General features: G+C 40.7%; 1 protein-coding gene and 1 long non-coding RNA gene across 4 annotated transcripts; one reads left to right on the top strand and one right to left on the bottom strand.

Moving 5' to 3' along the window:
- Positions 1-48,026: 48,026 nt before the first annotated feature.
- LRRC8B (leucine rich repeat containing 8 VRAC subunit B) lies at positions 48,027-127,669 on the top strand. 3 transcript variants are annotated; one of them, XM_055585238.1, is made up of 5 exons: positions 48,027-48,756; positions 101,237-101,291; positions 111,565-111,668; positions 114,151-116,318; positions 123,627-127,669. In XM_055585238.1, exons 4-5 carry the CDS (start codon positions 114,177-114,179, stop codon positions 123,897-123,899), a joined length of 2,415 nt encoding a protein of 804 aa, XP_055441213.1. In that variant the 5' UTR covers positions 48,027-48,756; positions 101,237-101,291; positions 111,565-111,668; positions 114,151-114,176; the 3' UTR covers positions 123,900-127,669. The 3 variants fall into 3 exon arrangements, with proteins under 3 accessions (XP_055441213.1, XP_055441212.1, XP_055441211.1); XM_055585237.1 differs by lacking the exon at positions 48,027-48,756 and adding an exon at positions 48,891-49,182; XM_055585236.1 differs by lacking the exon at positions 48,027-48,756 and adding an exon at positions 80,707-80,772.
- On the bottom strand, positions 119,136-121,764 carry LOC129655160 (uncharacterized). Its single transcript, XR_008715791.1, has 3 exons — positions 121,649-121,764; positions 119,298-119,434; positions 119,136-119,216 (listed from the first exon to the last, which is right to left on the bottom strand). It is a non-coding gene; the product is annotated as an uncharacterized LOC129655160 (long non-coding RNA).
- Positions 127,670-144,179: the final 16,510 nt, after the last annotated feature.

The raw sequence follows: 144,179 nt of genomic DNA, 5'->3' as shown, positions 1-144,179 counted from the left end.
AAGAGGATATCATGAAAAATATTATTCATTTTTAAATTTAGGTGTAAATCAGTACATTTCTTTAGAAAAACATAACTTTCTAGAATGACACAAAAAATAGCAAATCTAAATAGTGCTGTAAAAGAATTGTGTATAATTTAAACATTTTCCATAAAGAAATCTCCAGACCCAAAGGATTACCAAAAACAAGTATTTTTTTACTGTTTTACCAAATACTCCAGAGGAAAGGAGATATTTAAGTTTTTCTTACTGATGATCATTGACACAAAGATTCCAAACAAAATATTAATAAAAGCAAAATAAGCACAATAATATATTAAAAGGATTATATATCACAACTAATTTGAGATTATTCAAAGAATGCAATTAACATTTTTTAATCAATTAATATTATTCTTCACATTAACAAAATAAAAGAGAAATCTGTATGATTATCTCAATAAATGCAGAAATTTCAATACTCTTTCATAATTTAATACTGCAAACTACAAAGAGAATCTTCCTTAATTTACAAAGGGCACTTATAAAAGGGCCACGGAAAACACCATACCTAATGATTTGATGCAAGTAGTGGATCCTGCAAGGATAGAAATGAGATTAAAAATACACAATATACCCACTTCTATTCCACATATTTGGAAATCCTAACCAGTAAAATAAATCAAGGAAAAGAAATAAAATGATTAATAACTGGAAATTTGTAATTATTTGCAAATGGCACAAAAATATAAACAAAAAGCTATAGTCACATACAGAGGTCAATATTACAAAACACAATTCTATTTCTGTTTATAATACATGTGTATATGTCTGTAAAAGTTAGAAAATTAAATTTCAAATATATTTGCATAAATAAATATCAAATATCTAGGAATAATATTAATTTTAATTTAATTAAATTTTTTAATATGCAAGAAATCTACAATGAAAATTTTACTTATATATGTATATATATATATTTTGGCTGTGCTTGGTCTTTGTTGCTGCACAGGCTTTTCTCTAGTTGCAGCAAGTGGAGGTTACTCTCTAGTTGTGTCCGGACTTTTCATAGCGGTGGCTTCTCTTGTGGAGCATAGGCTCTAAGGCATGCAGGCTTCAGTAGTTGTGGCATGTGGGCTCAGTAGTTGTGACTCCCAGGCTCTAGAGCACAGGCTCAGCAGTAGTGGTGCAGAGGCTTAGCTGCTCCACAGCATGTGGGATCCTCCTGGACTGGGGATTGAACCCATGTCCCCTGCATTGGCAATCGGACCCTTTACCACTGACCCACCAGGGAAGCCCTACATGGAAAATTATAAAACAGTATAGAAAGAAAGTAAAGAAAATTTACATATACTATATTCAGGGATTAAAAGCCTCAACTGTAAAGATGAAAATCTCAAAGTGATCAATAAGTAATTGCAATCCCAATAAAAGTCATAACAGATTTATATTCTTATGTTAATTTTCCAATGGATTGTGAGATTTGTATTGGAATACAAAGGGCCAAGAGCTATCAAGACACTTTGGAAAAATGACTAGAAGAACTGCTTTATGAGATATCAAGAATCACTGATTATCAAGCTTCCGTAACTAAGATACCCTGGGAAGGTGGTATTGGAACAAGGAGAGAGAAATAGAACAATGAACCAAAACAGAGGGCTCAGAAAGCAGACCCCATGTACATGGACCTTTGTTTCATTAAAAAGGTAGCACTGCAGAGTGTCTGAGAAAGGTTAGTGCTGGATGAATTAAAATATTTATGTGAGGGACTTCCCTACTCAAGTGGTTAAGACTCTGTACCTCCAATGTAGGGGACATGAGTTCGATTCCTGGTTGGGGAACTAAGATCCCACATGCCTGTGTGCCCATATAAATAAATATTTATGTGAGGAAAAAGTTACACATTACCTCTGCTTCACACTATAAATAAAAATCAAGTCAAGGTGTATTATAGATGTAAATATGAACAGTAAAACAACAAAACTTCCAGATTTCATGGATGATATCAAGATTGAGGGACAAGGGGGCTTCATGGTGTAAGGATAACTAAAACAAGACTCAAAAAGCAAAAAGCATAAAGGAAAAAATTAATTAGACTAAATTAAAATTATGAATCTAAGTTCATAAAAAGATTCTATTAAGGTAATAACAAGCAGGAGAAGAAATTTTCAACCCAAACAATCGAAGAGTGCATGTTCAGAATATACGAAGATTCCTACTAATTAATACAAAAAGGACAAAGAAAGCAGTTTACATATGGTTCTCTTAAGAAAGATTCTTCACAAAAGATGATGACCAAAGGGCCAACAAATATATAAAAAGGCTCTCAATCCCACTGATCCTCAGGGAAATACAACAGGCCCATGAAAGTATCTAAATGTAAGCATCAAGTGCTGGCTGACTAGGACAAAACAGGAACTTTGTCCTCTTCAGGTAGAGTTTAAATTAGTAAAACACTTTGAAAAAATATTTTCTAAAATGGTCATGCACACCTTATAGCCCTATGTAGCAGGTCTAGCTGCATAATTTGTGAGTCCAATACAAAATAAAACTATGGGACATGTTCAAACAGCAGGAGAAAAGTGCTGCAAAAGGTACTAGAACAAAAATAATTTTCCTTTCAGTCTCTCTGGCAACTTGTTGTGATGCTGTTTATTTTCTCTTTAATGTCTTCTAAGTAAAGAAAAATTAAAATTTTAAATTATTAGCCTGAGTTTTACAATTAATCTCTGTATTGTGCAATGCCAGTTTTAAGTGCACCTATAAAGACCTTCGACTCAGCTGTGGAATCAGCAATATTACACAATTTGTATTTTATAGCTCATACATGTGTATGTACTTTATTCTACCAAACAGTGGAAACTGCACAAAACTAACTCTGCTATTTTTATTTCACTTCACATTCTATCTACATTCTCTAACTTTGGCTTACTTTAGACTTTACTAAGGAAGGACTGAAAAGAAACGACACTAGGGTTTCTCCTATCTTTCCCTTTCCTTCTCTGTCATTATTTTCAAAGTTACATGGTTGGCTAATAAAATGAAGTCATATTTCTTAGAATACATTACCTTCTCCCTGCATTTGATGAAAATTATGATTCAAATGAAAGCATGGCCTCTCAAGGCTGTCATCCCCCACTTATTCTCTTCAGTCTGTAGATGTAACACATTTATCTTAAAGTTGTTTTGAATCTTGTTGAACTTCCATGAAGAGTGGCTCCACTGGAATTGCAGGCATTCAGTCACAGGTGAGTAAAGCCACCAGGAACTGTGAACATGGACATTGTGCCTTTCTCTTCTGCTATGTGCATGCTCATTAATCCATCAGGCTTCAACTACAAAACACAAGTTTCAGGGTAAAATTAAACATTTCAAGCAGGAAAAGATGAAAGTTCTAATTTGAAAAGATAGCATGTACCCAATGTTCATAGTGGCACTATTTACAATAGCTAAGACATGGAAGCAAACTAAACACCCATCAACAGACGAATGGACAAAGAAGATGGGAGTATGTGTGTATATATACACATATATATGTATATATATAATGGAATATTAGCCAAAAAAGAATGAAATAGTGCCATTTCAGCAACATAGATAGACCCAGAGTATATCATACTAAGTGAAGTAAGTCAAACAGAGAAAGACAAATGTGATATGATATTACTTACATGTGGAGTCCTAAAAATAGTACAAATGAATTTATTTATAAAATATAAACAGAATCAGAGACATAGAAAACAAACTGATGGTTACCCTAATGGGGAAGCAGGGAAGGCTAAATTAGCAATACACATTACAACATATAAAATGGATAAACTGCAAGGACCTACTGTATAGTGCAAGGAACTATATTCAATATCTTGTAATAACCTACAATGGAAAAGAATTGGAAAAAGGAATATATAGATAAATAAATGTATAAGTGAATCACTTTGCTGTACACATGAAACTGACACAATACTGTAAATCAAATATAATTCAATAAAGAAGAAGAATCTCAAGACAGCAATGACAGAGCACTAAACTAAGAACTGAACTTACATGAGTGCAGGGCATTGTACAATTGTACAAGTTTCATGTCCATGAAGCCAGCTCTGCCCAACAAATCCACTCTTAAATTTATAGCCAACAGAAATCCCTGCATATGTGCACCAAAAGACATATTCAAGAACATTCCTAATATCATTATTTCTAATAGCGTTAAACTAAAATAATTCAAAAGCCTATCAATAGTCCCTGGAAACGGGCACGGCTACCCACTCCAGTATTCTGGCCTGGAGAATTCCATGGACTGTATAGTCCTTGGGGTCTCAAAGAGTCAGACTCAAAGAGTCAGACACGACCGAGCAACTTTTACTTACTTTAAGATCAACAGTAACTGAATATTTACAAAGTATCAGTTCAGTTCAGTTCAGTCACTCAGTTGTGTCCAGCTCTTTGTGACCCCATGGACTGCAGCACGCCAGGCTTCCCTGTCTGTCACCAACTCCCAGAGATTACTCAAACTCATGTCCATTGAGTCGGTGATGCCATCCAACCATCTCATCCTCTGTTGTCCACTTCTTCTCCAGCCTTCAATCATTCCCAGCATCAGGGTCTTTTCGAATGAGTCAGTTCTTTGCATCAGGTAGCCAAAGTATTGGAGTTTCAGCTTCAACATCAGTCCTTCAATTGAACACACCGGACTGATTTCCTTTAGGATGGACTGGTTGGATCTCCTTGCCATCCAAGGGACTGTCAAGAGTCTTCTCCAACACCACGGCTCAAAAGCATCAATTCTTCGGAGCTCAGCTTTCTTAATAGTCCAACTCTCACATCCATATATGACTGCTGGAAAAACCATAGCTTTGACTAGATGGACCTTTGTTGGAAAAGTAATGTCTCTGCTTTATAATATGCTGTCTAGGTTGGTCATAACTTTTCCTCCAAGGAGTAAGTGTCTTTTAATTTCATGGCTGCAGTCACCATCTGCAGTGACTTTGGAGCTCAAAAAAATATAGTCTGACACTGTTCCCACTGTTTCCCCATCTATTTGCCATGAAGTGATGGGACTGGATGCCATGATCTTCATTTTCTGAATGTTGAGCTTTAGGCCAACTTTTTCACTCTCCTCTTTCACTTTCATCAAGAGGCTCTTTAGTTCCTCTTCACTTTCTACCATAAGGGTGGTGTCATCTGCATATCTCAGATTATTGATATTTCCCCCAGCAATCTCGATTCCAGCTCGTGCTTCCTCCAGCCCAGCGTTTCTCATGATGTACTCTGCATATAAGTTAAATAAGCAGGGTGACAATATAACAGCCTTGACGTACTCCTTTTCCTATTTGGAACCAGTCTGTTGTTCCATGTCCAGTTCTAACTGTTGTTTCCTGACCTGCACACACATTTCTCAAGAGGCAGGTCAGGTGGTCTGGTATTCCCATCTCTTTCAGAATTTTCCACAGTTTGTTGTGATCCACAGAGTCAAAGGCTTTGGCATAGTCAATAAAGCAGAAATAGATGTTTTTCTGGAACTCTCTTGCTTTTTCAATGATCCAACAGATGTTGGCAATCCGATCTCTCTGCCTTTTCTAAAACCAGCATGAACATCTGGAAGTTCATGGTTCACATATTGTTGAAGCCTGGCTTGGAGAATTTTGAGCATTGCTTTACTAGCGTGTGAGATGAGTGCAATTGTGCAGTAGTCTGAGCATTCTTTGGCATTGCCTTTCTTTGGGATTGGAATGAAAACTGACCTTTTCCAGTCCTGTGGCCACTGCTGAGTTTTCCAAATTTTCTGGCATATTGAGTGCAGCATTTTCACAGCATCATCTTTCAGGATTTGAAATAGCTCAACTGGAATTCCATCACCTCCACTAGCTTTGTTTGTAGTGATGCTTCCTAAGGTCTACTTGACTTCACATTCCAGGATATCTGGCTCTAGGTGAGTGATCACACGATCATGATTATCTGGGTCGTGAAGCTCTTTTCTGTACAGTTCTTCTGTATATTCTTGCCACCTCTTCTTAATATCTTCTGCTTCTGTTAGGTCCATACCATTTCTGTCCTTTATTGTGCCCATCTTCACATGAAATGTTCCCTTGGTACCTCTAATTTTCTTGAATAGATCTCTAGTCTTTCCCATTTTATTGTTTTCCTCTGTTTCTTTGCACTGATCACTGAAGAAGGCTTTCTTATCTCTCCTTGTATGCTTTGGAACTCTGCATTCAGATGCTTATCTCTTTCCTTTTCTCCTTTGCTTTTTGCTTCTCTTCTTTTCACAGCTATTTTTAAGGCCTCCTTAGACAGCCATTACCCACTCCAGTGTTCTTGCCTGGAGAATCTCAGGGACGGGGGAGCCTCATGGGCTGCCATCTATGGGGTCGCACAGAGTCAGACATGACTGAAGCGACTTAGCAGCAGCAGCAGCAGTAGACAGCCATTTGCTTTTTGGAGTTTCTGTTTCTTGGGGATGGTCTTGATCCCTGTCTCCTGTACAATGTCACGAATCTCCATCCATATTTCATCAGGCACTCTGTCAATCAGATCTAGTCTCTTAAATCTATTTCTCACTTCCACTGTATAATTGTAAGGGATTTGATTTAGGTCATACCTGAATGGTCTAGTGGTTTTCCCTACTTTCTTCAATTTCAGTCTGAATTTGGCAATAAGGAGTTCATGATCTGAGCTCCAGTCAACTCCTGGTCTTGTTTTTGCTGACTGTATAGGGCTTCCCCATTTTTAGCTACAAAGAATATGATCAATCTGATTTTGGTGTTGACCATCTGGTGATGTCAATGTGTAGAGTCATCTCTTGTTTGTTAGAAGAGGGTGTTTGCTATGACCAGTGCGATCTCTTGGCAAAACTCTTTGAGCCTTTGCCCTGTTCATTCTGTACTCCATCTGTTTCTTGACCTCCTACTTTTGCATTCCAGTCCCCTATAATGAAAAGGACATCTTTTTTGGATGTTAGTTCTAGAAGGTCTTGTAGGTCTTCATAGACCCATTCAACTTCAGCTCTTCAGCATTAATGGTCAGGGCATAGACTTGGATTACCATGATATTGAATGGTTTGCCTTGGAAACAAACAGAGATCTTTTTGTCATTTTGAGATTGCATCCAAGTACTGCATTTTGGACTCTTTTGTTGACTATGATGGCTACTCCATTTCTTCTAAGGGATTCTTACCCACAATAGTAGATATAATGATCATCTGACTTAAATTCGCTCATTCTAGTCCATTTTAGTTCACTGATTCCTGAAATGTCGATGTTCACTCTTGCCATCTCCTGTCTGACCACTTCCAATTTGCCTTGATTCATGGACCTAACATTCCAGGTTCCTATGCAATATTGCTGTTTACAGCATCAGACCTTGCTTCCATCACCAGTCACATCCACAACTGGGTATTGTTTTTGCTTTGACTCCATCTCTTCATTCTCTCTGGAGTTATTTCTCCACTGGTCTCCAGTAGCATGTTGGGCATCTACTGACCTGGGGAGTTCATCTTTCAGTGTCCTGTCTTTTTGCCTTTTCATACTGTTCATGGGGTTCTCAAGGCAAGAATACTGAAGTGGTTTGCTATTTCCTTCTCCAGTGGGCCACATTTTGTCAAATGCTTTGTCAAAGTCATTAAAGCAGAAGTAGATGTTTTTCTAGAACTCTCTCCCTTTTTTGATGATCCAACGGATGTTGGCAATTTGATCTCTGGTTCCTCTGCCTGTTCTAATCCAGCTTGAACATCTGGAAGTTCACAGTTCATGTACTGTTAAAGCCTGGCTTGGAGAATTTTGAGCATTACTTCGCTAGTGTGTCAGATGAGTGCAATTGTGCAATAGTTTGAGCATTCTTTGGTATTGCCTTTCTTTGGGATTGGAATGAAAACTGACCTTTTCCAGTCCTGTGGCCACTGCTGAGTTTTCCAAATTTGCTGGCATATTGAGTGCAGCCCTTTCACAGCATCATCTTTTAGGATTTGAAATAGCTCAAATGGAATTCCATCACCTCCACTAGCTTTGTTCATAGTAATGCTTCCTAAGGCCCACTTGACTTCACATTCCAGAATGTCTGGTTCTAGGTGAGTGATCACACCATCATGGTTATCACATAGTACACATTCATAAAATTGAATACTATATAACAATTAAAAATTTAAAACTACAGCTCACCGCAACACTGATGATTCTCAAATTTAACATTGAGCAAAAGCAACCAAACACTGAAGAATACATGCTTTGTAACTACTTTCCCGTAAAGTTTAAAACAGCCAAAATGATGCTAGAAGTCAGAATAATGTATGCTCCTTGGAAAGAAGGAAGGAAGCGTTGACTGAGACAGGAATGAAGACAATACTCTGTCTCTTAGCCTGGTTGGTGATTACCTCATGTGCTTACTTTATGATAGTTTATTGAGCTGAATACTTATAATTTGCTCATTTTTCAAAATTGTCCTACTTAATTCTATTTTTTTATTTTAAAAATGGAAATATGAGTAAATATGGGGAAAGTATTTCTTGAGTTTTATTTTAGTAGTGCCATGGAAAGTATGAGTTCATTTAAAATTTTTATACGACAAAATGCTAATGATGATAAACAGCACCTGCTATGATAATCATAGAAATCTATTTTTAAATGAGCACACTACAGCTTTTTCAGTTTGCTGCTTAGGAAGTTCCTCTTTCATTACTGTCACAAGTCACCATCACATGTATTTCCTAATACTTTTCTAATTTATTTTTCTAATGGCATTATCTACTTCTGGTAGTTGCAATTTGTTCTTTATACCCAAATATCATAATCATGGAAATTATTGAGATTTTATTCATTTTATCATCTTCAATAAGATTATGACTTTGTCAGCATACATATTCAGGGATTTCTTAAATTTCTGTCTATAATTATCATGCACTGAGGAAACAAAAATAGAACAGGCCTTGAAGTCTTGTATGGATTCCAGCTACAAGAGGGCAACAGCAACAATCCAACTATTCAGTATTGACAAGAATATCTTGATTTCTATAACTGCTGAACACATAAAACAGATGAATTCATAGAAATTAGGTTCTTACTTCTAATGATTTGACTGTAGGAATAAGTAAATGATGAGAAATAATCCCTTGTTTTTGATGTAACTTTGGAAGAGGGGTCCGTGAAAAGCAGAAATTATGCCAGAAGATTAAGTTTTGGCCACAAGAGGGAGATATGAGGTACAGAATGCATTGATTTCAAGGTTTCAAGATCTATGGCCTTCCAGAGTTATAAGAGAAATCACTAACATCATCTTCATCACTAGCTTTAGCCATTCCAAATTCTGTACAATTTTTGGTTCAGGGACAAGGAGGGAAATTTAAGAAAAAGAGGTAATGAATGGCAGTGTTTTTTCCTCTTTTCCAATTCTACTTAATATATAATTCTCTTTCCTATTTTTAGGACCTGATGTTGAATACAACAGCTCATGTGGATATATTAGGAAAGAGTAGAATAAACTTCTTTCTCCAATTCTCCTAGTGATCTCCAATTCCTAAAAGAACAATATATGAAAATATAACTGTTCCAGAACCATTCCAACCTTTATGATCATTAAATATGATTCCAACCTATATTAACTGAACTAACACTACCCTACTCTGCATCTATGTAGAAAAATGTAAAAGGTGAATTAAAATTACAATTGGCAGGGTTCTATAACAATTCTGTAGCTCTCTAAGAAGTACAACTATATCTATTCCATAATTGTAATAGTATTTAATTGTGGCTTTTAAATCTTTATTATATATTTTTTCAAATTCATTAGTTTTCTCTAAAAAGACTAATTTAGACTCAAGTGGATTGATTATTCAAGTTAACTAGAAGTCAACAAAGAGAAAGTATATATAATGGCAAGATAAATGATTAAAACCTTCTTGCCACGTATTATTTAACCACAAATCTGAACCACAAGATAAAGCCATCAGTAGGAGTTGCCCAATTTTTACTCATACAAGAACATGCTCAATTCATTTATGTCAATGCTTTATAGATTAGCTACATATGTCAGATTTCCTTTTCTTTTTTCCACAACTATTAATAGATTGTGAAATTTAATGACCAATTGTTTTAATACCTTCATATAGTTAATATTACTTAAGTCTTCTTTCTTAGGGGATTGAGTTACTTTAAGATACTTTATATCTTAAAATCAGGCTACTGGGAATCAAAGAAATTAAAACTATCTAAAACTGTCTTTCCTAGTCAGCATGTTGCCTGTGGTGATTTTGAAAGTATGCCTCAAAATTCTTTGAACCTTCTCCCTTCGGGAAGTAAAACTTAATCTCCTTCCCTTTGAGTGTAGGTTAGCTTTAATGACTAATTTCTAATGATGAGGATATAGTAAATGTAATGGTACCCACTTCTGAGACTAGAGTATAAAAAAATCCGTAGCTTCCTCCTTGGGAATGTGCTTTTTCTTTCCTGGGTCATTTACTCCGGGGAAGCCATGTCATGAGGAGCCCTGTGGAAAGGCACATGTAAGGAGGAACAGAAGTCTCTTGCCAAAAGCCATTGGAATGAGTTAGAAATGGAACCCCAACCCCACCCAAGCCTCCATAGAATGCAGCCCAGCCAATAGCTCAACTAAAACCACATGAGAAATCCTGAGTCAGAACCATCCAGCTAAGCTGCTCCAAGCTGCCTTTGAAAACTGTGAAATAAGAAATATTTGTTATTTAAAGTTGTTATATGTAAGAGTAATTTATTACACAATTGATGGCTAGTATAGTTTTGGTATCTGGAAATGGGATGCTACTATAATAAAAATCTAAAATGTGGGAGTGGCTTAGAAATTTATTACACAATTGATGGCTAGTATAGTTTTGGTATCTGGAAATGGGATGCTACTATAATAAAAATCTAAAATGTGGGAGTGGCTTAAAAAATGGGCACTGAAGATGGCATTAATGAACACCTAAAGTGCACTAAAGTAGCTATTAATAGATGTCTGGTAGTGTTTGATAAGGCAGTGAGTGAAGGTTTACAAGGAAGTGAAGTAACAGTTATTGGAACCCAGAATCAAGAAGAACTTTGCATTTTAATACCAGAAACCTCAGCAACACTGTTGTATGTAGTTATATGAAAAGTATAAAGTGTAATGAACAGGGTGACATAAGAGGTTTCCAACAACAGTGTTAAAAAGTGCCACCTGCCTTCTTTTGTTGCTTACAGTAGAATGTAAGAGGAGAGAAATAAACTAAGGAAGAATTATTAAACACAAAGGAGCCAGAGCCAGAAATCAATGTTTTTGAAACTTCTTAGATTTTCAGGATGACAAATGATCCTAAAATTAAGAAATGTCTACCAAGCAAAGAACAAATCCAAGGCACTGCTAAAGGAAAAATAAATGGGTCTAGTAAGAAAACAAGGACTGAATGGTCTTTTGTTTAGACTTCAGGATAATTGAGGTGTTTTTTCAGAGGGTGATCTAATCAGAAGACTGAGGAGAGTTAAAGCATGTATCACAGATGCTCTCAATTAAACAATAGGGCCTCTTGGGACTTCTCTGGTGGTCCAGAGGTTAAGTATCCACCTTGTAATGCAGGGGACACTAGTTCGATCCCTGGTCCAGAAAGATGCTAAATGCCAAGGGGCAACTAAGCCCATGTACCACACCTACTGAGTCCACATTCTAGAGCCTGCTCAAGCACCCTAGATCCCATGCCCCACAATGAGAAGCCACCACAAAGGGAAACCTGCACTCCACAACTAGAGAGTGGTCCCCACTCACCACAACTTGAGAAAGCCCACACGCAACAACAAAGACTCAGCACAACCATAAATAAAAATTAAAAAAAAAAAATTGGGCCTCTGGAAAGCTTAAGTGTATTATTGTTCCTCAACCTTCTCAGAAAAAGCCCAAGGAAGAGATTGGGCTACATTGAAAGGATATATAGGTACGGCTTTTGTCTAACAGTTCAACTTAATAAGGTTCACGGAAAATCCACAATCTTTAAAAGAATTACACACTCAGAAACATTATCAGGTTGGCCTGAGAGGGACAGAACAGTACAATATGAAAAGTAGACTTTGGACTACAAAATTTCACTGGAAGGAAGCAGGCTAAGAAAATTGCTCAGCTGCAAACACACACTATCTGTTGTGAAAAATGAAGGATTTCTCAGAGGGCAATGCCAGGAGCCCAGAGAAAGGCATGGAGAGCCACAATGAAGTATTTCTAAGCCTGCCAACCTAATCAAGACACTTCTGATATGTCTGACTGGATTTTATAACTGCTCTGATCAGTGACTCCCCACTCCCCTTTTTTGTATACTAGAATGTCTATAGTAGGTATCTTGTGCCTTTCACACGAGTGATCATTGTGTGTGAGGGATGATTTGTTTTTTTCTAATTTTTATTGGAGTAACATCATCATCATCAAGTAGTTAGTTATGTCTGACTCTGTGCGACCCCATGGTCTGCCAGGCTCCTCTGTCCAGGGGATTCTCCAGGCAAGAATACTGGAGTGGGTTGCCAGTGCCTTCTCCAGGGGATCTTCCTGACTCAGGGATTGAACCCAGGTCTCCCTGGGTTCTAAGGCATTCTAAGACATTGGTTCTAAGACATTGCAGGCAGATTCTTTACCATCTGAGCTACCAGGGAAGCTTATTGGAGTATAGCTGATTTAAAATGTTGTGTTACTTTCTGCTGTATAGCAAAGTGAATCAGTCATACATGTACATAAATCCACTCTTTTTTAGATTATTTTCCCATATAGGTCATTACAGAGTATTGAGTAGAATATCCCGTGCTATACAGTAGGTCCTTATTCGTTATCTATTTTATATATAGTAGTCTGTATATGTCAATTCCAATCTCCCAATTCATTTCTCCCCACCATACTCCCTCCTGTAACCATAAGATTGTTTTCTACATTTGTAATTCTATTTGTTTTGTAAATAAATTCATTTGTACTATATTTTTTTAGATTCCACATATAAGCAATATCATATAATAGTTGGGGGCTTCCCAGGTGGCGCTAGTGGTAAAGAATCTGCCTGCCAAAGCCAGAGTCATAAGAGACGTGGGTTCAACCCCTGGGTCAGGAAGATCCCCTGGAGGAGGGCATGGCAACCCACTTCAGTGTTCTGGCCGGGAGAATTCCATGGACAGAGGAGCCTGGCAGGCTACAGTCCATAGCATCACAGAGCTGGACACGACTGAAGTGACTTAGCATGCATGCTCGCATACAATAGTTGTCCTCTGTCTGACTTATTTCACTCAGTATGACAATCTCTATGTCCATTCATGTCATTGTAAATGCCATTATTTCATGCCTTTTTATGACTAACACTGAGAAGGATAGATCCTTGTCAGTTTAGTTCACAAATGTACAGATCTAGGTAATTATACCTAAGAAAATACACCCAAGGAGCCTCATCCACACCTGTACCTGACTTAAATGATGAGATTCCGGATACTGCAATGAGGGCCATGGGAGGAGGTAAGAGTAGGAGAGGAGGTGGATCAGTGGGGGCCAGAGGACACACTGCCATAACCAGGATTACTAGAATCCCAGTGATCCCCCAGCTCCTGGTGTCAGACCTTTGTGGAGTCCCCTCCCATTCTGTACCAGGGTTGGTCTGTGTGACTGCATGTTACTTCCAAATTTAGATTATTAGGAATTATGGCTTCTGTTTTAGGAACTGTTTCCTCTCCTCTGTCTTCATGCCCTTCACTCCCTCTCCCTGCCTCTTTTTCTGTCTCTTAGACCACTCACTCTGGTGGAAAACATGTCATGAACAATCCTATAGAGGACCCATATGGAGAGTAACTGAAGGCTCTTGCCAACAGCTGTGACTGTCAGCCAAGCAGATTCTCCAGATCCAGTTAAGATTCAGATGACTCCAGCCCTGGCAGACACCTTGATTGAAGCTACATGAGAAACTTTGAACAACACCACCCACTTAAGCCTTTCACAGATTTCTGACCCACAGAAACTGTAAAACAATAAATATGTTTGTTGTTTTAAGCTGGTAAGGTTTAAGGTAGTTTTTTATACAACACTAGCTGAGAAATACATTGACATATGATGAATCGGATGTGCATATTTCATAGGAGCATAAAAGAACAACAGACTGGGTGTTTTGTTTTGTTTTGTTTTTTTCTAAAAAAGATGCTTTGAAAATTTATTATGTGCTTTTCCTACTACTTCTGATACCACTCTATGACCTCTCATGGTTAACAAAACAAAAAGTAAAATTCAGTTCAAAAGTTCCCTTAGCTATTTTCACTTTATCCATTATAAATAAAGAATTATCAAGGACTGTTTAATCAAGAAATCCTATATTGGGCTTCCTTGGCAGTCCAGTACTTATAGACTCTGCACATCCACTTCAGGGGCCACAGGTTCAATCCCTAGTTCAGGAACTAAGATCCCACATCCCTACTGTGGTATAGCCAAAAAAAAAAAAAAGAACATGGAGTTCATCTCCCTGACCAACAGAACAGACTGGGCAAAATCTGTGATTCTACTAACAGGACATTTTGACAGCACATCTGTCGAAATGGTGCAGGAAGAGATGAGGCTTAATAGAAGTGATTATGAATATTTATAAATCATTTTGCTTTAAGAATAGTTCTTGAGTCATTTTTAATAGTTTTCATGTTTTTTCAACTAGTATAATAGCAATTTTCCATTTTTTCCCAGACGTTCAAGCTGCATTTAGAAAAGGCAGAGGAACCAGAGATCAAATTGCCAACATCTGTTGGATCATTGAAAAAGCAAGTGAGTTTCAGAAAAATATCTACTTCTGTTTTATTGACTATGCCAAAGCCTTTGACTGTGTGGATCACAACAAACTGTGGAAAATTCTGAAACAGATGGGAATACCAGACCACCTGACCTGCCTCCTGAGAAATCTGTATGCAGGTCAAGAAGCAAGAGGTAGAACTGGACATAGAACAACAGACTGGTTCCAGATTGGGAAGGAGTACATCAAGGCTGTATATTGTCACCCTGCTTACTTAACTTCTATGCAGAGTACATCATGAGAAATGCTGGACTGGAGGAAGCACAAGCTGGAATCAAGATTGCCAGGAGAAATATCAATAACCTCAGATACGAAGATGACACCACTCTTAGGGCAGAAAGTGAAGAAGAACTAAGGAGCCTCGTGATGAAAGTGAACAAGGAGAGTGAAAAAGTTGCCTTAAACCTCAACGTTCAGAAAACTAAGATCATGGGATCCAGTCCCATCACTTCATGGCAAATAGATGGGGAAACAGTGGAAACAATGACAGACTTTATTTTGGGGGGCTCCAAAATCACTGCAGATGGTGACTGCAGCCATGAAATTAAAAGACACTCCTTGGACGAAAAGTTATGACCAACCTAAACAGCAGATTAAAAACCAGAGACATTACTTTGCCAACAAAGTTCCATCTAGTCAAAGCTATGGTTTTTTCAGTAGTCATGTATGGATGTATCCAAGGAGCAGTGGCTGCACGGGCGCAGGAGGGCCAAGAGGAGCTACCCCACATTCAAGGTCAGGAGGGGCAGCCGTGAGGAGATACCCAACGTCCAAGGTAAGGAGCAGCAGCTGCGCTTTGGTGGAGCAGCAATGAAGAAATACCCCACAACCAAGGTAAGAGAAACCCAAGTAAGATGGTAGGTGTTGCGAGAGGGCATCAGAGGGCAGACACACTGAAACCATAATCACAGAAAACTAGCCAATCTGATTACATGGAACATAGCCTTGTCTAACTCAATGAAACTAAGCCATGCCCTGTGGGGCCACCAAGATGGACGGGTCATGGTGGAGAAGTCTGACAGAATGTCCACTGGAGAAGAGAATGGCAAACCACTTCAGTATTCTTGCCTTGAGAACCCCATGAACAGTATGAAAAGGCAAAATGATAGGATACTGAAAGAGGAACTCCCCAGGTCGGTAAGTGCACAATATGCTACTGGAGATCAGTGGAGAAATAACTCCAGAAAAAATGAAGGGATGGAGCCAAAGCAAAAACAGTACCCAGTTGTGGAGGTGACTGATGATAGAAGCAAGGTCCGATGCTGTAAAGAGCAATATTGCATAGGAACCTGGAATGTTAGGTCCATGAATCAAGGCAAACTGGAAGTGGTCAGACAGGAGACGGCAAGAGTGAATGTCGACATTCTAGGAATTACTGAACTAAAATGGACTGGAATGGGTGAATTTAACTCAGATGACCATTATATCTACTACTGTGGGCAGGAATCCCTTAGAAGAAATGGAGTAGCCCTCATGGTCAAAAGAGTCCAAAATGCAGTACTTGGATGCAATCTCAAAAATGATAGAATGATCTCTGTTCGTTTCCAAGGCAAACCATTCTATATCACAGTAATCCAAGCCTATGCCCCAACCAGTAATGCTGAAGAAGCTGAAGTTGAACGGTTCTATGAAGACCTCCAAGACCTTTCAGAACTAACACCCAAAAAAGATGTCCTTTTCACTATAGGGGACTGGAATGCAAAAGTAGGAGGTCAAGAAACAGCTGGAGTACAGAATGAAGCAGGGCAAAGACTCAAAGAGTTCTGCCAAGAGATCGCACTGGTCATAGCAAACACCCTCTTCCAACAAACAAGAGACAACTCTACACATGGACATCACCAGATGGTCAACACCAAAATCAGATTGATCATATTCTTTGCAGTGAAAGATGGAGAAGCTCTATACATCAGCAAAAACAAGACCAGGAGCTGACTGTGGCTCAGATCATGGACTCCTTATTGCCATATTTAGACTTAAATTGAAGAAAGTAGGGAAAATCACTAGACCATTCCGGAATGACCTAAATCAAATCCCTTACGATTATACAGTGGAAGTGAGAAATAGATTTAAGGGACTAGATCCCATAGACAGTGCCTGACGAACTATGGACGGAGGTTCATGACATTGTACAGGAGACAGGGATCAAGACCATCCCCATGGAAAAGAAATGCAAAAAAGCAAAATGCCTGTCTGAGAAGGCCTTACAAATAGCTGTGAAAAGAAGAGAAGTGAAAAGCAAAGGAGAAAAGGAAAGAGATAAGCATCTGAATGCAGAGTTCCAAAGAATAGCAAGCAGAGATAAGAAAGCCTTCCTCAGTGATCAATGCAAAGAAATAGAGGAAAACAACAAAATGGGAAAGACTAGAGATCTCTTCAAGAAGATTAGAGATACCAAGGGAACATTTAATGCAAAGATGGGCACAATAAAGGACAGAAATGGTATGGACCTAACAGAAGCAGAAGATATTAAGAAGAGGTGGCAAGAATATACAGAAGAACTGTACAGAAAAGAGCTTCATGACCCAGATAATCACGATGGTGTGATCACTCACCTAGAGCCAGACATCCTGGAATGTGAAGTCAAGTGGACCTTAGGAAGCATTACTATGAACAAAGCTAGTGGAGGTGATGGAATTCCAGTTGAGCTGTTTCAAATCCTGAAAGATGATGCTGTGAAAGTGCTGTGCTCAATGTGCCAGCAAATTTGGAAAACTCAGCAGTGGCCACAGGACTGGAAAAGGTCAGTTTTCATTCCAATCCCAAAGAAAGGCAATGCCAAAGAATGCTCAAACTACCACACAATTGCACTCATCTCACATGCTAGTAAAGGAATGCTCAAAATTCTCCAAGCCAGGCTTCAGCAATACGTGAACCATGAACTTCCAGATGTTCAAGCTAGTTTTAGAAAAGGAAGAGGAACGAGAGATCAAATTGCCAACATCTGTTGGATCATTGAAAAAGCAAGAGAATTCCAGAGAAACATCTATTTCTGCTTTATTGACTATGCCAAAGCCTTTGACTGTGTTGCTTACAATAAACTGTGGAAAATTCTGAAAGAGCTGAGAATACCAGAGCACCTGACCTGCCTCTTGAGAAACCTGCACGCAGGTCAGGAAGCAACAGTTAGAACTGGACATGGAACAACAGACTGGTTCCAAATAGGAAAAGGAGTACGTCAAGGCTGTATATTGTTACCCTGCTTAGTTAACTTATATGCAGAGTACATCATGAGAAATGCTGGGCTGGATGAAGCACAAGCTGGAATCAAGATTGCCAGGAGAAATATCAGTAACCTCAGATATGCAGATGACACCACCCTTACTGCAGAAAGTGAAGAGGAACTAAGAGCCTCTTGATGAAAGTGAAAGAGAAGAGTGAAAAAGTTGGCCTAAAGCTCAACATTCAGAAAACGAAGATCATGGCATCTGGTCCCATCACTTCATGGCAAATAGATGGGAAACAGTGTCAGACTTTATTTTGGGGGTCTCCAAAATCACTGCAGATGGTGATTGCAGCCATGAAATTAAAAGACGCTTACTCCTTGAAAGGAAAGTTATGACCAACCTAGATAGCATATTCAAAAGCAGAGACATTACTTTGCCAACAAAGGTCCATCTAGTCAAGGCTATGGTTTTTCCAGTGGTCATGTATGGATGTGTGAGTTGGACTGTGAAGAAAGCTGAGCGCTGAAGAATTGATGCTTTTGAACTGTGGTGTTGGAGAAGACTCTTGAGAGTCCCTTGGCCTGCAAGGAGATCCAACCAGTCCATTCTAAAGGAGACCAGTCCTGGGTGTTCATTGGAAGGACTGATGCTATAACTGAAACTCCAATACTTTGGCCACCTCATGTGAAGGGTTGACTCATTGGAAAAGACACTGATGCCTGGAGGAATTGGAGGCAGGAGGAGAAGGGGACGACAGAGGATGAGATGGCTGGATGGCATCACTGACTCGATGGACATGAGTTTGAGTAAACTCCAGGAGTTGGTGATGGACAAGGGAGGCCTGGTGTGCTGTGATTCATGGGGTCGCAAAGAGCTGGACACGACTGAGCAACTGAACTGAACTGAACTGATGTATGGATGTGAGAGTTGGACTATTTTTTAAAAAGCTGAGTGCTGAAGAATTGATGCTTTTGAACTGTGATATTGGAGAAGACTCTTGAGAGTCCCTTGGACTGCAAGGAGATCCAACCAGTCCATCCTATAGGAAATCAGTCCTGAACATTCACTGGAAGGACTGATGTTGACGGTGAAACTCCGATACTTTGTCCACTTGATGGAAAGAACTGACTCATTGGAAAATACCCTGATGCTGGGAAAGATTGAAGGCAGGAGGAGAAGGGGAAGACAGAGGATGAGATGGTTGGATGGCATCACTGACTCAATGGACATGAGTTTGAGTAAGTTTCAGGAGTTGGTGATGGACAGGGAAGCCTGGTGTGCTGCAGTCCATGGGGTTGCAAAGAGTTGGACAGTACTGAGTGACTGAACTGAACTGAACTGATTTTACTTATAAGGAGCCTGGTAAATAGTAATACTACATTCATAAGGAGCCTGGTAAATAGTAATACTGCATTCCTATGCCACTCATCCAGTTATCATAGGAGCCCAAGTACAAATCTGTATCTCTTTAAGTTAGTTTAATAAACATTTATTATTTTATGATGAATGTTCCAGATACTAAACTAGACACCAAAAATACAAGACAAAGTTGGTACATACACTTATTCTCCAGAATCTTAAAATCTAGTAAATGTAAATGTGAAATGGTGAGAGCAATGATAATAGTGATATACCAAGTACATTGACAGCAAAGGGGAAGGGTACTTTCCCTGTTCTTTTATGATCAGGAGGTACTTGGACTTGGAACTCTAAGGAGTCTTAATTTTCCCACTGATTTCATAGCCCATTGAACTCTAAATTCCCTGTGTCTTAAACATAAATAGTTGAGAAGCTTTTCTGACAGATGCATTTTTGTTTGTATGAAAGTGAAAGTGTTAGTCGCTCAGTCATGTTAGTCGCTCATGCATCACAATACAGTAGATATTTAATTTCAATGTGAGATGCCAGGCCATATGTAAATTTTCAAAGAAAAATTATAAGAATTAGTTTTGCTTACTTTAAAACCCCTGACCCACTTTGATGATATAAAAGGTTGAGAGTAGACTGAGAGAGTAGAATTATAAAGTTCAACCTACTGAAAAGAGCTTTATCCTTCTTCAACTGAGGTGAGGAAATTCTGAGTTGTAGGAGCAGGCTGGACTGGGATGTGACCAGTCTGAGGACTATGGCTGGATTCTAGAGCTACTGGCAGAGGTGTCAGGACACAGACATTCAAGAGATTGGCTGCTGCTGGCTCATCAAGAGAGACTGATCACTGATTGACTTTTGTCCTAGAATCATTTTAAAATTGCTGTTCAAATAGAACTTTGGCCTGATGGCAAGAGATCCCAACAGAATCTGGGCTTGGGTGGACTGTCTCAAGTCTAGAAGCTAAGCGGGAGCCAGTAGTCACTGAATGAGGGCACAGCCCACACTGTGGGAGCTGAAGTCAGAGGGCCCAGCAGGTGAGCTGTCAGATAATCCAGAATGACTCCAGAAGGAGAAAGTCAGCTTTAAACATCAACCAGGCACAGAGAGTAAAGAGACAGAATGAAAGTACCAGTTAAGTAAGAACCTTCTGTTCCTTTTCTCCTTGTTCAACCTTGAGGCTAATTTAGGTGGGACAAGCCACCCATAGTGCCTCTCTGACAAGGCTGCAAGGAGACAGCTAGGGATGGGAGGGGGAAGGAGAGGGGAAGGAACTCTTATGTATAAATGAAAACTAAAATTTAGTCTAGACATTCTAATTTTTGAATCAAGCTCTATTTTGCAAGTTAAAGCAACCATGGGACTTTCTGTCATTAAGTCCCCTTGAGCTTTTATCTAGCAGCAGGAGAAACATTTATCTTACTGAATATACTTTAAAATGTCAGTGGGAGGCAAAAATAAAATTGCTTTTCTTATTATATCCCTCAAACCATGCTTGTTCAATATACCAGTTGTATTGCTAGATTATGAAGAAAACCAAGAATTTAAATAGAAAATTACATTGCTATCATGAAAAGTTATTATTAGGAATAACAGCCACAATGCCTTACATTTAAAAAACTTTTTAAGAAAAAACTTAAAAATCACCATCGCATCTATTTTTCATTATCTCCTCAATTATTTGAAGTGGTAGCAGAATAAGATATTAACACCACATCAAGATATCTACATACACTTAGGGTTTTATAAATCTAATATAGTCTTGGAGGTTTATAATATTGCATTTATAAAGGAAACCAGCTTAGCCTGGTTTCTCATCTCTATATCTTTTCCCACTCAGAATCATCAGGTCTGGATCCAAGTCCATATCAGCTGGCTGGGTCCCTAGTCCTGGCCTAGGACTGCCCCAGCCCCACATCCCAGAGTCCCATGTTGCTCAATTCTATTCTATTCTATTCCACTCTATTTTATCCTACCTAACCTATTCTATTCTAAACTAACCTGAGTCCCTACTTGTGACATCTACATTCCTAAATTTTGGCATCTACCTCTGTGACTTACAGTTGGCTTCTACCCATCTCCAAGTTCTTGATTACTCACCTATACTCCAGTTCTTTACCAGGATGTCTTCCAAAGGTCCTTTCCAAAGGATTGGGGCCCTGTCCTGGAAATCAGCCTAGAGAACCAAGCCTTCGTAATCCTTGACAAATCTTTAAGTCTTCATTGCTGTCTCTTGCTCAAATGCCAGAATTCCCTGCTACATTATCATCAGTTCTGTTACCAACTTTTTTCCTGACTGAATCTGACTTAGCCCTCAGAAAGTCAGAAAGCATGCTTACCCAACAGCTTAAACCTCCAGCCCTGCACATGTATCAGATGCCAGCTCCCCTGTAGGAGGATTTATTGTCTGGTCGTAGGCCCTCCTATGAGTGTATTCTGCTGGAAAGAATTGATGTGCTATACTAAAACTCAATAATAATAAACATTATGCATATCTTACTAAGTTCCAGTCACTGTGAAGTTATTTCTTACAACTCTATGCAGTAAATACTATCAGTTCAGTTCAGGTCAGTTCAGTTGCTCAGTCGTGTCCGACTCTTCGCGACCCCATGAATTGCAGCACGCCAGGCCTCCCTGTCCATCACCAACTCCCGGAGTTCACTCAAACTCATATCCATCGAGTCGGTCATGCCATCCAGCCATCTCATCCTCTATTGTCCCCTTCTCCTCCTGCCCCCAATCCCTCCCAGCATCAGAGTCTTTTCCAATGAGTCAACTCTTCGCATGAGGTAGCCAAAGTATTGGAGTTTCATCTGTAGCATCAGTCCTTTCAATGAACACCCAGGACTGATCTCCTTTAGAATGGACTGGTTGGATCTCCTTGCAGGCCAAGGGACTCTCAAGAGTCTTTTCCAACACCACAGTTCAAAAGCATCAATTCTTCGGTGCTTAGCTTTCTTCACAGTCCAACTCTCACATCCGTACACGACCACTGGAAATACCATAGCCTTAAGTAGACGGACCTTTGTTGGCAAAGTAATGTCTCTGCTTTTGAATATGCTATCTAGGTTGGTCATAACTTTCCTTCCAAGGAGTAAGCGTCTTTTAATTTCATGGCTGCAATCACCATCTGCAGTGATTTTGGAGCCCAAAAAAATAAACTCTGACGCTGTGGACATTGTTTCCACTGTTTCCCCATCTATTTCCCATGAAATGATGGGACCAGATGCCATGATCTTAGTTTTCTGAATGTTGAGCTTTAAGCCAACTTTTTCACTCTCCACTTTCATCAAGAGGCTTTTTAGTTTCTCTTCACTTTCTGCCATACGGGTGGTGTCATCTGCATATCTGAAGTTATTGATATTACTCCCAGCAATCTGGATTCCAGCTTGTGCTTCTTCCAGCCCAGTGTTTCTCATGATGTACTCTGCATATAAGTTAACTAAGCAGGGTAACAATATACAGCCTTGACCTACTCCTTTTCCTATTTGGAACCAGTCTGTTGTTCCATGTCCAGTTCTAACTGTTGCTTCCTGACCTGCATATAGTAAATACTATCGCCTTATGCAAATGAGGAAACTGAGGCACTTACGGATGAGAATGTTTGCCTAATATTACTTGCTCAGAAGCAGCAGAGACCAGATTTGATCACTTAAGTAAGATTGCAAGGAAGCAGCATAGGATAGGAGCGGGAAGAATTGATAACTGGATACATTCACATTCACCAGGAAATAAAGCACTAAGTAGAAATGACACAGGAAAACTTTAACCATGTGTAAGAGAAAACTAAGTGCATTTTAGAAAAAGTAAAGACAAGTGAAAATGAATGACTTTAAATTTGTTGATACACAGGTGAGTTGAGCTATAAAGGGGAAAATAAAAGTTGAATTTGCTAACTGGGCAACTGGGCAACCATTGGCAAGAGACACAAGAGAAAAAAACTGGTTTCAGGAGAAGAACGTTTGGTTGCCAAAACCCTGGAAGGAGAAGGAAGCCCGAACTTTGTGCCGGTTGGACAAGAGATGAAACTGGTCCAAAGTGCTGCAGGAGGTGTCGAGTCTGGCAGGCTGAGTACTTTAACTCTCAGTCCAGGAGAATTTTCTACCACCTATTGGGAAAAAGAGCTGTAGTACAACTGTTTAGAGTCCAACCAAACTAGGCTTCTTGGATTCCATGTCCTACCACTTACTCTGAGAAGATAACTAATCTTTTTGACTCTATTCCCTCAGTTATAAAATGGGAACATCATGATCTCCCCTGCAGGATTATGACAATGTTGTGAGATATTGTGTAAATAACCACCACAGTGCCTAGCACAACCCAGAGGCTTGGCAAATATTTAACAATGGTACCATTGTGATTTGTGGGGAGAGAAGGGGAAAGACCAACAGGATACAAAGAAAAGGATTCTGAGCTGTATTCCTAACAGAGTTCCTGGCACACAGTAGGCAGTCAATAAACATTTGTATAAATAAAGGAGTAAAACAAGGAATAAATGAATCTTAGTGTTTCCATCTCAAGACCCAGAATATAGTTGTTTGCATCAGATAGGGCAGTATATGTGCTGACATCTGATGTGTCATCCAAAGTTCTGTCATTCACTGTATCTCAAGGGCTTCTGGGTATTGCAGGCTCTGAGGCAGGGTCCAGTATGTTGGCACACTGGTGTGCTGTAGGATACTCTGATGTTTTTAATATATAGGATTCATTCATAGTAATAGATGCCACATCTAAATCACTTCAGAATTTTTATGAGTCTAATTTGAGTATTTTTCCAGGCTTTACTTTTACTTTGGAGGTAGGTGGGTCAAGAAATTAAAAGATACCATGAAATTAAATGACACTTGCTCCTTGGAAGAAAAGCAATGACAAACCTAGACAGCATGTTAAAAAGCAGAGACATTACTTTGCCAACAAACGTCCATCTAGTCAAAGCTATGGTTTTTCCAGTGGTCATGTATGAATGTGAGAGTTTAATCATAAAGAAGGCTAAGAGCTGAAGAATTGATGCTTTTGAACTGTGATGTTGAAGAAGACTCTTGAGAATACCAAGGAGATCAAACCAATCAATCCCAAAGGAAATCAATCCTGAATATTCGTTGGGAGGACTGATGCTGAAGCTGAAGCTCCAATTCTTTGGCCACCTGATGTGAAGAGCTGACTCATTTGAAAAGACCCTGATGCTGGGAAAGATTGAAGGCAGGAGGAGAAGGGGATGACAGAGCATGAGATGGTTGGATAGCATCACCAACTCGATGGACATGAGTTTGAGCAAGCTCTGGGAGATGGTGAAAGGACAGGGAAGCCTGGCGTGCTGAAGTCCATGAGGTCACAAAGAGTTGGACACAACTGAGTGACTGAATGACAACAACATTTCATAGCCTAGATCCTTCAGTTGCCTGAGTAACCTCTTGGTCCACCTTCACCTGGGCTTCCCAGGTGGCATAGTGGTAAAGAATTCACCTGCCAATGCAGGAGAGCCAGGAAACACAGGCTCAATCCCTGAGTCAGGAAGATCCCCTGGAGCAGGAAATGGCAACCTGCTCCAATATCTTCACCTGGAAAATCCCATAGACAGAGGAGCCTGGTGGGCTACAGCCCATGGGGTCGCAATGAGTAGGACACAACTGAGCGCGCGCGCACACACACACACACACACACACACACCACCTTCAGATAGTAGTATAAATGTGGTGAAGAGCATCACTTGAATATAGATCCTTGAAAGTTCTGAAGTACATAGATGTGACATCTATCACTTTGAAAAAGAATTGAAAGTTGGAGAGAAGCAATAGAAGGAGTTCCAAGAGTAGGCAGGGTGGATTAAAGGAAAGTCAGTATGGAATGAAATCATACAAGAAAAATGTAGTCATGTAGCAAAAATCTTTCACCACATTCTAAGAGATTGACTACACTCACTCCATATCAAGAATGAAATAAAATACAGCATCATAATGGACCAGAGACTTTGAACCCTGTGATTTTTTTTGTCACAAAGAAGGGAACAACAGATTATTTATATTGATGGCATTTGAAGAGTATTTGAAACTAGTAAATGATCAAAGTTCCACTGTAATTAATAGTATATCCAAAGCCAGTGATACGGAAGGGAGAAACCAGGTGCTTTTAGGGACCCACTCTTCGTGTGAGAGCTGAATCCCCAGAGCAAAAATGAATACTAATGAAGAGAACTGGCTAGCAAAATAGATGACTGGAGCTATCATACAGCAGTTGGTTCAGTTCCAACTCAAACAGCAGATCAATCTGTGGCACTCTAATATCTTTCTACAGCCTGGCACCAGGCAACAAATAGCCCATCTGTATTGCTGAGATGGCACCAATGAAAGCAGACATCTATTTACATAAGGACAGATTTCAACGGCTAAAATTACTCTATGTTTGGCATGGTTTGCTCATAAAAACTGAGCATGTAATATGCCAGTGGGCTATAATTGGTTCTATGAATTGTTTTCTTCATGCATGGTAAATTTTCAGTATTTTTCAAGAGTCTAACTTTACAATTTGCAAGGACCCAAATTGTTTTAACTTAAAGCAAGCTAACTAGAAAAGTTATTTTACATGTTTTTGGAATATAACTATATATGGCCCTTTGTACTCAAAAAATATATATTTACTATTTCCTTCCAAAATCAAGGGTTTTTTTTAAATTTTTTTCTTTTTGGTTGATGAACTGGGTTTTTTTGGTTCTGTTTTTGTTTTTAAGGCAAGGACTATGGAGTCCTATGGATATGGATTATAAACTACTTTCCAGTCCTTACTAGCTGTATTACTGTGGTTATTTGTGGGCCTCTGTTTTTGATTGTCAAAGTAAGAATAGGAAGGCTCTTTTCAAAACTGTTGATGCTAAATGGGACATGGAGCATTTCACAAAGAGTCTGGAGAAATTAAATATTAAATAAATATTAACTACCTCTGCTTCTTTCTTCTCTACCCTCAGTGTTCTGACACAAATGCAATGTTTTTAAATTTTAAAAAGTAATTTGGCCTAAATTTAGCTCTCTGCCCAGATAGATGTATTTTTCAGGAAGTAGTTCAGAGAGGAATCTATGCAGTCATAATGATTACAGGTAAAGCTAGTGCACAAATTGAATTTTTTTGATCAAATTATTAACAATGATTTTTTTAAGAAAAATTTAGAGAACAGAAAAAAGGTTTATTTGAATAGTAAAAACAAACAAAATAAAAAACCAATGATTTTTAAATCAGAGTTCACACTTCAGAAAGAATCATGTGAGGTGGTAAACTTTGCTTGGAAAAAATAATCACCCCTAATTAATCTGCTTTATAATTCTGAGTTTCTGGTCCTACATGATGACCTTGTCTAAAATGGGATATGTCTCTTCTTAGAGACATGTTCTTTGTAAGCCTATAATTAAATATTTACTCATCAAAGCCAATAGATTTTGAAAAGGAATACTGCATAATGTTTATTATATTTTGTATTTAAAAACATACTCTTTTCAAGAGTAATATTCCAATTTTTTGGAATAATAGGGCCATTGTTATATTTCAATCTTCCATGGAAAGAGCCTGCCTGATGTGTGAGTCTGTGTGTGTGCGTGTTTGTGTGTTGTAACATGGAATATAAGCATATACTCTACCTAGTACATAGTAGATCACTAGTGACTGTTGGCTTTAGCAAATAGTGGTGCTAGTAGTAAAGAAAAGTGAAAGTCTTTCAGTCATGTCCGACTCTTTGAGACCCCATGGACTATACAGTCTATGGAATTCTCCAGGCCAGAATACTGGAGTGGGTAGCATTTCCCTTCTCCAGCGGATCTTCCAACCCAGGGATTGAACCCAGGTCTACAGTATTGCAGATAGATTCTTTACCAGCTGAGCCACAAGGGAAGCCCAATGGAAAACTAAGCTGCTAATGCAGGAGACATAGGAGACATGGGTTTGATCCCTGGGTTGAGAAGATTCCATGAAGCAGGGCATGGCAACCCACTCCAGTATTCTTGCCTGGAGAATCCAATGGACAGAGCGGCCTGGCAGGTTACAGTCCTTTGGGTTGCAAAGGGTGCAAAGACTGAAGCAACTTAGCACACAAACCATCATCAGCCACTAACACTTCTTTAATCAATTTAACCGGGGCAGAGTTTAAAGGGCTAACAAGAGGAGAGATAAGACTGAAAGGATGCAAAAGGTCTTCTCCCCTCAGCTGAGAGTTTGGAGCTGTGGGACACTGAAGGGAAATATAGGGTCACTGAAGATAAAAACTCACTGCAAATGGAATACATCTGAGAGAAAACCCATAGAAATATTAAAAATTGGCATATGCAGAGTACACGTTACTTTGCATTACATCTCAAAGTACATGTCCATTGTTCTAGTTGCATCATAAAATCAAAATAACAATACAAAATAATAGTGAATAATAGGTGGGTCTGATTTTGTCAGAAATCAAATATCAGAAGTGGTCATCTAATCAATCATTAGTATCATTGTGTCAAGTATTCTATCTAATCCAGCTATGATTTCTGAACCTACTTCTGCTGATATGGATAAGGAATCACTTTTTGAGGAAAATTTTTTAAGTTCTCCCAGAAACTTCTATCAGAAACCTTAAAAAAAATTGAAATGTCCTATGCTAAAAAATTTTCTTGCATGACAAATTTAAGCAATGTGAAACCCAAGAGATTAGAAATATGGTTCAATCATGTTACCTATCTTGGCTGGCATTGAAAAAGCAGATATTAGACTAAACTTTAAAGCATTTTGTTAGAATGTAATAGATCTAAATTTTTCTCAAATGTCTTTGTTATAACTTCCGCACTGTTCATATGACGATGAAATCTCTGTAAAATTTGGTTTGGGGGGTTATTAACTTGTCAGATTGCATTGATATTTCTAGGTCTGAAAGCATAACTTCTATTTTAGGAGATTAGGAGAGTTTTGTGAAGAAAATCACCACTTTCAAATATTTCTGTGATATTCACATGACACACCATTTGGAATTGCAGGTGTTACTGAGAGAGTAACATATATTAATATATTCTGAATTAGCAAGACACAGTAAAAAAGTGATTTTGAACTTCAACTAAACATTCACTGTTTAGTTAGGTGCCTAATTTATCATTTAAGTAGAATTGTAGTCCTGCTGAATAGCAATTTCTCTTTCAGTTCGGTTCAGTTCAGTTGCTCAGTCGTGTCCAACACTTTTCGACCCCATGGACCGTACCAGGCTTCCCTGACCATCACCAACTCCCAGAGCTTGCTCAAACTCATGTCCATCGAGTCAGTGATGCCATCCAACCATCTCATCCTCTGTCTTTCCATTCTCCTCCTGCCTTCAATCTTTCCCAGCATCAGGGTATTTTCCAGTGAGTCAGTTCTTCCCATCAGGTGACCAAAATATTAGAGTTTCAGCTTCAGCATCAGTCTTTCAGTGAATATTCAGGACTCACTTCCTCAAGGGTTGATTGGTTTGATCTCCTTGCAGTCCAAGAGACTCTCAAGAGTCTTCTCCAACACCACAGTTCAAAAGCATCATCCATACATGACAACTCTCACATCCATACATGACAACTGGAAAAATCATAGCTTTGACTAGATGGACCTTTGTTGGTAAAGTAATGTCCCTGCTTTTTAATATGCTGTCTAAGTTTGTCATAGATTTTCTTTCAAGGAGCAAGCGTCTTTTAATTTCATAGCTGCACTCACCATCTGCAGTGATTTTGGAGCCCCAAAAAATAAAGTCAGCCGCTGTTCCTACTGTTTCCCCCATCTATTTGCCATGAAGTGATGGGACCAGATGCCATGATCTTAGTTTTCTGAATTTTGAGCTTTAAGCCAGCTTTTTCACTCTCCTCTTTCGCTTTCATCTAGAGGCTCTTTTGTTCCTCTTCGCTTTCTGCCATAAGGGTGGTGTCATCTGCATATCTGAGGTTATTGATATTTCTCCTTGCAATCTTGATTCCAGCTTGTGCTTCATCCAGCCCAGCATTTCTCATGATGTACTCTGCATAGAAGTTAAATAAGTAGGGTGACAATATAACAGCCTTGACATACTCCTTTTCCTTTTGGAACCAGTCCATTGTTCTATGTCTGGTTCTAACTGTTGCTTATTAACCTGCATACAGATTTCTCAGGAGGCAGGTAAGGTGGTCTGGTATTCCCATCTCTTTAAGAATTTTTCACAGCTTGTTGTGATCCACACAGTCAAAGGCTTTAGCATAGTCAATGAAGAAGAAGCAGAAGCAGATGTTTTTCTGGGACTCTCTTGCTTTTTCTTTTAATCTAATCTAAAAAAGCAACGGTTTTGAAATGATCTCTACCATCTACTTCACAAAACACCTTCAGTGTAAAAAGAAAGCATTTATTGTACCTAACAACGAGTATGGGCTTCCCTGGTGGCTCAGAGGGTAAAGTGTCTGCCTGCAATGCAGAAGACCTGGGTTCAATCCCTGGGTCAGGAAGATCCCCTGGAGAAGAAAATGGCAACCCACTCCAGTACTCTTGCCTGGAAAATCCCATGGACAGAGAAGCCTGGTAGACTACAGTCCATGGGATCGCAAAGAGTCGGACACAAATGAGCAACTTCACTTTCTTCTCTTTCTTTCTTTCTAACAATGAGTATGGCTCAACCTATAAATCCTCCTTTACATTATTCTTACTAAGAAATATCACACTGTCACTTATTGAAAAGAGACCAGGTGCTTGTATCCTCTTTTTAAAAAAAAATCTGGCTCCTTTGGAATAAATCACTGCAGGATGCTATTTAAATTGATATTCATGGAGCACCTAAACCTTTAGCACTTGAACCACAATGGAGCTTAGGGGGTATGTAGCACCACTTGAAGTCTCTCCATTGCCAATTAATTTGAAGGAAAATATTGCCATGTGGGGTTCTCGCTTTAGAGAAAAAGCTCTGCTCCTTGCTAAACCAAGTAATTTAAGCATGTTGAGTGGGAAATGGGCCCAGAAGCATATTACCCAAAATTTTCACTCCTTGGAGGATCTTAATCAACAGATTTCAGCATTGTTGAGCCCTAACAAGGCTGACCCTAGAAGACTTGATCAAAACCAAGAGTATTTGTGCTAATGAATACCTACTGGGGCAAGTGCTGGTGTGTACTCCCATTTTGCTGCTGCATTTCTGCTGACTATTTTATTCTCTTTGTTCCCCCTCCCCCGCTTTTTTTTTTTTTTTTTCATTTCTCATTTCTTTACTCCTTCCTGGACAATTTTGTGTAGGTAACAGACAGAGGACAGGCTGAGTGACCTAGGATAGATCAGATCTAATCTCTTCATCTGTAGAAATGAAAGAATAATATTAAATTTACTGTGTTATAAGAATTAGAGATAGTAAGTGTAAAATTATTTAAAAGATAGAAGGTAGCCAATAAAAGTAGCTATTATACTACTTTTATTAACATTACTACAGTTATTTTCATGAGGTTGATTTAGATTCTTATACCAGGTACTATTGAACTCTGCTCTGAGTTTCTTTACTACAGAATATCCATCCCTAGATGCTATGAGTTGGCTGCTAGACAGGCTCACACCATCTCCCTTGAGACGCCTGGGAACTTGCATGCTGTCATGTCACCACTTCTCTAAAGATTTCTTCTAAGAGGACTTAATTAACCAATCATCTATAAGAACTATGACCTTAGACTTTGCCTCTGGGATACTAATCTAAGAAAATTATTGTTAGTAGTAGTAGTGTTGTGACTCAGTCACATCTGACTCTTCGTGACCCTTTGGACTGTAGCCTCCCAGGCTCCTCTGTCCATGAGACTTTTCAGGCAAGAATACTGGAGTGGGTTGGTATTTCCCACTCCAGGGGATCTTCCTGACCCAAGGATCAAACCCGGGCCTCTTGTGTTGGCAGGTGGATTCTTTATCACTAGCGCCACCTGGGAAGCCCATTAGTAGCAGTAGCAGCAGTAGTACTACAAATATATCTTATGCCTCCCACTGCTGCTGCTGCTGCTGCTAAGTCGCTTCAGTCCTGTCCGACTGTGCGACCCCATAGATGTCAGCCCATGAGGCTCCCCTGTCCCTGGGATTCTCCAGGCAAGAACACTGGAGTGGGTTGCCATTTCCTTCTCCAATGCATGAAAGTGAAAAGTGAAAGTGAAGACACTCAGTCGTATCCAACTCTTAGCGACCCCTTGGACTGCAGCCCACCAGGCTCCTCTAGCAACTAAAAATACTCCAAGCATTCAACTAAAGACAGTGGTAATCTATACTTAATCAGTTTCTCCTTCCTACTTCCACTTCTGGCACTAAAATGTGCAACCCAGACTCACTCCTCAGCAAAACTGATGAGAAGTATTTTTTAAACAACCATATAAAAATAGTTGGCTGGGTACTTCCTTGGTAGTCTGTGGTTAAGAATCCACCTTCAAACGCAGGGGATGCAGATTCAATCCCTGGTTGTGGAACTAAGGTCCCACATGATGCAGCAGGGCAACAAGCCCATGAGCCTGAACTAGAGAGAAGCACAGACGTCACAACTAGAGAAGCTTGAGCTCTGCAACGAAGATCCCTCATGCTGTAACTAAGACCCAACATAGCCAAACAAACAAACAAAAAAAACACATATTTTTAATTATTAAAAAAATAAAAATAGTTGGTCATATAGGCATATAAAAATATAAATGGCCCTACATGAAATTAAAAGACGCTTACTCCTTGGAAGGAAAGTTATGACCAACCTAGATAGCATATTCAAAAGCAGAGACATTACTTTGCCAACAAAGGTCCGTCTAGTCAAGGCTATGGTTTTTCCTGTGGTCATATATGGATGCGAGAGTTGGACTGTGAAGAAAGCTGAGCGCTGAAGAATTGATGCTTTTGAACTGTGGTGTTGGAGAAGACTCTTGAGAGTCCCTTGGACTGCAAGGAGATCCAACCAGTCCATTCTAAAGGAGATCAGCCCTGGGAGTTCTTTGGAAGGAATGATGCTAAAGCTGAAACTCCAGTACTTTGGTCACCTCATGCAAAGAGTTGACTCTTTGGAAAAGACCCTGATGCTGGGAGGGATTGGGGTCAGAAGGAAAAGGGGATGACAGAAGATGAGATGGCTGGATGGCATCACTGACTCGATGGACATTAGTCTGAGTGAACTCCAGGAGTTGGTGATGGACAGGGAGGCCTGGCATGCTGCAATTCATGGGATCACAAAGAGTTGGATATGACTGAGCGACTGGACTGAACTTAACTGAACAGCATATCAGGAAATATTTACTCAAGAATATTTACTAAAATTCCATAAAACTACAAGAGTATGTGGTATCTGAACCAAGATGCACGCTGTCCCTCCCTATTACCAGCTCAAGGAGATGGGAACTCCATCCAGACTGGTGCAGCCCAGAACACAAGGTTCTGACTCCTCCCCAGGTCCCAGCTGGTGGGCTATCTTCCTGGAAGGGATAGGAAAGACATCAGCATTTTTCATGCTGCACCTAGCTACTTGTTCCTGAGGAACTGTTCTAGATAAGTGTATCCAAGAGGCAAGGACTCCATCCTCCCATTCATGAGACAAAGGTTCTACCTACATAGGACACTGAGATCCCAACTAATCTTGCCTCAGCTCATAGGACAGAGGATTTATGCCAAGGGAGACAAGCCAAGGCCACCTGGGGCTGTGCCCCACATCCACTGAGCACTTAGTTCCTCAAGCTAGGGTGTCACTTAGAATTGAGCTGTTTCTTTTTTTTTTTTTAAATATATTCTTTTATTTGACTGTGCCAAGTCTTAGTAGGAACACCCAGGATCTTTGACCTTCACTGTAGCATGTGAACTCTTAGTTGAGGTATATGGGATCTAGTTTCCTCACCAGGAATGGAAACCGGGCCTCCTGCATTGGGAGCACTGAGTCTCAACCACTGTACCACCATGGAAGTCCCTTGAGCTATTCTTACTCTAGGGCCAGAGTTGTGGCTCAGACAATCCAATCAAAAGGCAGAGACTGTCAGACTGGGTTCAAAAGAAAAAAAAAGATCCAAATATGTGCTGTCTAACGACATTGCTAATCAGCTATTGGGCTTCCCTGGTAGCTCAAATAGTAAAGAATCTGCCTGCAACACAGGAGATCTGGGTTTGATCCCTAGTCAGGAAGATCCCCTGGAGAAGGACAGGGCAACCCACTCCAGTATTCTTGCCTGTAGAATCCCATGGACAAGAGGAGCTTGGTGGGCTATAGTCTATAGCGTTGCACAGAGTTGGACACAAATGAAGCAACTTAGCATACTCCAGTATAAAATAAAAAGTTTTTTAAAAAACAAACATATGCTTTCTATGGGAGACACAGGTTATTGATAAAATTACAAATAGTTTAAAAGTAAAATAATGGAAAAAGATGCACCCCACAAACAACAACCATAAAGCTGGAGGGACATAATATGATACTAAAACTATCAGGCCATCAGGAAGATATAGCAACTATAAATATATTTTCACCTAACCACAGAGCACAAAAGATATGAAACTAAAACTGACAGAAATGAAGAGAACTGTATACTCATCCTTTAGTATCCACAGTGTATTATTGGGTCTAGGAGTACCCATGGACACCAAAATCTATGAATGCTCAAATCCTTTATATAAAATGGTATAGTACAGTTGGTCCTCCATATCTGCAAGTTTTGCATTTGTGAATTCAATCAACAGCCAACTGAAATTCAATCCACAGATGCAGAACCTGTGGATACAGAGAGGTGACTATGTTTACATAAAGTTCCCCCTATCATAGCATCCTTAAGCCCTGGTCAGCATTTCTTATAAGGCTCCAAATGCACACTATGGGGAACACTTGATAGAAGATTCATTCCTTTATAGTTTTTAGTTTTAAAAATTAATATACCTAATAGTTTGCCTAATAAAAGGCAAAAAAGTTTAAATTTAATAAAACCAAAATAACCTATTACTTTACTTTTATCACTTCTTAATCAGTTCTTTTGGCATTAAAAAGACATAATTTTGGATTGTTTCTTTAGCTTTAAAACAAAAAGCAAACACACAAAACAGAAATCACTTGATAGGCATGGCTCTACAGGAAATCTTTATATGGCAATGTCCAGATTCAAAAACTCCACCAAAGCCTGAAATTTTGTCCTATGTTTATTAGATTTGGATATATTCAGAGGACATTGATTTTTGCTTAAAAGCAGATGCAGTTCATAGGACTCACCTTTTTAAAGTGTACAATTCACTGTTTTTTAGTATAGTCACAGATTTATGCAATAATCATAACTGTCTAATATCAGAACATTTCATCAACCCCCCAAAAAACACTGTACCCATTAGCAGTCACTTTCTGTTCCCTCTCCACCAGCCTCTGTCAATCAGTAATGTGTGTGTGTGTGTGTGTGTGTGTAGACTTACCTATACTGGACATTTCATATAAACAGATCACATATTATGTAATTTCATGACTGGTTTCTTTCACTTGGCATGTTTCCGAAGTTCATTTATGTTGTGTATGCATGCTAAGTCACTTCAGTCATGTCCAACTCTTTGCCACCCAGTGGCCTATAGCCCGCCAGGCTCCTCTGTCCATAGGATTCTCCAGGCAAGAATACTGAAGCAGGTTGCCATGCCCTTCTCCAGGTCATTTATGTTGTAGCATATAGCAAATCTTTATTTTTATGGCTACAAAATATTCCATTGTATGGGTATACAATTTGTTCATTCATTCATCAATTGGTGGACATTTGGACTGTTTCATTTTGGCTATTATAACTAATGCTACTATGAACATTCATGTACAGTACAGTTTTTTGCATGGTCATGTATTTTCAATTCTCTGGAATATATTCCTAGGAACAGAATTTCTGGGTCATATGGGCTTTCCTGGTGGCTCAGATGGTAAAGAGTCTGCCTGCATTGTGAGAGACCTGGGTTTGATCCCTGGGTTGGGAAGATTCCCTGGAGAAGGAAATGGCAACCCACTCCAGTATTCTTGCCTGGAAAATCCCATGGATGGAGGAGCCTGGCGGGGCACAGTCCATGGAGTTGCAAAGAGTTGGACACAACTGAGCAACTAACACTTTGACTTTAATAGTAATTTCTTGTTCAACACTTTGAGAAACTGCCAGGTTATTTTTCAAAGTGGATACACCAATTTACAATTCCACCAGGTATTTCATAAGGGTTCCAATATCTCCACATCATTACCGAGATTTGTCATTTTCTAGTAAGTTTGAAGTAGTATCTCCTGTGAATTTGATTTGCATTTTCCTAATAACTAATGATATTCAGTATCTTTTCATGTGCTTATTGTCCATCAGTACTTTTTTTTGGTGAGAGGGAATGTTGATTCAAACCCATTGCTATTTTAAAATTGGGTTATTTTTCTTCTTTTTGCTAAGTTTTGTTTCTATATACTCTGAATACAAGTATCTTATCAAATATATGATTTGTGGATTTTTTTAACATTCTGTGGGTTGTCTTTTCACTTTCTTAACATTAATGTTTTATTTAATGCCACCCTTCTCTTTTTATTTAAAATGAATGAGAAAGAATACAATATTTGTAAAAGTGTATAGCTACAAATGCTCTGGAGGAAAGGCAGAAATACAAGGCAAGGAAGTGAGACTTGGGATTTTATCACAAATCATGCCATTCTCAAGGCCGCAACACCAAATCTGTACTTGCAGCACAGTAAAATGTGTCTATCTGGAATATCATATTCCTAAAACCCAGGACATGTGAACTCAAATCAGTGTCTGTCATCAAAAAAAAAAAAAAAAAAAAAAAAATCAATCATGAATTCCTGCACTATGAATATCTCCAGCAGAGAGCACTAATGTTTCTTGAACATTTTGTGTAAGTCATGTTAAGCTAGAAAAGGCTTAGGAAGCAGTTACGACCATTTTCCATTCCCACCTACCCGGGAACATAAGTCACAGGCATTTATTCCACATTTATTAACAGTTTATAGAGCTTCCTGGGTAGCAGGAACAGTTTATAGAATACTCACTATTTCCAGGTACCATGTTAGGCCTTGGGATCCTAAAGAGGAAAAGATACACTTCTTACTCTCAAGGAATTTAATGTCTAGTGAAGAAGCTTATCTCAATTTCCCAATAGTCTCCTCTTCCATCAATCAAGGAAAGCATTTACTAACTAATCATGCATTTCTCCATCCCTAGCCACACACACATATGGTAGAAAAATGCATGAACTGTCATTGCTTGAAAAAAGCAGGTCCTGGAGAGCCTTAGAGTCTAGTCAAAGCCTCTCATTTTATACATAGAAACTCTAAACCTGGTAGATGACTTACCCAAGATCAGGATAAAAGCTAAGATTAACATGGGACTTATATGTGCTTAGAGCTACTCTAACCATACTATTTATTTAATCCTCACAACCCATTTTCCAAATAGAAAACTTAGGCATGGAGAAATTAAGTAATGACAAAAATCAAACAGCTCATAAGGGCAAAGCCATGATTTGAATCCAAGCAGTCTTGATTCAGAATCCATGCTTTTTAAACTATGCTATATTCAAGTAGCTATTTCTACAGGTAATCATGATTTTCTGACTCATGTCTTTACACTGTCTTGTTACTTTCCAGCAGCTCTAAAGCAAAATTTTTGGTCAAAACTTGTCAAAGAAATCTCAAGATACTATGGCACTCCAAAGGCACAAAACACTCAAGTTGGGAAAAAAAGCCCAATCCAATGTGGATGTATACATTACCAAGGGGAAGAGATGGAGGCATACATGTGCGTGGGTGCTAAGTTGCTTCAGTAAGTGTCTAACTCTTTGTGACCCTATGGACTATAACCCACCAGGCTCCTCTGTCCATGGGATTCTCCAGGCAAGACTACTGGAGTGGGTTGCTAAGTATGCCCTCCTCCAAGGGATCTTCCTGACCCTGGGATCAAATCTATGAGAAATATAATAAGTAATCTTGTAATAGGCAATTTTTTTAACTAACTTTGACAAATGTTGGCACTTGTATATCATTGCTTTTTCTTCTTGACTCACCCCCATGTACTCCTCCCCACTTCCAAATCCCAGTCTTTGCTTTTTGGCTATGCTGGGTCTTTGTTGCTATGCACTGGCTTTCTCTAGTTGCAGTGAGCTGGGGCTACTCTTTGTTGCAGTGTGTGGGCTTCCTTTGCTGCAGAGCACAAGCTCTAGGTGCATGGGCTTCAGTAGTTGTGGTATGTGGGCTCAGTAGTTGTGGATCTTGGGCTCCAGAGCACAGGCTCAGCAGTTGTGGTGCAAGGGCTTAGATGCTCTGTGGCATGGACCAGGGATTGAATGTTGTGTCCCTTTCATTGGCAGGTGGATTCTTATCCACTGTACCACCGGGGAAGTCCCAAATCCCAGTCTTTTAAATTTGCTAGTTCTTCAATCAAGTAAGATCAAGTTAAACTATGAGAACTAAAGTGAACAAATCTAGGAATTAAATCCTGAGATGACCCTAGAATACACAATATAGAAAAGATGTGCATTTCAGAAGTCTCAAACTTCATTTCATTTTACTCTTTCATTTATCATACAACAAATACTTGTTTTGTGCCTACTATGTGTAAAACACTGCACCTGTTTCTGAGGATGCACGAATCCTTGTGATGGATATGACCTTTGCCCTCCTGAGGCTCACAGTCTTGCAACATTCCTGTAGAGGATGTTAGGGATGTAGAGTTAAGCAGTTGCCAACTTTCAACCTACTGGGGCTCTGAATGATGGCTGAGCTGCAAGAGGATTAATAGAGTGACTCATCAAGTCTAAGGACTGCTAATAGATGACACCACTCTTAGATATACAGATTTTAGAGGAAGAGTATATTGTTTAGAAATGCTTGTAATACATTATTTGAGTTATTTGTGTGAATTATAAAACAGTCCATAGATAGAAATTATTTGCATTATGATTATATTTTGTCAGAATGCAACATCCTTTTTGTCTTCAAGGACCTTATTGAATTGGTAAGTAAACTAAGTAAATCTAGGAATTTTACCAGACAATCGACTTCATTGAAAGATAAACTATAAATTTCTACCCACTCATATATCTGTTTTCATCCTTCAGTATGCTTTCGCCTCATCTTTACTTGTAACCAAGCTGTCTGTAACTCCTCCACCTACACAGAGACCTTTGTCAGCCACCAAAATCTGTTCCACTCACCAAAACAATAGGCTTCCTTTAAGCCCTGAGTCATTTACCCATTAGGTCTGAATTTCTCTGAGAAGTCTTTCCTACTTTAACCCACTCTTTCTTCTACTAGTGTAAGACCTGACTATCTTTGCCCCTCAATTTTGAAATGAAATAAAGGACACCTGGTTTATTACTGTTCTTTTCATAAGGTAACCTGGTCATATAATGGCTATTATAAAGTGTATTTGAGTTGTCGGTTCTGAAGCATATCAATATCCTGCATTATGAGATGTTACTTAGCCCCACAGTTGCTCATATAACCAGCTATATATTTGCCTCTATTTCTTTACGATTTAAAACTTTAAGCTTCTCAAAGGTACATGTCTTTTTGCTCTTACATGCTCCCCAAACAAAAATTTGGCAGAGATAGTGAATTGGATGTAAAGACATCTGCAGAGATATGTTAGTAGAAGAATAAGCAGATAATTTAAATGTGTGTGTGCATTTGGGTACACAGAATTCAGGAGACAAAGCCAGAGAGAATGGTGGTGTAGAGGAGCACTGGAGTTTGGTTAGTTAGTCCTCACTGATTTATTAATATCACAGCCAGCCTAATATACCTTGGAGGATGCCGGGAGACTGTAAACCTCAGGATGGCAAAGGTCACGCCTATCACATGACCCAGTGCTTCCCCCAAATCTAGTACAGTGTTTTGCACGTAGTAGGCACAGAATAAATAAATCAATAAATATTTGTTGGATGATAAATGATTGAGTCTCCTTCATGGATCACAACCTTGTCAAGGCAAAGGGGTTTGTGTAACTCAATGAAGCTATGAGTCATACCGTGCAGGGTCACCTAAGAAGGATGGGTTATAGTGACGAGTTCTGACAAAATATGGTCCACTGAAGGAGGAAATGGCAACCCACTCCAGTATTTTTGCCTGGAAAACCCCATAGGCAGCATGAAAAGGGAAGAAGATGTAACACTGGAAGATGGAGCCCCCCAGGTAGGAAGATGTCCAATATTCTCTCAGGAAAGAGTGGAGAAATAGCTCCAGAAAGAATGAAGAGGCTGGGCCAGAGTGGAAAAGATGCCCAGTTGTGGATGTGTCTGCTGGTGAAAATAAAGTCCGATGCCATAAAGAAAAATTTTGAATAGGAACCTGGACTCTTTGGGTCATGAATCAAGATAAATTGTATGTGATCAAGCAGAAGGCAAGAGTGAACATCAACATTTTAGGAATCAGTGAACAAAAATGGACAGGAATGGGTAATTTTAATTCAGATGACCATTATATCTACTGCTGTGGGCAAAAATCCCTTAGAAAAAATGGAGTTGCCCTCACAATAAAAAAAAAATGAGTCTGAAATGCACTATTTGGGTGCAATATCAAAAATGACAGAATGATCTTGGTTCATTTCTAGGGCAAATCATTCATCACAGTAATCCAAGTCTATGCACCAACCACTAATGACAAAGAAGCTGAAGTTGAACAGTTCTATGAAGACTTACAAGACCTTGTAGTGAAGTAAGTGAAAGTCACTCAGTTGTGTCCGACTCTTTGTGACCCATGGACTTTAGCCTACCAGGCTCCTCTGTTCATGGAATTCTCCAGGCAAGAAACCACTGGAGTGGGTTGCCATTTCCTTCTCCAGGGGATCTTCCCAAACCAGGGATCAAACCCAGGTCTCCTGCATTGCAGGCAGACTCTTTACCGACTGAGCCACCAGGAAGCCCAAGACCTTGTAGAACTAACACCAAAAAAGATACCCTTTTTATCATAGAGGATTGAAATGCAAAAGTAGGAAGTCAAGATATACCCAGAATAACAGCAAGTTTGGCCTTGGAATATGAAATGAAATAGGGCAAAGGTTAACAGAGTTTTGTCAAGAGAACACAGTGGTCATAGGAAACACCCTTTTCTAACAACAAGAGAGGTGACTCTATACACGAACATCACCAGATGGTCAATAACAAAATCAGATTATTTTTTTTTGTAGCCAAAGATGAAGAAGATCTATTTAGTCAGTAAAAACAATACCTGAAGCTCACTGTGGCTCAGATCAAGAGCTTCTTATTGCAAAATTCAGACTTATATTAAAGAAAGTAAGGAAAGACAATAGGCCATTCAGGTATGACCTAAATCAAATTCCTTATGATTATACAGTGGAGGTGATGAATAGATTCAAAGGATTATATCTGGTAGACAGAGTGCCTGAAAAACTATGGACAGAGGTTCATAACATTGTACAGGAAGCAGTGACTAAAATCATGGAAAAAAGAATGCAAGAAGGCAAAGTAGTTGTCTGAGGAGGCTTTACAAATAGTTGAGGAGAGATCAAAAGTTAAAGCAAGGGGGAAAGGGAAAGAAAGATATACCCAACTGAATGCAGAGCTCCTGAGGATAGTAAGGAGAGATAAGAAGGCCTTCTTAAATGAAAAATCCGAAGAAATAGAGGAAAAGAGTAGAATGGGAAAAACTGAAGATCTCTTCAAGAAAATTGGAGATATCAAGGGAACATTTCATTCAAGGATGGGCATGATAAAAGACAGAAATGGTAAGGACATAACAAGGCAGAAGAGATTAAAAAGAGGTGGCAAAAATACACAGAAGAATTATACAAAAAAGGTGTTAATGACTTGGACAACAATGACGGTGTGGTCATTCACCTAGAACTGGACATCCTGGGGTGTGAAGTCAAGTGGGTCTTAGGAAGCATCACTATGAACAAAGCTAATGATGGTGATGGAATTCCAGTTAAGCTACTTAAAATCCTAAAAAGATGATGCTGTTAAAGTGCTACACTCAATATGTCAGCAAATTTGGAAATCTCAGCAGTGGCCACAGGACTGGCCAAAGGTCAATTTTCATTTCAATTCCAAATAAGGGTAATGCCAAAGAATGTTTCAACTACTGTACAACTGCACCCATTTCAAATGCTAGCAAGGTTATGCTCAAAATCTTTCAAGCTAGGCTTCAGCAGTACCTGAACCAAGAACTTCCAGATGTTCAAGCTGGGTTTCAAAGGGGCATAGGAACCAGAGATCAAATTACTAATATTCATTGGATACTGGAGAAAGCAAGTGAATTCCAAAGAAACATCTACTTCTACTTCATTGACTACACTAAAACCTTTGACTATGTGGATCACAACAAACTGCAGAAAATTCTTAAAGAGATGAGAGTGCCAGACCACCTTACCTGTCTCCAGAGAAACCTGTATCCAATCAAGAAGTAACAGAATCCGACATGGAACAATGGACTGGCTCCAAATTGGGAAAGGAGTACATCAAGGCTGTATATTGTCACCCTACCTATTTAACTTCTATGCAGAGTATATCATGCGAAATGCCAGGGTGGATGAAGCTCAAGCTGGAATCAAGACTCCTGGAAGAAATATCAACAACCTCAGATATGGAAATGATACAACTCTAATGGCAGAAAGTGAAGAGGAACTAAAGAGCCTCTTAATGAGAATAAAAGAGGAGAGTGAAAAAGCTGGTTTAAAACTCAACATTCAGAAAACTAAGATCATGTCACCTGGTCCCATCACTTCATAGCAAATAGAAGGGGGTAAAATTGAGGCATATAAGTTAAATAAGCAGGGTGACAATATACAGCCTTGATGTATTCCTTTTCCTATTTGGAACAAGTCTGTTGTTCCATGTCCAGTTCTAACTGTTACTTTATGACCTGCATATAGGTTTCTCAAGAGGCAGGTCAGGTGGTCTGGTATGCAGAATACATCATGAGAAACGCTGGGCTGGAAGAAACACAAGCTGGAATCAAGATTGCCAGGAGAAATATCAATAACCTCAGATATGCAGATGATACCACCCTTATGGCAGAAAGTGAAGAGGAACTCAAAAGCCTCTTGATGAAAGTGAAAGTGGAGAGTGAAAAAGTTGGCTTAAAGCTTAACATTCAGAAAATGAAGATCATGGCATCTGGTCCCATCACTTCATGGGAAATAGATGGGGAAACAGTGGAAACAGTGTCAGACTTTATTTTTTTGGGCTCCAAAATCACTACAGATGGTGACTGCAGCCATGAAATTAAAAGACGCTTACTCCTTGGAAGGGAAGTTATGACCAACCTAGATAGCATATTCAAAAGCAGAGATATTTTCCATCTAGTCAAGGCTATGGTTTTTCCAGTGGTCATGTATGGATGTGAGAGTTGGACTGTGAAGAAATCTGAGCGCCGAAGAATTGATGCTTTTGAACTGTGGTGTTGGAAAAGACTCTTGAGAGTCCCCTGGACTGCAAGGAGATCCAACCAGTCCATTCTGAAGAAGATCAGCCCTGGGATTTCTTTGGAAGGAATGATGCTAAAGCTCCAGTACTTTGGCCACCTCATGCAAAGAGTTGACTCATTGGAAAAGACTCTGATGCTGGGAGGGATTGGGGTCAGGAGGAGAAGGGGACGACAGAGGATGAGATGGCTGGATGGCATCACTGACTCGATGGACGTGAGTCTGAGTGAACTCTGGGAGTTGGTGATGGACAGGGAGGCCTGGAGTGCTGCGATTCATGAGGTCGTAAAGAGTTGGACACGACTGAGTGACTGAACTGAACTGAAAATTGAGGCAGTGACAGCTTTTATTTTCTTGGCTCCAAAATCATTGTGGACAGTGACTGCAGCCATGAAATTTAAAGATGCTTTCTCCTTGGAAGGAAAGCTATTACAAACCTAGACAGCATATTAAAAAGTAGAGACATCACTTTGCCAACAAAGGTCTGTAGAGTCAAAGCTATGGTTTTTCCAGTAGTCATGTATAGATATGAGAATTGTACCATAAAGAAGGCTGAGCACCAAAGAATTGATGCTTTTGAATTGTGGTTCTGAAGAAGACTCTTGAGAACCCTTTGGACTGCAAGAAGCTCAAACCAGTCAATCCTAAGGGAAATCAGTCCTGAATATTCATTGGAAGGACTGATGCTGAAGCTCCAGTACTTTGGTGACCTGATATGAAGAGCCTACTCATTGGAAAAGACACTGATGCTTGGAAAGATTGAAGGCAAAAGGTGAATCAGGTGGCAGAAGATAAGATGTTTAGATAGTATCACCAGCTCATTGGACATGAATTTGAGCAAACTCCAGGAGATAGTAGAGGACAATGGAGCCTGGTGTGCTACAGTCCATGGGGTTGCAAGAAGTCGGACACGACGTAATGACTGAACAATAACAATAGCAAATGTTTGAGTAAAATAAAATGAAATCTGAGATATCTGAAGGATGAACTATACCTATCTTCTTTTCTTATATAGTCCAGGATACATATATTAACACACTGCTGCTGCTGCTAAGTCGCTTCAGTCGTGTCCGACTCTGTGCGACCCCATAGACGGCAGCCCACTAGGCTCCTCTGTCCCTGGGATTCTCCAGGCAAGAACACTGGAGTGGGTTGCCATTTCCTTCTCCTATTAACACACTGGAAATTAGAAACTCTAGCCTAGACTGTTAGTGGCTTGCCCTGGGTCTCATGGCCAGAAGAAACACCAAGTCCTGTGCTCTTTCTGGCATGTATTTTTCTCCTGCATCTCTGAAATGTTCTGAATCTTATTCTTTTTTTTATAAATTTATTTTGATTTCTAAAATTCTTAATAAACTGCATATTTAATATACATATTAGCTCCTACTCTTAGAGAATCATTTTATATGAAAATTGAAGTCTAGTTTTTAAAGTGTATTATGATTAACAGATGGCCTTATATTAGGCCAAGAAGCCACACACACAAGTACACACACCCACAGCTGTTGAGAAAAAAAAAAACGGTGGGAGGTGGTGGGGAGAATCAAGGGCTGGCTGGTGGTAGATCTGAACTACTTTAAACCAAAGAAATGGAAGGGTCTACTATGAAGAACCTCAGAAACCAGTCAAACCAGTTGCTTTTTCCAGTAGCAGGAGACTTTTTGCCTAGATTTCAACATGGTTCAGGGAACATAGACTCAATTCTCACAGGGATCCCAGTAAGCACTCAGTGACTAGCAGAACTTCTAAGGGATTTTTTTAGACTACTTTGCAGGAGCACAAATTCTGCTTTAATTCTAAGATTTAAGTCTGGCTTCACTTGTAAATATTTTCTTAGAAGTCTTCTTTTTATGGATAGGAAAGGGACAAGAGTCAATAATTGAATGGCTGCTGTGTGACAGACTCCAATACATGATCTAGATGACGGTATATATTTTTTAAATGGGATGCATGGGAAACTTTCAAAGAAACATTTGGACATTTTCCCAGAAGACAGATCAACTGGGGATGCTGGGCATCCTGCTGCAGGAATTCATGTTTTTCCTTTGGAGAAGAGGCTGGAAGTTCACCTTTCTAGCCCCTGTCTCATAAGGAAATGAAAATGCATATTTAAGACAGAGTGGGCAATCAATACAGTGGGATGTGAGAACACAGTGTAATTAGTCATGAGTATTCCATCCTGGGACCATGATAAAGGATCAACTCACACAGAAGTGTACAGCTGGCCCTGCACAGTTAGTTTCTAGTCAAGCTCCCTTATTCCAAAAACATGTGCAATGAATGTCCCACTCATTCTACCTTTGGAATTTTTACCACTGAGCTCATTCTCAGGGGTCATTCTCAGAATTTTCCCCAGGCCCAAGGAAAGCTCATGACAAACCTCTGTAGAGACTTCCTTGGTGGTTCAGTGGTTACAGTAGAGGCCATGGGTTGGATCCCCCGGTTGAGGAATTAAGATCCCACACACAGTGCAGCCAAATAACTTAAAAACAACAACAACAACAAACCCCTCTGCAACCATGAAATTGAAAACATCAGGAAAACATGGTGAAGTGTTTGGTTAAAAATAGATTAAAAATCTTTGTCAGTGACAATGAGCCCAACTATACAAAGCTGAACCAGGGGGGTTCTGGCAAAGTTTCTGAGAATGCAAAACCATGAATGCCTTCTAGCTTTTCTTTTCTTCTGACTTGATGTCTTAGTAAAACTAACAAACTTGAACCATGATGGTGACACAGTATTTAAAAGTAATATTCTAATTTAGAAACTTAAAGCTAGCCAAACTTCCCCAGACCCATGTTCATTTGATTCTCCTCCAACCCTGTATGGCTCACCAAGCTCATCTCACCTTTAAAATGCTATATGCTATCTGGATAAACCTCCATTAGAGTACACATCTTTTAAGAAAAGGAATTATTATATTTATCTCGGTAATCTCCCTAACCTCTGTCAGATCTCCAGTGCTTTCTTTTATACACTGTAGGCATTCAATGTTTAATTAATTTAAAGAAATAAAGGATTTTTCACTATCAGAAATAATTTTAGAATTAGAAAAGAACTGTTAATACTGGATAATATTCTGTCTTACATTAATCATGAAATTTCTCAAGATACAGAGAAAACTTTTATCAAGGCAGCCACATGGAGCATAGTTTAATGCTGATGTCACTCATTTTTCCCCCAGGGTGTCAGCTCAAAAGGGGCCTGCAAAACCCATAAGTTACTTAATTACTTCTTGTTGGTCATGTAGGTCAATAACCAGATACCAAATCATAGTGTTCCTTTCATTTCTATTATTCATGTCACTGGGCAGAGGAACCAGCCAAATTTGCTATCTACAGTCATCCCCTTTGTCATATGAATATGACAAACCTATCACTCACTAGCTTAGTCTCTTACTCAATGGGATGTTGTAGAAAACAGAATTTCAACTTCTGCTTCTTCTAGAAAGTCTGAATTTACCAGAAAGATTGACTGAGCCCTGAAAATGGATTGGTTATTAAGACAATATATGGGCTAGATAAGACAAAGATATAGGATTCAGTTTTTCTAAATTTTGCTCCCCTTTCAATAAAGTTCCCCTTTCTTCATGAGGCTTTGTCTATTACCATCTGCACTGATCCATCTCTTTAGTGGAACCTAAGTAGTACTTGTTTTCAATGTGTTCATCTAAGCTATGGGCTGCTGAGGTCAGGGACCGAGTCTCATGCTTTTTTGGTATTGCCCACCATATCTAGCATACTTATGTGCACATAATAAGTGCTTTAATATACATGTGTGCATGCTAAGTCACTTCAGTCGTGTCCAACTCTTTGTGACCCTATGGACTGTAGACTGCCAGGCTCCTCTGTCCCTGGGATTTTCCAGGCAAGAATACTAGAGTGGTTTGCCATTCCCTTCTCCTGGGGAATCTTCCCAATCCAGGGATCGAACCTGCATCGGCAAGCGAGTTCTTTACCACTGGCAATAGATTTTGACAAATTTGGCTCTGGAAATAGTGACTGAATCTTTTAGAATTTTCTTTGATCAGAATAATAGGTTTTCATCAAAATAAATTGATCAGAGTCCCTTAGAGGATTTTAGATACTTCTTTAAGGACTGAGCATATTGCAAGATTCCACTCATCCTGTTTTCGAAGAGATTACAATGTAGTACAAAAACTGGGCACAGGCATAAAATTCAAACAGTATTTGTACTTCTCATTATAAAGTCTAGCCTGGGATGCCAATAATTTCTAGTTACTAAATATTCCTCTGTATGGGCTTGAATCATGTGCACAGTATTAAAGTTCTTCGAGAATAGCATTTGAGGTCATTTATTATTCTCCTGTGATGTAAGCAGGAGCTTATATGAAGTGAAACAGGAGAAAGAAGAAACAAGAAAGCATCTGTTTGATGGTACAGTTTCAGAGAAGTATTCTCAGAAGCAATATCACAAATTCAGAAGCCTACTTTCTCCAGTGTCAGTACTATATGTGTCACCATGGAGGGTGATTTTGTTCATGAGAACTGGAATAAATACATTCATAAGCCACATATCCAAGATGAACCCAAAGCTAATACAGTTTTAATGAACTTGAGCACTTCAGCTTCCTGCTGATGGTGACTTGGGTTATCAAGCATGGGAATCACTTTTTTATTCATACTTTCATAGGAATTGAAAACATAATTTTCAATTATGATCATTCAGTTTATAATCTATTTTATAGATGAAGAGGTGGACTTCCAAAAAGGTTAAGTATAACTACTCCAAGTCACACAAGTAGTGATATTCACGGTTTTTGGAAGGGGAGAGAATATTCCTTTCCAAACATTCAGAGATACATATGGAAAGTTAGACCTTAAAAATTTTTAATGTTATGACTTTACAATCGATCAGTATTTCTTATAGCACTTGCTTTTTTCCTGTTTCATATGTAATTCTGAATACATTTTATCTTCTCCAGGTTTTAAGCAGTTTGATGACCAAACTCAAACCTAAATTAGCTTAACACATCTGTACATACACAGTGTCTCACACTCATAAGCTATATTAAAACTCTATCAATGACCAAAGGAAGGAATGCTCTTTTGGCTTCTCCTCCAAGACAGCTGCCAACCCAGAATGGAATGGACCGAGAGAGAAAAGAGTAGTGTCATCACAAAGACAACCAACCCTCTTATTCCCTTCTGGGGTAATTCAAATAGTAGTCCTAGTCTCAAGAGTCTCTGTCTGACACAACCCAGTCTCACATAACTCAGTTGTTCCATTTTCTTTACTCCCATTTATACAAGTCGATCAGATATGTTCCAACTGTGACTCTTTTATAGCCTCTATTTAATTCCTTTGGGAGGTCCCTGTACAAACATTTTTTTAATGGAAATGTGACTGCCATAGCAACTCAGATATAAATGTTGCCTAAGTGAATCACAGTGTTAAGGATGATAGTCTGCAAAAAGACTGAGTTAAATCTGGGGTAGGGATGAGAATCGGGAGTGAATGACGATGATAAAAAATTTTGTCCCCCGAATTCCTGGCTTTGGATTTACTTTTTGTTTAACTTTTCCCACCTAATTGTGGAGGGAAAGCAGTGGGGCAGTAGATGGGGTGAGCCTGCAGTTTACACAGTTTACCAGCAGTAAAAGGCTGGTGATGAGTAAAGCAAGACCACTCTACAGAGTTGTTCTCTCCCCATGCGGAGGATAAGGACATATATGAGAAAGACGGATGCAATTGGAGGCCCAGCATCTTAACTTAAGCCGCTTAGTTTGGTACAACTGTAAACTGCCACACAGGGCTCGGCCCAGCTGCCTAAGGACGCAGCGTAAGGAAAGGTAAAGGGATTTCCCGCAAGCTCCACCCCCGGCTTCCCTGAAGATTCAAAACACATTATGTAAATAAGTTACTCTGGGTGTGCACGTGAGAAGGCGCTGGTCCGACACATAAATTCTGTACTTCCAAAGCCCCTTGCACGTGCACCTGGACAGTCCTAAGCCCCTCTCTGGTCTATTGAAACCAGCCCTCCGCGTTCCTAGCCCCAGCTCGATGGGCGCAGGGCACTGCAGCCTGCGCACCGGACGCTGTGCGGAGCGGGCCGGGCGGCCACATGGCGCGCTCCTGGGTGATGGCAGCTGCGCTTTGTTTCCATCAGCAAGGGGTGAGTCACAGGTTTTCGCAGTTCCTAAGCTGGGCAAACCACTCGGGCCAAGGCTCCTGCAAATTTAACAGCAGGAGCAACTACCGAAGCAGCCGCATCCCATTTCTCCTCTCGCTACTCCTCCTCCACCGCCACTGCCGCTCGGCCGCGGCCACCTCCGCCAGCTGCCTCCACCCAGTCCCCTCCTCCTTCCCCCGCGAACTTAGTCAGCGGTTCGCGCCGCCGCGCCCCGATTGGCCAGCAGAACTCGCCGCGTCACAATGGAGCCGGTTGGAGGCGGTGAGCCGGGCAGCGCTGGGGCTTCCCGCTGAGCCCGCAGCAGCCGGCGCCGAGGAAGTGCGGGCGCGGGGCCGCGGCCGGCGCGCCCGAAGCGGCACGGGGCGCACGCCGTGGGGAGCGCCGGCGCCCGGGGCCGGCGGCGTACAGGTAGGTCGGGGCCGGACGCCCCGGGTCACGGAGGAGGAGCGGAGCCGATCCAGGTGATGGAGGCAGAGAACAGGGCGAGGGGACGCAGCAGGTGGGGTTGGCCGAGCAGGTGCGGTTACCTGTTCTCGCCTCACCTGAGAGCCGGGCCTGCGGGCAAGTGGCTGGACGGGAAAGATGAGAAGCGGTTTTGCCACTCCCTTGTCTCCGGGAGAGTGGGAGTGATGCCCGTGACTCCTCCGGGGTGCTGGGGTCATTCGGGGCAGGAGGAATGGACGCTGTCTCCCCCATAATCGCGGCGCTACACCTGAGTGTGAGCCCTCGGGGCGGGGCGGGAACCGAGTTCTGGTTTCCCGGGGCTGGAGTCGCCCTCCCTAGGTGAGCAGACCTGTCCGGAGGGCGTCCGCGCTTGGGTCGCTTTCCTTTGCCCCCTGCCCTGGTGCTGTTCGTTGGCACACATTTTTCTGCTCTTGGGAAACCTATTATACAGTTGTTCACCTACTGTTTGATGGTGGTGTTGGCACTCATTTGTTTGAGGGAGAAGGGAGCAACTTCTACCGTTTTCGAGAGAGAATCTGAGTTTCTCCTTCCTAGGCTGCGGCTAAGCAGGTGCCGAGAGGTCAGAAGGGAGGAGGCTCAGTGTTGGCTCATCACTATGTCCTCAGCTGACTTCCCAAAGTCCATAGGTTGCCTTTAGTCAGATGACGTCTGTGGAAGACTTTTTTTGTCGTCAGGAAGACCCTGCCAGCAGCCCCCTTCACACCTCCCCCGAAAAGGTCAAACCCGAACTTAAAAACCTACCCTTAAACTTTCTTGAATAAATTCGCCTTGCCAAAAACTTTTAAAAATCCATAAAAAGATACCGGTATGAAAATTTAATTTGCAAACAGGTTACCAACTTAAAATAGACAGTATTCACTTTTTTTAAAGAGGAAATGGTATGTGTCTTTATCAGACTATTAGGTCTCCTAACCTTTAGGTCTCCTAAACCTCCTAGTTAGGTTGTAGTACACAGAAGCAACCAAACTGCAGTGTAATTATTTAATTACAATAACTTCCAGGTGCTGAGGTCAAACCTCCTGAGAGAACCCCAAGTGCTCTTTGATTTGTGAGCGTCAAGGTGACTTCCTTTTACTCCTGGTTTCCTAGTCAACAGCTTCACCCTTGAAGGAATGTGAAATGACAGCCAATCCCGCAAGTGACTGGGCCTCTGTGATTTAACAATATTCGTCCTAGCATGTCTGATGTTACTCTTAGTTCAGGTAATGAGGGGGACAGAGTTGTCTCCGTGCGTGCGTTGAGTCATGATACCTACTATCCATTTACTACATGTTAGAATTAAATTTTGTATTATGTGAAACTTGTTCTTTTTTCTTAATTTGGAAAAGTGTCCCAGCACGTCCAGCCTAGTTCGTGAAGATTCGCATGTTGAGAATGATTTCATTTGACTAGCTGTTAAGATTTGCTTTATAAAAACCATTGCCCTCCCCACTGCTGTTTCATTCCTCTGAAGCCTGGGAATGAAAAGGGTTCTATTGAATATCACTGAAGTAGGGTATCAGGTCTTCTAAGGTGTTTTTTTTTTTTTTAACAATTTATATTTTAAAGCAGTTTTAGGTTCACAGCAGAACTGAGAGTAACTGCAGAGAGTTCCCATATACCCCCTGCCCCCATTCATGCATAGCCTCCCCCATTATCAACATCTCCCACTAGAGTGAGACACGTGATACATAGATGAAGCTACATTGAGACGTCATCATCCAAAGACCATAGTTTAGAGTTCACTATTGGTGTCATACATTCTGTGGATTTAGCCAATATGTGTAACAACGTGTATCTGCCATTATAATACCATCAAGTATGATCCTATATCATATGATCACTACCCTAAAAATCCTCTGCGATCTTCCTATTCATTCCTACTGCCTGCCTAACCCTTGGCAACCACTGATATTTTCACTGTGTCCACATTTTTTTTCCAGAATGTCAAATAGCTGGAATCAGCCTGAAGCCTTTGCAGATTGGCTTCTTACAATTAATATTATGCATTTAGGTTTCCTCCTTTTCATGGCTTGATAACTTTTTTTTTTAAAGCACTGAATAATATTACTTTATGGCTCTAGATTTTTTTAGACTGTGTGGGTATTTTCCTGTAAGTGGCTTGAAATTTGTGATTTTTTGTTTTGTTTTCTGGTGCGGAAGGTTGGAAATATTTTAATATGTGAAAGATTCTTGTTTGAGCTGAAATTTTTATTTATAAACAAGTTTTTGTAATTTATGAATCTATTTTGATGGTATCTGAATATTTTTATTTTCTTTTTGATTTTTTTAACTGCCCATAAAAATAGCCTATTTAATCTAATCTCTGATGTTCATGTAGTGTCTCCCAAGTTGAATTTCCAATTTTTTTTTTCTCTTTTAGACTTAAAAAAAAAAGTCTCTTTTTTTCTCTTTAAAGCATCCTTCTAGCATACTCTGGTATTATCAGAAACAAATGTATGCTGGCTCTGTCCTGTTACCCCAGACTCAATGGCATGGTTTCCAGTGCCTTCTATATAGCGTGTCCCCTCTGCTTTCTTGACCCAGGGCGTACTGCTTGTTCTGCAAACATTACAAACCCATGACCACTCATGAGGAATTTGGGAGGCCCAATTATAGTGTAGGGTTTCTTTAATGAATTGTCAAGTGTATTCTAATTTCTGTCATCTCTGTTTTCATATTGCTGCCTTTTCTTTTATTGCTTTTGCCCACTTGCATTCTATTTCTCATCTGTATTTTCTAAACTTCCTATGTACCTTTATTTTGACAGGTTTTTACAAGGTGTTTAAACTAATGTCTTTGGTAGACATAACAACTTATTTTTTCCTTTTCTGGATCATTAAGATTGATCTTAAATAAAATTGGTCCTGTCTGCAGTCACTGAATTTGTCTGCTAAGTTCTTATCAGTGCTGTTCATTTAGAAATTGAACAAAGGGAAATAATAAGCTCCCTGTTCTATGACTTCCTCTTATTTAGGATTCTGCTCAATTGCAACAGAATTTAAATTCACTTCTTCAATGCTGTTGTGAACGCGTGTAAAGGAAATGAATAAAAATGAGTTGTCAGAGCTTCAACCTTGACCTTTCCTTTTGCCTTTTTGGCCCTTAAGCCTTGATATGGGTCACGTGATTCTCCTTGGTTCTTTCCAGACTCTGTATCTTTGAACTTCATCTTCTGCTTCTTCAGTTTCAGGGTTCCTTTAATTCTGTGCTGTGTTTGTTTCATCCTGTGGCCATTTTCAGGGCTTTGTTCTACAATGCCTACTTCTTGGTCAACAGTATCTGTCAGAGACATCATCAGCTGCAAAGCTTGTATTTCACTTGTCTTTCCAGCTCCACACAGGTGACTGAGATCTTCCTCTGCCCATCTCTATGGAGACTAAATTCTTTACTGTCAAGTAGCATATTCCCTTTGATGGTCTCTCAGGTAGGAAGATTTGAGAGCATATTCAAACCATCCTTCTTTTCTTCTGTCATATTTTTTTCAGCATTTTTACACTTACCCCTCAGATCTATTGCAGATTATAATCAAGAATTCTTCAGGCTTCCACCTGAGAACTTAAGCTATGCAGATTGATGGGCCTGGATTTGAACCCTACACTGTATCACTTTGGATGCGGTCCTGGATTAGTTAAGATTAGCTGCCAGTTACAGAGACCACAAAGAACAATGGCTTAATTAAACAAAGCAATGTTTGTTTCTCTTTCACGTTAAAGAAAAGTTTGCAGAGAGACAGTCTAGAGCTGGTATTATGATTTTGCAAATCTTTTCAGACCTATGCTGGTTCCACCTTTTAGAACCTCAGACATCAAATCAGACCCTCAATCTTGTGATCCAAAGGGGAGCTTAGACCATCACATTTAGGTTCCAAGTTTAGAAAGGAAGACAGAAGGAAGGAAGGAAAGAAGACAGGGGGGGAAAGCAAGAGACCAGAGTCTCTTAAGGAAATTTCCTGGAGGCTGTCATACACTTTTTATTATATCTCATTGACCAGACTTTGAGTAATATGACCTCATCTAGCTTTTCACTTTCATGCATTGGAGAAGGAAATGGCAACCCACTCCAGTGTTCTTGCCTGGAGAATCCCAGGGACAGGGGAGCCTGGTGGGCTGCCGTCTATGGGGTCACACAGTCGGACACAACTGGAGTGACTTAGCAGCAGCAGCTAGGATAGAGACTAGGGAATATTGTCCTTACTTGAGAAAATCTTAAGCCCAGCTAAAACATGGGAGTTTTGCATCCTTAGTAAGATAGAGGGAAAGAAATATTGGAGTAGTCAAACACCACTGTTATTCTACACCTCTTTTTTTCTTGACTGTTATTACCCATCTCACAGGAGTCTTAAGATTAAAAGAAAAAAAAAAAGATTAAAAGAAATATTAATGTGAAAGCATATAATACAGTATCTGGTGTAAAACAAGCTTTCAATAAATGTTAGTTCATATTCCTCCTTACTCCTTTTTCATAAATTATCGCATTTCTCTGCTACCACATCATTGGTATCCAAATCCCATTTTAAATACTGGCCCCAATTGATAGTACTAGACTATAGTCAGGTTCCTTATCATGGGAGGAAGTAACACATTATGACTCAATGTCAGCATCTACTTCTTAGCTTAAAGGGTGGCTAAGATTTAAGATATAGCTCTTGGAATCAAATATAGCTAGATATAAATCCTGGCTCTGTCACTTACTTAGTATGTAACCTCAGCCTCTTGCACCTTCAGTTTCCTCATCTGGAAACCTGGGGTAAGATTCAGATATGAGAAGTATGGAAAAATTGTATTTAGAGTGCCTAATAAATTGTGTGATAAAGTGCTAGCTTTTCTTTTAAAATTTGGCCCGATCTAGGTGAACCTTTCAGAAAATGAACTCTTATTCCATTAAAAAGAAGTTTTAAAATTGGTCATCTCCATACATATCTAAACCCACTCCAGTGTTCTTGCCTGGAGAATCCCAGGGATGGGGGAGCCTGGTGGGCTGCCGTCTATGGGGTCGCACAGAGTCGGACACGACTGAAGCGACTTAGCAGTAGCAGCAGCATACATATCTAAATGAGTGTTGTTAAATTTTTAGTCAGACTTTTTGAGAATTGTCCCCAAAATCAGTTTAAACCTTGAATAGCTACAAAGTCTTTGCTTTTCTAAAAAAACGAAAACCAGAATAGCTCAGCCTTAACCATCTTCAGCCTTGATTTGAATGATTTTGGCAGATCCACTCTCAGAAGCAGAATCATTCCCACCAGTGAGTATATGTCATAGTATTTTTTTTTTTCAGCATGTTTGTTAAGCACCTACTGTGTACCAGATATGACTATGCCAGGTTCTAGGGACACAGCAGTAAGCAAAAATGTACATGGTCCCTGTCACTGTGGGGGTTGCAAGGTACTAGGGGAGACAGGAGAATCAATCCCTGCAAATAAATGAAAAAAATCGCCACTTAACATGGTCAGGAAGGAGATGTACAGGTGCTATGAAAGTATATGCAAATATCTTATGGTCAGAAGTTGAATGGTGTCTTTAGGAAAAAGTCGGCCAGTGCTTGGAAGCAAAGAGGTGTTGTGGGAGTGTGGTTTGAAATGAGCTCTGTCATGAGATGAGCATGGTCCGAGCACAGATCAGAGTGTCCCACAGGTTCCCAGCACCATACCAAAGAAGGCATATCATTTGGAGCCATCATTAAAATACGTGTACATAATATATAACTTCTCCATGTGAGTCTCTGGAAGGGACTACATAATTCAGGAATAATTTAATTCTTTTATAATTTATTTATGCTTTAGTGACAAGCTTTAAATTCAGATACCTTTTTTATTTTTGATACACCAAGCAGATGCATCTGAGAAAATAGGCAGTAAAATAGGGTCTTTTGAGAGGGTCAGAGGATTGATCTGCATCACCCTTAGTGAGTGGAATTTGAAGACCTTTGGCTGGACAGGTTGACAGACGAATAGGTAACCCACAAAGCAGCAGTGGATGGTGACCACAGGCGGGGAGACAAAGGCAGTGTTTTCTGGAGAGTGGGCTGCATTACTGAGCTTGGGATGGCCCATCTCAGGGCCCACAGGCTGCCCAGCATCCCATCTCTCCAAGGCTTTCAGGCTTACATAGGTAGGACCCAGCTTAGCACCTTGACAATGGCATACCATTTTTCCTTGTCCTTTCCAGCTGAGCTCATGGGGGCATCCTTTGGGAGAAGTGTTGCATCTCTCATCCCTTTGAGGGCCTTGGAGAGTGTCTGGGAGGCTCTGCTCTCACGTAACATGTTAAGGCATGACTGAGCCTGCATGGCAGAGCTGCCTGCCATTGGACTTCAGGTTGTGTCTTGCTCTGAGCAGATAACATTTATGATGAATTTTGTCCCTCTAAAAACTTTAAAGTTCATCTCTCTAGGCAAAACTGAGTTGGTTCTTGGCCCCTGATTCAATGCCCAGATAGGCAACCGAGCCAGTGACTTGTCTTTGAAAAGTGTGTGTGAGTCATGATGCAGTTTCTAGATGTGCAGTGCTGTGCTTGGTGGGCAGGTTCCCAGAGAATTTATGCTCTGCTAGCACTGCCCTAAGGGGCCGCAAGCCTTTTAACTTCACCCTCCCAGGAATGCCTTTGGAGCTGGGACTTCCTCTGGCTAACCACTAGCCTGGTAGTTGGAATTCCTCCCTCAGGACATGCCAGCCTTGTTACTACACCAGGGACTTCTCCATTGCCTGGACCCCCTTCCCTTATGAGTCTGTGTAACTGCTTCCTTTTCAATGAATAGTTGGCTTCAGTGATCTCAGGGATCCTTTCCCTGATCACCTCGGATAAAATACATCTGCCTGCCCTCATTGTAGTCTTTCAGGCTTTGGTTTATTGTTTGCTGGCTTGTCCCTACCAGAATATAAGTTCTGTGAAAGCAAGGATCTTGTCTCCCTAGTATACCTGCTCTTAAGCCTGGTATGTAGTAAAACTCCCCAGACTGCTACATGTGGTTTGGGGCAAAAAAATTAGCCCTTTGAACATAAAATGGGAATAATAGCATCTGTGCTACCTGCCTCACAGAACAATGAGGAGCTGGAGTTAATGTATACCAAAGATACTCTCCCCACCCCAAACTTGCTGTTCATCTTTAGATTTCATATTTTTGCAAACAGTAATACCATTTACCCAATTATATAGCCCTAAATACTTAGAACTCGTTCTGGGCTTCTCTTTGCTTTGTTCCCTGTTAAACTGCTCTATACATTCTGGTAACCAGTTTGTCCAGAGGCCACATCCCTCAGGTCCCTCCCGTCAGCACCCTTCCTTCATAGCTTCTTGACTGCCTTGAGTCTTTTCCAGGCCCGCTGCTTATTGCCTGCAACCAGTAGTTCAGTTTGTAGTCTTTCCAGTCTTCTACCCACCTCCCCCCTCAATTCGTTGTCCACACAAGAGGAAAATAATGATTATGAAAGGTAAATTTCATACCACCATTGCCTGGTTTAATAATCCTTTAATGACTTACTTTGTCAAAGCATCAAGTCCAAATGCCTTGGAGAGCCATATAGTGTAGTCTTCCTCTGCCTGCTTCTTCAGGTCTCCGGTTTCACCTTTCACCCCTCATCATTTCTAAATCACCAACGCATGCACTGTGGATACAGCATGCAGTCACAGCTCAAGCACCAGGCATCCTAAACTGTTTGCAGTGCAAGGATGAAGGTAGGAGGTAGCCAGATGGCTCCACTCCATGCCCCACCCCCTTTTTTCGCCTTTTCTCTATCTGTGGTGGTCATATCCCCTTGTCACTTGCTCATGTTTCAGGAGTCAGTTCAAGCATACTTTTTCTGGAAGACCATTCCAGACCCTTCCCTCTGCCTACCACTTCCAAGAGATCCTGATTCCCTTCTCTGTGCTACCTCAGAGCCTTGTACACTTCCTATAACGATTATTTTGTTCATCCTCTGATTGAGCTTCCTGAGCCAGGCATTATACTTGGCATGTAAATTGATATCTGGGAAAGAATTAGGCAATAAAACTCAGTATACTTATTATCTAGTCCAGGCCTTTGTTTCAATAACATTCTTCTGACTGGTATTTGAAACTTTGAAAGATCTCCTTGAAGGTTAGAAGTAGGAAGAAGGATTATCCTGTATATGCTGGTAGTAGGTATCAATTGAATGACCCAAATATTTTGTTAGTGAGCTAGTGTTTACTGAACATTTATTGTGTTCAGAGTTCTGGATTTGGCCATTTGCAGGACAGGCTTGAGTCAGCTCTTGGAACTTTTCTAAATTAACTCTGGCTTTATCATTCTATCAGAAGTCAGAATTTTAGATGGTCAGCACAAGTTCTTGGTTTACAGGCAGTTTAGAACAAAGTATCTGAATGTTTTTCATCCAGTACCCCCTAAAAGGATTTTGAAACACTATCTCCCTCTTCATGTGTTTTAAAAGTTTATTCTAAATTTTTTTATAGTTGTAAAAGATGGCACCTGTGATATATAAATATTGATTTAGAAAGACATTTTTTCTAATGTACCCAGTGTAAGTTAAATACTAAAATGATTTTTTATCTACCATGCCATCCATTTAAAAAACACAAAAACAAGCTTGTTTAGAAAAGCTGGAAATTTTACATAGTTACTCCCCATGTAACACTTATGTTTGAAAATCTTTAATTGAATTCCTTATCATACTCTTGTAACACACATACACACACAACATATTTTTTGAAGTTCTTGTGACTCTAAGGCTCTAAATGTTACATAAAATTTCATTTGGATTGAGTTTTTATGATTTTGAATAATACACAGTTGACCAGAACAAGTATATTAGAATTTTGATAAATAACTATTAAGCCTAGGTAAAATATTATGGGAGATAACTTCTTGATGAGATGCTTGGGACTTAAAAAATATTCATGCATAAGTAAGTATTTCATATTGCTAAGATAAGATAGGCTTCATAATCAAGTTTTCTTTTTAAATGTAAATGCTTAAGACACTTTCCCATATGTATATGAAAATGAAGGCAGCATAATTCCACTCTATTTTTTAAACTTCTGAGGTGTATGCCAAAATTGCTTAGTAATTGATCACTAAAATGATTTTCCATGTTCTGCTGTCTGACTTGGTTATATCTCCCTCCAGTGTTGTTTGAAGCAGAGAAATGGATACTTTTCCTTAACTCCCAAAAGGATGTTTCAGTCTTCAAAGTCATTTACTTTCTTAACATCTATAACCCTACAGTTATCTCAAATGACCCTCAACTTGGGACCTGGAGATTTTTACTCCCCAAGGCAGTGTACCATAAGCAGACTCCTGAGAAATGAAAGGTTTGCCTTTCTTATGGAGTGTGGGGAGAGGATGACTATGAAAATGGAAAAAGGGAGATGACCAGAAGGAACCAACTGGACATCAGGTGTTCTGAAATAGATACTTTTTTTTTTTTTTTGATAGAGTGTAATCATAAAGCAATTTTATTTGCCTGATCAGACTCACTTGGTGGGCTAATTCCTTCTCTCCCCTTAGACACAATCTCTGGCAGACCTAGAGTTTTTTCCACTTGTTCATAGATAATAAGAGTCTTCCAGTTACCCTTGGTCACACACATATGCATACATATACAAAAACCAGTTTCACCGCAGGAATTAAAAAATCCATTCTTGTGTAATAATGAGAACTCTAAACTTGAAGTTAAAGTGTCTTTTCTCCCATTGGGCCTCTAATTGGGCCTGCAATTAGAAAGGCAAATCCGCCCCCAGTTCCCACACGGGAGTTTTTTTTAGGGAAGGTGGGGGCCAGGAAAGGACTTCTTCAGCAGAACTGTCTTGACCTGAGATGGCACCCTCTGGGTTTGGGGGGTGTTGAAACTGACTCTCAATGGGCCTGGGAGATCTTCAAAACTCTCAATGGGCCTGGGAGATCTTCAAAACTCTCAATGGGCCTGCTGTTGTTGCTGCTGCTAAGTTGCTTCAGTCGTGTCTGACTCTGTGCGACCCCAGAGACGGCAGCCCACCAGTCTCCCCCGTCCCTGTGGTTCTCCAGGCAAGAACACTGGGGTGGGTTGCCATTTCCTTCTCCGATACTTTATTTTTTGGCTATGCTGCGAGGCATGCTCAGGCTCTTTGTTCCCGGAACAGAGATTGAACCTGTGCCTCCTGCAGTGGAAGCACAGAGTCTTCACCATTGGGCAGTCAGGGAAGTCCCAGAAACAGATACTTTTAGACAGCAGTTAATTGGTGATCTGAAAGTAGATTCTACCAGATTACCCCTTCTTCTGAAGACAAAAGGCCCTCCAAATCCCATACCTCACTTTGTAGATCAATTGATTGGGTGCTGAAGAAAACTTTTCCCTGTCAAGTTAGCTATCAACTCGAAGGGAAAATGCTCCTAATAAGCCAATATAAAAATTTCTTCATGGTGGACAGGAATATTCAATAGGGAAAGAACATAGAGTGAATCACTGTTTTAAAAAGACTTGATGGAAGCTAATTTGATACCATAGTAATGGAATTAAAATTATCCATTTTAATAAGTATACTCAAACTCTCCTAGAATATTTAGAAATACTTTTTATACCCATTGTTAGGTAGACTAGATACAGATGGAGTGTTGGTAAAGATGAACAGATGCTTGACTGACAGTCACATAGGTCAGTAGGTGACTGATTTCTAATTAGTCCCATTGAAAAAAAATTTTTTTGCAGCATTTTATCAGGAATACTAGGCTTTGTGTTTTTTTTTTTTTTTTTTTTTTTTCCAAAGAGGAGGTTATGAATTACATGCCAAAAGGTTTGGTCCCAAGCTAGGTTTAGGACATTTTTTTTCTTTGCAGATTAATGCATTCTGAAGGGAGAGGAGTTGAGCCTGGCCATCATCCCATTGATTAAGAAGTCTTTCCTGGGGTCCTCTTGATCCTAGATGCTCTCGACACCATGTATGTAAAGACACTGTTCAGAGGTCCACTGTGCCCTTGCCTTCTCCCACCAGTTTGTAGCAAATCTCTCCCGAAACACTTACAGAGCCCCCACTGCATTACTATATTTTTTGATGTTGCTTCTAAAATACTAAAGCATTTATACTCACATTTATTCTCCTGATAACTTGTGGAAGACAGGTCAAGTATTATTCCCATGATGCAAATATGCATACTGGGTTTATAAGGGGATATGTGGCTTGTCTCAGCACACTCCACATGCTAGCTGCAGATCTGGTACCTGATAAAGCAACTTTTTTATGTATATTGGCTGCTTCCTTTTCCCAGAATCATTTTATAGAAGGCTCTAAAGATTGGAAAACTTGCTGTAAAGTGGTCATATAAAAATTAAGATAAATATGCTCACAAATGCTTAGTAGAATACATTGTTCTTAGCAAGCCCTCAGCTTTTTTAAAAAGAAAACAGGTGTATTTGAATTTTGAATCTGCTTTTCTTCATTTTATGTATTAAAAAAAATTATTCAGTATTTTGGGGGGCACTTAATATTTGCCAGGCATCACCTCAGCCCTGGAGATAAATCCAAAAATGAAGAAAACATAAAAAACGTTTCTTTGAAAAAAAAAAAAAAAACAAACAAACGTTTCTTTGCATGGAGTGTACATCCTAGAGGAGGGAAAATAGAAGATATGCAAATCTGACATACAGTATTGATCTTAACGAGTATCTATTTTTAACTTTTTTATACTGTAGGTATCCTTGAGGGTCTTTCCCAGAATAATACAACACATATGCATAACATTTTAACATGCCTTGAAATCATCCTTACAACACTTCAAGTTCATTATTTCTGTTCTGTTTTTCTTTTTACTAATAAGACAGTAAGGTTGAAAAAAGCAAAGTGAAAATCATCCAGTGTCACAACTGGTTGGCTTCCCTGGTGGCTTAGCATTAAAGAATCTGCCTGCAGTGCAAGAGATGCAGGAGACTTGGGTTTGATCCCTGAGTCAGGAAGATCCCCAGGAGAAGGAAATGGCAACCCACTCCAGTATTTTTGCCTGGGAAATCCCATTACAGAGGAGCCTGGCAAGCTACAATCCTTGGGGTCACAAAGAGTCAGACACAACTGAGTGACTGAACAACAACAAAGTTGCTAGATTGTTCAACTCTTTCAATTTAGTCCATGAAGTGTCTCCTGCTTTATGTGTGTGTGTGTGTGTGTGTACTGCTTTTATTTATGTAGAAAACCTCCCCAAGTAGCTTATGTGGCTAAGCATAGCTCCTTTTCCTATTTCCTGACCCATAACAACATAAATAATATCCCAAGTATTCCAAATGTCTTAGAAAATTTTCAATGAGGAGAACTCAGGCTGGTAGCAGAAAAGGAAAAAACAAAAATGGAGATCTTGGAGTGGGAAGATTTTCTTACAGACCTGATAGGGACTGGCAGCACCTTTGAAGGTCTGTGTACAGACACCAGAGGGATGGGTGGTGGGAAAGGCCTTGTCCCAGTTTCAACAGGCATAGTGACTTCCTAGGGTGACACAAGAGTCACCCTCACCAACCTACCCGATGTTTCCCCTTTGGACATTTTATACAAAAACTTCAAAGATAAACTTGTCAGTTTCAGGAAAATATTCCTTGTGTCAACTTATCTTCCCAGCCACACTTCCGTCACAGATGTCTCAACCTTTAGTACTACGAAATAACCAAAAAATTTAAGTAGTAATTGGAATGAGTGTGTAATTTTCAAAATTGGATGCTGTGTAAAGGTTTTGATTTGCATGCAAGATTTTCTAATAAAATACATCTGACTTTTAAAACCTTCAAAACTTACCAACTCCACCTCCTACAAAACACTGATACTTACTGAAATTTTAGGTTGCTTTCTATTGTTGCTCTCTTAAAGACAAGGAAAACCTACTTTTTTCCATTAGAAGTTCCCCTTAATGTTATGTTGATAGAAGAATTGTATCCTCTCCTCTCTTAACCAGTGAAAAGCCCTTTCTTCCATATTCTCCATCCCCACCTCCATTTCTGGGTATTTGTAGCCTACTTTTCCATCTGTGTGCCTTGTTACTATGGTGATGGGCACCATAGAAATGGAGAACAAAGCGGATGTAATAAGCATCTCCTACATGGTTCACAGTGCTAAAAAGGGATCTAGGTTTTTTTCAGGCTTGTTCTTTATTGGTGGTAGAACTGGACCAACCCAACTGGGAGGGGGCACTGGGGTTATGAGCTGATTCAGGCCCTGCTTTTCCCATTGTTCTCCTCTTCCCCAGACCTTTCTTTACCCAGAATCATGAAGGTGAGCAAAGAGTAATGGGGGCTTGTTGGGGGGATGTGGTACAGAAATTAATGCCATAGAGTCACTGCACTGCAAAAGACAAATCTGAAGCATATTACATGGGAGGGAATCATGAACTGGTTTTAAGGTTTACCAGTCATCAGTCCTATTACCTCAGTTAGCATTGTTCAGCTTTACCTCACATTAGAGATTTGCCAGCCTAGGTTTTCCTGCCTTCAAGATGCTTAGCCTGTATTAGACATTTTTTAAAAAATGAATACAGATTTATCTTAATTACTGATAGCTTGCAGTATTTGGTCCCATCTGTTTGAATTTTTTAAAATAAGAGGTTAAACTAATGTGTACTTATTTTGCTTGTTTTAGAATTACAATTAAATATTTTCCCTGCATTGTGGAAACTAGTATCTTCCATAAAATCTGGGAGAAGCTGCCCACAGGTATTTACTTTTATTTTTAACTGGAGGATGATTGCTTTCCAGTGTGTGTTGGTTTCTTCCATACAACAGTGTGAATCAGCTGTAAGTATACATGTATCCTCTCCCTCTTGGGCTTCCCTTTAAACCTTCTGCATACATGATCATTCTTTAATACATCTTCATGTATCAGATTCTTGGACACCCATAATGAAATACCCAAAGATTAAATAAAATATTCCAGTTAATCAGTTCCATCTTCTGGACAGTTATTTCTAAATTTTTTAAAATTATGTTTTAAGTTTTACATTGCTCATATTTTATGTCTGTGTTTTATGTACAAGGGAAATAATTTAGCACAGTGCTTTAGTATATAAAGTCATAGGACATGAATCAAATTTAGAGCTAACAAAGATGAACATTCTGTTTTTCTGTTGCATTGTAGCATGAAGGCGTGAAGTTCTTTTTGACTCTATAAATTCTTGCTTCTTTGGTCACATGGTTCCTTTCTTTTTGCCTGATGAAATAGTATTTTGCCAATTTTATCTGCTATAATGGCTCTTATACTGATGTGAAAATAAGCTTGCAATCAACCTCACACTTTGTGTTTTAAGTATAGGCCCAGTGTAGCCCTCCCTGCCAAAGTCAGCTCTTCCCATTTGTGTCGTGAGCAGAAGACTGAGAGCACCAGAGACTAGAGTGGGAGCTGGAACTTGGAAAATCATAGCTTCTGCTATAGCAGTCATATTTTAAAGCCTGACCCTTAAGGTGATGGTGCTGGGGAGACGGGTGAGAGGTAATTAAGTCCCAGGAGTAGAACCTTCAAGAATTGGGGTTGTGCCTTTATGAAAGAGACTCGGGAGAATTTCATTGCCCCTCCCACCATGTGTGGACACAGAAGCAGTCCGTCTGTGAACCAGCAACTGAGCTCTCTCTAGACACTGACTCTTCTGGCACTTGATATTGGACTCCTTAGCTTCCAGAACTGTAAGAAATAAATGTTTATTGATTAAGCCTCCCAATCTTTGGGATAGCAGCTCAGATGGATTAAGACAGCTTCAAAACCTGAGTGTCTTCTGACTAGAAACGAGAGAAGACTTGGGAGAAGTAGTGTGGGTTCTGTGGGGAGAATAATGACTCTTTTTGCAGAGGAGAGGTCTGTGGAAACCAGGTAATCCCTCCACGCAGGATAGCTCCTTGTTTCCCAGAAGGCTTGAAAACTGTGGGCTCGTTGGATTTGCCAGGAGTTTCTCCCTTCATGGGCAGTTGTTCTCTGATGCCTCCTGGGAGGAGGGAGTATCCATTGCATTTGATATTATCATCAGTGAGAAGGTAGAAAGTAGGCCAGCTAAACTATTTCTATTTTTACAATCAAGCTGGCGTTCTGAAACACTGTGTCACTTGGCTCCCAGTTAAGGAAGATGTTAGGCAGGATAAGAGTTCACTCTCCTTAGTCATTTTGCTGACCTCTACTGCTCCACTCATGACTGAAGGAAGAGGTGAATGAATGAATGCATGTTTACTGCTGGTCATTTTATTGAGTTGTCAGTCAGTTCAGTCTCTTAGTCATGTCCAACTCTTTGCAACCCCATGGAGTGCAGCACGCCGGGCCTCCCTGTCCATCACCAACTCCCAGAGCTTGCTTAAACTTATGTCCATCGAGTCGGTGATGCCATCCAACCATCTCATTCTTTGTCGCCCCCTTCTCCTGCCTTTAATCTTTCCCAGAATCAGGGTCTTTTCCAATAAATCAGTTCTTCCCATCAGGTCACCAAAGTATTAGAGTTTCAGCTTCAGCATCAGTCCTTCCAATGAATATTCAGGACTGATTTCCTTTAGGATGGACTGGTTGGATCTACTTGCTGTCCAAGGGACTCTCAAGAGCCTTCTCCAGTACCACAGTTCAAAAGCATCAAATCTTCGGCACTCAGCTTTCTTTATAATCCAACTCTCACATCCATACATGACTACTGGAAAAGCCATAGCTTTAACTAGACAGACATTTGTCAGCAAAGTGATGTCTCTGCTTTTTAAGATGCTGTCTAGGTTAATGCTGAGCTACTTTTTATTCCCCTCAAATGTCTCTTTGAAGATTATGCACATTCTGGCTAGTCTTCTGAGTTTGCCAGTTGTGCTGACATAGATAAATTCCATAACTGTCTCAGTCGCCCCATCTGTAAAGTGGAGATAGCCTCATGGCGTTGTTGGGAGCATGAATAAGTTCATTGATATGAAGAGCTTAGTAGAATATGTAACATATGATTGTCTTCGGTGAGCATCAGCTTCCATGACTGAGTGTTACAGTATGCTTAGTGAATTTGACTACTTCAGCCTCACGTCAGCTACTTATATAAGGGCTTCACAGAACGCTGGGCTTGTTTTGTCTTATCTACCTAGGAGGAACTATTAGGGCCAGTCCCATTTCATTTGTCTTTTGATGATTTATAATAAGTTGTTTCACCTAACTAGGCTTTAGATGAACTTTTTTCTGGTTATTTTTAGTTTCAAATTACTTAAGCCTTGAGGATTAGGCTTTTGGATAGTTGTTGATTGTATAGGAACACTACAAAGAATTTGTCTGTACAAAAAGCACTACAGTGTTAGAAGAAATTATAGCTGTCCCAGGAGCAGATTGGAAAAGCCTGAAGTCTTTGTTTTAGCCTGAGATTTGTTCAATCTTCACATTCTCTGAAATTCAACCTTGAATTATTCAGCAAATGAACAGGTAAAAAAATTATGCTCCTTCACATTTTTAATGCATATTTTTTGTGATATGCAAACCTTAACTTTGAAAAGTCTTTCATGATAATTGATCAGCATGGGTAACATACTGAAAGCCACATAAGTCTAGATGGTATAAAATCCCCATTGCTATTTGTTAGAAGTCTTGGAACTCCTTTGTTTCTTGTCTTGTGCATGAAGATGACTGAATCAGTGACTGGTAGTTTCCTTAAAGCGTCTAGATAAGAGAAAGTTTATTCTAACAATATGATCTCATTTTTGAAAAATGATTTTTTGTTTGTTTGTTTTCTTCAATCTCTATCAGTGTGTGTGTGAACAGAGAATGAGTTGTAAGGATGTAGAAAGTTACTTGGTGTGTGCAGTAGAGGATGATGAGAGGGGAAAGGGAATAGAGGAAGGAAACCATTCTGTAGTTCTCCCTTTTGATTCTGTGTTTTTCCTCTCAAGTGAAGTCCTTGGAGATGTTACACATGGTGCAGTCTTACAAAAACAAATTCTTTCTGAAAACATTTTGTTTCTTAATGAGATGTATTTTGGTGCTTTGTTGTCATTGTGCTGGGAATTTTGAAATGTTCTCTGAGTATTTGTGTGATTTTTGACCTAATAATCTCATTTGGGTTTACCACGCTTAGCAGCTGTTGTTTTTACCAAGTATTGCTAAATTGTGTTAATGTTCAAAGTTTAAAAACCCTGTTTTCTAGGCCTAAATTATCCAGAGTTTTATAAAATTTAAGCCTTTTCCTCATTCCTTGTACTTTTCATTTAGTTGCAAGAAAACTTATAATATTAATATTCTAATGAATGGTTTAGATAGGCTGAAGCTGTCTCTCCCAGACCTCCAATGATAGCTTGCAGTGTCATTTATAGAACAGCATTTTTTGAATAAAGCTGTCTATCTTTTTTACTGGAGGAGAGATAGACCTTGATTCTATTGTAATTTAAGTAGTGTTTAGTGTAATATGATAAGTGTTTGCAGTTTGATAGTAATGATTATTCTCTGGCAAAGCAAAAGGAAAATTTGAGAAGTCAAAGGCTTTGAAAATGTCCTAGGAGAGAATAAACTCAGAATTATAGCCATTTTATTGGACAATTCTGCAATTTTATTTGAAAGAGGGCATCAAATGTTGAATTTTGACTTTTCATTTAATTAAAGTAACAAGAATTTTTCTTAAATAGCTGACATCTTGCTTCCCTTGCAGTTTAAAAGTTCCCTTGTTTTTAGAGATCCTTCAGTGTGTCTGTTTTAATTATAAAGCAGTGGCGGGGGGTTGGGTTTTTTTGTTTGGTTGGTTGTTTTTGTCTTGTTTTTTATTTCTTTTATGGCTGTGCTGCTCAGCATGGGGGATCCTAGCTCCTCGACCAGGGATTAAACCCATGCCCCCTGCAATGGAAGGATGGAGTCTTAACCACTGTACTGGCAGGTCCCAAGGCAGTGGTTTTTGCAACTAGACTCTAGGTATGCTTTAAAATTCCCCCAGGGGTTAACTTTGTTAGTTCTGAATCTCATCGGACTTCTATTTTTAACATTCCCATTTCCCCTGTTGAGAGCAAACTCTTCTCATATATTCAAGATCTAAAGCAATAGTTGTCCTTGTTACCAAGTCAGATGGCCAGGTAATGATGTGTATCAACAACATGCTTTGTAATTACAAAGCCATCTTTGCATATATAATTGCATTTGATTCTGAGAGTTCCAGGTGGCTCAGAGGTAAAGAATCCGCCTGCCAATGCAGGAAACACAGGAGATGCGGGTTTGATCCCTGGGTCGGGAAGATCCCCTGGAGAAGGAAATAGGAACCCACTCCAGTATTCTTGCCTGAGAAATCCCATGGACAGAGAAGCCTGGCGGGCTACAGTCCTTGGGGTTACAAAGAGTCAGACATGACTGAGCATGTACGCATGCATGTCTGACAGTGTAGTGAGGAGAAGAGAGAGAAAATGGCTATAGTTAATTCCTATTTTATGGGAAAACCTCAAGAAGTCACTCAATATATCCCAGAATAACATACAAACAGCAGGACCAGAACAAGAACTAGTTCTTTTAGCTCGGTGTCTAGTGTTCTTTCTGGCTTACCATACTTCGTGGGCACACCCTGTTCTAAGCCGTGAGATGTTTGCCATACAAGTAATTGAGTCAATAAGCTGTGTGAGATTGGTGTACTAAATTTTTATAAACTTTCTAAAACCAGGTTGTTACTTAGTTTGCTTCCTACTGAGCATCATCATCTCCCTGTCAGTGCAGAGCAGTTTCCTGCTTTGCAAGCTAATGACATTGTGAGTGTACAGCTTAGGAGGTCAGGAACAACAGGATGATAATAAGAGAGGTGCCCAAGGAAACATATAACTAGGTGACAGGTTCAGTGGAGAAACAGTGTAGGAAGAGAGACCCAAGCAAGCCTCGTCAGATGAGATAGAATTTGGAAAGGTGAAGGGAGTAGAAGGGAAATATCTGACTGGAGATGTACAGGACAGAACTGAAATACTGTATATTTCAGTATACAGTACTGAAATATTTGTGGGTGAAATAATGTCCAGGATTTGCTTCAAAATTAATCCTGAGCATGGGTGTGATAAGAGTTTGTTAATTGTTGAAACTAAGTGGAAGGGTACATGGGACTTCCTTGTACTGTTATTTGTACTTTTGTATGTATTAGGAATTTTTCATAATAAAAAGCTTAAAATATAACAATGGTACATTTTGGACAATGAGTCAGCTGCCTATTTGGAATTAAGGGCATGTTCAGAGGCACAGTGGGAGATGACGTTGGAAAGGCAGTGTGGGAACAGAGTTGGTGCTGGGAGGAATTGATGAAGTCTGGGTCCCTCTGAAGTCCAGACTCTCTGGAGTCCTGATGAAGGCCAGGACTCATCATGTTCTAATTGAGTCTCTGCCGAAGTCCAGACTCTCTGGAGTCTGGGTGATGCTGGTAGAGACCGCTTCATTTTCTAGACTTGAGTTTCACTTGACTGTGAACTTAAAAGTAGAGTTGTAGTACAGCCTGCCTCTTCATCAAGGATGACAGCAGCCCCACTTGGGGGTTTATTTGGCCCCATCACATCTGACATGCCATATTCCACTCGGGAACGCACATTTTAAAAGGGCTTTTACAAACAGAGTCTATGGTTGTGTGACAGAAGTGTCACATCTTAGGAATCTTTCTTGTAGAACATTTCATCAATTTATGGTTGTCTACCTGAAAAGGACTTATTTTTCCATCTGCCAAGTTCCTCCTCTGCTCTTTTTAAAACTCTCTGTCCTGTGTGCCTGAGATTGGGCAGTAAAAGCGAAATAAAAACACTGTTGTTGTTCTTTAGTCGCTCAGTTGTGTCCAACTCTTTTGCGGCACGTGTGCCTGACAGCCCATAATTTCACTTCCTGGAAGCAGCCTGTAACAGCAGACTGAGTTACACACAGCAGCACTGAAGGCTATAGAAAGCCAGACACCTTGGTGTAGCTTTCTGAAGCAAAGTTCCCTCTTCCTTCCTACTTAATATGTTTCTCTGTTGCTAAGGGAAAAGAGGTGATAGAGAAATTTGATAGTTGGTACTGTGAAGGAATTATTAATTATTTGGTTGTGATTCAGTGGTACAATGGAGTTGACAAGAGTTAATTATTATATTTTCAGGAATTCTGCAAGCCAGTTGTTAAACACAGACTTCAAAAAACTACACAAACTTAAAGTGTTAAAGTAACACTCAAAACTTATCACTTCCTATTTATTTTTCTATAATTTGCTGTTATCTGTGCTCTTCAGATCAGATCAGATCAGTCGCTCAGTCGTTTCCGACTCTTTGCGACCCCATGAATCCCAGCACGCCAGGCCTCCCTGTCCATCACCAACTCACGGAGTTCACTGAGACTCACATCCATCGAGTCAGTGATGCCATCCAGCCATCTCATCCTCTGTCATCCCCTTTTCCTCCTGCCCCCAATCCCTCCCAGCATCAGAGTCTTTTCCAATGAGTCAACTCTTCACATGAGGTGGCCAAGGTACTGGAGTTTCAGCCTTAGCATCATTCCTTCCAAAGAAATCCCAGGGCTGATCTCCTTCAGAATGGACTGGTTGGATCTCCTTGCAGTCCAAGGGACTCTCAGGAGTCTTCTCCAACACCACAGTTCAAAAGCATCAATTCTTCAGCACTCAGCCTTCTTCACAGTCCAACTCTCACGTCCATACATGACCACAGGAAAAACCATAGCCTTGACTAGACGAACCTTTGTTGGCAAAGTAATGTCTCTTAAGGTTATTTATAAATGTATAAACTGCTTAAGGTTATTTACATGTAAGGTATATGTAAAGTTCAAACTACCATACAGTTGTACTCATATCAGCAAGGTCTGCTCAAAATCCTCCGAGCTAGGCTTCAACAGTACATGAACCAAGAACTTCCAGATGTATAAGCTGGATTTAGAAAAGGCAGGGGAACCAGAGATCAAATTGCCAACATCCATTGGATCACAGAAAAGGCAAGAGAATTCTAGAAAAACATTTACTTCTGCTCCATTAACTATGCTGAAGCCTTTGACTTGTGTGGATCACAACAAACTGTTGAAAATTCTTTAAGAGATGGGAATACCAGATCACCTTACCCATCTCCTAAGAAACCCATGTGCAGGTCAAGAAGCAACAGATAGAACTGAACATGTAACAATAGATTGGTTCAAAATTCGGAAAGGAGTGTGTCAAGGCTGTATATTGTCTCCCTATTTATTAACTTACATGCAGAGTACATAATCTGCAATGCTGGGCTGGATGCAGGACAAGCTGGAATCAAGATTGCTGGGAGAAATATTAATAACCTCAGATATGGAGATGACACCACCCTTATGGAAGAAAGTGAAGAAGAACTAAAGAGCCTCTTGATGAAGGTGAAAGAGGAGAGTGAAAAAGCTGGCTTAAAACTCAGATTCAAAAAACTAAGATCATGGCATCAGATCCCATCACTTCATGACATATAGATGGGGAAACAGTGGAAACAGTGACAAACTTTATTTTCTTGGTCTCCAAAATCACTGTTGACGGTGACTGCAGCCATGAAATTAAAAGATGCTTACTATTTGGAAGAAAAGCTATGACCAACCTAGACAGCATATTAAAAAAAGAGACATTACTTTGCCAACAGAGGTCCATCTAGTCATAGCTGTGGTTTTTCCAGTAGTCATGTATGAATGTGAGAGTTGGACTGTGGAGAAAGCTGAGCACTGAAGAATTGATGCTTTTGAACTGTGGTGTTGGAGAAGACTCTTGAGAGTCCCTTGGACTGCAAGAAGATCAAATCAGTTAACCCTAAAGGAAATCAACCCTGAATGTTCATTGGATGGACTGAGGCTGAAGCTGAAGCTCCAGTACTTTGGCCACCTGATGGAAAGAGCTGACTCATAAAGACCCTGATGCTGGGAAAGATGGAAGACAGGAGGAGAAGGGGACAACAGAGGACGAAATGGTTGGATGGCATCATCAACTCAATGGGCATGAGTTTGAGCAAACTCCGGGAGATGGGAAAGGATAGGGAAGCCTGGTATGCTGCAGTTCATGGGGTTGCAAAGAGTTGGACCCAAGTGAGCAACTGAACAACAACATATATAATGTGTCTGCATAGTGGAAGTACCATATATATGCTGTACATTTCTTTTCAACCCCATTGAAATTGGCAAGGACTACCGTCCTCCCCTGGCTAGAGAACTGGTTGTTAAATACATACCAGTACACTGTTGGGTATGATTATGATGTTGTGGTTATGTTTTTAAAAAATTCTTTACCTGTTGGAGATGACTGAAATAAATCTGATAAAGGATTATATCTAGAATTTGTTTCAAATAATCCCATTGGAGTGGGTATCATGTTTGTTGTGTCAGAGTAATGGACACACAGGCTTTATTTTACTACTGCTCTCTACTTTTGTGTATGTTTCAAATTTTCCATAATAAAATGTTAATAATTAAGGAATATGCTAAGTCGCTTCAGTTGTGTCCGACTTTTTGCAACCCATGGACTGTAGCTCATCAGGTTTCTTTGTCCATGGGAATCCCCAGGCAAGAATACTGGAGTTGGGTTGCCATGCTCCTCCAAGGGATCTTCCCGACCCAGAGATCGAACTCACATCTCTTGTCTCCTGCATTGGTAGGCAAGTTCTTTACCACTAGCTCCATCTGGGAAGCCCAATTTAGGAATATTACAATATAAATAAGTGGCCTATACCCAGTAGATGGTCTGGTACTCATCAAACATTGAAAAAATATGATTCTCTAATTTTAGAGCCCTTTCTTGTAACTGGTTGATGTAGATCATTGAAATAAATGTCTGTTTCTTATTAAATAACATCAAGAAATCACTATGCACAGTTTACCATACCTGTAAGTATAAAGGAACCCAATAGAGCCCTCTCTATGACACTGAAGAACTCTCCCTTCACAGTGGGATGAAAATGTACTTGTTGGATTCCAATCCTGTTTGCAGAAGCAGTTGAACAGATAGGGGAAAATGAATCACATTATTGCTCAGAGGACTACTTTGGGCTATATGACAGCTGTGTACCCTCTGGATTTATTTTCAGTCTAACTGATTTGAGTCATTGCTCGAGAAAGGAGTGCTGTCAAGTGCATTGTCTTCTCTGCAGTTGATGAGCCTTTCTAAACATTGCCTTGCTGATAAAATTGATGTGTTTGGAACTGCTGGCCTATGAATTAAATTAGGCCAAATCCAATGACTTAAAACACATAGCCTAGGTTATGTGCTGACTCTATCTCACAAAGAGTGCACAAGCACAATATTTTTTCTAACGTATATCTAGACAGCAACTGGATAATTTGTAGCTTAGAATACATCTCTCTTTTTTCTAAGTTTGAAGTCCTTTTTAATTTCATTCACTGTATGCATCTGGAGACTGGTGGTAGTTTTCTTCTTTTCTTTGATTGTATAATAATTCCTACTTACCAAATGCAGTTGGCCAGAGAAAAAAATTTATGTAGAATAAGGAATGCAAGTGATCACTCTGATTATCCCATCAAGCAGAGTGGTGAGGAAATTATTAGGTTTTATGTGAGGGGGACAGGGAAGGGCAATAAGAACCTTTAGGGGAAAGTAGTCTATAATATTTATCTTATAACTTTAAATTATGTGAGTTTCTAGGCTGTGTAAGAAATACAGGCCTAGACCATCCTCTAGATTTAACCACACACACCAAAAAAAATTAAAATGTCAAGCAGTGAAAATAACAGATGTTAAACTCAGGTACCCTGGGGTCAGATTACCTAAAGGAAGTCTAGGTTGAAGCAGATGCTGAAAACAGGAACTGAGGTCAGGAAACAAGAAGTCAGAGTAGGAGGGTAGAAGAATCATAACTCCTTGTAAGACAGAGCTTGGCAGAGGAATCACCTGGAGAATCTGGGAAGGTGTAACACTTGGCTACCATTTCTCCCACGTTCATTTTTTTGTAGCAGTAACCTTCAATGCCCTACAGAATCTCATGATGATATAGGTCCTAAAAGAATTTCTTTGGAGTATATAAATAGAAATCATGGTTCAAGATGAAGTTAGAATATGGAAATTGAGTCGTGATTGCTAAGGAAAAACACATGTCAAGTTTGTGAAGTACAGTAATCACAGGACTGTGATATATTCACTCAGCAGTTATTTACTGAGCTCCTATTATCTGGGTTAAAAGCTAGAGAAAGATATGTCATTGAACTTTACAGATAAAAGCTCTGTGCTCTTGGAGCCTACTGAGCCTGGTGGATAGACATAGAAAGTAGACAAAATAATTATGTAGTACATTAAACAGAGATAAATTACACAGAGAAGAAGAAAACAGGAAGTATTCTTCAGAATTGGATTCCCCAAGGGTACATTTCCCAATTCTAGCAAAGCTAGCAAAGGGAAGATTGATATTTATAAATATACAAAACATACCACATCTGAAATTCCTTCCTGTTTCTATTAATTCTGTTGATAAGCTAAATATATTCACTATTTCTGCAACCAACCAGTAAACTTACAGCACAAAATGAAGTTTAAGTAGCGTGCGACAGAGCAGCTTTTTTACACTGAAGTATACAATGAAACTCAGCAGCATACAATGAAACAAAGAAGGCAGTGGCACCCCACTCCAGTACTCTTGCCTTTTCACTTTCATGCATAATCACGATGGTGTGATCACTGACCTAGAGCCAGACATCCTGGAATGTGAAGTCAAGTGGGCCTTAGAAAGCATCACTATGAACAAAGCTAGTGGAGGTGATAGAATTCCAGTTGAGCTATTAAATCCTGAAAGATGATGCTGTGAAAGTGCTGCACTCAATGTGCCAGCACATTTGGAAAACTCAGCAGTTGCCACAGGACTGGAAAAGGTCAGTTTTCATTCCAATCCCAAAGAACGACAATGCCAAAGAATGCTCAAACTACCGCACAATTGCACTCATCTCACACGCTAGTAAAGTAATGCTCAAAATTCTCCAAGCCAGGCTTCAGCAATATGTGAACCGTGAACTTCCTGATGTTCAAGCTGGTTTTAGAAAAGGCAGAGGAACCAGAGATCAAATTGCCAACATCCGCCGGATCATGGAAAAAGCAAGAGAGTTCCAGAAAAACATCTTATTTCTGCTTTATTGACTATGCCAAAGCCTTTGACTGTGTGGATCACAATAAACTGTGGAAAATTCTTCAAGAGATGGGAATACCAGACCACCTGATCTGCCTCTTGAGAAATCTGTATGCAGGTCAGGAAGCAACAGTTAGAACTGGACATGGAACAACAGACTGGTTCCAAATAGGAAAAGGAGTTCGTCAAGGCTGTATATTGTCACTGTGTTTATTTAACTTATATGCAGAGTACATCTTGAGAAACGCTGGACTGGAAGTAACACAAGCTGGAATCAAGATTGCCAGGAGATATATCAATAACTTCAGATATGCAGATGATACCACCCTTATGGCAGAAAGTGAAGAGGAACTAAAAAGCGTCTTGATGAAAGTGAAAGTGGAGAGTGAAAAAGTTGGCTTAAAGCTCAACATTCAGAAAATGAAGATCATGGCATCCGGTCCCACCACTTCATGGGAAATAGATGGGGAAACAGTGGAAACAGTGTCAGACTTTATTTTTTTGGGGCTCCAGAATCACTGCAGATGGTGACTGCAGCCATGAAATTAAAAGAAACTACTCCTTGGAAGGAAAGTTATGACAAACCTAGATAGCATATTGAAAAGCAGAGACATTACTTTGCCAACAAAGGTCCGTCTAGTCAAGGCTATGTTTTTTCCTGTGGTCATGTAGGGATGTGAGAGTTGGACTGTGAAGAAGGCTGAGCGCCGAAGAATTGATGCTTTTGAACTGTGGTGTTGGAAAAGACTCTTGAGAGTCCCTTGGACTGCAAGGAGATCCAACCAGTCCATTCTGAAGGAGATCAGCCCTGGGATTTCTTTGGAAGGAATGATGCTAAAGCTCCAGTACTTTGGCCACCTCATGCAAAGAGTTGACTCATTGGAAAAGACTCTGATGCTGGGAGGGATTGGGGTCAGGAGGAGAAGGGGACGACAGAGGATGAGATGGCTGGATGGCATCACTGACTCGATGGACGTGAGTCTGAGTGAACTCCGGGAGTTGGTGATGGACAGGGAGGCCTGGCATGCTGGTATTCATGGGGTCGCAAAGAGTCAGACACGACTGAGCGACTGATATGATCTGATCTGATCCAGTACTCTTGCCTGGAGAATCCCAGGGACGGGGGAGCCTGGTGGGCTGCCGTCTATGGGGTCGCACAGAGTTGGACATGACTGAAGTGACTTAGCAGCAGCAGCATACAATGAAAAATCTGCCCTTACACATTTTGTTAGAGACTTGTCCATTCATGATCAGGAAAGCAGTGAGCACCTGCAGTGGGAGACTGGAAGTTCATATTTAAAGTCTTTCAATCCTGTTTACCTCCATTTGGGCAGACAAGTAAAAGCCACCTTAAGAGACGTGTATGTGTGTGTGTTTTATAATATACAGACTATATATTTTAGTCAACTTGATTGCCTTCATAAAAAATTAAATTGCCCCATCTTTAAATAGAAATATTCACAAAGGAAAGTATTAAGTGAGCTACTTTTTATAGGCGATAGACTCAGTCTACATTTAGTTTTTTATTTTAAATAACTTATTTTTACCAAATTACCAAGTGTGAGCCTTTATCTTAAATAACTTATTTTTTTCCAAATAACCAAGCACAAGCCTTTGAATCCAACATTGGCCAGAGTCAGTGGCAAAAACAGTCTAACAACTCATTCATATGTTCTCTTCTCCACAGGGCTCCAGTTTATTTCCTACTGCCTACTAAACCTCACCACCTAAAAGGTACTGCAAACTCAGTATTTTTAAAAAACTGTTCTCTACTGACCAATTTTCCCCATTGACCCTGGGTCCAAAACAAGGGTGGTCACTTGTCCTTGAGTCCTGGCTCTCCTTAACATCGCGTTTGCCACTAGTCCTGATTAGTACTGAGTAGCCCTAGGATCGGAGAAGGCAATGGCACCCCACTCCAGTACTCTTGCCTGGAAAATCCCATGGACGGAGGAGCCTGGTGGCTGCAGTCCATGGGGTCGCTAAGAGTCAGACACGACTGAGCGACTTCACTTTCACTTTTCACTATCATGCATTGGAGAAGGAAATGGCCACCCACTCCAGTATTCTTGCCTGGAGAATCCCAGGGATGGGGGAGCCTGGTGGGCTGCCGTCTATGGGGTCTCACAGAGTCGGACATGACTGAAGCGACTTGCAGCAGCAGCAGCAGCCGCCCTAGGATCCGTGCCCATAAACTATTTAGCAAAGTACCTGCTTGAAAGAGTGATGGTACTTTAAAGTATTTGCTTTTATTCCCCTTTTTCTCACACTCAGTCACGTCTTACTTCAAACCTTCTTTTTTGTTTTTATCCCTTGGACTATTGATCTGGTCTCATACATTTCCCCCTTCTAATGAATCCCCCATGCTATCAAAGCAGCAAATACTACATTTCTAAATTTGAAATTTAACACTGACCAGATCATTTCACTTCCTTGTATAAAAACCTTCATGGTTCCATAGCATGGTACCCAAGTCTCTTTATGATCTGAACCTAAGTGGCCTTTTCACCCCACCTTCTTCAACTTTCCTACAGGGTTCATTCCCAAGAGCAATACTCAGTCAAAACTTAGCCTAGCCAAACCCCTAATAAAGAAATAAAACCTCTATTATGTTAGCAAATTATCCTTGATCAAAGTGAAAGTGAAATTCACCAGATTGCTCATTGGCCTTCCAATGAATAATTGAATATTAACTCACACTTCATGATAAAGCCTTTCACCCAACTTCATTCCTATTTCCTTTCCTCATATCTCCCATCAGCCAATACTTGTCAAGTTTTTTTCTGTTACTGCTGCTTAAATTCACTCCTGTTACTTTCACTCACACTGCCCTGTTTGGGCCCCCACTGCTCAGTTATTGAATTACTGCAGTAGGATCCTACCCGCTTCCCTTGCCTTCATTCTGTCTCCCCTCCCCTCTCCTGCCCCAGGGGATCTCCCAGGCCCCGCTAGGTTCATTTTCCTAAAACATTCCTTGCATTCTATTTTAGAATATATAGTGTTTCTCTTTTGTGAGTCAAGACAAACTATATTCTTCATTCTGGAATCTTAAGTCTTGAAAGTGTCTTTATACATCTTTGTGAAGATGTATTTTTACACCTTACATTTCCGTTTGGCTAGAAGACTACCATCAGTCAGCAGTGGGACCTGCTGACTCATTACTTTTCCTCACTCGGGACCTCCCTGCTCTTGCCCTTCCCCAACTGGAATTCTTGATCCAGCTCCATCATATTCCCAGACTCTCAGATATACATCACCTGTGCTGCTTTCTCCATTCCCTGAACTCTTACTGTTGGCCTTTGTGAGAGGCAGCATTAATAGTGAGAACACTACCATATTTGGTGTCAGTAATGGGATCAAGCTCTTGTTCACCATACATCTGACTTAGGCAGCTATTTTTTCTCTCTGAGCTGGTATCCTTAGTAAAGTCAAGTGAGTGATTTAAATGACTTACGGGAAAAATTACTCCATAAACTTCAAAGCATTATGCAGGTATATCTCACTGTGGTTTCAACTATCCTGTTCAATCCTTGATTATATATATTTCTGTTCCCTATTCATTTTGTGTATATTTCCCATCGCCCTAACTTTTGAGTGTTTGAAGGGTAGATATGAGGTGAAATACAAAAGTAAAATGAATTCTCATTTAGTGACTGTCATTCCTTCTTGTCCTGTTTAGCCTACAACATAGCAAATGTTCAATAAATTCTCCCCTGTCAAGAGAATCCAGTGAATACAAATGTAAACTAAAAGGCACTAGAGTGGAAAGTACAGGGAGAGAGAGTAACTGGCAGACAACGAAATGACCAAAGTTGAGGAGACTGTCGAGGCCACTGGCCTGCCTCAGTACTGACTGACTTTATCAGTTTACAGGTGGGCTCATTAGACAGTATCTTTAGACATGACAATAGAATTGCCTCATTTTCTTAGGAATAATACCATTCTTGCATAGAATAGGCTCTCAAATGTTTATTGAATTCACTATCCACATAATTAATTATGCATACTATTATATGCACACGGTTTATACAGGCATGTATAGTGCCCGTGGATGTCACTGACATTCACAGTTTTGTTTTGTTTTTTTTTTTTTTTTCCTTTAAATTTCATTCTCATGTGTAGCAGCAGTGTCTGCTTTGTCTACAGAGGAGCACTGGCCTATTCGCCTTTGCATTGTGTTTGTGCATTGTCTAACAGGAGTACCTGATTCCTTGTTGAAGCCTAGCTTGTTTACCTGACTAAGAAATGTCTATAGAAGTATTGCATTATTTTTATAGTTCAGTTCAGTCGCTGAGTCGTGTCTGACTCTTTGCGACCCCATGAATTGCAGCATGCCAGGCCTCCCTGTCCATCACCAACTCCCGGAGTTCACTCAGACTCACGTCCATCGAGTCAGTGATGCCATCCAGCCATCTCATCCTCTGTCGTCCCCTTCTCCTCCTGCCCCCAATCCCTCCCAGCATCAGAGTCTTTTCCAATGAGTCAACTCTTCCATGAGGTGGCCAAAGTATTGGAGTTTCAGCCTCAGTATCAGTCCTTCCAATGAACACCCAGGACTGGTCTCCTTTAGGATGGACTGGTTGGATCTTCTTGCAGTCCAAGGGACTCTCAAGAGTCTTCTCCAACACCACAGTTCAAAAGCATCAATTCTTCGGCACTCGGCTTTCTTCACAGTCCAACTCTCACACCGTTCATGACTACTGGAAAAATCATAGCCTTGACTAGACGGACCTGTGTTGGCAAAGTAATGTCTCTGCATTTTAATATGCTATCTAGGTTGGTCATAACTTTCCTTCCAAGGAGTAAGCATCTTTTAATTTCAAGGCTGCAGTCACCATCTGCAGTGATTTTGGAGCCCAGAAAAATAAAGTCTGACACTGTTTCCACTGTTTCCCCATCTATTTCCCATGAAATGATGGGACCAGATGCCATGATAGTTTTCTGAATGTTGAGCCAACATTTAGCCAACTTTTTCACTTTCCTCTTTCACTTTCATCAAGAGGCTCTTTAGTTCCTCTTCACTTTCTGCCATAAGGGTGGTGTCATCTGCATATCTGAGGTTATTGATATTTCTCCCAGCAATCTTGATTCCAGCTTGTGCTTCTTCCAGCCCAGCGTTTCTCAAGATGTACTCTGCATAGAAGTTAAATAAGCAGGGTAACAATATACAGCCTTGATGTACTCCTTTTCCTATTTGGAACCAGTATGTTGTTCCATGTCCATTTCTAATTGTTGCTTCCTGACCTGCATATCGGAGAAGGCAATGGCACCCCACTCCAGTACTCTTGCCTGGAAAATCCCATGGACGGAGGAGCCTGGTGGGCTGTAGTCCATGGGGTTGCTAAGAGTCAGACATGACTGAGCAACTTCCCTTTCACTTTTCACTTTCACACGTTGGAGCAGGAAATGGCAACCCACTCCAGTGTTCTTGCCTGGAGAATCCCAGGGCCTGGGGAGCCTGTTGGGCTGCTGTCTATGGGGTCGCACAGAGTCGGACACGACTGAAGCGACTTAGCAGCAGCAGCAGCAGACCTGCATATAGGTTTCTCAAGAGGCAGGTCAAGTGGTCTGGTATTCCCATCTCTTTCAGAATTTTCCACAGTTTATTGTGATCCACACAGTCAAAGGCTTTGGCATAGTCAATAAAGCAGATAGATGTTTTTCTGGAACTCTTGCTTTTTCAATGATCCAGCGGATGTTGGCAATTTGATCTCTGGTTCCTCTGCCTTTTCTAAAACCAGCATGAACATCTGGAAGTTCACAGTTCATGTATTGCTGAAGCCTGGCTTGGAGAATTTTGAGCATTACTTTACTAGCATATGAGATGAGTGCACTTGTGAGGTAGTTTGAGCATTCTTTGGCATTGCCTTTCTTTGGGATTGGAATGAAAACTGACCTTTTCCAGTCCTGTAGCCACTGCTGAGTTTTCCAAATTTGCTAGCATATTGAGCACAGCACTTTCACAGCATCCTCTTTTAGGATTTGAAATAGCTCAACTGGAATTCCATCACCTCCACTAGCTTTGTTTGTAGTGATGCTTCCTAAGGCCCACTTGACTTCACATTCCAGAAGTCTGGCTCTAAGTGAATGATCACACCATCGTGATTATCTGGGTCGTAAAGATCTTTTTTGTACAGTTCTCCTGTGTATTCTTGCCACTTCTTCTTAATATCTTCTGCTTCTGTTAGGTCCATACCATTTCTGTCCTTTATCGAGCCCACTTTGCATGAAATGTTCCCTTGGTATCTCTAATTTTCTTGAAGAGATCTCTAGTCTTTCCCATTCTGTTGTTTTCTTCTATTTCTTTGCATTGATCGCTGAGGAAGGCTTTCTTATCTCTCCTTGCTATTCTTTGGAACTCTGCATTCAGATGCTTATATCTTTCCTTTTCTCCTTTGCTTTTCGCTTCTCTTCCTCACACAGCCATTTTGCTTTTTTGCAAATTTTTATAGTAAACTTAGTCAAATCCTGCTTAAAATTAAAAATAAGAATAAAAGTAACTGTCAGTAGTGGGAATTCCTTCTGTTTTTGCACAGGTATCTTCCAGCTGCCTCTTCCACAAGGCAGACCTCTAGGAATGAAGGAAAAGGTGCTGAGTGCAGGTGCGTATGATTCTACTTGGTAGGGGAATGTGATCTGTGACAAGTCTTGTTTGATAACACTTTTCTTGAACAATAAAAATAATCATTAGATATATATCACTGTTGTTATGTCTGGGTCACTGAGTCTTCATACTCAGTGAAAAAACAAACTGGTCAAACAGTAAAATATGGTTGCTGTTTTTAAGGAGTTTATAATTTAAAGTAAATCACAAGGAATGACAGAAATCTCGGCAAAACCATTAGGAGGAATGGAATTTGCTTGTTACCTTAGAAGCAAAAGGCACATTTCTCCAAAGTAAGTCATTAAAGACTGCGATTGTTTTGTTTTGTTTTGGTTTCAGGACTGACTTTGTATCATGAAAATGATAGCTTAACCCTGTTCTCCATTCACCAGGCAGGTGGGTGAGCGCCCTCATTTCATATGAGCCAGCCCAGCTGTAGGAAAAGGCATTTGCATGGGAGGTTGAGGGGAATTGCCAAACAACAAAATGGAGATTTCTCCTTTTGCAATTCCTCCTGTGACAATTTTATATAAATTGATGTTTCCATAGGAATGATTTTTTACATGAAATCTGAATAGTGCTTCAGCAGATTCCAAATGTATTCTTTCATCTTACTCTGCTTTCACAACGTGATCATATTTGTTCTCACTTCCTGGTTTGTCCACACAGGCCTGTTGCTGGGGGATATTTAAACAAAGTGTTTATGAAAGAAGAATATAGTTTTTAATGGATGTGTTTTGATTTAATTTAGATTTAGTTCCTGTAGTAATTTTTATAGAAATAAGATTTCTGATCCCTAAACTGGTAAATCAGTTACATAAAGAAAACTGTAAAAAATCTCTTTTGGCACTGAATTTAATTAAGTTCAATTCAATTCAGTTGATCAGTCATGTCCAACTCTTTGCGACCCCATGAATCGCAGCATGCCAGGCCTCCCTATCCATCACCAGCTCCCGGAGTTCACTCAGACTCACGTGTATCGAGTCAGTGATGCCATCCAGCCATCTCATCCTCTGTCGTCCCCTTCTCCTCCTGCCCCCAATTCCTCCAGCATCAGAGTCTTTTCCAATGAGTCAACTCTTTGCATGAGGTGGCCAAAGTACTGGAGTTCCAATTAAGTTACCTTGTGGTAAAGTCTACAGAACTGTTTGATTAGGCACCGGTTGTGAAACAAATGAAATGTTGGCCCATAATTAGAGTAATTGTAACTTGATTTTAAACAGAGATTTGGTTGCATGGTGAGTGACATAATGCCTAACGATTTCTCTAGAAGAAAAGCCCAGTATACTCTTGGGTGAATGGCTTGCCTCGGGCATGTCTAACATGGACACTTGTGTATCTGTGGCACCATTGTGTATGTGTGTGTGTGTGTATTTTAAATGACTGTTCTTCTCTGATATAACATTGCATGAAATATTTGGCTACTAATTCTAAAAGTATTATTTTTATCTCAAAGCATCTAATTTCTACCAAAGTATTCAAGTACCATCTAGTGTAGAGAAACTAATCAGGAATTTTCCTGGCAGTCCTATGGTTAAGACTCCATGCTTCCACTGCAGGGGGCGTGGATTCAATCCCTGGTCCAGGGCCTAAGATCCCTACGTGCCGCTTGATGCAGCAAAACAGTAATAACAACAACAGAAACTAATCAAATACTTTTCTGTTTTGAAAACATCATTTATGACTTTTGGGAAAACTCTGTCCCCTCAAAATCTAATTGTTTTGTCCAGTTGCATCATTTTACTGGCTAATCTGAAAGCTTAATATTTTTAAGCATAACTGCTTTTCTACTTGGTATTTCAAAGTCCCAATATGCTTTATTTTACAAGGTGGTGTGATGTGTATACCCTAATACAGAATTAGGCTTATTGCTCTCATCCTCAAATCCTTTCCAATGAATGCTTCCTTATGCTTTCAAATTAATTTCCCTAATATATACTAATATGCCCTTAAGTTTTTTTTCCGTCAATCCTCTGCTCACATGCCGTCAGTGGTTTCCTATTGCTTGTATGTTCTAATCTAAATTCCTTTCTGCTCTCGTAAAAATTCTTGACTATTAATTCTAAAAGTGATATTTGTATCCCAAAGCAATTATTTCTCAGGTGTCTCTTACATACCAAGGGCTGAGATTCATCTTGAAAAATTCTTAGCCTGACAATCTAGACTTTAATATTTAACCCTAATCTACTTTATACTCATCTCCATTATTGTTGTCTCAAAAATTCCACTCCATCCGCACTAACTAAATTTCACTCCAGTCTCTTCACTAACTTCTGAAATATCCTTTTGCCTTTTTATTTGTTCCCCATCCCTTCACATAAAATATTATGTGCCCCTTATTAATCCTCCCTTCTATCCCTCATCCCATTACCTCGCATTTATATAAATCCTGTGCATTTTTCTTATGCACATTCTTATGAACATTAAAATAATTAAAACTAGAACCTCCCTTTCCCTTTATGGTCCAACTCATAAATCTTGTACAATGACTGTTATTTCCTTAGCATATATTACCTTAAAACACAACTATGTAATCCATGTGTTTGATCTTGTATTCATGCTTTATTTACCAAATAAGCTCCTTTTGAAGTTCATGTCTTGAGTCTGACACTTTTCTGTCCCCTTCAGCACCTGGGATGATGCTTTGCACTCAGTAGAGGTTAGGTCATGATTGTTGAGGATACCTAGTGAATGAAAGATGTGACAGTCCTCCTACACGCTTGGCTGGGACCAAGTTGGTGGCACATAGGACCCTCTTCATTTCTCTGTTCAACTGACAGTGACTTTGTTGTTGTCTTCCTTCAATGAGTAAAGACTTTCCACAATAGAAACACGCGATGTTGTCGGGTAGAAATAGAAAAATGTTATTTATTTTGTATGGATTAAGGGGAAAAAATAGAGATAGGGAAAAAAGACCCCATTAGCTTTCTTGGTACAATCTTTCTACCTTCAAGTTTGTTGCTGAGAAATAATCGTAGATTCATGTGCTGTGCACAGAGGAGAAACCCAGTCACTGACCAAAGATGATACCTCTTGTGCTGCTGAATTTGTCACTGAGCCAGGCAAAGCCCCACCCTGATTTAGAAGTCATGTATTAAACTTTCAGACAGAGAGTGTGGCTTTTATTTCCTGGAAGCCATCACAACTCTAAACTTTCAGAGAGAGCATGGTTTCTCTCCTTTGCTAATACCACATGAAGCCACAGAGTCCTCTGAGTTCTGAAGCCCAAAGCCAACCCAGTGTGTGGAAACCCTACCACTCCCCTTCTTTGGAATGGGGACGACCTACCTGATTCCTGTCATTACAGTTCTTTATGGGTTCTTTTAGAAGTCTGACCTTCCTCTTATCACCTCAGTAACCCCAGAGCTGCCTCAGATTATTCTTACGGCCATGCCTAAACTAAACCTCTTTTCTCTGCTGACTGGGCTAGAATAGAGACTTAATTTCCTAAAGGATTCTGGTGATTTGAAGATTAGATGATGCAGTGTTTGTAGGAAATGGTTCTGGTTTTTGCTTCAAGCAAGGGGAAAGGGAGGTTCTAATTTTAATTATTTTAATGTTCATTTAATATTTAATAGCAGTTCTGCCTGCTAAGCTCTAGGCATACAATGATGAGCATGAGACATGTAGACCAGACCTCCTAGAGCTTATCATTTTAGTTGAAGAGAAATAAACCTCAATTGAATGATTATATAAAGGTATGTAATAAATGCTGTGAAAGCAAGGAATAGAAAACTGAAAAAGCCAAATGTGAAGGTCCTGGTCAGAGGTGTCCCTTAAGAAGTAACTTCTCTAAGTCATTAACTCAGAACATCCATGGCTTAAGTGACTGCCTGCTCTGTTTGGGCCTTGAAGGTGAACCGGACTTTCTAAGTGGACCACTTGGCACTGTTTGAGACTGCAACTATTTTGAATAAGAATTAGCCCTTCTGTAAGGCTGTTCCCATGCAATGTAATGTCATGAGTGGTATAATAAGAAATACATGTACATTTGGTCTTTGCCTTCAGTTTATAGCACAGAGCTCCTAAAATCCTTGGAATTTCCTGATAGAAGCATCTTTTGTTACACAGGATGAGCCCCTTTCAACCCTACCCTAGTTTATGCAAATAGAGTGACTCTGGGGTAGCTTCTAGATGGAGGCTGATTGCCATAGAAACCAACCAAGTGATTAGTGGGTTGGAACTTTCAGTCTAGCCACTGACCTCTGAGGAGGGAGGAGGGGGTGTCAAGAGATTTCTATTTGCCAGTGGCCAGTGATTTAATCAATCGTGCCTATGTAGTGAAACTTCCAGAAACATGCCTAGACTACAGAATCTGGGAGCTTCCAGATTAGTGAACATATAGAGGCTCTGGGAGGGTGTCATACTTAGTGCATGAAAGCTTCACCCCCTCTGCCGCCCTCCCCACACACACCACCAAATACTCACCCTGTGCATCTCTTCCATTTGGTTGTTGCAGAGTTGTATCCTTTACAATAAACTTGTAAGCATAAAGTGTTTCCCTGCATTCTATGAATCGTTCTAGTGAATTACCAAGCTTGAGGAGGGGGTTGTGGGAACCTCTGAATTTGTAGTCATGTTGGACAGAAGTGTGGATCATCTGAGTCCCTGGGACTTGAGACTGGCATCTAAAGTAGGGGCGGTCTTGTGGGACTCGACACATAAACCTGTGGAATCTTGCACTAACCTAAGTGTCGAAAGAGGATTGCATGGAAGGCTACCCAGTTGGTGTCAGAAAAGGTAATGTCAGAAAAAGACAACTCACTATGTTTACCCTGAATGGAAACCAGACATTTCTCTGCTCTAGCAGAAGAGCAAATGGAAACCAGTGTTTTTGACCACCAGCAGCCATTAACCAGGGTTGCAAATAGGAAGCACTGATTTAACACCAAGGTAAAGGTGGACTTTTTAACCTCTGAAAAGTAGATGATATAACAGCTTGCTTTTCAAAACTGACCTACTTCTCTCTTTACGCTCTTGCTCAATCCTTTACTTCCCACACTTTCCAGGGAAAACAGGAGCCAGAAGAGATAAGCAGTCTTGGCTGATAGAATGTTTTAAAAGGCCTTTGGGTTGGGCAGACAGGCATGGCTGCACTTCTTTGGCATTGTGAACCAGAGCTTGTGGGTGTTATTTTTTTCTTTTTCTTTCTTTCTTCCTTCTTTATTTCCTTCCTTCCTCTCTCTTTCATCCCTAGTTGACAGTATGAATGGCCTGTTTTCAGTCCATTATTGCAAGGTGAATTTGGAGAAGACCCATGTGCTCGAGTTATTGTTTTCTCACAGTGAAGGGACTATTGCAGTTTTGTGTTTTGGTCACATATTTCTACCCAGACCCCTGTGCCTTTTTAAAAAATTCTTTTTGACTTTGTAGTGGGACTTCGATGTGAGGGGGTGTCAGTGACTTTGTAACACTTACTGTTTTGTTTCCTTGGAACCAAGGTGGTATAAATAAGGCTCACTTCATGGGCTGTTTTGTTTCAATTTAGGATAGTGCTCCAAGGCCAGAAGCATCCTCCTCTAAAATTACTTTACCAGCAAAAAAAATTGGCTTTCTCTAATGGGTTCCCCTTTACATTTATGTACACCTTTAATGATTGCAACGTGCTTCTCTGCAGTATTTCTTTATCACTATCAAGTCATGGGGGCAGGATCAGATCAGATCAGATCAGTCGCTTAGTCATGTCCGACTCTTTGCGACCCCATGAATCCCAGCACGCCAGGCCTCCCTGTCCATCACCAACTCACGGAGTTCACTGAGACTCACGTCCATCGAGTCAGTGATGCCATCCAGCCATCTCATCCTCTGTCGTCCCCTTCTCCTCCTGACCCCAGTCCCTCCCAGCATCAGAGTCTTTTCCAATGAGTCAACTCTTCGCATGAGGTGGCCAAAGTACTGGAGTTTCAGCTTTAGCATCATTCCTTCCAAAGAAATCCCAGGGCTGATCTCCTTCAGAATGGACTGGTTGGATCTCCTTGCAGTCCAAGGGACTCTCAAGAGTCTTCTCCAACACCACAGTTCAAAAGCATCAATTCTTCGGCGCTCCGCCTTCTTCACAGTCCAACTCTCACATCCATACATGACCACAGGAAAAACCATAGCCTTGACTAGATGGACCTTTGTTGGCAAAGTAATGTCTCTGCTTTTGAATATGCTATCTAGGTTGGCCATAACTTTCCTTCCAAGGAGCAAGCGTCTTTTAATTTCATGGCTGCAATCACCTTCTGCAGTGATTTTGGAGCCCAGAAAAATAAAGTCTGACACTGTTTCCACTGTTTCCCCATCTATTTCCCATGAAGTGGTGGGACTGGATGCCATGATCTTCGTTTTCTGAATGTTGAGCTTTAAGCCAACTTAGATTGGCCCTATTTCAAAGCCTAGGACATGGTGGCCTGGACTAAGTGAGTGGTTTGCTTTAGCCCCTGCAGATGGCAGTGGAGGCAGGCCTGGGAATTGTTCCAGTGTCCATTTTCCACTGTGAGCAGAGAAAACCAGCCCCAACCTCCTACTCTCACTTGTGGGTGGAGTGGAGGGTTAGGGGAAGAAAAGATATGAATAAATAAAACGTGGGCAGTTTGCAGTCACCTAAAGCAGCTCCAGAACATTCACAGAACAACACTGTTCTCAAGTGACTGGTGATCACAGAATAAGGTCCAGTCTGCCCAGCCTTTGGGGAAGGAAATAGCAAGAGCTAAATAAAACCACAAAAGGGACTGGATAGCTCTCCTTTCCATGCTGTTCCATTGCCAGCTTCCGTCCCACAACCCTGAGACATTATAATAACAAATAACCAAATCAGGAGATGATATGTTTTAAAAAGAGGTCTCTAGCTACAGTATGGAATTGGAACTAAAGAAGTCAAGAAAGGAGGCCTTTCCAGCTGTCTTCCCCAAAGATGAGGCAGGCTTCATCCAAGGCAGTGGTAGCAGGGATGCAGAAGGGAATAGTTTAAGAAAAGAACCAATTGATTTTAGAGAATAGAGGAAAAGAAGCTTTGGGGTTAGGTATGAGCGTTCTGGATGTTGCCATCAACCTTCAGCTATCAGTGTTAATGTTGCTTCCAATATCCAGGCACTCAGGAAGAGCAGGTTTGATGTGGGTGTTGAGAAGAAGTGACAGGTTCAGTTTGGGACATGCTAAGTTTCAATTTTCCACACATCTCAGTGTGTAGCCAGGAAGATAATGGGGAGGTGATTCTGTGGCTTAGGATTAGGGAGCTGGACTTGTCTTGTAGTGTTTGGGATTCATCTGCAGGGAGATGTGGATGATTCTTAATAGAGGATGTCCCCCCAGGAGAGCATATGCATGCGCAGAGAAGCTACTGGCCAGGGACTGAATCCTGGCAAACCCTGCTGCCTAAGGGATGGTGGTGTTAGGACCCTTCCATGGTTCCCACTTACCTTTCTAGCTCAATTAAAATCAATGCTTTCATCATATGCTTGACCTGATGACCTTCCTTTCTTGTGATGAGCCACTTTTCCTCTCATTTTGGCAAGACCAATTTATTAGTTTCTAATTGCATACCATTCAGTGTACTCTCTTTCTAAGAAAACACAGCATTTACCTTCAGGTTAATGCTTTTCCTGGCCATATCGCTTTCTTCTCTTAAAGCCCTGCTCGACTCTCATCACTCCAAAGTGGTCTTTTCAGATTAGGTCTCACTTAGCTCCAGCTTCGGTTAGTCAGCTCACAGGATGGTGGAATGCTGGGAGTGGAGGGTCTGTCATTTGGCTCTCTGTAACATGACAAATGAGGACAGTCAGGTCAGATGAGGCGAGATGACTTGTCTAACATATGATCAGTTAGATATAAAGTAAAGAGTAGAAATTGGGTTTTCCCATACCTAGTCAGGGATTCTTTCTGTTAGGGCATGATGCCTCAGAGTCTTGATTCTTCCCTATGCCATGGTGATGGTTACTTTCCTTCATTTAAACATCCAATCTCATTACTACATTCCCCTCATCCTTCTTCAATATAGCCCTGTAGAGAGGCAGAGCAGCTATTTCTTATTTTAAATTGGCTCTCATTTGATATGGACCATTACCTTTATTCTCTCAGGCCTTGAATGGACATTTCTGCCACACATAATGCAGAGACCAAAGAAGTAACAAGGCAGTCCTACAAAATTGTGTGTTACTATGGAAGCCTCAAGGATCAATTGATTGACCACTCTTAAGAGCCCAATGAGTATGTCTGCTATCACTAGGCAAAGGATTATGGTGAATCTTCTCTCACCACTTCCACACACAAACACACACACATGCAGTCTCTCCACCTTAGCACCAGCCTCTCCCTCCACCCTGCCTCACACCCTGTAAGGCTATCCTAGATGCTTTTTGCTGAACTGACCTATTAATAAAACAAGATTAACAGGATCAAATACTTTCCAAATTCATCATAAGTTATTAAAGATTTTTATAAACATGTGGGTTCTTCATTTCTTATAGGAGAAAAGAAAAAAAAAAAAAAGATCTCATATGTGTGTGTTTACCTAACTAGTCACTAGAAGATTTTTGAATGTCTTAGCTTCTTCATATATGGCTGTTTATCTAGTATAAAAGAGACCCATGCCTTTTCTGGACAAATTAGTGAGATCATATCTCCCCCACTCAAATCCTTCCAATTAAAAGTAACCAAAAAATTCATAATGAAATATTTAGTGTTATAATAATTTGTGAATTATGGACAAAGCAAATTTGACACAGTATAAAAGAGACCCATGCCTTTTCTGGACAAATTAGTGAGATCATATCTCCCCCACTCAAATCCTTCCAATTAAAAGTAACCAAAAAATTCATAATGAAATATTTAGTGTTATAATAATTTGTGAATTATGGACAAAGCAAATTTGACACAGTATAAGTATATTTTTATGTGTTATGTTTTCTGGTATATGGGGGCCTGCTATGTATTTCATTTATATAATCCATGTATGCTCATTTTAAAGCAGTAAGAGAATTCCCTGGTGGTCCAGTAGTTAGGACCCCACGCTTTCATAGCCAGAAGTGTAGGTTCAATCCCTGTTCTGGGAACTAAGATCCAGCAAGCTATGAGGCATGGCCAAGAAGAAAAAAAAAAAATGCAGCAGAATAGTTTTCCTGTTTTACATGAGAGGGGCTTCCCTGGTGGCTCAGAGATTAACGCGTCAGCCTGCAATGCGGGAGACCCAGGTTCAATCCCTTGGTCGGGAAGATTCCCTGGAGAAGAAAATAGCAACCCATCCCAGTATTCTTGCCTGGAGAATCCCATGGAGGGAGGAGCCTGGTAGCCTACGGGATCCAGTCCACGGGATCGCAAAGAGTCGGACACGACTGAGCGACTTCACTTTCTTTTCACTTTCTTTACATGAGAGATTTTTTTGTGGTAAAATATATATAACATAAAATGTACAGTTTTAACCATTTTAAAGTGTATAGTTCTGTGGCATAAAATATATTCACATTGGTGTGCATCTGTGTTTATAGACTTTAAAACATGGCCTTGGGTGACATTAGCTATATCTGACTTGTCTGCAGCATGAACCTTGATTGGAAAGATAGGCATAAAAGTGGAGGTTACTTGGACAGGTTAACTTTTTAAAAATGTTGCATCATCCTGTGTTGTTTTGGCTTCACAATACCTGGTCTTCCCTATGTGTCATATATTAAATAATTGAGGTAAGTTACATTTATATTTATATTTCACAACACTTTGTAGTAACTGAAGTCATGTGATACATTGCAAAATCTGGCATGGAAATCACTAACTTGGGTGGAGAACCAAACTCCCTAACATCCAGTCTGGTTTCTCTTTACCAGATGGTAATGCTTTAAAAGCAACCTTTAAAGAATTCATTTTAGATATACCTATTAGTTAGTAAATTAGTATTTTTGAGCATTTACTTCGAACCTCCTGCTATGCTAAGCATTTGATTTTTATAGTTACCTCATTTAATTCTTAAAATATTTAATTCTTATTGTCATCGTTATTTTGCAGATGAGAAAACTGATACTTAGTTTATTTAGATCAAGCAGGTGGTAAATTACACAGAACTTGATCTTAACCATTCTGCTACACTCCCTTCCTCCTAAGGGTGTCAGGAAAGCACTAGGCCTAACAGCAACTAACAGATTAAGACATGCAATACTTCTTTATTAAGTTATTCAGAAAGGTCATATTTAGATGTTATGGCATAAATTTATTTTGTTGTTTTAGTTGCTAAGTCGTGTCCAACTCTTTGTGACCCCATGGCCTGTAGCCCTCTGGACTCCTCTGTCCTTGGGATTTTCCAGGCAAGAATACTGGAGTGGGTTGCCATTGCCTCTTCCAGGAGAACTTCCCCACCCAGGGATTGAACCCACGTGTCTTATGTCTCCTGCATTGGCAGGCAGATTATTTACTACTGAGCCACCTCATTTTAATAGGAAGACCAGGAAGAAAAGCCATGTAAAACATCATTTAAATACAGATGAAACTTGGGTTACTCCTCTTGTCATTACAGGGATGAGTGCATGTTTCTCTATAAGAGGCTGTGGCAGCAGGATGTACGTGCCTGCTCTGGCTGTCATGTTGATCTTAATTACTTAATAGAGGCAAGCAGGATGGAGGGAGCAGTTGGTGATCCTGTCTCACTGGATGGAATACTGAGTAATGAACAGGAAAACTTTACAGATCTGATTTTTAGATTGTGTCCTTCAGTTTCTCTAGAAGATAGATTGTAGGTTTTTGTTTTTTTTTTTTAAAGCATTATCACATTCTATATAAAACTCCTTTTAACATAGCTCACTGGGGAGGCGGTGTAGCAGATGGCTCTTAGTCAGAGCTGGTGTGAATTCTGGCTTTGCTTTGTGAGCTTGAGCCTGAGCAAGCTTCTTCGTTCTTCTCGTTCTCACCTTTCCCACCATTAGAGTGGAGACCATAATACCTATCTCACTAAAAGCACATTAAATGGGAGCCTTCTCCTTTCCACCTCCCACCACCTTTCTCCATTTGGTAGACAATTACTGAGAATCTTGTGTGTTAGCCCCTGTCTTGCATGTGAACTCTTCTAAGAGCTCATAGTGAGAGGCAGGAAGGCATCTGACCAGCTCTTGGTGATGCAGTTTAACAGAAGCGGTACAACACTCAGCACTCCCTCAATGCTGAAGAAGCACCAGGAATGGAACCACTACTTGTTTTGGGGGGAGTGAGTAGCAGTGTTCACTTTAAACATCTTCTGTGTTTAATGTTAGTGGTCATTCAGTACTTGGTGAACATTACACTTTTGTATTTTGTGGTCGGAAATTAGCTTGATCTTAACACGAGTCTGATTTGCAGTGCGTGGCAATTTATTTTTGTCATTGGGTTGACAGTATGGTAGTGCAGATATAGCATTTTTTACAGTGATCACGGTCAGAAGTTACTGGTTTTATGAGACTGAAACCATCCCAGGACATGAATATTGTCAGCTTGATCACAGCATGCAGGATTCTGGAACTACAATAATTAGAGAGCACCTAATATGTGGCAGGCCCTGGGCAACGTCCTTACCTTCCCAGAGTCTATGGTCTTGGGGGAAGGTGAACTGGGCATCAAGTGGACACAGAAGGACTTGGTACACATTATCCTTGTTAGGTGGTAACTTGATACTTCCTCTGGCCCACAGGTTTTATCGATGGCTTATACTGTTAATTCGTAAAAAAGAAGAATTGTGACATCATAACTTGATAAGATATTAAGGTCATTTAAGAATGCTGTGGCATTTATCCAGCGATCCATCACTGATTGAAATTGACTCACTGTCATTATAATGCAGCCAGTCAGGCTGAATTTGACAGCACTTCTCTATTCAGATTTGTGAGATGTCATGTTTGGTGATTAAGTTGGCAAATATGAATTTTTCTCCTTTCTTTCTGAAGGGTAAAGGCTTAGCCTCTGCTTCTGAATCTCTGCACCTGTCAAGAGCTGATGAAAATGCCCGAGGCCCTGTCTCCACTGCTTTGCTTATCACCCTTCCAGGCCCACTGTCTGTACTCGAGCTGTGTGCACATATCTTTTAGAGAGCTAGGCCTGCTCCTCCATACCCTTGGTGCTTAACTGGGTGGGGAAACCTGATCTGGTATTATGGTTCACTCGATAATTACTTAGTATTTATGATGAGGGCAAAGGCAGGACTGAGACATGGGAGCACCCTAGGTGGGCTATTAACTTGTCACTCTGGGCAGGCTAATGATTTGATGCCACTTCAGCCTGCTATTCGTTATTTATTTTTTAAAATATATATTTATTTTAATCGGCGGCTAATTACTTTACATTATTGTATTGGTTTTGTCATATATTGACATGAATCCACCACGGGTGTAGATGTATTCCCCATCCTGAACCCCCCCTCCCACCTCCCTTCCCATTCCATCCCTCTGGGTCATCCCAGTGCACCAGCCCCAAGCATCCTGTATCATGCATCAAACCTGGACTGGCGATTCGTTTCACATATGATAATGTACATATTTCAATGCCATTCTCCCAAATCATACCACCCTCGCCCTCTCCCACAGAGTCCAAAAGACTGTTCTATATATCTGTATCTCTTTTGCTGTCTCGCATACAGGGTTATCATTACCATCTTTCTAAATTCCATATATATGCATTATTATACTATATTGGTGTTTTTCTTTCTGACTTACTTCACTCTGTATAATAGGCTCCAGTTTCATCCACCTCATTAGAACTGATTCAAATGTATTCTTTTTAATGGCTGAGTAATATTCCATTGTGGATATGTACCACAGCTTTCTTATCCATTCATCTGCTGATGGACATCTAGGTTGCTTCCATGTCCTGGCTATTATAAATAGTGCTGCGATGAACATTGGGGTACACATGGCTTTTTCAACTCTGGTTTCCTTGGTGTGTATGCCCAGCAGTGGGATTGCTGGGTCGTATGGCAGTTCTATTTCCAGTTTCTTAAGGAATCTCCACACTGTTCTCCATAGTGGCTGTACTAGTTTGCATTCCCACCAACAGTGTAAGAGGGTTCCCTTTTCTCCACACCCTCTCCAGCATTTATTGCTTGTAGACTTTAAGATAGCAGCCATACTGACTGGCGTGAGGTGGTACCTCATTGTGGTTTTGATTTGCATTTCTCTGATAATGAGTGATGTTGAGCATCTTTTCATGTGTTTGTTAGCCATCTGTATGTCTTCTTTGGAGGAATGTCTGTTCAGTTCTTTGGCCCATTTTTTGATTGGGTCATTTTTTTTTCTGGAATTGAGCTGCAGGAGCTGTTTGTATATTTTTGAGATTAATTCTTTGTCAGTTGCTTCATTTGCTATTATTTTCTCCCATTCTGAAAGCTGTATTTTCACCTTGCTTATATTTTCCTTTGTTGTGCAAAAGCTTTTAATTTTAATTAGGTCCCATTTGTTTATTTTTACTTTTATTTCCAATATTCTGGGAGGTGAGTCATAGAGGATCCTGTTGTGATTTATGTCAGAGAGTGTTTTGCATATGTTCTCCTCTAGGAGTTTTATAGTTTCTGGTCTTACATTTAGATCTTTAATCCATTTTGAGTTTATTTTTGTATATGGTGTTAGAAAGTGTTCTAGTTTCATTCTTTTACAAGTGGTTGACCAGTTTTCCCAGCACCACTTGTTAAAAAGATTTTCTTTTCTCCATTGTTTATTCTTGCCTCCTTTGTCAAAGAAAAGGTGTCCATAGGTGCATGGATTTATCTCTGAGCTTTCTATTTTGTTCCATTAATCTATATTTCTGTCTTTGTGCCAGTACCATACTGTCTTGATGACTGTGGCTTTGTAGTAGAGCCTGAAATCAGGCATGTTGATTGCTCCAGTTCCATTCTTCTTTCTCAAGATTGCTTTGGCTATTTGAGGTTTTTTGTATTTCCATACAAATTGTGAAATTATTTGTTCTAGCTCTGTGAAAAATACCATTGGTAGCTTGATAGGGATTGCATTGAATCTATAGATTGCTTTGGGTAGTATACTCATTTTCACTATATTGATTCTTCCAATCCATGAACATGGTATATTTCTCCATCTATTAGTGTCCTCTGATTTCTTTCATCAGTGTTTCATAGTTTTCTATATATAGCCTCAAGACTTCTCCATCTATACAGTGCCAATGATAAAACATCTCATCTAGGTTAAAGATAAAAAGTTTCTCCACAGTGAAGGACACCCAGAGAGGTTCACAGAGTCACATGGAGAAGAGAAGAGGGAGGAGGGAGATAGAGGTGACCAGGAAGAGAAGAGAGGGAATCAAAAGAGGCGAGAGCAAGCTAGCCAGTAATCACTTCCGTATGTGCTCTTCACAGTCTGGATCCCTCAGAGATGTTCATGGAGTTATACAGAGAAGAGAAGAGGGAGGAAGGAGACAGAGGTGGCCAGGACGATAAAGGGGGGGAAATCAAAAGGAGCGAGACAGATCCAGCCAGTAATCAGTTCCCTAAGTGTTCTCCACAGTCCAGAATACACAAATAGATTCACAGAGTTGGGTAGAGAAGACAAGGGGGAGGGAGGAGACAGAAGTGACCCAGTGGAGAAAAAAGAGAGTCCAAAGGGGGAGCGAGCAGTCAAGCCAGTAATCTTGCTCCCAAGTAAAAATGGGTACTGAAGATTGGGTTCTTAAAGGTACAAAATTTTTGGTACAAATACCAAAAAGCAAAGATTAAAAATCTAGAGTAGAGGTTGGATTCTCAAAAATACAATGTTAAAGAAAAAAACAAAGTCACAAAAATTATAAAATATATATATGAAGTTTGCTTGAAAAAATAGGGTCTTTTTTTGCAAAGTAATAGTAGGTTATAAAAATGAAAATTAAAGGAGTAATAGAGGACTTTAAAAAAATTTTTTTAATTTAAAGAATGATAATAGTAAAAATATATCTAGAACTTTCTCTGGTGTTGCTGTGGACAGTGTGGAGTCAGTTCATTTTCAGATAGTTCCTTGATCCGGCTTATACTTCTCAAGATCTATAGGCCCCTTCCTATGTGAGTGAGTGAAATCGCTCAGTTGTGTCCAACTCTTTGCGACCCCATGGACTGTAGCCTACTAAGCTCCTCCATCCATGGAATTTCCCAGGCAAGAATACTGGAGTGCGTTGCCATTTTTCGGTGCTAACTACAGGGTTTTCATCTATTGCACCTGTCACTTCCAAGACTGTTCCCTCTGTTTTAGCTTCTTCTGTTTGCTGGTCTCTTCAGTGTCTAATTTCCGCCCTGACACAAGGGGGCGGTGGTGGACACTTTTTTAGGCTCAGTTGTTCAGTGGTACTGTGGGGAGGGAAGAACATTGCAAACAAATAACACTGGCATTTGCTCGCAGTGTCTCGGCCACACTGGGTTTGCCCCCACTCATGGCGTGTGTGCTTTCCCTGTCTACACTGCTTAGGCTCTAGGTTGCTCTGCCAGGAACTGTCTGAGGCCGGCCCTAGGTTGTATGCACTTCCCAGGTCTAAGCCGCTCAGGTTCAGGTACTTGGGTAGTCCTCAGAGGCGCAGACTCGGTTGGGCCTGCGTTTTGTGCCCTTCCCAGGTGCGAGCAGCTCAGGTGACCAGGTGCTTGGTGAGTGTGGTCGCTGTGACTTATCACTTCCCCCATCCCTGCCACTTGGTTTTCTGGGTGTACAACCAGCACACCTTCTCAGGCAGATGTCGACCGTCCAGAATCCCAAGAAGTCTTGGTTAGCAACAAAGTCTGCTTGCAGTTTGGTAGATGATGCCTCTCTGGGGCCACAATTGCCCCCTTCCAGCTCTGGCTGCCCTCACCTGCCTGTCTCCGGCAGGGGTGGGCCGGCCCACAGCCGGCTGGCTCTGTTCAGTCCTTTGTTCTGTGAGCGGGTCTGGCGGTGTCTTAGGTTAGGGCTTTTCCCTGGATAGCTATCCCACAGTGTGGTTTGCTATCTCAAGTTAGTTCCCTCAGATTGCCCTTGGGGCATTCAGGCCTGGTCCTTAATCTAAGCAGTGCAGCCCGGGCCTCCCTGCCCAGCCTCTGTTTGCTAGTGGCGGATGTGGGAGTCTGTGCTGCTTCTCCGCTGGGAGTTACCATTGGGTATATAATCTGTGGGTTTTAATTATTTATTTATTTTTCCTCCTGATTATGTTGCCTTCTGAGGTTCCAAGGCTCGCCACAGACTTGCCAGTGAGAGTGTTTCCTGGTGTTTGGAAACTTCTCTCTTTTTTAAGACTCCCTTCCCAGGACGGATTTCTGCCCCTCCCTCTTTTGTCTCTCTTTTTGTCTTTTATATTTTTTCCTACCTCCTTTTGAAGACAATGGGCTGCTCTTCTGAGTGCCTGATATCCTCTGCCAGCGTTCAGAAGTTGTTTTGTGGAATTTACTCAGCGTTCAAATGTTCTTTTGATGAATTTGTCGGGGAGAAAGTGGTCTCCCCGTCCTATTCCTCCACTTTCTTAGGACCACCCCCTGCTATTCTTTAAATATTTGTTCACAACATTGTTAAGAGAAGCCAGGAGCTGTATGAGAGATAATAGGGCAGCTAAAGAGTGCCTCTAGTTCCCCTTTTTGCCAGTTCTCAGGATGTCAACTGACCAGAAGAAAAGTAGCAGACTCCTTGCCTTTTCTTCCAGCCATATTCTGTACCATCCCTGAGAAAAGGCATAATATTTTAGTTTAATTTCACTAACTTTCCAAAAATGTTTGAACACCCCATTGATGAATTGGTACAGGGAAGCTGCCATAATATCCAGGCCCTAAGTCTAGACTTAGAAAGAGACACTGGGCTAGATCCTGAGAATATAGGTAAATAAGATTCTGACCCAGTCCTCAAGGAACTTGAAATAGTAACTTATTACATGTCATAAAATAGTGGGAGAGAACTATCGTTCAGTTGCCCAGTCATGTACAGCTCATTGCGACCCCATGGACTGCAGCACAGCAGGCTTCCCTGTCTTTCACCATCTCCCAGAGCTTGCTCAAACTCATCACTTACTCCACTGAGTAAGTGATGTCAACCATCTCACCCTCTGTTGTCCCCTTCTCCTCCTGCCTTCAGTCTTCCCAGGATCAGGGTCTTTTCTAATGAGTCAGCTCTTCCCATCAGGTGGCCAAAGTATTGGAGTTTCAACTTCATCATCAGTCCTTCCAATGAATATTCGGGATTTATTTCCTTTAGGATTAACTGGTTTGATCTCCCTGCAGTCCAAGGGACTTTTGAGAGTCTTCTCCAACACCACAGTTCACAAGCATCAATTCTTCGGTGCTCAGCCTTCTTTATGGTCCAACTCTCATATCCATACATGACTACTAGAAACCATAACTTTAACTATACAGATCTTTGTTGGCAAAGTAATGTCTTTCTTCTTAATATGCTGTCTAGGTTTGTCATCGGAGAAGGCAATGGCACCCCACTCCAGTACTCTTGCCTGGAAAATCCCATGGACGGAGGAGCCCGGTAGGCTGCAGTCCATGGGGTCGCTAAGAGTCAGACACAACTGAGCGACTTCCCTTTCACTTTTCACTTTCATGCATTGGAGAAGGAAATGGCAACCCACTCCAGTGTTCTTGCTGGAGAATCCCAGGGACGGGGGAGCCTGGTGGGCTGCTGTCTATGGGGTCTCACAGAGTCAGACACGACTGAAGTGACTTAGCAGTAGCAGCAGGTTTGTCATAGCTTTTCTTCCAAGGAACAAGCATCTTAATTTCATGGCTGCAGTCACCATCTGCAGTGATTTTGGAGCCCCAAAAAATAGTTTTTCAGTTTCCATTGTTTCCTCATCTATTTGCCATGAAGTGATGGGACCAGACGCCATGATCTATTAGTCTTCTGGGAAAGCAGAGGGAAGAACAGTGAATGTAGCCTATGGAGGTCAGTGTGGCTTAAGGCAGTGATTCATGACAGTGATCCTAGGGTGGGAACATTGGTGAAGTGAAATACCCTTTCTTAATTTTAAGTAAATATGGTGTTCAGAGTTTGAATCTTTCAAATGGATGAAAATAGAATACTTTCATTTTATGCAACCTAAAGCCTTATACTTATGGAATTGCACAAGGCAGGTTGAGTAAGTGTGACATTGCAGTGAGTCTTGCCATATTGACCTGGTGGCTTAGATGGTAAAGAAAGATTCTTGACTCCTTGCTACATCTTAAAAGGAATCTATCACTGAGAAACAAATTCTCCCAATGGAAGGCCTTTCTTAGATTCTAAAATTTTACAGTAGGCCTTTGCATTACTACAGAGAAGTTTGTTTCCTCAGATTCTGCTATCTCCACTGACTAGAAGGAAATAAGAGCCCCTGGACACCTCAGTTTAGTAAAAGCCTTGGGACCTTTTGTGTTTCTATCAGAAAGCTGGTTGTCCCCTATTGTTCCTTAATCCACAGTCCGTTGGGAGTGTTCTGTTTTGTGTCCCTGCCTGGGAGCCTTCGGAAAAAACCTCTTATTTGAGAAAGGGAGTTCTCAGTGTTTGTCATCTCCAAATCTTCCAGAATACATTTTTAAGGTTATCTTGGGATTGATTTTTTTCAGGGAAAATAAACATCTTGTGTCTTGCCTCTGGGGAGAGTAAATGTTTTTCAGAGGCAGATAAGGCCAGTTTTGTAACACTCCAGCACAGCAAGCTGGGGAACTCACTGATGCTGCCTCAGCAGCTGTGTTTGTCACAATGACTGTGACAGTCCAAGTCCTATTTTGATCTTGCCTAATACGGAATATTTATTTCTATTCTTAGAAGCATTGTGATTTAGTACTTTCACATTTCATTATTCCAGCTTGTACTGTTGTGTGGTGTTGGGGAGGAAGAGAGGTGTTAACTTTTGCTGTTGTTTCTAAAATGAATTTGAGTGATTTGATTTTAAGCTGGATAAAGACACTGAGCTACATTTTGTTGGTTTGGTTTTTTTTTTGTTTGTTTGTTTTTTTCCCCTTGACAACAGTGGCTTCACTCTGAGATGACAAGCTGTCATTGTGAGAGAGTTTGCATTAAGTTCTACATTTGTATCTTCTCAGCAAAATACTCCAGTTTAGGTAAATGGAAATGGAAAAGAGTAATGAAGCTCATTGTTGAAGCATATTGGGAAGCATTCAAGCCAATTCAAAGAAATGTACAGTAAAGCAACAATGAGATTCTTTTCATATATGGAATTAGCAAAGACTTTTATTTTTAAAGATGATGCCCACCTCATGAGGGTATTACTCATACTGTTTACAGGAAAGAAAATTAGTGTAATCTCCTTGGGAAATAATTTGATATATCAGAAGCTTTACAGAGAAGGCAATGGCACCCCACTCCAGTACTCTTGCCTGGAAAATCCCACGGACAGAGGAGCCTGATAGGCTGCAGTCCATGGGGTTGCTAAGAGTCGGACACGACTGAGCGACTTCACTTTCACTTTTCACTTTCATGCATTGGAGAAGGAAATGGCAGCCCACTCCAGTGTTCTTGCCTGGAGAATCCCAGGGACAAGGGAGCCTGCTGGGCTGCCGTCTATGGGGTCGCACAGAGTCAGACACAACTGAAGCGACTTAGCAGCAGCAGCAGCAGCAGCAGAAACCTTAAAATGTTTATGCTCTTTAGCCTAGTACTCTTACTACTTCCAGAGGTCTCTGCAAAGGAAATCACATGAACAGAGTTACGTATTAGTAATAATATGCAATATTAGTAATAAAAAGAGAAAAATCTATGATTCAGTAGGGAAATGATTTTGTAAACTATGACATATCCATGTGTGAACTGTTATGATATAAAAATGATGTTTAGAGAAACTACAACATCAAGAAAACCTATGAGAAATAATGAGTCAAAAGGATCTCAATATCTTATCATTGAATTTTATAATGGTATAATTGTATACAACTAGCAGGCCAGCAAAAACCAAAACAAAAATAAAACTGGAAGGAAATGATCCTAAAATTAAGTTGTTTTCTCCCCATGTTTCCTTATTTTCTGTAAGAAGCATAGGTAATTTCAATGAATTTTTCTTTTAGTTAAGAGAAAACAATCTTCTTGTAGTGGTGCCTTATGTTTATCTCATTCTTCATTAAAAATTTAAAGTTCATATTTTATGCCTTGTAAATTGCCATGGTGATGGGATTAAATGCTTAACTTATGATGTGCATGCGTGCTGTCATTTCAATTGTGTCTGACTCTTTGCAACCCTATAGACCACCAGACCCCTCTGAACATGGGATTCTCCAGGCAAAATACTGGAGTGGGTTGCCATGCCCTTCTCCAGAGGATCTTCCCAACCCAGGGACTGAACCCATGTCTCTTAGTTTCCTGCATTGGAGGCAGGTTCTTTACCACTAGTGCCACCCAATGATTTATTTACCTCCCTGGGTTTTAGTTGACAACTTTTGTGAGAGGTTAAAAGTGACCTCTTTAACAGCAGTTGCTTTATTAAACTGTTATCTTTTGTATGTTTCAGAAAGTTGTTATAGATGTTTGAAACTTTAGAACCATAAAAATGGATAAAATTGTCTTGCAGTTTGTGATGGGTAAAATGTAACAGTATGTTTATGATTTTTTCTTTAGGAATTTTTCAAATAGAAACTAATTGCAGCATTTCCACTTGACCAGCATTCATAGGGTAAGATTAATATTCTGAATTGTAAACACATGGTAAAGATAATTACTTTTACATTGGTAGCTTGGGGCAAATAAGTACTGAATACTTAGTATGTAAAAAGATTACTATTCTTACAGATGTTTTGAGTAAAATCCTCTTGATGTTTTAAAACCAATTAAACAGAAAATTAAATCTGTATGCGTTTTGGTAAAATATCATCTTCCTATCCTTTGTTTATTTTGTATGTAGGAAAGGATATGTGTGTATGTATGTGTTAGATATTTGTAATTTTTTAACATTAAAGATCTAAAGAATATAATGAATGTTTATGAGAGGCTTAGACTCCATGACTCCCTGTCTCTATTTTCCTGATTTTTAATGCATAGAATTGGTTTGTTTGGTATGTTTCCATAATAAAAAGATGGCCTTGCTTTCCTCGAGTAGGCAAGTCAGAAGTAAACAAGTCCCATCTCCTGTTGCTTCCTGCAAGCATCATTCATCTTTTGTAATTGTGGAAGTTTAATCTTGAATTAGCTCTGTGGCAGAGCTTTTGACTTGGACATAATGAATGATTAATTTTTATGTGTTGAATTGCGTGGCTCTCCAGTGTTCTGAATATGGCATATGTCTTAAAGCTGTGTCACCCAGCTCTGAACATAGTCCCAGTAAAGCAGTGCTTGAGGACAGTGGACCTGTCTCCTACTGTTTTCTGAGCATCCTTCTTTTTACAGATGAAGGTAGACACTTGGACTTCTTGAGTATATCCACATTTTGCTGTTGAATTATCGAGTTCAGTATGAATTCTGAAAAGCTAATAACAGATCAGCCACTTCTCTTCTTGTGACTCTTCAGTGGCTTTTCTACCACTCCTATACTACTTGTTATCTGAACTGTTTATCTTGCCTGCAGGTCTCTGTTACTCTTAACTTTCCCCAGGCTTCTGACACTGAGGCCAAGTGTCCTCCCTTCTTATCTGCACACATCCTAAGCTTCTTGCACCTTCTGCTTAAGATGATCTCCCCCAATATCATCACATGGTTGGCTCCATTCTCATCTACATTTTAATGGTAGTCCCTCTAAAGAGAGAGGCCTGCCCTGACTCCCTGGTCTAAAGTAGCTGTGTCTTCTTCGTAGCTGTTCTGATTTTATCATGTACATGTATCTAATCTGTCTCTCCTTACTACACAGTAAGGTCCCTGGGAGCCAGGATCTTGTCCATCTTGCACATTTCTGTATTTCCCTAACACTTAGAACTCCGTCTGGCACATAGTAGATGTTCTAAATATTTGTTGCATAACAGACTAAAATCCTGACCTCTCTTTGACAAGCACTGCTTTACTATTCTCTGTAATGTTTCACCCATTCTCTTTGGGTATTTTGTTTGTGTAGAACCAAATGCACTGCTTATTTTTGGCCACCATCCTACTCATTTTGGCACTGATACGACAGTATAAGATGGTGTTGCTAACTCTAAACTATGCATGTCATCTCTCCACAATAGGATTTTAAATCCCATGAAAGCAGAAACAAGGCCTCATGTTTCCTTGGTATACCTTTGTAAAGTCCTAAACTCCATGATTGAATGCATGTAAATGTTAACTTAGAGAAAGGGTTAAGACCAAAACATAATTCTAGTTTGTGTGTCCTAGAGCGGGGGGCGGTGGGGGCAGGGGGTGGGGGGGGGGTGGGGGTGGTGGTGGGGGGTGGAACTTCTCATTTTGATTTATGGTTTAAAATATTTATAACATAGAAATATTCTGGACTATTTTTTCAGCTTCATGTTCTAAAACTGTTTAAGAAAGCCTATTATTACTTAGGCTAGGTGACTAGAAGCAATGCTCTCAACTTCAGTTCTTTTCACGTTAGGCAATAAACCCATGTTGTACTACTCTGTGACCCTAGAGAAGCTACTTAAACACCTCTGAAATTTAGTTTCTTTATTTGTAAAGAGTTAGACTCTGATCTCTATGGTTTCTTCTTGGGTTAAATAGTCCGTATGATTCTGCTCCTGTGAAAGGTAGGTCACCTGTGCAAGAATTAGAAGGAAATGGACTGATGCCTGCTGTTGTCATTTAAAGGAGAGCATGTGTGATTCCCGAGGGACTGCACAGGGACTGAGTTTGGTTCAGCTTTGTGGTTTGCTGACCCTGGGATGATGAGAGGGGGTCAGGAAAACAGTTTTATAAACAATGAAGATGGTAGAGAAGGGTTTGAGGCTGCTGGCTATTTACACATTCTAGGGATTGTGTAGCCACTGGCGGCTTATGCTCTACTGTTAATAAGATAGTAATAGGGCTGCAGCTTCTCTTCATTTTATTCTAGATGATTTGGTAGCTTACGTAAAGCATCAAAGAATTGAGAGGTCTTTTTCTGAAAGCACAATTACCATGTAAATTAAATACATGATGTATTTCATAACCATCAGAAACAAGAAGTGAAGCAATGTTCCTTAAATTTCAACAACTCTGATTTAATTAGGATTTCGAGAGATGGCCACATGCTCTCAATTGTCATATTCAGTAACTTTCTCTTGGGGCTTCAGATGATTAGGGTAATTTTTCTAATATTTAGCATATGATTTGATTGTTTCACAGATCCCTTACCACTCTACAGCTTTGGATAAGAAGCTGCAGAATGACAGTTACCCGTCACTATTCTCCTTTGGTTTCTCTGTTTTGACTATGATGTCAGATCCTTTGATTTCTGTGCTCCAGGAACACTATGCTGCTCTTTCACCTGCTTCTCTATCCACCTTTACTCTTAGCCCTTCCTCATCTGATATGTTACAAAGGAGAGAGAGATTCTAGTCTTATTTCACCAAATTCTTCCAAAGAATTCATTTCTTTGGCACTATCTGCTACTTAAATGCTCAGGACTTCCCATGGTGGGTTAAAGATGGCTGCAAATACTTTGTGATTTTTTTCCTGTCAAGAGATGGAGTCTATTTCCTGTCCTTTTAAATCTGGGCTGGCCCTGTTATTTTTTCTGACCTGTCACATGTGGCAGAAATCGTATGGGGTAAGGCTGGGCCTTAAAGGGCTTTGTGACTTCTGCTTTTGTGTGCTTATAATTTTCTTAGTTAGAACTCAGCCACCTTGCTGTGAGAAAGTCTAAACAGCCATGTGGAGGAGTGGCAAGGCCCCTGGTCAGTAGCTGAAGCTGAGGTCCAGGCCAAGCAGCCAGCCAGAACACCAGCCCTGTGACTGAGGCAGCTTGGACCTTCCAGCCATCCCAATGTTTGAGCCAACACCATGCAAAACAGAACTGCCTCTTCATCCCAAAGAATCATCAGAAATGATGAATGGTTATTTCAGCTGCTAAGTTTTGGGCTGATTTGTTACATAGCAGTAAAGAACCAAAATAAAAATTGGTACCTAGAAGTGAGGTGTTGCCACAACAAAACATCTGGCATTGGCTTTGAGACCAGGTAGCAGTGAACCTGAAGGGGAAGTAAGATGATTATTAATGGTGGCTGGAAGGGCAGAAAGGAAATTTCTACTGGAGGATATAAAACAGTACCCTTGTTATGTATTGGCAGAAAACTTGATGAGATTGACACAGTAATATGGAATATAGAAAATGAACCTAATCGATTTATATATCTAGCTTAGATTTTCCTTCAGAATGTTGGAAGTACTAATTGACTTCTTAAAAACATTTATGACTAAAGTAAGAGAGAGATTAATTATAGAAGAAACAGTTCGGATTTTAAGTAGACTTTTAGAGGACATATTTCCAATTCAGAATTTTCTGGGGTCATGAATAAAACTGTTCCTTAATTCCTAGCTTCTCTTCCAAGCAAAATGTACTCAAAGATGAGATCCAGAGCAGTGCTAATGCAGTAAAACTTGATCTTAAGGTAGGAATCAAGGCCAGGGCACAGGTATAGGGCCCTGTACTAAGACTTTAGAAAGATTTAAGGCAGTGCCTCTTCTCAGCTAGATAGAAAGGCTTCTAAGAATCTTAAGGGTGTTGTCCCATAGTATTCCGAACATGATTTAGATGACAAGATCCTGGACTTTAAGCCTGAACTTGATGCCATAGTGGAATAAAACTTTGGGCAGAGTGCAGGACTTGGGAGAGGGTGAGGCTTTCATGTGAGAGGAATGTAAATCATTTGTGGGTAGAAAGTAGACTGATGTCTGCACATTCTTTGCTGTTCTTCCACTGAGAGGAGGCATTTATTCCTGAATAAATCTGGGCTGGTACTTGAGTCCTTTGGCCAATAGCGTGTGCTGGGCATGACACCGTGATTTGAGAGCTGTGCCGTAAAAGAACTGCAGTTTTCACCTCTGTTTGGAAAGCACCATCATAGAACGCAGGCACCATGCGGAGTGAGGACACTCAAACAACCACAGGAAGTCTCACATGAAGTTCCAGTCAGCACCAAGTACCAGCCTGATGAATAAGGACATTTTGAACCTTCCAGCCATCTCTGTGCCAGCCAACTCCAGGAAGTGAAAGAACCACCCACTGAATCACAAGAAATAAACTTATTTTTAAGCCACTAAGGTTTGGAATGTACAGACTAACTAGCCAAAATCCTTCCCATCTATATGCTTCCAAGATCTTGCTTCTCCAAGGAGAGGCTTAATCCCTTAGATACATCCTGCCTAACGTGTGAACATTATACTCTTCTGCCCTATGCATTTTTGTACATTCAGTTATTTATTGTACAAATACTTACTGTACACCATGTGCTAGAAACTGTGGAAGATCCTATAATGCCGTAGGATCAGAATCAGAATTCTTTTGACCCTGCTTGTCCATGGTCCTCTTTTAGGATATTTGATGTTGCTAAGTGGTGTTGAATTTTCATATACAGTGACTATTTTATTCACTGCTTATTTCCAAATATATTGCAAAGGTTTTTAGTATTATTTCTGGCCCACATGATTGAAATAACCGTTCAGCTGCCCCCCCTGTTTCTAACCCCTCCACCTTAAATCCATCCTGCAGATCTCTGTAGCTCAGTGACTCATTGTTCCCCCTTCTCACCTGAAGGTTCTTGTGGTTGATGGTAGCTGTTACTTTGTAGTCTTTGGGGAGAGGGAGCACTCTAGACATCTGAAACTTCCAGGAAGACTTAAAAGATAGGCAATGTCCCCAGTTATTTTTGTTGCCAGTCTATCTTGTGAGCTCTCTCCTCTGACCTCACTTCCACCAACTTTAAGAGTGGCATCTGGGTTTAAGTTTCTTATAAAAGTGCTCCAGGTAGTTCTAATGTGAAACCAAAGTTGAGAACCACTGTCTTAGATTTGTGATTCTCAAAAAGTAGTCTTATACCAGTAGCATCAACATTACTTAGGAATTTGTTAAAAATACACATTCCTGGGGCCTACTGCAGACCTAATGAATCAGAAACTCCAAGAGTAGGGTTTATCACGTGATTTAACAAGCTCTCCAGTGATTTATGAGCATTAGTGTTAGAGAAACACTTTACTAGATGAATCCTATAGTTCCCTTCTAGATCGCAAAACTAGTGTCTGGCTAGTGATTCTTCAAGTGCTTGAGAAATGCTATATAATTGTCGTCAGACCTCTGAAGAGTGGTTCAGAGGATTATTTAGTATAAAGCACAGGAGCAAGTGAGTCCTGGACACTAATGCTTTGTTTCCCAGGGTGAATCTACATTTCAGCTAAAGATACGTTAGACCCAAAAACATCTTGATGAGAAGAGTAGGACTAAGTATTTTGAAAGACTATAAAGTGATTTTTTAAGTTAATAATCAGTGAAAGTAGTGTACAGAAACCCCATTTTGATTTGTTTGGCTATGTCCCTGCCCGGAGCCAGAGACAGAGATCTTTGAAGTAGCGTCCAGTTCTCAGCATAGAATGACTCTAAATACCATCTGATCATCATTTGTTTATTTTTTCACTGGTTATTTTGGAAATGCTTTCAAAGTAAAATTAGGACTAGTGGGAAGTAAAGACTGTCTGACTTGAATGTTGTTGTTCCAGTCTTAGAGACTTCGGGGTGAGATTGTCAAATGAATTCATGTGCTTTGAAAAGCTTTTATGATTTTTTAATGAGGTTTAAAAGCTAAAGGAATGGGATTAAGACCATAAAATCCTTTACTTTTAACATTGTTTCTTTGAACTGATTTAGTGCATTTGTATATTAGAAATAGAGATCTGATTTGGATTGAATCCTCATTGTTTGCAAAAATATGGTCTGGAAAAAATTTCCTGGACACACTAACAGTATTCAACTTTGTAACAACAAAGGACAGCTATGTTCTAACTCTCCAGTTAAGCACTTCAATTAGAAAAATTAACATCATTTAATATATAGGAATGCTTGAGACTTCATACAGCATTAAATGCAGATGCTATATCTTTATATAAAGTCTTAAAATAGTTCAGTGGAACATGTTTAGTAGAAAAAGTTTAGCTGAGAAAGCAGATTATATAGTATGTAACTGGAGACATTGCAGAAAGCTATACATTTATAGCCTGGCCTTTCCAAAGATTAAAATGGAGCCCACTTACAGTGCAGATGTTGGTGTAAGTTGATGTCTTAGTCCCTTCAGGCTGCTATACAGCAAACTACCGCAACAAACATTTATTTCTCAAAGTTTCTGGAGGCTGGAAAGTCTAAGATCAGCAGACTCAGTGTCTGATGAGAGCTCACTTCCTAGTCGGTAGATAGCCACATTCTTTCTGTTTCCTCACAAAGTGGAAGGGGCAAGAGAGCTCTCTGGGGACCCTCTATAAGGGCACCAATCCCATTCATTAAAGCAGCGTCCTTGAGACCTACCCGCCAAGGTCCCACCTCCTAATCCTGTCATGTTGGAGCACTGGGATTTCAAAATACATATTTTTCAGGGACACAATATTCAGTCCATTGTAGTGGGGGAAAGAGTTAAATATTCAACTTTTTCTTAGCTTTTGAAAGAACTGAGATTGGCATAGTTAAGTGGATTGAGTGGCCTAGACAATGTGGTCTGGTGTGGATGAGCCTTGAGATTTTATCCTGAGAACCTAGGTTCTAGTTGTAACTATTTCTTGCTGTTGTCACCTTGGACAGTCCATTGGATAACACCTTTGGATAACACCTTGGATAACACCTTTCAGTTCAGTTCATTTCAGTCGCTCAGTGGTGTCCAACTCTTTGCGACCCCATGAATCACAGCACACCAGGCCTCCCTGTCCATCACAAACTCCGGGAGTTCACTCAGACTCAAGTCCATCGAGTCAGTGATGCCATCCAGCCATCTCATCCTCTGGCGTCCCCTTCTCCTCCTGACCCCAATCCCTCCCAGCATCAGAGTCTTTTCCAATGAGTCAGCTCTTTGCATGAGGTGGCCAAAGTACTGGAGTTTCAGCTTCAGCATCATTCCCTTCAAAGAAATCCCAGAGCTGATCTCCTTCAGAATGGACTGGTTGGATCTCCTTGCAGTCCAAGGGACTCTCAAGAGTCTTCTCCAACACCACAGTTAAAAGCATCAATTCTTTGGCGCACAGCCTTCTTCACAGTCCAACTCTCACATCCATACATGACCACAGGAAAAACCATAGCCTTGACTAGACGGACCTTTGTTGGCAAAGTAATGTCTCTGCTTTTCAATATGCTATCTAGGTTGGTCATAACTTTCCTTCCAAGGAATAAGCGTCTTTTAATTTCATGGCTGCAATCACCATCTGCAGTGATTTTGGAGCCCAAAAAAATAAAGTCTGATACTGTTTCCACTGTTTCCCCATCTATTTCCCATGAAGTGATGGGACCGGATGCCATGATCTTCATTTTCTGAATGTTGAGCTTTAAGCCCACTTTTTCACTCTCCACTTTCACTTTCATCAAGAGGCTTTTGAGTTCCTCCTCGCTTTCTGCCATAAGGGTGGTGTCATCTGCATATCTGAGGTGATTGATATTTCTCCCGGCAATCTTGATTCCAGCTTGTGCTTCTTCCAGTCCAGCGTTTCTCATGATGTACCCTGCATATAAATTAAATAAGCAGTGTGACAATATACAGCCTTGACGAACTCCTTTTCCTATTTGGAACCAGTCTGTTGTTCCATGTCCAGTTCTAACTGTTGCTTCCTGACCTGCATACAGATTTCTCAGGAGGCAGGTCAGGTGGTCTGGTATTCCCATCTCTTTCAGAATTTTCCACAGTTTATTGTGATCCACACAGTCAAAGGCTCTGGCATAGTCAATAAAGCAGAAATAGATGTTTTTCTGGAACTCTCTTGCTTTTTCCACGATCCAGCCGATGTTGGCAATTTGATCTCTGGTTCCTCTTCCTTTTCTAAAACCAGCTTGAACATCAGGAAGTTCATGGTTCACATATTGCTGAAGCCTGGCTTGGAGAATTTTGAGCATTACTTTACTAGCGTGTGAGATGAGTGCAGTTGTGTGGTACTTTGAGCATTCTTTGGCGTTGCCTTTCTTTGGGATTGAAATGAAAACTGACCTTTTCCAGTCCTGTGGCCACTGCTGATTTTCCAAATTTGCTGGCATATTGAGTGCAGCACTTTCACAGCATCCTCTTTCAGGATTTGAAATAGCTCAAGTGGAATTCCATCACCTCCACTGGCTTTGTTCGTAGTGATGCTTTCTAAGGCCCACTGGACTTCACATTCCAGGATGTCTGGCTCTAGGTCAGTGATCACACCATTGTGAGCCTGCCTTGTTTTCCATGTTTGTAAAATGTAACGAATCATAGTTATTATAATGGTTTATTGTAGGTATAACACTAATGTAAGTGAAAGTGCTTTGACAGTAAGAAAATTGATGTTAGATTATTAATAACAGATACTTATTTGTTCTCTTATTGATGAGGAACTTATCCAAGGAAGGCTAAATTAGATGATTAGAGGAAAAGTTTATAATTCTTAAAAAGATGAACAGGAAAAATGATTTACAAATAATTTAGAATAAATGTCACAAATTTGTGGTGAATTGTGGTCCTCTAACAGGTTAGTTATAGTAATCTCTCATTCTGATTATTTTAAAACCATTACTGTAGTTGGAAGTTTGTGATTCTGTTTTTTTCTTCTTATATTGAAAGTAGAAAATGTATTTGCAGTCTTTAGGGAAACTGTGTTGTATAGTGAGTATCGTGATGTCTGGGCAGCATTTTAGAATTACGCAATAAATTCTCTCCTGGCACATTACAGCTGCAATGCAGTGGAACAATATGTAAAATGTTTAACACATCAAATGTCTTTATCGTGCTTACTACACATAAATGCAGTTGTCTGTTATATGTTGTCAGACTTTTAAAAATGAATTGTGAATAAGAAACTCATACTCCAGTGATGCTAAGTATGAGTTAATACACAGTTGGGTTGTCACACACTAACTGTACTTTCTGGCCTGAAAAATAATTTCGTCCTGGGTAGTAGATATAAAGAAGCTTTTACACATGGATTGGTAAATCCAAAGTAAATTTCAGACATGCTAACTTTTTGATCTTTGAAAATGACAAGGTTACAAGAGTATTGCTAAAAGTACCTTAAGTATAATTTGGGGTCAGTACTCTGAGCTGGATTTCGAGTACTTAATAAACCAGAAAAAGGATTGTATATTCCAGGCAAATATATAAGCCTTCTCAGCAACTTTTCAGAGGATACATAGGCACTAAAAAATACAGTTTTCACACCCAACTAAAAAATATTTTTTATGTTTTAAAATGTTATATTTCAAATGAATCAGTATATGTATAATTTAAATTATTAAAAATGATTGAAATAGATGCTAAGAATGGCTTTTATTAACTTACTATGTACAAAACAAAAACCTATTAATGTAAAGGATAGCTACATTTAATAATATAATTTCAGAGAATTTCAGTCTTATTTCTGAGCTGTGTAAGTTATTAACTTGTAACTATATTTAATGAATCAGTAGGCTGAATTTTAAGAGCAGTGAGTCTCATTTGGATAGATGTGTGATAAAGTGCAGAAATTATATGATTTGACAGTCCATCTGATGAATGCAAATAAGACCAACTGAATGAGCAAAACTAGAGTATGTAGATTGCCTGGAAAAAGCTGAGTGTTCACCCAAGTGTTGTAGCTATGGCACTTTAAAATATGTTATTAATAACATGTAAATTTCTGTAGAAACATCTCTATAAATTAAGGTCAGAGGCCATATGTGATCTGGTCTGTGGATGGGGTCTTTTATAAGTAGCTTTGCCAGAATGTCCTCCAGTGTGAAAAGTAAACTGAGCTATGAAAATCCACTTGCCATGTCTTATGATGGAGAGGGTCTCTAAAGACAGTATCTCCAATTTTGTTTGTTTGAATGATCACAGCTATTTCAAGATACCTATACTTTCTCTTAGAATGAAGACAATCACAGAGATGGTGTATCTAAGAAATTTCAAAAGGTGTAGGCCTCCCGATTGAAGTACAGTCACCTTACTGGATTCCTTTTTTTTTCATTATAGTAAGTATAAACATTTAAAGTACATTGTTTTGGCCAATGTTGACTTGTATTCTTTGTTGAATAAATATTTGCTCTCTGTCAAATACCCTTATTGTTAAAGCTGTTGCTGTTTATATTATTCTATAGTTTATTGTGTAGCTTTAATGAATTTAACTCTGAGGATCTTTGAAAGGACAAATAAAGCTATAGACTTTGAGCTGGCAGAGCCCTTAGAGATGATCTCTTTCACTTTCTTTATCCATTACAAGAAATTCCTTCACAACATCCTTGACAGATGGTCATCTTATTTAGCTCAGTCCTGGTAGGGAGAAGGGCCTAAACTATTTCACAGAACTATTTCTGTGGGTGTCCCAGTACAAATTAAATCAAAATACCACTTTCTAAAATGTGCACCCTCTTAGTTCTGCCTCTGGAAGAAATCCACTTATTCTTTAATCCAAGAGGTAGTCCTTCAAAAAGGTAAGGATGAATTCTTAGATTCCCCTAGTCATCTTTTATGTCAGCTGAATATCATCAGTTTCCTGTCTTCCTCCAAGAGAAATGGTTCATAGACAAGTAGCTCCTGATTATTTCACTATCCAGTTAGTCTTTAACCTGTGACTCAATGTTGGGTTCCAGGTGTGATCTCACCAGGCAGGCACAGAAGGACTGTTGCCCCTTTATCTGAGTTCATGAATTAATATGGCCACAGATTACAGTCATATTATAGCTATATGGAGCATAATAGCTATGACACAGTTAGCTTAAAGCATACATTCATGTCAACTAAAATCCTTAGGTATTTTTCCCATGTTCACCCAGCAGTGTCTTCTGCCATCCTTCCCTCCCATCATATTTATGGTATTTTGGGGTCCAAGTCCAGACTTTCTATCTGTTGCCTATAATCCTCTTGTTTTGGGTTTTTGTCATGTCTTGACACAGTTATAATTAACTGCAGTTGAGTGAGGCAGAAAGGGAGAAGTTGAGAGTTAGAAAGAGATCCACTAAACCAGAGTAAAGGAGGGAAGCCCTGGAGAGTTATTTAATCAAGTCATGAGTCCTAAGAGGAAGTTGAACCCATATAGTATGATGTTGTCTAGAAAGGATGTAGGTGGAAACTCGTGCTGCAGGCCAGTAGTTAAAATCAGACCCTGGGACGCCCTAGCAAGGGGAGAGCATGAAGGCATAGGGTTCAGAGTCAGATGGCCTATTATATGTTAAGGCTGACCAGCAAAAGAAAAGACACTTATTCATAGGTACCAGAGCCTCTGTAATGGGATTTTAGGGTTCAAGGCAAGATACCAGTCCCTCAGAGGAGGACTAATGAGAGCAAAAAAGTTTTTCTTGGTGATGCTACCAGGACTAGGGTATCTAGAGAGAGAAACTCAGACCCAGGGAAGATGGTAAGACTTTAGACTCAAAAAAGTGCAAGAGAAGTCCTTGGATGAAGGTTGTAGCTGGACCCCTAGCAAGGATGACCATACTACTGTGATTGTTTTTAACCAGAGTTGTTATTAGATCCACATATTTCCTTTTATCTGTCTTTACTCTGTGCCATCATATAGGTGGTCTGGATTTTACCAGTTAGCAATTTTTAAACAATTGGTCTATTTAAGGCTGAACACCATGTAAGTCATTTCTGTAAGGAGCATTCTCTGAATACTTTTCAATATGAAAATGAAAAACCCACCTTGTTGTTTCTGAAGGCAAAAATAATAATAGCATATGCCCTTAGTCATTTGTACTGTTAGTACTTTGCTGTCAAAACACTAAATACAAGAGAGTCCCCACAGTAGGGTGTTGTAACTAGGGCTTTCTTCCCCATCCATTTTTCTAAGCCATTACCATTGTGTGTCAGCTTTTAAGCATTCTAAGTTGGATGTGAATTTAAGTTACAAAGTTAGAGCTTAGGGGAAAAGGAGATAATATATTAAATCGTAATTTTTCTGAACATAGATAGGATTGGTAGATCCTGGTAATCCTAAGGGATAATTTTATAAAGTAGTATTCACTCAAAGGAAGTTCCTGTAGTGGTTGAAACGCAGCTCCTAGGCTGTAATCGATGCTCCAGCAGATGTGAAATAAAGCTTTTTCAGACCATTTAGAAGGTACAACATGTGGTTGTTAGAAATCAGTAGCATAGGAACAGATTTTCCTAATGTTGATTGAAGAAAATTCAGTTTCTGGTTTTTAGTAGATTAGCATGAAGTGGAGATGCAGGAGGAAGCTAGATAGTTGCTTCACATCCTACCCCAAATACCTTTGCAGAGATCCAGTCTGGCGGTCACCAAATAGTCTCTCATCTAAGGGACTTTATAGTTCTCAGTTGGCATAGCCTAAGGTTTCGAATGAAGCCAGGAGACTTTGATACTTTTTGATCATCACCCCTGCCTGCCAGGTTTTGCCCCTGAGCTAAATCCTACTTGGATATGTACAGACATTAGAGTTTAAGCTTACTTGGGGTACTTGCTTCAGTGGTTTTTCTTTTATTTTCCTCTTCCAGTTTCTGTCCTCCTACAAGGGAAAGCCATGATTACACTAACAGAGCTAAAATGTCTAGCAGACGCCCAGTCATGTTATCACATCCTGAAGCCGTGGTGGGACGTCTTTTGGTATTACATCACCCTGATCATGCTGCTGGTGGCCGTGCTGGCTGGAGCTCTCCAGCTGACACAGAGCAGGGTTCTGTGCTGTCTTCCCTGTAAGGTGGAATTTGACAATCACTGCGCTGTGCCTTGGGACATCCTGAAAGCCAGCGTGAACGCATCCTCCAATGCCGGGATGCCCCTTCCGCTGCCCCTCAGAATCCAGAACGACCTCCACCGACAGCAGTACTCCTACATTGACGCCGTCTGTTACGAGAAGCAGCTCCACTGGTTCGCCAAGTTCTTCCCCTACTTGGTGCTCTTGCATACGCTCATCTTTGCAGCCTGCAGCAACTTCTGGCTTCACTACCCCAGCACCAGTTCCAGGCTCGAGCATTTTGTGGCCATCCTGCACAAGTGCTTCGATTCTCCATGGACCACCCGCGCCCTGTCAGAGACGGTGGCTGAGCAGTCAGTGAGGCCCCTGACCCTCTCCAAATCCAAGGTTCTGCTCTCGTCCTCAGGGTGCTCAGCCGGCGACGTGGATTCCAACAAGCAGTCATTGCCCTACCCACAGCCTGGCTTAGAGTCAGCTGGCATAGAAAGCCCGACCTCTAGCGTCCTGGACAAAAAGGAGGGTGAACAGGCCAAAGCCATCTTTGAAAAAGTGAAAAGGTTCCGCCTGCACGTGGAGCAGAAAGACATCATCTACAGAGTGTACCTGAAACAGATCATAGTCAAAGTCATTTTGTTTGTCCTCATCATAACTTACGTTCCGTATTTTTTAACCTACATCACTCTGGAAATTGACTGTTCAGTGGATGTGCAGGCTTTTACTGGATACAAGCGCTACCAGTGTGTGTACTCCTTGGCAGAAATATTCAAGGTCCTGGCTTCGTTTTACGTCATCTTGGTTATACTTTATGGTCTCACCTCGTCTTACAGCTTGTGGTGGATGCTGCGGAGCTCTCTGAAGCAATATTCCTTTGAGGCACTGAGAGAAAAAAGCAACTATAGCGACATTCCAGATGTCAAGAACGACTTCGCCTTTATCCTCCATCTGGCTGATCAATATGACCCGCTTTACTCCAAACGCTTCTCCATATTCCTGTCAGAGGTCAGTGAGAACAAACTGAAACAGATCAACCTCAACAATGAATGGACGGTCGAGAAACTAAAAAGCAAGCTTGTGAAAAATGCCCAGGACAAGGTAGAACTGCACCTTTTCATGCTAAACGGTCTTCCCGACAATGTCTTCGAGCTGACGGAAATCGAAGTGCTAAGCCTGGAGCTGATCCCTGAGGTCAAGCTCCCCTCTGCGATCTCGCAGCTGGTCAGCCTCAAGGAGCTCCATGTGTACCACTCGTCCCTGGTAGTCGACCACCCCGCCCTGGCCTTTCTAGAGGAGAATTTAAAAATCCTCCGCCTGAAATTTACTGAAATGGGGAAAATCCCACGCTGGGTGTTTCACCTGAAGAATCTCAAGGAGCTTTACCTGTCAGGCTGTGTGCTGCCTGAGCAGGTAAGCACCATGCAGCTGGAGGGCTTTCAGGACCTGAAAAACCTGAGGACCCTTTACTTGAAGAGCAGCCTCTCCCGGATCCCGCAAGTTATCACGGACCTCCTGCCTTCACTGCAGAAGTTGTCCCTAGATAACGAGGGGAGCAAGCTGGTTGTATTGAACAACCTGAAAAAGATGGTCAATCTGAAAAGCCTGGAGCTGATCAGCTGCGACCTGGAACGTATTCCACACTCCATTTTCAGTCTGAACAATTTGCATGAGTTAGACCTCAGAGAAAATAACCTTAAAACTGTGGAAGAGATCATTAGCTTTCAGCACCTCCAGAATCTTTCCTGCTTAAAGTTGTGGCACAATAACATTGCTTATATTCCAGCCCAGATCGGGGCATTGTCTAATCTAGAGCAGCTCTCTTTGGACCATAATAACATTGAGAACCTGCCCCTGCAGCTTTTCCTATGCACCAAACTACATTATTTGGATCTAAGCTATAACCACCTGACCTTCATTCCAGAAGAAATCCAGTATCTGAGTAATTTGCAGTACTTTGCTGTGACCAATAACAACGTAAGTAAATCCATTCTTCCCCTTTTTTGGCCAGTCATTTGAGCATCTGCTGTTGCAGTGTGTGATATCACTAAAGATAGTGGACTTTAAGTCATGCTAAGCATCTTGAGCTTGGCCTGACTACCACTTATTAGACATGTGACCATGGACGAATTATCAAAACACTGAGAGTCAGTTTTTAATGTAATTTACAAGTTGTCATGGAGATTTTATGAAAAAAGTATATATAAGCATTTGGCACAGTTTCTGGCATGTAGTGGGTATTCAAATATTCTCTTTATCCTCTTTCCCTGTTTTTTAACATAAACATCACAAAAGTTATGGCAGAGCTTGCTTTCATTTCAGAAAAGGCTTAAGTACAATATTTATAAAGTTTCATAAAATTTTTCAGCTTTCCAAGTCTGACATAGGACAACTTCTTGTAAAAAATTCTGGGATTGTGAATTATTCATAAGTTCTTTCTGTAATTCGGTAAGAAAGACTTGAAATCTCCATGCACGTCTAGAAAGACAATTCAAAATGAAAGGCCTGGTTCTATAATGCAGCACTAGGGCTTCTTAGAAGCTTTTTCCAGCTTCCATGCTTTAAAAATGAACCATAATTTGCAACAGTAAAGCCAAATTAAGGAGAACTTAACTTAGCTGAAACAAGAAAAAACAGAATAAATGAGTAGTTTCCTAGGTTAAAATGTGAAGAAGGAAGAAAAAGACAAAAATCATGTTGGCTGAAAGGGCAAGAGAGTGATGGTAATATCCATATGAGAAGAAGAAAAAACCTCTCAGAAATCAGGTCTGCCAAAAGATGAAAGTGATTCCCCTTTAGTTAAAATGGGAACAACTTTCTTCTACCCCACCCAAAAAGGTATTATCTCCTAGACTTTTTTATTTATTTATTTTTAATTGAAAGATAATTGCTTTACAATATTAATTTGATTTCTGCCATACATCAACATGAATTAGCCATAGATGTACTCCTAGACTTTTTAATAGTTTATATTTCATGCTAAATATATCTGTGAGCATGGAGTTGGCCAATAAACATATTGATCACCAGACAGTGTTTTTAGAAACCATAGATTGTTGGAAAAATACCAGAGTTGGAGAAAGAACAGAATTTATGCTGACTTTTAGAACTCTGTGGCTTCACTATATGTAGAAGGGTAGAACCCATTATAAGATTATGAGGTTTTAAAACTCCTTTAAAAGTTAGCAATGTACCTTAGAATTACCTGGAAGGCTTGTTGAAACACAAATTTCTTGGCTCCACTCCCAGGGTTTTTCATTCAGTAAGCAGGTCTGGTGTAGGATCCAGGAGTTTATAGCACTGAAAATCTCAGGTGAAGCTGGTGCTGCTGGTCTAATGACCACACTTTGAAAACTACAGATCTAGAGATTTAGCATTAGTGTAGCTTAATTATAAAGTTGCTTAATATTAGCATTTTGGTCACAGTTTTTCCATTGTTAAACCTGTACTAAAAAATATAAATAATTATTTTGAAAGGTATTGGTTTCACCAAGTTGTTGTCCAATTAAATCACTCCATGGAGTTTTGAAAGTCACAGCTGATTAAATTGTCATCTAACCATAATTATCTAGGTGTATAAGCAAGTTAATGATTTTCTCTAGTTTAATATCATGAAACTGTGAGATTGTTGGTACTGTTGACACTAAGTTTATTGACTTCTTTTGTGGCTGAAAGGGAGACTAGATGTTAGTATCAGACATATTTTGTCTTGAATAAGGAAAGGGTACTTGGTAGCATATGAAAATTCTTATGCTTAAGATAATTTATGGACCAAGAACAATGCTGTCTTGGGTTGTGTTGTCTCAGAAGTCATAACCAGCAGTTGTGAGCATCCTCAGAACCGTTGTAATGACTGCAAATCTTGGACTGGGTGAGAAACACTCTTCTCAGAACTGTGAAGAGACTTACCTGCTAAGGATGTGGTGAAATTGGAAGACAGCAGCCAGAGAGATGAAAGGTTCCTCTCTGGTGGGACAGTATAGCCTAGTGATAGGAAGCACTGGAAAGGGAAGGGAAAGAGAATAGTCCACACTATTGGTCTTCAAATATTCGGAAGCCCTACTTAGGAAGGAAAGCCTGTTGGGAGTTGTTGTTAGTGTTAGAGCTCAGACAAGCAAAAGAAGAGTTCTCATCTTTCCCAAGAAAGCTGTCCAGAGACTGAATGAACATCTGAGAAGGGAGAAGTGATTTTCTTAATTAAACTGTCCAGATATCGTCAGCCGCTTGGTGGGAATATTGGTAAAGGGAACTGAGGATTCATGTTTTATGTAGGAATTTAACTAACTTGAAGGTTTCTTCTTGAAACCTTAAGGTTCTCGTGACTCGATAAGGTAGACCAAAATATTTATAAAACTTATAAAATAAAGCATCGAACCTGCTGCATAAGTATTTAGATATGCTTATAGCCAGAAACGTGAGTTGATTCCTCTCTCTGGAGTGGGGGTTGGTGAAGACTGCAGAAAGAACACTTTTTTAAAGACTTGGGCAGTGTGTCAGGTTCATAAGATGGAGGCAACAAATGCTAACCCTGGGGTTAAGCAGAAAAGACATTTATTGAAAAGACGTCATGTGTCTCATTAATGAAAAGGCTACAAAATCAGGCTTGGGAAACAGGGACAAAGTTAGATAGCAAGAGAAAAGCAGCCAGAATCATAGTACAAAAGTAAAATTAAGAGGTACCCCGACACTGACCATACCAGCACTGAGCACCAGTGCTGCCCTGAAAACGATGCTGCTGTTACTGTGGCCCTTGCTCTGCCACAAAATCGGTTCTTCATGGTTTCTGCTTTATTCCTTGAGCCCCACATCTAAGCAACTGATAGAGCTTGTGAATGCTCACGGGCTTCCCATGTGGCTCAGTGGTGAAGCATCCGCCTGCCAATGCAGAAGATGCCGGAGACACTGGTTTTATTCCTGAGTCAGGAAGATCCCCTAGAGAAGGAAATGGTAACTCACTCCAGTATTCTTGTCTGAAGAATGCCGTGGACAAAGGAGACTGGCAGGCTATGGTCCATGAGGTAGGACAGTCAGACACGACCGAGCAAACGCACACGCCCATGCTCGTGAATGCTCACACTCGAGCTGCAGGAGATCTGGAACAGAAGAATCTGGTGTTGTTAGTCCTCTAGTAGGAAGTGGGTGCTGCTTCCCACCAAGAGCCCCATGAAGATAAGGTAGAGAATTCTCTAGACATTGAAGATGTTGGGCAGCCCCCAAATGAAAGACATTCACTGAGAGGACACTCCAGACTTAACTCCATGGGATAGTGATAGGTCTTCTCACAAAAAACATGAAACAGTTTTTAGCATGTTTTTGTGGCAGGATTCCTCAGAGCCTTTATCATATGAACATGCATTGTGCTTCTCCAAGAGGATGATAGGGTGTGCAACATTTGGCACACTTATTTGAGCAAGGCGTTCTTTTTTATGATAACTCTTGAGAGGAGTGTTCTGAGAACACTGATTGGGGAAATGTGGAAGGATAGAAGTCATACCAGAAGATTGTCACTGGCATGCCAGGTGTAATAAGAGAAGAGAGCCTTTAGACGGGGGGTCCGAATGGAGACTGCCTTGAATTCCGCCAGTCTAGTTTGAGTCATTGGGTGGTAACTAAGGTGAGGCTTGAGCCTGACAGTGCAAGGAGGCGCTGGTTGTGGCATACTCAAAGTCCTTGGAAGAGGACAGTCAAGAAACAGAACCCCATGGGAAGGTTTAATCAGTTATGATTTAGAAGTAGGAATATAGATTAAAAAGAGACTCATGTATGAAAGGAATACTATGGATCATTGGTCCTGAGGTCAGCAAAGTACAGCCTCGGAGCCAAATCTACTCACAGCCTGACTTAAGAATGGTTTTTAAATTTTTAAGTGATTGGGGGAAGAAAATCAAATAATAATACTTCCTCATATTTGAAAATTATAGGAAATCCAAATTTTAGTGTCCATAAATAAATTCCATTGTTCTCCCTAGTGGGCCTATATTACAAAAAAAATTATACTTGTTATTATATTTTTAATTACATTACTTAGAAACATATGAAATTTTTTTCTTTTATTATTATAATTACCTACATAGTATTTTCAGTTTTGCCATTTGGCCTGCAGAACCTTCAAGATATTTACTATCCTGCTCCTTTTTTTTTTTTTTTTTTTTTTTGATGTGGACCATTTTAAAGTCTTTATTGAATTTGTTACAATATTCCTTCTATTTTTTTGTTTTGGGTTTTTGAGATCTTAGTTCTGAAAGACATATGGGGTCTTAGCTCCCCTGCACTGAAAGGTAAAGTCTAAACCACTGGACCCCCAGGGAGGTCCCTCTTGCTCCTTTTGAGAAAATCTTTGCCAACCTCTGTTCTAATCCACTGCCCTCACTTTATTGATACTGAAACTGAGGCTCAGAGCAATTTGCCTGGGGTCCGAAGTTTCCCAGTGCTCTTCCTCCTGCAGCTCAGATGCATCAGTCCAAATGATGTTCCGTGGGAAGCAGTGGTGTGTGTGGGTGATGGGGTAGGAAGAGGCAACCTCCAGCTCTCTCCAGTGCCAAACTGTAGTTGGATTATAATGGTGTTGGATGTAACCAAGAAGCACAGGAAAGGAGGAGGATTTAATGGCTTTGCTCAAATCTTAAAAATGACTCCAACTTATACCTCGGTCTTCCAATTTCTCTTTCTGTATTTAAATGCATTTTATTAACTCACAGACATTTAGCCCAAAGGTGAATAGTGTAGAAATCCCCTCTAAAGATCATTTATGTGGCAATGTTCCATGTTGGTTTTGACATTATCACTTAGATATGGAAATATTCAGCTTTGTCTCTTGAAATGATTGGACTTGATGGATTTAGGTTGGTGTGCTCTGAAATAGCATGTGTCAATGGCCAGAGAAATAGGAAAGCTGACACTGAGAAGAATTCTGAAATGAGGTCCCAGCCTCTGGGAAACAGTGAAATATTTAATTGTCAGTGTCAGCCATGAACATAGGAAGAGAACCATCCTTCCTTGGATGCTCTGAGGGCTTCAGTACATTTGGCTGAGGTGGACACTTAGCGCTCAGGAAGTGTGCATCGTCCACAGCCTTTCACTTACTTTCCCAACAGACACTACTGAGGGGCCAACCCCGGAGGCTCACTCTCATTGCCTGGTGAAATTCCTCACCTGTACTGGGGGCTGAGAAGAAGCTAAAATCACAAATTCAGAGATTTGAAAGGAGATGAGTGAGACATGATAGTGCTGGTAGGCAGAGAGGACAATGGCTCAGGGTCTTCACCCAATTAAAAAAAAAAAAAAATCAGTACAATTAAGCAAGATACCTGCTGGAGTCTGGAAACTTGACTGAAGAAGACAGATTGGGATTCTTTGATGCAGCCCTGGTTAAGACAGGCTTCTTCATAGCAGCCGCTGTAGACTAATGATCTCCATAATTGTTTAATACTTCTCTTTCCTGGTAGACCAGTGCTTGTCAAAGGGGGGCAGTTTTACCCTGCAGAAGACATTTGTTTGGAGACATGTTTAGTTGTCACAACTAGAGAGGGCGGTGGCACTGGCATCTAGCAAGTAGAAGTCAGGGATGCTGCTGAATGCACAGGGCACCCCACACACAAAGAATTATCCCACCCCAAATGTCCACAGTGCCAAGGTGGAGAGACCCTGCATGGGTCTTAAAGACCCATCTGTCTTGCTCAGCATTTTATCCCCAGCACCTGGTTGGGAGCCTGGCACAAAACAAGGCTCTCAGCAGGCATCCGCTGCATACAGGTGAGACAAGTCTGCCCTCCTTTCAGACTGTTTGCCTAAGTCATTCCTTTTGTGCCAGTAGGCTCTCTCAACCCTGAGCACATTCATCGCACAGGACTGATCATTCCCTCTACTTGTACGTCACTGACCCTATTTTTGAGCTGCAGATAATGTCTGATCAGAAGGAGGTTACATTTTTTTCTTTCATTTCTCTGCCGTATCTATACCGAAATTAACATATCTGTGGTTTTGTATCTGCATTCCTAAGAAATGAAATAAAAGGGTAGATATTTTCCTTTGCTTATACCACCTAGTATTTTGATGTAGAGTGAGTTATATTGCATGATAGTCTTAGAAGCAGTGATCATTAGATTTATTTTCAAGGATATCCAGTACCGAATATTTGTATGAGTGATAGAGGAGGGGATAGATTCCATCATAATAAGCCTTTTTTTTTAATGCAGTCTGACCATCTTTTACACTGCATAGGGAATGTTTATCTTTTTAAAGAGATATTTCTGGAAGGCTCTGGAAATTCCTGTGGAGAACTGGCTCAGTGGGGTTGTACTAGGTCATCAGAGGAGCAAGTTGAACTCTGGAGCGCCCCTTTCATCCCTCTTTCTAACAAAGCAATGTCTTGAACTAGGGAGCCTGCGTTGTTTCATAGTTGCAGAGTTGGCTGGTCCAGGCTTGTATAAATTTGTGAACCATTAGAGGGTGGAGTATGTGCAGTCCAGCTTGGCCTGGAGCAAACTTGCAGTTCAGTGGCAGGATGAGAGCTGAGCACATTGAGTATGCTAACCCTTTCTCTGGGTGTCTTTCCCCAATAAGCCCATTTCATATACACACTGTGGCTCCCTTAGAAACTCACATGCAACCTTCCCACCAGATAGAGGAGCAATTCAGTTGAGCATTTCTAGGCGTTGACCTAGCAACAGGCTATTTATCATATTCCAAATGATTTCTCTGTTTCATATGACTTAAAACTCAGGAGCAGGTAGAAAAAGAGTTAATACTCATGAGTGTGCGTGTAGAGGAGAATGAAACATACATGTTTATACAATCACATCTTCTTGTTTCTGCTTCTGTCAGCGTTTTCTTTAAACCAGAAGGAAGTTTTCAGTCTATATTGTGAAACCCTAAGAAATAGCCCTGTGTCTGTTTTTGAGGGTATAGCTCATTACCTCACACAGTAAAACTCTTTTTGAGGACTGTTGAGATTGATTTGCTTCTCCTGAGTTACTGGTTTGTAAATGAGTATGTAACTGATAGATTTACTTTGAGAGTTGAGAATTGCTTTGTTAGAGCTAATCTGTTGCCCACCCATATACAGCAGGGGTTTCGAAGTTCTTAGTGGCCTCAATCCTGACTCCAGAACATCCTTATTTTTCCTGTAAGTTTCCCATCTACTTCAAATGTATCATCACTGTTATATGTACCTCTGTAAAATGTCTGAAAATGTTTTGGGGGAAAGGAAGGGGTATAAATAAATACTTGTAGTATAATAGGCCCTCAAAACCCAGTTTTACTGGCTTCTTTTTTTTCCCTTTCCAGATTGAGATGCTTCCAGATGGGCTGTTTCAGTGCAAAAAGCTGCAGTGTTTACTCTTGGGGAAAAATAGCCTGATGAGCTTGTCGCCTCACGTGGGTGAGCTGTCGAACCTTACTCATCTGGAGCTCATCGGTAATTACCTGGAAACACTTCCTCCTGAACTAGAAGGGTGTCAGTCCCTAAAACGGAGCTGTCTGATTGTTGAGGAGAATTTGCTCAATACTCTTCCTCCCCCTGTAACAGAACGTTTGCAGACATGCCTGGATAAATGTTGACCTAAAGAGAGAATAATTTTTAAAAGTACATTCCAGGGCTTTAAATGGGAACTAAAATTTCCTAGGTTATAAAGATGAACAATGGATAATTATCACTAACTATAACCAAATGTCTTATTATAATAAGGCAACTCAGTGTCTAAATTAAACAGGTAAAAAGTATTAACACTGAAACAAAGTTTTGTGAATAATTGATCTTTAACTTATGGAGATATAAGAAGTGTACACTTGGAGGGTAGAATGGGGCCGTGAAATTATTGAATCTGCAGTTTTTATCTTTTGAAGATGAGATATAACTTACTTGCATACTTGTTTTAACTGACTTCCTGTTTTGATATTTATCACCTAGGCCATAAACTCATCAACATAAATTCCCTTGAGGTACACTCAGCACTGTCTTTGATTTATGTTCTTAAATACTTTTAGGCAGGATGCATTGCGCTTGGCAGAGTTCCTCCTTGGCTTAATTTTTACTTCCTGTCCCAGCTTGTTTGAGTCTTCCTTCATCTGATTTTCTCTTAGCAACAGTGATGAACCCTGAGAAGTGCCTGCCTGTGGCCTTTGCATAGAACAGAAGCAGGTATTTAGGATAAGTCATCCTTGGGCCATCCTGAAATTTTAATGTATCCTCTGCAATTTCTTCTTGTATATCATCAGAGCCTTTTTTATTTGCTACTAATTTTTATATCAAATGTAAAACATATAAATGTTTTCTATTGTGTAATCTTGGATTCAAAATCTGTGAGAATAGTTTTTGTAAGGTACAGAGAACACATCCTTTTCTTTAAGAACTTACTATTAATATACTTGGTTTTGGCTGCTTACGAGTCTCACGTTTGTGCGCACTTGGCTCCAAAATGTTTTTGTAGTCTGCAGCTAATTATTTCTGGATAACAAAAGCCTTGTGTTTTCATGCCCTAAAATATTTGGGGGTTTCCTTCCAAGAGGATGGCCACATCATCTACCTCTCTCTTCCCTAGTTGCTGTGCTATTGTACGGGTAACCATTCTTAATTACTTCAAAAACTGTGATGGAGGGGAGAGGTACAGATTTGGATCTATAAAACTGATTTTTAAACACTCTGTAGAAATTAAGTAAAAGTTAAACAAAATACTTTCTTCTCCATCTGCATGATCTCTAGATAGGATTATAATGTGAAACACTCTGCCTCTATTCATTGTTTAATATGGGTTCTCAAAGCTCACAAAGAAATAGATCTAATTAACTGAAATTCATCTCATGTCTTTGTCTAACTTTTCTGGAATACATTTTGCTCTTTTTTTTCAATAAAGAGTTTTGTGTTTGGCTTTTTATTATCATGCATATTGTAAAATGAATAAAGCTGACTGACTCATTTTGGGGAAATGTACATTTTTGATGTGTTTTTCTCTGTGTCTAGGCATTGTGATGCCATTTCAAACTATGAAATAATCTATTAACTGCACCTCGACAAAACTGGAAAACACTATGGGTAAAGAGTACTGTAAACATGGAATTGTGATGTATGGTATGTTTTTCCCCTTGCTTTGTCCCTTCCAGAAGGATGAAAATGAGTTTTTAAATTATGGCCAAATGTAGCTTCCCTCACCTGCCACACACCTTTGATCTTACATTCAGAGAAAAGAACTGTTCACATCAAATAAAATTTGAGTAATAGCTATAAAAAACATAAAACACCAAAAGCTGCCTAAAACACTGCTGTTTATTCTAAATGAGGAGGAACAATGTAAAAATGCAATTCTTACCAAAACTTGCCTTTAGTCAGAACATTCAAGCTCTCAGGGACCCAGGCATAACTGATGAAACTTTCTTCTAGACTTCAGAAAACAGATTCTGACTCTATCTAGGTTTTTTGTTATTTTAAATCTTTTTAATGTGAGATCATTGTCATTTTAATGTTTCCCATCTGTGTTGCACAGTAGAATTGTCATGTGTACCAATTCCAGTGTTTGGAACATGAATATGATACATGGAAATATGTTCATTTTGGGTCATATAATTACTCATAATGTGTATGAAAAACAAATTTCAGATTTACTACCATTTCCCTGGGGTTTCCCAGGTGGCACAGTGGTAAAGAATCGCCTGTCAATGCAGGAGCCGTGGGTTCGATCCCTGGGTTGGGAAGATCCCCTAGAGGAGGAGATGGCAACCCACTCCAGTATTCTTGCCTGGAGAATCCCATGGACAGAGGAGCCTAGCAGGCTACAGTCCATAGGGTCGCAAAAAGTCGGACATGACTGAGCGGCTGAGCACGTACACACCATTCCCCTGACAGTCTACAGCCCCTCCTGGCTAGTCACCAGGTTCTGTTCACCTGCAAAAGGCACTAGCTAAATCTTCCTTATCACCTGTCTACATTTCTGGAAGCAAATTACTATCATAATGAGTTTTGTAAGCTGCTTTCCAAACACAAGAATTTGGTTACTAGTGCAAACTCCTTTCAAGTTAACTTTTTTTTTAATTTTATTTTATTTTTTAACTTTATTGTATTGGTTTTGCCATATATCAACATGAATCCGCCACAGGTATACACGTGTTCCCCATCCTGAACCCTCCTCCCTCCTCCCTCCCCATACCATCCCTCTGGGTCGTCCCAGTGCACCAGCCCCAAACATCCAGTGTCATGCATCAAACCTGGACTGGCGACTTGTTTCATATATAATATTATACATTTTTATTTCAATCCTATTCACCAGTGTTTAGGTAGCTTTGGGAATGATGTAACACAGATGCCATGAACTCTGAGACCACCACTTAACAAACCTGTGGTGTTTGCCAACTTTAATGCAATATTGGAGCAGAACTTCATTTTGAAAGAGAGTTTTCAAAGAAGCAAATGAAGTTTATTCAATTATAATTTTGAGACCAGTTGACACTTGCTTTCCAAGAATGTGTACTGCACTTTCCAAAAAATAAATATGGATGTTATTCAGAACAAAGTTGATGGCTTATGCTAGACTAGATGCATTTATTTACATACACACACACAGATACACAATGATGAGCCTGCATGCACATCCCTATGTGTACAAAATTTATTCGTTTTGAATATGTGTAATATTTTTCCAAAGTTGCAAGTGGTTGTAGGTTAATGCTAAAATATTAATTCTTTTTTATTCCTTACTTGTAATCATGGAGTGCTCTATTCTCTTAGCTATAATATTAAAGTAAAAAGAAATGAAAATGAAAGTCACTCAGTCGTATCTGACTCTTTGCAACCCCATGGACTATACAGTCCATGGAATTCTCCAGGCCAGAAAACTGAAGCAGGTAGCCATTCCCTTCTCTAAGGGATCTTCCCAACCCAGGGATCAAACCCAGGTCTCCCAATTGCAGGCAGATTCTTTACCAGCAGAGCCACCAGGGAAGCCCAAGAATACTTATTAAAAGAAAACCAAATGCTCAGACTTGGTCAGCAACCTAAGTGGTTTTGACCCTAATGTACATTAAGGTCCATCTCTGTAGCACACAGATGAGGTGTTTTCATTCTTCATCCTTCGTCTTCATTTTCTCCTGATACCACCATGTTTCACTGTCACTTAGCAAATGTTTGTGTTAAACAGGGTAAACAGAGATGCCAAGATCTCATCGTTGTGGCATAGCGCCAGTGTATGTGCTGTGGGGAGCTGTTATCTGTATAAAATTATTGTTTGATAGTGGAAATATTTGTTTCTGTTCTTCAGGTGTCTCATGATTTAAATTTTGTATGTTGAATTAAAATGTTGCATAATATTGATGGGTTCAAAACCATTAAAATAATCAAACAATTATTCTGTGGGTTTAGTTTTATTTCCTTGTATTTTCAATCAAATACTCTTTCCATCTTCACTTTCTTGTAACGTCCCATCCACATAAGCTATTTTGTTTTCCTTCTCTGCTCACCCACCTCCTTAAATTGATATAGTAATAGAATATATTTGTGCTAGAGAACTTGAAATACTACTGGAGCATGTATTTATTTGGGGGGAAGCCAAAGCCTATAATTATGCCTAATTGAATTGTTCTACTCAACCCATCCTTGCAGTGTTCAGAGCTGATCCAGTGATTCTTCATCCATACCAATATAACAGAGAGAATGAGAATATAACTGTAAATCCACTTTGTTTTCAGGAACTGTATATTGCATCAGAATCTGTGTTTATTTCTTTCTAGAAACAAGGAAGTCTGGTCTGGGGAGGAGTTATTTTGTACCCTGGTTTGAATTATGAAGACATTATATACATGAAATGGCCTAAACTAATAACTGTTGCAAAATGCCCTGGATATGATCAAATAATTTCTTCAGCTGTATCTGAAAAGCTGAAGCAGTGCAAAGAAACCAGTTTAACTGGTTTCTTCCTGCCTCTGGTCCATCACTTCTACATCCACTGAGACCTATCTACTAAGTACCTTCTGGTAATGAACTACATTTTCCTCACCTTTTTAAATATATGAACAATTCCATCAAAACCTAAAGTATTAGCATAGAATATAAGAGCCAAAGTACTGAGTTGAGATGGCTTCCGATTGAACAGAATTCATATTTAAATTTTGCATTTGACTTCTATAATACACTACGGCTGAGAAAAACAATTAGGAATGCCTCCTGCATGTTACATGTTATCTCTTAACAGAGATGGTGCAATTTAAAAAATTCAAAGGGGCATAGAATCAGAATGGGTGTGTTTGTACATATATGTATTGTGTATAAACCTAAATATTCATGCTTAAATATTTTTCAAGCTCTTCAAATGTTTCACTCTCAACAAAATAAAGGGCCAATTCTGAGAAGAAACATTTTGTGTAGTTAGCTTCACAGGGAATGCTTGCATTTGTTATTTTGTTTTTGTCATATATTTTGAAGCATGTACATAATTGGTTTTTGCTTCTGGTAATGAATTATTAGAAAATGTAAGATTTTGTTGTGAGCTGAATGCTTTTGGCCCTCAGGTTTACCATGTAAATCTGGATTTTGGTGTGAAATCCCTCTGCCTGAGATTTAGTACTTTTGAGTGAACTTTATTGTTTTTAAAATAACTTTTATGTAACATACAGATTCAGTTTTTATAATAAATAGCAAATAAAAACAGATTCAGTGTTGGAAGAAGTTGACTGGACTAATTTTACCTGTATACATTTATCAGTGCCCAAGTTCCAGAAGTGAGTCCCTCCTCTTCCCAGGGTTCCCTGTGCAGTTGTGTTGTTATATTGTTCACCAAATGAAAAATTTCAAATTTATGTAGCTGTCTTCCAGTTGCTAAGTTGTGTCTGACTCTTTGCGACCCCATGGACTGTAGCCCACCAAGCTCCTCTGTCCAAGGGATTTCCGAGGCAAGAATACTAGAGTGGGTTGCCATTTCCTCCTGCAGAGGATCTTTCTGACCCAGGGATGGAACCCACGTCTCCTGTGGCTTCCGCATTGGCAGGCAGATTCTTTACCACCGAGCCACCAAGGAATGGTGGTATGACTATCATAACAGTAATATGAGTTTTTAAACTATGCTACAATGGCCACAAGGCTCTGAAAACTGTTGGACTGATCCTAGAATGCACTGTGGGAGGGTATGCAATCTGTCACTCTCCTGATTCGTCTGTCAAGCAGTGTTTGTCCCTTGGGACTGGTTCACAAACCAACCCATCTCTCTCCCTTTCTTCTTCTTGGCTCCTGTTTCTCCATTTGCTGTTGGTTTAGCACTAACATTGACTAGTGGACCAGATGAAATAAAAAGTAAAAAACTAAGACAGGAGATGTTGACGTTTAGGTAGGGAGAAGAGATGGAATTATCTGGTAAACCAGGTACATAATAGTTTGAACTTTGGGATAGAAGACTTTCCCCTCTCTCAATCACACACAGAGTTTCAGGAGCACATTAGGAAGCAGATACCAAGAACTTTTCTCTGCTGGAAGGCAGAACCTGATATAGACTGAAGCAGGTTATGAAGGAAACTAGATGGCACTATTTTTCCCTGGAAATGTACTTTAAGCAAAGCTTTCTCTCACCTCTAAATGCCTTGGGAATGGGAATATGTGGAGGAGATGAAAACCAGTGCCTGACCTAAGGCATCACTGCGAGGTGCTTTGGCTGAGTCCTGTCCTAAAAGCCCAGAAGGCAGTCACCAGCCCCCACAATCGTGGCAACAAGGGTGACTCCGCGTTCTTCACTCCTTTCCACTTTGCAAATCATTTTTCAAACATGTTTTGAAGGGAGCCTGGCTGTGCAGGCAGAAGCTGTGGCCATGCTGTTGAGGCCACAGCCTGATGCTCTGGAGCTGGGTTGGGTTTCTGCCCCTTGTTTGGATTCTCTGAAATTCAGGGTCCTAGCTTGTTTTCTGTGTCCTCCTCATCTCTGAGATCCAGAGAAAAGCAGTTTATCCAAAGGCACAAAGCCAGGGCTTGAACTCAGCTCCATATTTACAGAAAAATATCTATATGCCAAGGAAGGATCAGAAAAAAGTCATCTTTCAACATGTGTAGTCTCTTTTTGGAAAATATAAGTTTCTATTCACCCTGTGTTGTCTCATTAGGCTCCATATGAGAGTTCTAAGTCCTGCCTCCTAAATACAGTACTTCTATAGAACAGCCTGTGTGCCACTGAGCTTTTCAGATTACTACTTATATAGCAAATACCTTACGTTTTGTGTGCCTTTTTACACAGGCCTGTTGTTGGTTTGTGTAGGGCTTCAGGCACATCATTTTTTTTTTACTCTCTGCCTCCCTCTGCCGCTGAGAAGAGAATAAATCAAACAGAAGCTTGCCTAGTTCCTATTTCTCCCCCTTTTATTCAGTTTCTCCTTGCCTGCCTCCCGAGGGAAGATCTTTAGAATTCAGTGGCCCTCACTTAATCTCAGAGACTCCATCTCAAATGAGATGCAGGTAGAAAGCCCTATGCAATGCCCAGCACCAGGATCAGACAGGACATGTTGGGTGCCTGGGCAGGAAACAATTCAGCAACCTTGAAACGTGCTTTGAATGTTCATTTATTAGGTATTTGGTAAAGATTGGGGAGCTGGTTTTCTACTAGTAAAAATCATGAAGCTTAAATAGGCTAATTATTTCCTTCTCCAAAAGCAATACTCACAAAAAAGTGAGGTAGAGCTTAAAGATGACTGAGCAGAGAGAGGTGGGGATTGGGGAGATACTGTAAATAAGTCCTCATAGTATTTCTATCAAACACCCCAACAGACAGTCTCCTCTCCCAGGCCTCACGAGCAGGCCCATCAGCTGCTGGGTCTCCCCTCTCTTTTTTCTCCCCAGAGCATCCTTCTCTTTTGACCCAACTCTTTTCCTTCCCAGATTTCAGGTGCTATACCCTTCAGTATCTCTGTCTCTGACTGGACCATTTAGCATTGTCCTAGCCACATATTCCAAGCTTACATAAATCACCCTTTACTAAATCCCAACTTTGAGAGTATTAAATACCCATTATATCAAGGGAGATGTTTTACTTTGTAGTCATCAAAATAAATATCTTTGAAATCACAGTGTCCAGAGGAGTATGACTGTCAGTTGGCTCGACGTGCTTGCAAGCCTAGGAACTGGAGGCAAATGGGATTATACTAGGGACAGGGTGGTTTCCCAGGTTCCTCAGGTTGTAGGTTTACCAGAAGAGGAGTAATAGATTTGGACCATTGAATATAACATGCTGAATAAAATAGGATGCATTTGAAAAAAAATAAATGTCTTTCAGTTATCAGGATTCTCCCTTCCTACAAAGTAGTTTCCTGTCACAATTTCAGATTCCAAATGATAGACTTATTCGCTGTGCTGGATGGAAGTAGGACCAATTTGCAGTCCTTAGGCTGGTAACCTAATGAATTGCATATGAAAACTCAAGTTAATTGGTCCTGATCTATTATCAATTATTCCAATAATATTTGGTGTTCTTTGTAAGTTAGTACCGAGGCAAATGTTGGAACATTGGGGGGACCAAATGCCACCTGTCTGAAGGGAGTTTCCCTCTAGTCTTTCCCTAAACGGTTAGGATTCACATCCTTGTCTCATGTGCCTGTGTCTTAACGTGCTTCTATGCTATGCTATGCTATGCTAAGTCACTTCAGTCGTGTCCGACTCTGTGCAACCCCATAGACAGCAGCCCACCAGGCTCCCCCGTCCCTGGGATTCTCCAGGCAAGAACACTGGAGTGGGTTGCCATTTCCTTCTCCAAACGTGCTTCTATGGCACATCCTAAAAAGACTCCACAGGTCATTTTGGGTTTGAGAAAAGAGCAGTTCTGTCACCCTTTTCATAATAGACTGAACCAGTCTTGGGTAACTGCTCTGTAAAAAAGGAAATCCAGAAGAAGAAGGAGCCAAGTGAAAAAGCATTGATTCAGTCTGCATTCTGAGGCCTGAGGGAAATTCGCTGGCCCGGTGATTCCTGGGCAGAACAATATATTACAGACCTCATTAATGGCTTCAAACTGAGGAAAGATAAAAATCTAATCATTTCATCCCTGCTCCTACAGCTTGGAGTCTGCCACCTTGGGGGAAGCATCATATTGGGATACACCAATAACATCATTTACCTTCTGTGGATTCCCAGGTGGCAGCAGTGGTAAAGAATTCACCTGCCAATGCAGGAGACACAGATTCGATCCCTGGGTCGGGAAGATCCCCTGGAGAAGGAAATGGTAACCTGCTCCAGTATTATTGCCTGGAAAATTCCATGGACAGGAGGAGCCTGGCAGGCTACAGTCCATGGGTCACAAAGAGTTGGACGCGACTGAGCATGTACCTCCTGCAACCGGCTGAGTACTCTAGTGGGTTCTTCCTGTGTGCTGTCTCAGTCCAGCCAGCAACCTTATTTGGTGTGTTATTCCCAATTCACAGATAAGAAAACAAACTTAAAAATGAGAATTTCCCCAACACCTTGTGACTGTTCAGAAGAGGAATCCAATGTAACTTACAGGTCTGCAAAGCTCTTTCTACAGAGATTTAGGTAAACAGCACCCAGGATGAGCACTTCACCCTCTCACCCACCTGAGTATTTGAAGACTCTGCTTTTCAGAGTGCACTGGTCTCCTCTTGATAGCTTTAAGCCTGTTGCTTCCTCCTGTTCCATATCTATCTTAGTTTGTCTTCTCCTGAGCCAATGAGAGCTCCTGAGCTCTCCTGAGCCCATCCTCTCCTAGGATCACAGAACTTGCCAACAGAAGAAACCATGAAGACTTTTTAGACGAGGAAACCCTAGGTGACTTGTCTAAGCTCACAAGCCCACTGCCTGAGAGAGGTGGCACCGAAATCTGCATATCCCCCTGTTTGTGCTCTTCTCGGGAGCACAGGAGTCTATAATAGGGGTCTCCAACCCCCAGGCCATGAAGCAGTACCCATCTGTGGCACATTAGGAACCAGGCCACCCAGCAGGATGTGAGTGGTGGGCAAGTGAGTGAAGCTTCACTCCCCATTGCTTGCATCCTGATTCATGGGAAAATCGTCTTCCATGAAACCAGTCCCTGGTGCCAAAAAGGTTGGAGTATGCTGTGCTTAGGTCGCTTCAGTCGTGTCCAACTCTTTGCAATCTTAAGGACTGCAGCCGCCAGGCTCCTCTATCCATGGGATTCTCCAGGCAAGAATACTGGAATGGGTTGCCATTTCCTCCTCCAGGGGATCTTCCCATCCTAGGGATCAAACCCACCTCCTGCATTAGCAGGCAAGTTCTTTGCCACTAGTGCCACTTGGGAAGCTCTGCTAGTCTAAAACCAAAGCCCAGTGGAAGAGCCAAGACTAGCACCCAAACTTCCTCCCTAACTGCAAGCCCTGTGCCTTCTCTAACAAGCTGCATTCATTTTAGCTATGTCCGGTATCCTGATAATAACACTTTCTGTGCAAAGTGCAGTGCTGGGCCCAAAGCACTTGAGGCTCCTATCCCCACTTCACTTATCAGCTAGGCTCTGAAAGCAGCCATCAATAATTAATCATTATTGAGAACTTAGGAGTTCAATGGCCATAGACTTTATAAATGTGTTTAAAATGTGTTAAGATAGGCACGGTCTCCATTTTTAGAAAAGAGAAGTCAATCCAGGATGGTTAAATGACATGAGGTGACATGTTAGATTATAGAGCTGGCAGACCCAGGTTTTGAACTGGAGACTCTAGCACCAAAGCACTGCTTTTTGTATAGTGCACACTGCCAGGATCATGTGACAAGCAAGTGATGGTGGTGTGAGAACAGCCTAGGATTTCGGCATCTGATCCAGTATTCTGTCCTTTAGACTGTGCAGGCATGCTGGGAAAGGATTGATATGCACACAGATATATCCATATACACAAACACATCGCTTCAAACACCCTTTAGTATAAATACAACAATTTCATCCAAACGACTAATGTAATTTTAAACTTGTGGTTATTTTTGAAACTGCAGAGTTTTTCTTTCAATGTCCTAACCTAAACTATGAGCACATGTGCTCTCATCAGAGAAACAGAGTGCCATTCTGAGTTTCAGACCCTGTGGGAGATGATGGATGAAGACCTTATCCTGTTAGAAAAAGAGTTGTCAATATTTTGGTCCTTGCTTCAAGGTGCACATGGGGCTCCCAGTCAGTTTGGGTTTAATACAGAATTGCTGTTACAGTTTAACTGCCTGAGAATCTTGGTTTATTATACAGAGATGCTGGCAGACATTTTAGACTTGCAAAATGACTATCAATCACAGTTCAGGCTAAATTGATTCTAAATTCATTCTGCTGATGTGGACTTTTGGAGAGTGCGGAGGAGGGGTAGGTGATACTGTCCTTATTGAATTCCTGCTGTGCTCTGGATAAGGAGCTGTGTTCCTCACCCCAAGCTGGTGATGTGTCCCTCCCTGGCTCTGCATATTTGCTGAACATATCCCTAATCATGGAGAAAGCCTCACCTCAGGCTCCAAGAACCCACTCCTTGAAGCCTTGGTTCACTTGGCATTTCCCCTTGGTTTCTTCAGAACGCCTGCCCTTCAAGACAAGGGCACATCAGACCCACTGTGAGCTGCCCAATCAACCACCTCCAAGGCCCTTCACACAGTGGAACTGCAGCTCCCAGATAAGCTTGCACCCCAGCCACCGAGCTCAGCTCAGGAACAGAAGATGGCTTACCAAGTGACTTTGCAACATCACATTAGCTGCTTTTTTAGTCTTCTAGAAGATGAAAGAAATTGACCTGCCTCGCTTTTTCTTTCTGATGATGAGTCTAATTCCCCCAGCTTAGAAAAAGCACCCACCGAGATTTTTTTTTTCCCAAGATTGAAAATGAGCCAAATGGCTCAGGTGCTGCCTCAGATAATCGGCAGGGGCCCCAACTGAGCCCCTGGCCAGAGTGGCTAAAGGGAATCCCCTTCTTGGCGTGAACTGTGGCTCAGGAGTTTGGACAGGCTGAGGATGCCAGGGGCCAGCTTGTAGTGGGAGAGAATGTGGGATCCTTGTGACTCTTAGCATTTGGCATTGGCCCTTGCAACTGCCATTTCCAGTGTGATCTGTGGTTGCCTGTGTGCTAGGGTCCCCATCTAACAGAGCCTAATGAGAGGGTGAGCTTAGGTGTTCCCTAGAGTGCCTTCCAATTCCAGTATTCTGATCTATGTAAGATGCTCAGTAAGTGGGAAGTGTTGATCAGGGTTATTATTGAGTAATTTTCCTAAGAGCTCGAGCATGTCATACATTTAATTTTTAGCTTTATAAATGACTCATTTTTATGGCATGTGAACAACTCTTTTATTCACTTAAGAACCTACTGCATAACAGCAGGCGAGGGAGGCTGGGATGGTTTTAAAAGGTTGTTCTGCCAAGCCTCCCAACAAGAGAACCAGATGTGCGGTGAAAAGGAGCCATGGAGGGCAGGGCAGATAGGCGCATTCCCAGGAGGTCCTATGTCATCTCAGGTTACAATTCCCTGTAAGTGGCACGGGTAAAAAGGTGACCTGGGAGGTACTTGACCCTCTTGGGCTTTTAACACCAAAGCATGAAATCCAAGGCTGATCACCACTGATGTCCAGCCCAGAGTCTAACCTGAGACCAACTGCTGCCTCCAAGTTTTCAGTTCTTTGGTTTCTGTTTCATGGGGCTCTGGGCCTAAGTGTTCCATCAGCTAACAGGCTCCAGCTGCAGAGACACGCTTCCAGGCTTGAGTGCGCTGATAGGTGTCAGCTCCTCCCTGTTTTAAGGGTACAGCCCCTGCAGGGTGCCAACGCCAAGGGCAGACTTGTCTGGCTATTCTGACCCATGATTGGCAGCCCTGGAGCTGTGTGTTGTGCACCTAGTTTGTGCCCTGGTACAGCTGAAGACTGCTCCAGGCCTAGGTGTGAACTCTGCCATGTTTAGAAGAGGAGAAAGCAAGCCCCTTGTCTTAGAGCTGGGCTGTCAGCCGGCTGCACCCTGGGTTGGAGTCTTATCTCTACCAGTGAGATCTGGGTAACCTTACCTCTCTAAGCCTCAGTTTGCTCATCTGTAAAGTGTAGACTCTATCCTACAAATATTTAGTGCCTGCTCCCACACAGGGGCTACCTTAGGTATTGAGGATACAGCGGGATCAATGACAAGACAAGCAGCCTCATGAAAACAGACCTCCCTTGGTCTCAGGAGGATTCCAGGAGATTAAGTACAATGCTTAGCATCAAGTTCAACCCCAGTGAGAGTTCACTACATGTTAGTGGTCATGAGTTTTCCTGCCAAAGATAGATGGTAGAAAATCTTTAAAATGTATACTTTCTCATCTTTATCTTTACGCATGTTTTTCTCTTTCATGTTCCATTTGTCTAACTAACTTGAGTTCTTCCATTTCTTGGGTTTAGTGGTCACTTCCCCAGCATAGCAGCTGCCTGACCAAGTCCACATTCAGGCTCCCCTGTTGTGCGTTCTCATGGCGACTGGCACTCTACTTTGAGGTAGCCATCCCCTTGGTAACTACTACTTGTTTAACATCTGTGTTCCTGACTAGACCGTAAATCTGGTGTGGACAGCACCCATGGCTGCCTGAAGCGTCAGCACGGGACTTGAGATTCTCTGTGAATGTCTGCCGATTGGACTGGCCTACACGTGGAGGGGATGTTCTCCTCTGAAAGAGAAAAGTACGTCAGACCAGAAAACAGAGAACCTGATCCATTAGGGGCACACGGCCCCTTTCTTTCCTCCCTCTTTTCTCTCTGCTCATATGAAGAGGACAGACAGCCAAGAGATGGTTGAGAAAACCAGCCATGCCCTGGACAGCACCCACATCTCCCTGGGAGCAATCAGGTAACCGGGAAGGTATCGGTTCCTGATATCAGGAATCAATCAGGTAACCATATTACGATGCAAAGGAAGGCAAGAAGGGTTCCCTGTTGGTACCAAGCATGTACCCACCACCACGCAGGGCACTGCTGAGAACAGGGCAGGCAGAGCCTTCTCTGAAACCATGTACCACAGTCACACTTGTCTGTTCTTCCTCAGTCAGATTGTGTGATTAAAGGAAGAAGTCTTGTCTCTTGTAGCTATAGAGAGAAGAAGGTTGAGAAAATTAAATTCGACTCCACATGACTGGAATGACATTAGCAGCAGAAATGTAACCATGTTGACTTTTCGCTCTGTCACCCAGAATGACAGGAGCCGCCTCCTCCAACCTCCCACCTCAGTACCTTGAGAAAGAGACACATTTACATGTGACTCACTGGAAATGTTCATATTCTTGCCCTCTAGTACACTGTGAGATTTAACAAAGCAGCACTGTGACCTGACCCCAGTGATTTGCTTCTGGCCAGCACCCAAACCCTCAGGGCAGTGCTGGACTTCCCACATGCATTCCTATAGGCCCACCACAGGAATGGCAGGGAACGGGATGGCAGTCCATGGGCCAGGCCTTCCCAAACCTCCATGCCTTTGCCCACACTGTTCTCTCACTCAGAGGCCCCTTTCTTCAATATAAATTTGGAAGATTATCTATCATCTATCTACTGTTTAAATAGATGGGAATATCAGACCACCTTACCTGCCCCTTGAGAAATCTGTACGCAGGTCAAGAAGCAACAGGTAGAACTGGACATGGAACAATGTGCTGGTTCCAAATCAGGAAAGGAGTACATCAAGGCTGTACATCGTCACCCTGCTTATTTAACTTATATGCAGAATACACCATGCAAAATGCCAGGCTGAATGAAGCACAAGCTGGAATCAAGATTGCTGGGAGAAATATCAACAACCTCAGATATGCAGATGACACAATCCTTATGGCAGAAAGCAAAGAGGAACAAAAGAGCCTCTTGATGAAAGTGAAAGTGGAGAGTGAAAAAGTTGGCTTAAAGCTCAACATTCAGAAAACGAAGATCATGGCATCCGGTCCCATCACTTCATGGCAAATAGATGGGGAAACAATGGAAACAGTGAGAGACTTTATTTTCCTGGGCTCCAAAATCACTGCAGATATTGACTGCAGCCATGAAATTAAAAGACGCTTGTTCCTTGGAAGTAAAGCTATGACAAACCTAGACAGCATATTAAAAAGCAGACACAATACTTTGCCAACAAAGGTCCATAGAGTCAAAGCTATGGTTTTTCCAGTTGTCACGTATGGATGTGAGAGTTGGACCTTAAAGAAAACTGAGCACTGAAGAATTGATGCTTTTGAACTGTGGTGTTGAAGACTCTTGAGAGTCTCTTGGACTGCAAGGAGATCCAACCAGTCCATCCTAAAGGAAATCAGTCCTGAATATTCATTGGAAGGACTGATGTTGAAGCTGAAACTCCAGTACTTTGGCCACCTGATGTGAAGAACTGACTCATTGGAAAAGACCCTGATGCTGGGAAAGATTGAAGGCAGAAGGGGATAACAGAGGATGAGATAGTTCGATGGCATCACTGACTCGATTGACATGAGTTTGAGCAAGCTCTGGGAGTTGGTGATGGACAGGGAAGCCTGGCGTGCTGCAGTCCATGGGGCCGCAAACAGTGGGACACAACTGACCAGCTGATCTATCTCCCTACCTCTTTATCTACCTAGTGATCAACTTCTCAAACCTGCATTCATTTTTCAAGATTAAGACAAAATATTTTGTCTCTGACCACCTTCCTTCCCTCAAGTTACAGTTCAGTGCTTTTATTCTTAAACTTTATAAAAATGTAGTGAAGTTATTATAGATTCCCTCCTCACTAAACTGACAACAGAAATCAAATCTTGTTACTCTTTCTTTCCCTTTCAACTAGTAGAGTGCCTAGCACATTGTAGGTACAGAATGAACGAAAAGCAGAAGTTTAGGCATTGGCAAACCTCATTGCAGGACCAGGGGGTCAGCCAGAAAGCCCAAGGAGAAGTACACATGCCAGAAACTGCTCGTGGATACTTTTTGTGGACAGACTGTGAATACGATAAGCCTTCGAAGGCTTGTGGGCACGTGAACAACATAAGGAAGTAGAACTTTGGGTGCAGACTTTGAGGATATAATGGGAATGATGAGGTTATGGTATGAAAATCTTATGCTCATCCTACAGATGACAGAACTGAAGCTTGAGAATGTTAAATGTTTCTGTAAAAACTCATACTGCTGGTAAACAAATCTGGCTTAGAATCCAGATCGGATTTCAAAGTTTGTATTCTTAGATACTATGCAGAAACTCAACAAAATCTGCAAACACCATCTTGAACTAACATCCTCTAGGTCTTCAGGGAACATTCTCCTAGCTTGTTAAGTGACTCCAGCATGTCACTAACCCTGAACTATGCCTACTTCAGTTTCGTCTTCAGTAAAACAAGGACCACTGAGGTATGTGACTATAAAGGCAGTTTGAGGCTCTGATTCTCTCTGGAATGCAAATGGTTTCCTAATCTGGGGATCAGTGTGGTCAAAACATAAGTGTACTTGTGTATTGGCCCTGAAAAACTTTCACAGGTTGCAATCGTGACTCCAAAACACAACAAAGACTGTGAAATACGATCTTAAGTATTATCTTAAAGTCTAGTCATTCTTCCCAAATGGGCAGTTAAAATATGCTCAGGCACTAAAGCATGACTGTTGAATTCACAGAAATCATCTGTTTATCTAAATAGTCATACTCAAGTCACAGCAAAGCTTTCACTTGCTCTCTACTGCCTTAGGGCCTTTATTCTACCTGTAATTCTGTATCATAGTGAAGGAAAGCTCAGCATTGCACTGCTCTGACCCGTGGCACCTCCCCCCACCCCATTCCCATAAGTCTCCATCAGACACAAACGCATTTCTCTGCCTTCAGGCTGAATCTTAGGGTAGAGCGCCTCTGAAAATGTCTGTGTGGTTCAGGATGAACTTCACAGTGAAAAGTTTCCACCCAAACCACTGACTAACATCCTGTTGTTGTTTTCATCAAATCTATGCAGTCCCTCCTTTGACTTGGCTTTCATTTGGAGTGATCTGTCCGATGCCATTTTTCTGAAACATTCAGAACAAGATACAATCTCATTATGGTCAGTGACATAGAGTGGACCTTTCAGAGCATAAAGAAACATCTGTCCTCCATCTGCAGTGCCTAAAAAATAGGACTTTCAATAGAGTACATTGTAGGACTCTAATGCCTTTAAAGGGCAAGAAATCCATTTTTGACTAAAATCTCCATAAATATGTCTAACAGAATATTTTCCTCTTGCATACTGTTTTTCAAAGAGCATTTCAAAGGCCACTAGTGCAGAGCATTTAATAAGAACATAATCTTTAAGTTCAACCAGACCTGGTTCAAATACTTTTTCTGCCATGTAGTAGCTGTGTGCTCCTGGAAAGTGACTCAATCCTTACAATTTTAGATTTTCTCAGGGATGTAAAATAGAATAATTTTACCTGCCCTGGGAGATAAGGTTGTCAAAGAGAATGACATGTGTGTGTGTGTGTGTGTGTGTGTGTGTGTGTTAGTTGCTCAGTCATGTCCGACTCTTTGCAACCCTGTGGACTGTAGCCCGCCAGGCTCCTCTGTCCATGGGATATCCCAGGAAAGAAAACAAGTGGGTAGCCATTCCCTTCTCCAGGAGATCTTCCCGACCTAGGGATCAAACCAGTTCTCCTATATTGCAGGCGGACTCTACCATCAGAACCACCAGGGAAGCCTGAGTGACACTTAGTCAGGCACTAAATAAACATCAGTAGTTGTTCCTACTTCATTGTTGCTGTTGTTAATCCTCGGGGCAGATTGGGCTGATTTCTCAGCAGCTGAAAGAACACGGGATTTGGAATTAGACCTGAATTTGCACCCTGCCACTGCCGCTTACTAGTTGTGTGGCCTTGGGGAAATGACTGAATCCTCAGCTCAGCTTCCTCACCATAAAAGGAATATAAAAACTGATGCCAAAAGCTCAACTTCTCTGCACACCGGTGCCGATTCAAATCTCAGAGACAAGAGTGAAGTAGAGAAGGATAGTTTTATTACTTTGCCAGGCAAAGGGGAATACAGCAGGTGCCTGCCTCAGAAAACTATGTGTCCCCCCACATGGAAAGGACAGTGAGAAGTTTTATAGTAATGCTTCAAAGAAGGCCTGTGATCAGCTCGTGGACGCTCTTCTGATGTGTTGGTGGTGAGGTAAGGAGGAGTCTGTATCATCAACCTTCAGGTTTCAATTGGTCTGGGGTCTACATGCTTGTGGGCAGCATACCACGGTTAATTGTAACTTCTTCCACCTGGAGGGGGGTTCAGTATCTGCAAAACAGCTCAGACATTGTTGTGTATATCCTTTGATGGGGAAACAGGACCTTGTTTCTCTTGACTGTTTATCCCTAGTCTCGACTACCCTCCCTTCCCTAATTAACAACGGCTTGAATCTGCCCACTGGAACTCAGGAAGGTCATGGGGGCTGAATAAAAGTTATTTCCTATAATCAAAGAAATGGGGGACACAGAAAGGTTTTGTGTCCAGGAGCCCCCGGAAGCACCCTGTTTGGTATCAAAACTAACTTGTGAGGTGCAAATGAGCTGGTTTATGTGAAATATATTTGCCAACTGTCAAACTCTAAGCGTTAAGCATTAGCATTATTTTGTCATTGTTAATATTATGGGCTGAATGTAAGTGTCCCCCAAAAATGCATATTTTGAAACCCTAACTCCCAATGTGATCCTGTTAGGAGGTGGCGCCTTGGGCAATAATTAGATTTAGGTGAGGTCATGAGGGTGAAGCCTATAGGATAGGATTAGTGTCCTTATAAGAAGAGAGAGCCTGGAGCTCTCTCTTCTCTCCCACTCCCCATCTCTTTTTTTTTGTAATTAATTTTTTAATTGATGTGTAATTGCTTTACAGAATTTTGTTGTTTCCTGTCAAACCTCAACATGAATCAGCCACAGGTATACATATGTCCCCTCCCTCTTGAACCTCCTTCCCATCTCCCTCCCATCCCACTCCTCTAGGTTGATACAGAGCCCCTGTTTGAGTTCCCAGTGACATACAGCAAATTCCCATTGGCTATCTATTTTATATATGGTAATGTAAGTTTCCATGTTATTCTCTCCATACATCTCACCCTCTCCTTCCCTCTCCCCATGTCCATAAGTCTGTTTTCTTTGTCTGTTTCTCCATTGCTGCTGCTGCTGCTACTAAGTCGCTTCAGTCGTGTCTGACTCTGTGTGACCCCATAGACGACAGCCCACCAGGCTCCCCCATCCCTGGGATTCTCCAGACAAGAACACTGGAGTGGGTTGCCATTTCCTTCTCCAATGCATGAAAGTGAAAAATGAAAGTGAAGTCGCTCAGTCATGTCCGACTCTTAGCGATCCCATGGACTGCAGCCCACCAGGCTCCTCCATCCATGGGATTGTCCAGGCAAGAGCACTGGAGTGGGTGGCCATTGCCTTCTCCAGTTTCTCCATTGATGCCCTGCAAATAAATTCTTTGGTACCATCTTTCTAGATTCCATATATATGCATTAGTATACAATATTTATCTTTCTCTTTCTGATTTACTTCACTCTGTATAATAGGCTCTATGTTCATCCACCTCATTAGAACTGACTCAAATGTGTTCCTTTATATGGCTAAGTAATATTCCATTGTGTATATGTACCACAACTTCTTTATCCATTCATCTGTCAATGGACATCTAGGTTGCTTCCATGTTCTAGCTATGGTAAACATTTCTGCAATGAACACTGGGGTATGTGTGTCTTTTTCAATTTTAGTTTCCTGAGGGTGTATGCCTAGGAGTGGGACTGCTGGGTCATATGGTGGTTTTATACCTAGTTTTTAAAAAAATCTCCATGTCATCTTCCGTAGTGGCTGTATTAATTTACATTTCCACCAATAATGCAAGAGCATTCCCTTTTCTCCACACCCTCTCCAGCATTTATTGTTTGTAGACTTTTTGATGAGGGCCATTCTGACTGGTTTGAGGTGATATCTCATTGTAGTTTTGATTTGCATTTCTCTAATAGTGAGCAGCCGCTGCTCCTTACCTTGGACAAGGGGTATCTCCTCACCGCCACCCCTCCTGACCTTGAACTTGGAATAGCTCCTCTAGGCCCTCCTGTGCCCACGCAGCCACCGCTCCTTGGACGTGGGGTAGCTCCTCCCGGCCGCCGCCCCTGATGTCAGAGTTGGGTAGCTCCTCTCCGCCGTTCCTGCGCTGTCGCAGCCTGGCACTCTCCGCCGCTGCCCCTGACCTTGGATGTGGGGTAACTCCTCTTGGCCACCGCCCCTCAGGCATGGGGTCCTCCCGGCTTCTGCCCCTGACTTCGGACGTGGGGTAGCTCCTCTCTGCCACGCTAAGTGCACCGGTCGCAGCCGGTAGACATCCTGGAATGTGAAGTCAAGTGGGCCTTAGAAAGCATCACTACGAACAAAGCTAGTGGAGGTGATGGAATTCCAGTTGAGCTCTTTCAAATCCTGAAAGATGATGCTGTGAAAGTGCTGCACTCAATATGCCAGCAAATTTGGAAAATCAGCAGTGGCCACAGGACTGGAAAAGGTCAGTTTTCATTCCAATCCCAAAGAAAGGCAATGCCAAAGAATGCTCAAACTACCACACAATTGCACTCATCTCACATGCTAGTAAAGGAATGCTGAAAATTCTCCAAGCCAGGCTTCAGCAATACATGAACCGTGAACTTCCAGATGTTCAAGCTGGTTTTAGAAAAGGCAGAGGAACCAGAGATCAAATTGCCAAAATCCGCTGGATCATGGAAAAAGCAAGAGAGTTCCAGAAAAACATCTATTTCTGCTTTGTTGACTATGCCAAAGCCTTTGACTGTGTGGATCACAATAAACTGTGGAAAATTCTGAAAGAGATGGGAATACCAGACCACCTGACCTGCCTCTTGGGAAACCTGTATGTAGGTCAGGAAGCAACAGTTAGAGCTGGACATGGAACAACAGACTGGTTCCAAATAGGAAAAGGAGTACATCAAGGCTGTATATTG

The sequence above is a fragment of the Bubalus kerabau genome, chromosome 6, assembly GCF_029407905.1.
Source record: "Bubalus kerabau isolate K-KA32 ecotype Philippines breed swamp buffalo chromosome 6, PCC_UOA_SB_1v2, whole genome shotgun sequence".
NCBI lineage: Eukaryota > Metazoa > Chordata > Mammalia > Artiodactyla > Bovidae > Bubalus > Bubalus kerabau.
Note: the sequence above shows the minus strand (reverse complement) of the source record. Positions and strands in the feature narration are given on the sequence as shown.

Excerpts from the sequence above, each read along its gene's own strand:
- LRRC8B (XM_055585238.1), top strand. The coding sequence starts at position 114,177 with ATGATTACACTAACAGAGCTAAAATGTCTAGCAGACGCCCAGTCATGT. Across the intron at positions 116,319-123,626 it reads TTGCTGTGACCAATAACAAC|ATTGAGATGCTTCCAGATGG; the intron begins GTAAGTAAATCC and ends TTCCCTTTCCAG.